General features: G+C 43.7%; 1 protein-coding gene across 2 annotated transcripts; it reads right to left on the bottom strand.

Annotated features, from left to right (window-relative positions):
* Positions 1-29,298: 29,298 nt before the first annotated feature.
* On the bottom strand, positions 29,299-113,727 carry trim33 (tripartite motif containing 33). 2 transcript variants are annotated; one of them, XM_033042327.1, is made up of 20 exons: positions 112,997-113,727; positions 99,453-99,571; positions 90,127-90,274; positions 88,891-89,023; positions 82,656-82,772; positions 79,223-79,337; positions 78,989-79,135; positions 74,553-74,670; positions 73,863-74,116; positions 73,096-73,275; positions 69,490-69,690; positions 67,300-67,444; positions 55,754-55,823; positions 55,001-55,169; positions 51,623-51,975; positions 49,516-49,639; positions 46,927-47,001; positions 39,037-39,189; positions 35,018-35,092; positions 29,299-33,273 (listed from the first exon to the last, which is right to left on the bottom strand). In XM_033042327.1, exons 1-20 carry the CDS (start codon positions 113,655-113,657, stop codon positions 33,061-33,063), a joined length of 3,570 nt encoding a protein of 1,189 aa, XP_032898218.1. In that variant the 5' UTR covers positions 113,658-113,727; the 3' UTR covers positions 29,299-33,060. The 2 variants fall into 2 exon arrangements, with proteins under 2 accessions (XP_032898218.1, XP_032898219.1); XM_033042328.1 differs by lacking the exon at positions 35,018-35,092 and having other exon boundaries at positions 112,997-113,726.
* Positions 113,728-144,179: the final 30,452 nt, after the last annotated feature.

The raw sequence follows: 144,179 nt of genomic DNA, 5'->3' as shown, positions 1-144,179 counted from the left end.
CGACTGTTCTTCCTGAGGACATTAAAAAAGACTGGTCTGTCCCAACAGCTGCTGACAACCTTCTACCGCTGCACCACAGAGAGCATATTAACGTATGGCATCTCTGTGTGGTATCTCAGCTGCACGGAGGCGGAGAGGAGAGCTCTTCAGCGCGTCGTCCACAGAGCGCAGAGGATTATTGGGACACAGCTACCAGCCTTGGAGGGCAACTACCACACACGGTGCCTCAGGAAGGCCGTCAGCATCCATAAAGGCTCCTCACACCCTTGTAACGGACTGTTCGAACTACTTCCCTCCGGCAGACGTTACAAGGCCTTCTACGCCCGTACCTCCAGACTCAGAGACAGCTTTATTCCCAGAGCTATAGCGGCTCTGAACCGGCCCTGCTGAGTGCCCCCACCCCCCCTGGACTGTCTCCCTCAGATGGTCACGACACACAGCTTATTTATTTATTTTACTTTTCTTTTTCATCGGTTGGAGCTGCATACTAAATCTCGTTGCACTGACGTGCAATGACAATAAAAGATATTATTATTATTATTATTATTATTATTATTATTATTATTATTATTATTATTATTATTATTATTATTATTATTATTATTATTATTATCATTATTATTATTATCATGAGGACCAAAGTTGTGCCAATGAAAGTCAAATCAGCCATTATGCGACTGAGAAACAAGAATAAAACTTTTAGAGACATCAACCAAATTTTAGGCTTACCAAAATCAACTGTTTGGAACATCATTAAGAAGAAAGAGAGTACTGGTGAGCTTACTAATCGCAAAGGGAATGGCAGGCCAAGGAAGACCTCCACAGCTGATGACAGAATAATTCTCTATATAATAAAGAAAAATCCCCAAACACATGTCCGACAGATCAGAAACACTCTTCAGACGTCAGGTGTGGATTTGTCAATGACCACTGTCCGCAAAAGACTTCATGAACAGAAATACAGGGGCTATACTACAAGATGCAAACCACTGGTTAGACACAAAAATAAGATGGCCAGGTTACAGTTTGTCAAGAAGTACTTAAAAGAGCAAACCACAGTTCTGGAAAAAGGTCTTGTGGACAGATTAGACGAAGATGAACATATCAGAGTGATGGCAAGATCAAAGTATGGAGGAGAGAAGGAATTGCCAAAGAGCCAAAGCATACCACCTTTTCTGTGAAACACGGTGATGGGGGTGTTATGGCCTGGGCATGTATGGCTGAAGAGAAAAGTGAAGGGGACTAGCCCCCAAAACAAGCATAAGATAAAGATGGCTGCAATACAGGCCTGGCAGAGCATCACCAGAGAAGACACCCAGCAACTGGTGATGTCCTTGAATCGCAGACTTCAAGCAGTCATTTGCTCCTGGGCATTCAAGTTGCCGAACCAGGCCACCCGTTGTGCTGGGTCCAGGAACGATCTTCGGAAATATGCACACCCAGGAATTTGAAGTCTTTGACCCTCTCCACCATCTTCCCATTGATGTGAACATGATTGTGGGTCCTCATCCTTCCCCTATCAAAGTCCACAATCATTTCCTTGATCTCACTGATGTTGCGAGCCAGGTTGTTGTGCTGGCACCATTTGGTCAGTCGGTCGATCTCACTTCTATACTCTGACTCATCCCCGTCTCTGATTTGTCCACCAACAGTGATGTCGTCGGCGAACTTGATGATGGAGTTTGCACTATGTCCGGCTACGCAGTCATGGGTATAGAGTGAGTACAGCAGGGGGCTGAGCACGTAGCCTTGAGGTGCTCCCATACTGATTGTTATCGAGGATGATATATTTCCACCAATTCAAACAGACTGTGATCTGTGGATGAGGAAGCCGAGGATCCAATTGCAGAGGGATGCGCAGAGACCCAGTTCTGTGAGCTTGGTAACCAGCTTTTCTTTTTCTTTTTTTTTTTTTTTTTTTTTTTTTTAAATCAAAAATATTTATTCAAATATTAAAATAGTATTGACAATACAATAAAACAAAACACCACCATAATACAAGACGAGCTAAACAATTATATTGCAATCCTTGTCAAGGATACATTCAACCCCCCTCGGTGCCCAGCGGTCCCGGAACTCCCTCAGGGTGCCCGTAGACAGGGCGTATTCCCTTTCTAATCCCACCCGGGCACGGACGTACCCCCGGAATAGGGGCAGGCAGCTTGGAAGGGATGATGGTATTAAACGCTGAGCTGTAGTCTATAAACAACAAACTGACGTAAGTGTTTTTATTGTCCAAGTGGTACATTGCGGCGTGGAGAGCCAGTGAGATTGCATCCTTCGTTGACCTGTTGTGGCGGTAAGCTAACTGTAGTTGGTTGAGGTTCATGTCGAGGTAGGTGTTGATGTGCACCATAATCAACTCTCAAAGCATTTCATCACCACAGACGCTAGTGCCACTGGTTGATAGTCATTGAGGTACGTCATCTTACTCTTCTTGGGCACCGGTATAATTGATGCCCTCTTAAAGCAGGTGGGAACCTCAGACCTCAGAAGCGAGAGGTTGAAAATGTCCGCAAAAACGCCCGCCAGTTGGTCCACACAGGTCTTGAGAACTCGACTGGGTGTATCATCAGGTCCAGGCGCTTTCCGAGGGTTCACCCCGCTGAAGGATCTTCTGACGCCGGCCTCCGTGACTGTGACTGTGATACCATCAGGGCGAATGGGGGCTCGGGAACGCACATCAGTGTTCTCCCTTTTGAACCGTGCATAGAACGCATTGAGCTCGTCAGGGAGTGATGCTTCACTGTCTTTTTAGCTGTCTCCTGATTTTGCCTTGTAGGAGGTAATGGCATTCAAGCCCCGCCACAGCTGCCGAACATCCGTCTCATCCTCCAGCTCAGAGCAGATCCCTTTTGGCCTTTTTGATGGCCTTACCAAGGTCGTATCTGGACTTCTTATAGACCTCTTCATCTAGGCCACGATGCAACCAGTCAGAATGCTCTCTACTGTGCACCTGGTCTTCAGAAGAATGCGGATCTCATAATCCATCCAAGGCTTCTGGTTCAGAAGGTTTTTGTTGGGATACAGACCTCCACACGTTTCCTAATGAAGTCTGTAACTACTGCGCAGTATTTATTCAGGTCCGTTGCTGAGTCCTTGAACTTTGCCCAGTCTACAGACTCCAAGCAGTCCTGTAGTTGTTCTTCTGCCTCCTCCCCCGACCAGCTTTGTACAATGATGAAAGAAACAGGCTGTATCAAGGTGGGAACGGAAGCAGTCCTCACCTCTGGGGGTGCTTTCTTCAGTTGCTGCCTGTATGCAGGAAGAAGCAGCACCGCTGAATGGGTCGGATTTTCCGACGCGAGGGCGAGGGATAGAGCGATAGGCGTCTTTGATGGTCGTGTTGAGAGTTGGTCGATGTTTGAGAGCTCCTGCTCTCCGCACCTGGAACACCTGGCGGTGAAGTGCCGCGCCTTCTACCAATCGAGGGAATTCACCTCCATCATCCTGACCGCGGTCTACATCCCACCCCAGGCACTGGAGGAGCTGCACGCCGTGGTCAACAAGCACCAGACAACTTACCCCGAGGCCTTTACCACCGTAGCCGGGAACTTCAACAAAGACAACGTGAAGAAATCGCTCCCTAAGTTCCACCAACTTGTCTCCTGCAGCACCAGAAGTTCAAACACCCTTGACCATTGCTTTTGTTCTCACCTCGTTACAGCTAACAATGGCCTGTTTCCTTCATCATTGTTACTTATTTGCATATCGTTCATTCATTTGTTCTAAATCTCTCTACATCATCATCTACATCTCTCGTTTCCCTTTCCCGTGACTTTCAGTCTGAAGAAGGGCCTCGACCAGAAACATCACCCATTCGAGGTGGGAGATTGCAACCTTCACGTGGTCCACCCTGTTTCGAATAATGCAATCAACTCGACGTGCTGCCTGGCCTGCTGAGTTACTCCAGCTTTTTGTGTCTATCTTCGGTTATTTAGTTTGTTCTCCCAGGTTATAACTAAGTGTTATTTTCTCTAAATAGTAGCACTAAGATACAGGCAGAAGGCAAAACTGTAAATTGCCAAATATTTGTTCCATTTCATTTGATGTAGGCATCCTTTAAACAGCTGTAGAATTGCATGTGGAATTATTACTTATCTTGCTGATAGTAGAATCTTTTTTTTTTGAGATTCTACTGACATCCAGTGGCGTTATTGAGGATGGCAGCTCACTGAATTTATAAAAATAGGTTTTGCAGGTTTGACACCGATCCTGTCCACATACACTCTATCCAGGCCTTTCACTATTCTGTACGTTTCAATGAAGTGCCCCTTCATCCTTCTAAACTACGAGTACGAGCCCAGTGCCATCAAATGCTCAGCATAGGTTAACCCAATCATTCCTGGGATCATTCTCCTGAACCTCCTCTGGACCCTCTTCAATGCCAGCACATCCTTCCTCAGATATCGGGCCCAAAACTGCTCACAATACTCCAACTGCAATCTGACCAGCACCTTATAAAGCCTCAGCATTGCATCGCTGTTTTTTACATTCTAATCCTCTCAAAATTGCATTTGCCTTCCTTGCTACCAATTTGACTTGCAAATTGACTTTTTGGGAATCCTGCATCGTCCCTTTCCACCTCCGATTCCTGAATTCTCTCCCCATTTAGAAAATAGTCTACATCTTTATTCCTACTACCAAAACGCATGACTACACACATTGTTACGCTGTATTCCATCCGCCACTTCTTTGCCCATTCTTCCAACCTATCCAAGTCCTTCTGCAGTCCCTGCTTTCCTGAATTAATATTCATACCTCCGGGTAAAGGGCCTGTCCCACTTACGCGACCTTGGCTCGCAAATTACGCGACCTCGTGGTCGCTTGAGGGCAACGTATGGCCGCGCGGGGTCGGTCCCACTTAGAAGCGCGGAGGTGTGCGGGGCTGGTCCTGACATCGCGCGGGTCTCCGAAATTCTTGTAGTGGCCGAAATCTTTGCGCGCCAATGGCCTGTCGGCATGCAGGCGCATTGTGGTCGTACGCAGCGTCTTGACGGCGTACGCAGCATCTTGACGGTGTACGCCTAGCACGTTGCGTTGCGCGATGACGTCATGGCCCGGCGTGGCGTTGCGTGATGACGTCACCGCCCGACACCGTGCGACGCCCAAATTCAGTCGGCCCGCCTCCTGCCCAGCTGATTGGTAAGCATGATGCAAATGACGTCACGCGCGAACTTCGCGTGAACTCCGCTTCCGTTTGGTTGCGCCAAATGCACGCAATCGCATGCAAGTGAGACAGGCCCTTAAGACTTCTCTAACTTCAAGTAACTCTTGCTTTCCCTCTCTCTCTATCCCTCCCTATCCTAATTCTCCAACTAGTTTCACTGTCCTGATCAATTTTACTGATTGTATGCATCGTTGTCACCTTCCCCTCAGCAAACAATGATATTTTCTACATTTTCCTTGATTTTCGTCCCTTCAATCTCACACATTCCTTCTCTCCAGAGATGCTGCCTATCCCGCTGAGTTACTCCAACATTTTGTGTCTATCTCCAGGCTCTTCCACGTGAAACAACCTTAAGGGCCTGTCCCACTATACGAGTTTACCCAAGAGCTCTCATGAGTTTAAAAAAAAATCAAACTCGTGGTAAGTACGTAGAATGTACGTAGCGGGTACGTCGGAGCTCGGGACGTCTCTTAGCTGCTCGTAATGCTAAAGGCAGGTACTCGGGAAACGCAGTGAGCTCGTAAAGTTTTTTCAACAGTGCGGAGAGTGTCCACGAGAGTCACCGAGTACCTACGAATGGCTATTACCGTAAATCTCCGCGTTCGAATCAGGGGAAACTCGGGAGAACTCGTGAATTACCTCGTACAGTAGGACAGGGGCTTCAGTACATTAGCGGTTTCCAACCAGGTCGCAATTATACGCACTTGTATTGCGTGCATCCCCCATCTCCCCCCATCTCAAAACAAGCAAACTGCAGTGACCATCGCACAGACAAACAACAAGATGCCAAAGACCAGCAGGTGACCACCTGTTTCTTTGACTTTGGTTGGAAGGAAAGGAAAAAAAACAGCTTGCTTTCATAAATCCCACTGCGCATTACAACCAGCGAAGTATAACTTTAGTCACATGGCAGGCAGTTTAGCAAAGTCCTTCCATCAGCAGATCATCTGCGATGTTAGCAAGAAACTGCTGATTAGGCAGCATATGTGTAGAGAGAAACATATTTAACATTGCAGGTTGATAATCTTTGACCACAGCACAAGAATATTGGGGCAGGAGTAGGCCACTCGGCCCCTCAAGTCTGCCCCACCATTCAATATCATAGCATAGTAATTGCATCCTCAACTCTGCCTTTTCCTAACCTGACACCATTCAGATAATAATCTGCCTAATGTTACTTTTAATTCCTTCATCTAAATCATTAATGTATATTGTAAATAGCTGCGGTCCCAGCACCGAGCCTTGCGGCACCCCACTAGTCACTGCCTGCCATTCTGAAAGGGACCAGTTAATCCCATCTCTTTGTTTCCTGTCTGCCAACCAATTTTCTATCCATGTCAGCACTCAACCCCTAATACCATGTGCTCTAATTGTTCCCACTAATCTCCTATGTGGGAGCTTATCAAATGCTTTCTGAAAGTCCAGGTACACTACATCCATTGGCTCTCCCTTGTCCATTTTCCTAGTTACATCCGCAAAAAATTCCAGAAGATTAGTCAAGCATGATTTCCCTTTTGTAAATCCATGCCGACTCAGACCGATCCTGTTGCTGCTATCCAAATGCTCCACTATAGCATCTTTAATAATCAACTCTAGCATCTTCCCCACCACCGATGTCAGGCTAACTGGTCTATAATTCCCTGTTTTCTCGCTCCCTCCTTTCTTAAAAAGTGGGATAATATTAACTACCCTCCAATCCAGAATCCAGAATTTATAGAACATTGGAAAATGATCACCAACGTGTCCACAATTTCTAGAGCCACCTCCTTGAGTACCCTGGGATGCAGACCATCAGGCCCTGGGGATTTATCAGCCTTCAGTCCCATCAGTCTACCCCACACCATTTCCTGCCTAATGTGAATTTCTTTCAGTTCCTCCGTCACCCTAGGTCCCCTGGCCACTAGTACATCTGGGAGATTGTTTGTGTCTTCTTTAATGAAGACGGATCCAAAGTACCTGTTCAATCCGTCTGCCATTTCCTTGTTCCCCATAATAAATTCACCTGTTTCTGTCTTCAAGGAACCCACATTTGTCTTAACTATTTTTTTCCTCGTCACATACCTAAAAAAGCTTTTACTATCCTCCTTTATATTCTTGGCTAGCTTACCTTCGTACTTTATTTTTTCTCCCCGTGTTGCCTTTTGAGTTACCTTCTGTTGATCTTTAAAAGTTTCCCAATCCTCTGGCTTCCTGCTCATCTTTGCTATGTTATATATCTTCTCTTTTATTTTTATACTGTCCGTGACTTCCCTTGATAACCACGGTTGCCTCTTACTCCCCTTAAGGGCCTGTCCCATTTGGGCGTCATTTGCGCGTCATTTACGCGACATCATTTACACGCCACGATGCATGACGCGAGCGGTGTAATGCGCACGTGATGTGCGCATGGCGTGCATTATGCGCGCATGGCACGTGGTGAGGCGTGGTGGCGATTGCAGTGACGCGCAGTCGCGCAAAGGCGCCCCAGGATTTTGAGGTTCACAAAATCTTTGCGGGCCACCTGCGTGACGCGCAAATGATTCCCAAGTGGGACAGGCCCTTCAGAATCTTTCTTTCTCTTTGGAATGAAATGATCCTGCATCTTCTGGATTATTCCCAGAAATACCTGTCATTGCTGTTCTACCGTCATCCCTGCTAGGGTCCCTTTCCAATCAACTTTGGCCAGCTCCTCCTTCATGCCTCCATAGTCTCCTTTGTTCAGCTGTAATACTGACACTTCCGATTTTATCATCTCCCTCTCAAATTGCAGATTAAAATTTATCATTTTAGCCGAGGGGGAAAAACGAGGATTTGGAGAACCACCTCTTCCATTATTCCTTGTGCTTCAAACGCAGGATGGCCTTTCAAAACAAAAATACAATACCATTCCACTTCTATTGTCAAATTCAAAGCACGGAAATAGGCTCTTCAGCCCAGCTCACCTATCCCAACCAACATGTTAATCTAAGCTAGTCACATTTGACCCATGACCCTCTAAACCTAAGCTATCCATGTACGTACCCAAATGTCTTGGAAATGGTGTTAATGTACCAACCTCAATCACTTTCTCCAGCAGTTTGTTCTGTATTGTAACCACACTCTGTGTGAAAGAATTACCCCTCAAGCTCCCAAGGAATCTTTTCCCTTTCAACATAAGAGAATGCCATCTCATTCATGATTTGCCCAACCCTTGGTAAAAGGCTCTGTACATAAACATTCTCTATCTCTCGTGATTTTATACCCCTTGTTCTTCTGTGTGCCAAGGAATAAAGTCCCAGCCTCCCCAACCTCTCCCTTATGTCAGGCCCTCGAGTCCTGTAACATCCTCATTAATCTCTTTTGCACTCTATCCAGGCCCTTGTATAGGAAGGAATTGCAGATGCTGGTTTAAACTGAAGATAGACACAAAAAGCTGGAGTAACTCAGCGGGTCAGACAGCATATCCGCAGAAAAGGAATAGGTGACGCTTCGGGTCGAGACCCTTCAGACTTCTGAGGAAGGATCTCGACCCAAAGCTTCCCCTATTTCTTTTCTCCAGAGATGCTGTCAGACCCACCGAGTTATGCCAGTTTTTTTGTGTCATACAAGCAGCTTCCCTGCAGGGGGCGAGGTTTGGTTTCGGCACATGTTTGAACGTAGACTGTTCCATGAGATCTTCCCAGATACCCCCATTTGTCTTAGTGTTGCTTTACTGTTGACACGCATATTGAGATAGTGAAACATTGTTTTGTGTACAACATCCCTCCCCCAGCTCTTCAGTATGTATACAACAGTACTTTGAAGATAGACACAAATTGCTGGAGTAACTCAGCGGGACAGGCGGCATCTCTGTAGAGAAGGAATGGGTGACATTTCGAGTTGGAAGAAGGGTCTCGACCCAAAACGTCACCCATTCCTTCTATCCAGAGATGCTTCCTGTACCGCTGAGTTACTCCAGCAGTTTGTGTCTATCTTTGATTTATACCAGCATTTACAGTTCATCCTTTCACGTACAACAGTACTTTATTTGTCACTGTCCCAGCGAACCGTGGCCAGAAGACCGAGGGCCCGTGTGGAAGGTCCAGCTAACCTGCCGGAGGACCCACCCGGTAGGCCCAGCTCACCCACCGCAGATAGAGGAGCCACCAGAAAGGCCAGGCTCACCTGCACTGAACTGTGTACTAAAATTAATTTCACTGCACCTCTATGCATGACAAATACAGATCCATACATGTACCGAGGTACAGTGAAATACATTTTTGTGTACAGTTCAGTACAGGTATCATTATACACAAGCACTTAGATGCATCTTAGATAAGCATCGCAGATACAGTACATGTGTATCGCAGTAGTGTACTGAGACAATATACAGAGTCGCCAGATACATTTGGCACCAATTTTAAGATACTTCACCCCACATGACCTGGATATGCAGAAGTAAACAACTAAATGCTCTTCCAAAAACCAAATGACAACACTCAAAGATCGAGGGAAAAGCACCTTTTTGTTGGAGAATAAGGTGCCTGTGCTGAATGTGATGATGATGCATGAAAGTACCCAATTAACCCAGGAAGGAAATCTGCAAATAACTCCTGCAAACATTTCATTGATATTCGTCTCATTTCTTTCAGTACACATGCTTGCTACAGCTGTTTTTATTTTATGATTGGATTGACAGACAATGTTAACAGCCCTGTGCATGCATGACATTTGGAGTGTTGTGTTCAGTTCTGGGCACCATGACATGGCGGTGGGGGGGGGGGGGGGGGGGGGGGGGGGGGGGGGGGGGGGGGGGACACACACACAGTGGCGCAGCGGTAGTGTTGCTGCCTTACACTGCAGGAGACCCAAGTTCGATCTTGACTACAGGTCCAGTTTCTACACTTTGTACGTTCTCCCTGTGAACGCGTGGGTTTCCTTCGGGTGCTCCGGTTTCCTCCCAGTTTCCAAAGACATGCAGGTTTGTAGGTAAATTAACTTTGGTAAAGTTAGAATTTTTCCAAGTGTAGGAAGGAACAGCAGGTGCTGGTTTAAATCGAAGATAGACACAAAAAGTTGGAGAAACTCAGCGGGTCTGACAGCAACTCTGGAGGGAAAGGAATGGGTGACATTTCGGGACGAGACCCTTCTTCAGACATTATACATCTATATCGGACTAGGGCTAGTGTATGGGGTGATCGCTGGTCAATGCGGACTCAGTGGGCAGAAGGGCCTGTTACCGAGATGTATCGCTAAGGTCTATAGACACACATTTTTGTAGCATTCTATATATCTATAAACAGGCAAATAATAATGGAAAGATTAAGGATCTTAGGGAGTGAGGACTTAAACCAATCTTTAGAGATGATGTGCCTGGAAAACTAATGGGGCAAAATGATTCCTTTAAGTCCCTAAATCACAGGGATTCTGGTCATCATCCAACAAAAAATCCCTGGATATTCCCTGGTGCAGGGAAGATTTATGAGGATGTTCCCAGGACTCGAAGGCTTGAGCAATAGGAAGAGGTTGAGCAGGCTAGGTTTGAGGTTGAGCAGGCTAGGATTCTATTCCTTGGAGCGCAGGAGAATGAGGGGCGATCTTCTAGAGGTGTACAAAATAATGAGATGAACAGATCGCACAAGTACTCGTGCCCAGAGTAGAAACATAGAAACATAGAAAATAGGTGCAGGAGGAGGCCATTCGGCCCTTCAAGCCAGCACTGCCATTCATTGTGATCATGGCTGATCGTCCCCTATCAATAACCCGTGCCTGCCTTCTCCCCATATCCCTTGACTCCACCAGCCCCTAGAGCTCTATCTAACTCTCTCTTAAATCCATCCAGTGATTTGGCCTCCACTGCCGTCTGTGGCAGGGAATTCCATAAATTCACAACTCTCTGGGTGAAAAAGTTTTTTCTCACCTCAGTCTTAAATGACCTCCCCTTTATTCTAAGAATGAGTAGGAGAATCGAGAACCAGACATAGGTTTGAAGTGAGGGGGAGAAAGATTTAATAAGAAGCTGAGGGGCAACTTTTTTTTACACAAAGGGTGGTGGGCGTTTGGAACGAGCTGCCAGAGGAGGTAGTTGAAGCAGGTACTATCACAACGTTTAAGAAACATTTAGACAGGTACATGGATGGGATAGGTTTAGAGGCAGATGGGCCAAACACCAGCAGATGGGACCAATGTAGATGGGACATGCTGGTCGGGGTGGGCAAGTTGGGCCGAGGGGCCTGTTTTCATGCAGTATGACTCTATGACTGACATTTCGGGTTTGGACCCTTTTTCTGGACTGCCCAGTTGAGTTCCTGCATCTGCACACGTGTTTCCATCCTTCCATCCAACTCGTCCATGCCAACCAACATGGCCCATCTAAGCTTAACCCATTTACCTACATTTGCCCCATATCCCCCTAAACCTTCCCTTTCTTTGTATCTATCCAAATGTCCATTATAGATTTTTTGAAAATGTGACCAAAAGGGTTGATGAGGGCAGAGCTGTAGATGTTGTAATGTGGACTTCAGCAAAGTATTAGACAGGGTTCTACATGGTAGGCTGCTCTGGAAGGTTAGATTGCACGCGATCCAAGGAGAGATAGCTGAATTGGATAGAAAATTGGCTCCATGGAAGGAAGCAGAGGGTGACGGTGGAAGGTTGCTTCTCAGACTGGAGGCCTGTGACTAGTGGTGTGCCTCAGGGTTCGGTGCTGGGCCCATTACTGTTTGTCATCTATAACAATGATTTGGATGAGAACATACATGACAAATTAGCAAGTTTGTAAATGATTCAAAAGTGGGCGGAATTGCAGATAGTGAAGATGGTTGGCAAAAGCTGCAGCAAGATCTTGATCGGTTGGGCAGGTGGGCAGAGGAATGGCTGATGGAATTTAATACAGAGAAATGTGAGGTGTTGCATTTTGGAAAATCTAACATGGGCAGGACATACACAGTAGGGCTCTGTGGAGTGTTGCAGAGCAGAGGGATCTAGGAATACTGGTACATAGTGTAGAAGTCCCAAAAGCTGTTGGAAGTGGTATATTGTGTCACATATTTAAAATCAATCCAGTGATCTTTTCTATCAAATAAAACATTTTACTTCTCAAAACAGTTTCTTGTTTAAATATATTTTATTCATAAAACTAGTAATATAGGTGACTCCTTCATCACAGTAGAGTTGTAGGAAGTGTGGAATTCATTAACGCATTAAACCAAGAAGTTGCTAGCCAGTATCAGTTGATTAACATACTGATTGTCCTTACCCTTGCATGCTAAACAAGAAGTCGCCAGCCAGTATCTGTTCATTAGCACTCAATTCTGGAGTAACTCAGCGGGCCAGGCAGCATCTCTGGAGATAAGGAACGGGTGACGTTTCGGGTCGAGAGACCCTTCTTCAGACTGAAGAAGACACTATAGAAAGAAGACCCTTCTTCAGTCTTTGACAAAAATGCTGGAGAAGGAAATAGGCGACGTTTCGGGTCGAGTCTGAAGGGTCTCGACCCGAAACATTGCCTATTTTCTTCACTCCAAAGATGCTGCCTCACCCGCTGAGTTTTTCCAGCATTTTTGTCATGCCTTCGGTGTTCCAGCATCTGCAGTTCCTTCTTAAACACTTCTTCAGTCTTTCATCAGGTTAAACCAGCATCTGCAGTTCCCTCCTACACACTCTGTTCAATAACATTTTGATCTAATCACCCCTTGCATGCAGACCTAGTGGCTATCACCTTTGAGCTGATCAGCCTTCGTGCATCCTGAGCCATATCCTTTGTGTGAACCATACAGAACTATTGACGATCACCATCAAGCTAATCAACGCTTGTGAATCATAAATGATCCTCTTTGTTTATTACGTGCAAACTAATGATTATCACCATTGCACTAATCAACCTTTGTACATCAGATTGAGTCTCCTTTGTGTATAAATATCTTGTTGTGCCATCAAACTTCAGAGATGTGATCACAGACTTTGAGTCACGTCTCCTCTTGCGCAAGAAAATAACGTAATACTGATGGTTAATGATTCAAGTCCTTGAGTCTTATTACGGGTCGCGACTTCGACACTACTTCCTTGAAGGTGGCATCACAGGTAGATCGGGTGGTCAAAAGGCTCTTGGCACATTGGCTTTCATCAGTCAGAGTCTTGAGTATAGAAGTTGGGAGGTCATGTTACAGTTATATAAGATGTTCGCGAGGCCGCATTTGGAGTGTTGTGTTCAGTTCTGGGCACCATGTTATAGGAAAGAAGTTGTCAAGTTGGAAAGGGTAGAGAGAAGATTTACGAGGATGTTGCCAGGACTCGAGGGTCTGAGCTATAGGGAGAGGTTGATACAAATACATCGATTGATGCTCCTGAACACATCATCAGCGATGTAACCTGGGGTCATTGGGTGTTTCGGGTCTTTCAACATTAGACACCGTCACCCAGGCGACCCAGCCGTGGTTGATCAGACCACGACTTGTGTTCAGGTGGCATTCGCTCCTCCCCATGGACCTCCTCTCCTGATCCAGAGCCATCTCGAGTCCTTCTCCGCTGCCTCTGTGGTGTTCTTGATGGCCCTTCTCCTTGCCACTCCGTTGATGCCCAGTGCACTCAAGGCTTTGTAGAGCGATTGCCCTGCAAAACCTCTGCAGCTAACCTCGATGGGCATGAGAGGAATAGATTGGGTAGATGCACAGTCTTTTGCTCAATGAAGGGGGATCAAGCACCAGAGGACATAGGTTCAAGGTGAAGGGGAAAAGATTTAATAGGAATCTGAGGCGTAACCGTTTCACACAAATGTTGGTGGATGTATGGGATGAGCTGCCGAAGGAGGTAGTTGAGGCTGGGACTATTGCAATGTTTAAGAAACAATTAGACAGGTACATGGATAGGACAGGTTTGGAGGGATATAGGCCAAACGCAAGCAGGTGGGACTAGTGTAGATGGGACATATTGGTCAGCATGGGCAAGTTGGAGAGAAGGGCCTGTTTCCATGTTTAATTAAATGTTATTATAGTACCTGCCTCAACCACTACTTCCTCTGACAGCTCGGTCCATATACCCACCATCCTCTGTGAAAAAGTTGTCCCTCAAGTTCCTATTAAATCTTTCCTCCTCCCACCTTAAACCTATGTCCTTTAGTTCTTGATCTCCTACCCTGAAGGGGATATGAAACTGTACACCACCACCCCCCCCCCTCTCAAACTCTCCTAAACTCGCCAATTAGGCCGTCCAAGTGGGCCAGCCCCTTAACAAGAATACCACTGATTATGCGTGTATCATCATTGTGACAGACATTTGGATCTGCTGTTAACGAGTTTATACTTGTGGATAATCATCATTCTGTTTGAGACCTAATTAAGACTTTCTGGAATAAAATACTTTGTCGCATTGTTAATATATTGTTTACAGTCATAACCTTATGCGGATTGCGCAAGAATATGGCCACAGAACTATCACCCATTTCACACTTTAGTGCTGATTGAGTAAAGATCATCAGAGAGGATAAGGAAGCCATCAAGCAATGGCTCAGGAAAAGCCGTCCTTGTGGGACAATGTTTGGAATTGGGATTTGAATGTACAAATCTATCCCTGGATCCAAACTATCTCTCATTTTATCATTGTTGTACAGCTGATTGTTTAGTTAACTATTATTATTTTAGTGTGTGTTCTGCGACGACAGATAAAGTGTTGGCGTTAGGGGGACGAATGTTTAGAAGGTCAAGTAAGGGCACTGTTAGGGATCTGATCTTTAGGCCAAGAGCCTAGAGGGGGGACTGTTGTAGGGTAACCAATAGTGAGGGCTAATAATTAGTGAAGTCTGTGGAATTCTCTGTCAGAGGGCGGTGGAGGCGGGTTCTCTGGATGCTTTCAAGAGAGAGCTAGATAGGGCTCTTAAAAATAGCAGAGTCAGGGGAGAAGGCAGGAACGGGGTACTGATTGGGGATGATCAGCCATGATCACATTGAATGGCAGTGCTGGCTCGAAGGGCCGAATGGCCAACACCAGCACCTATTGTCTATTGAATAGGGATGTGGATTGTGCTAATGTGATGGCAGGAAACTGCAGACCAATCTAACAGGAATGTCATTGATTATGAGTGCACCCATCATTGAAACAAACATTTGGATCTACTGTTAATGAATTTAGACCTGTGGATAATCATCTGTGACCTAATTATGTCTTTCTGAGTTCCTTTCTGTAATTAAGCCTTTGTTGAATTGTTAATCAAGTCATTGCAAAATCTCGTTACTGTTAATCCAGTTTCTGAGTAACTTCGTCATCTGAGAATATAAAAATGTACCAAAGTTACACTCGAATTTGGAGGCCTTGCACCCTGCTTGAAGTGGTATGACACTACACTCGAATTTGGTGGCCTTGCACCCTGCTTGAAGTGGCATTTCAAGGAATAGGCGCGAGTCAACTGCCAGCCCACCAGCCTTGAGTGAGTGAGCTACCAGTGGGAGGAAACCAGAGCACTTGAAGGAAAATCGAAGTCGCAGGGAGAACATGCAAACTCCACACAGACAGCACAGGAGGTCAGGATTGAACCCAAGTCACAAGCTGTGAGGAAGCAGCTCTACTAGCTGTGCCACTGTTCTATCAATTCCTATACAAGTTGTTGTGTTGAAAGCCATCAGGGTTCATGTATTTAGTCCATATTGTCAGTGGGTATTGACTGATTTTCAATTTTATTCTGGAGCCATTCGTACGTCAACTTGTCTACTCTCCCAAAGTGGGAATGGGGGGGGGGGGGGGGGGGGGGAGAGGGAGCGGGGAAGAAACTGGATTAAAAAGAAACAAGTCTGTGATCAGGAGTTAGGGGCAGGGTTGGGCAACCAAGCAGAACGGCCGTGACACAGGATCTTAACCCAAAACGTCGACTATCCCTTTGCCTCCATATATGCGGCTTGACCTGCTGAATTCCTCCAACAGCTTATTTTTTTTACTCCAGGCTCCAGCATCTGTAGTCTCTTTGTCTCCACAAAGTAGTTCTTTGTGGTGCAGAATAGAATATGAGAAGAGATGTGGAATAGAATGAGGGTGATAGCAGCAAATAAATAAAGGATTCTTTCATTCACTCCCCTCTCCTCAAGGGAAACTCTTGATTCTTTCAATTATCATTTCATTTCTGCTTTTCCTTTTCCAAAAAAAGTGCTTTTGAAAATATTTGAAGGTGATGAAATATATAGAGAAGTATTGATCCATTTCACTCAAAAGAATGAAGTTTTCTACCAGTGTGAACAAAATAAAGAGGCACTGTTTACAGAACACAGAACCTTGGTTGTACCATATCACAGCTGCAAAGGCACTAATATTTGGAGGGAAAACAACACTGAATACCAAATATACCTGACTGGTTTAAGTAACCCCCAACCCTATGACAACATTGCCATCTGTGTTCTCTTAGATTCAAACTAGCGGCACCATTTTACTGCTCTACCGAAGATAGACACAAAAAGCTGGAGTAATTCAGCGGGTCAAACAGCATCTCTGGAGAAAAGGAATACGTGATGTTTTGGGTCGAGACCCTTCTTCAGACCGAGAGTCAGGGGAAAGGGAAACGAGAGATATAGACGGTGATGTGCAGACTTTTCTCCAGAGACGCTGCCTGTCCCGCTGAGTTACTCCAGCATTTTGTGTCTATCTTCGGTTTAAACCAGCACCTGCAGTTCCTTCCTCCACACCTGCAGTTCCTTCCTCCACATCCTACTGCTCTACCATCTGTATTAACTTGCTTCTTGCCACTCCACCACCATGACAATGTTTCTTTGTCAAAGCATTGCAAATTCCTGATGGAAAAGAAAAGCATTCAAGAACCTAGTTAGCATTTTACAGTATGTAGAAAGATTAAAAGCTCAAATAAGACTAAAACCACAACATCACAGTGCTGAACCATTGGAATCACTGTAGTTGCTGGTTTTGAGGATTGTAGATGGTATGGGTTTGCACTTCACTCCCAACATGACACACTGGTCAATTTGAGGAGTACCTTCAGCAACAGACTGGTTGCAACAAGATACAGTACAGAATGCCACAGGAGATCCTTTTTCCCCTGTGGCTATCAAACTGTACAACTCCTTCCCCTTCTGTCGTGGGGTAGACAGACTCCCCTTCCCGTCTCCCCTCCCCAATCTTTCACATCCTAAATCTTTTCCACTCGTCACTTTAATGTCATGTTTCATGCATCTTGTGCTTTATGATTGTTGGCTGATCAATTTCCCTCCTGGGATAAATAACGTTCTATCGTATCATTTCGTAATATGCAAAAGTCTATTACCTAATATGCCAAATGTTCCCAAATCAATAGTTCAAAACAGGACAGCTCTCATAACTTCAGGAATCAATCACCACTGTATAAAAAAAGTTTGGATGAAACTCCATCTGCCATTTCTGTGGTTCATCTACATCCTGCTGTATACTTTGGCAGCCTTCCTCTCTGTCCACAACTCCAGGAATCTCAGTGTCGTCTGCAAACAATAACCAACCTTTCTACATTTACACCAGTCATCCGTATACATCACAAAAGCAAAGATCCCAGCACAGATCCCTGCAGAACCCCATTTGTCAAAGACCTCCAGCCAGAACTATGCCCTTCCACCATATACAAAATCATGAGAGGAATAGATCAGGTAGATGCACAGTCTTTTACCCAGGGTAGGGGAAACGAGGACCAGAGGACATAGGTTCAAGGTGAAGGGGAAAAGATTTAATAGCAATCCGAGGGGAAACTTTTTTTTTTTTTTTTTTTTTTACAGAGTGGGTGTATGGAACAAGCTGCCAGAGGAAGTAGTCGAGGCTGGGACTATCTCATCATTTAAGAAACAGTTGGACAGGTACATGGATAGGACAGGTTTGGAGGGTTATGGACCAAGCGCTGGCAAGTGGGACTAGTGTAGCTGGGACATTGTTGGCCGGTGTGGGCAAGTTGGGCCAATGTATCACTCCATGACTCTATACGTCTGTCTCCGTGCTTCGGTTTCCTCCCACACTCCAAAGACGTACAGGTTTGTAGGTTAATTGGCTTTGGTAAAACATAAAATAATCCCTTGTGTGTAGGATAGTGTTAGTGTACGGGGTGATCGATGGTCGGCGCAGACGCAGTGAGTCGAAGGGCATGTTTTCGCGTTGTATCTGAAAGATCTAAATCAGTTCTGAATTCATATACCCTGAATCCCATGCATTTTAATCTTTTGAATCAGCCTGCCATGGGGGTTTATCAAATGCCTCACTAAAATCCATCTTTTGATATAAGCCTTGGTTAAGTTGTAGTTAAGATGTTTACTTTGGAGTGGCGTTTCCCACGCTATTAATATTTTCACCTTCAGCCATCATTTAAAATCTCTCAAATGGAGAGGGAAGCTTGTTATATTTCTTATCCAAGATAAATAACCATTAGATACCTGAACCGGGTCTTCTCTGGGTAGAATGTAGTTACTGATGGATAGACACAAGGAAAATGGCGAGTAGTGTCAGAGTGCATTTCCATTCTAGTAAAACAGGATGAACAAATATCAGATCTAATGCGGCATTTTGGAAGTGCAAAGCATTTAATGTATAACCACCCACACCACTCCAGGCATATTAGTGACCAGGCCTGGAATGCACAAGTGCCTTCAAACAAGCTCTTGGGGAATGTTTTAAATGAGTGAGTGTTGGGTAATATATCAATGTGTATGAGGTCCACTCCCCACTCTGTGCCAAATTGATTTACAGCAGAGGCACATATATTTGCAAGCAAATAATCCCCACACAAATGCTGCTGGCAATTGTTAGCGAGCTGTTGTGAAGGGTCAGGAAAATAAAACACTGCACATACCGACGCTATCAAAACATTTGCACATATACACTGCTTAATATTGAGATTTTAGAGGAAAATATCACTCGAGAAATTCTAGCATATAACAATTTTTATGATCTATATATATATATATATATATATATATGTGTATTTGAGAGTATGTGCATATAGGCACACACTGGACTTTTTTTTCTCTCGTTAATATATTGTTTACAGTGTGCTATGTTTAATATTCTGTTGTGCTGCTGCAAGTAAGATTGTCATTGTTCTGTCTGGGACATATGACAATACTCTTGACTCTTGCTTTGAAGTCCTGTGCATATCCACATTAAGGCACCATAGCATCCAATGACATGCAGCACTTTTGCTATAAATCCCTTATGGGCCTGTCCCACTTAGCTGACTTTTTAGGCGAGTGCAGGAAACTCTGCGCTTGCCACATGGTCGCTGGTGATTCTTCATGGTCGCGAGGAGTTCCCGCATTGTATTGTATTGTATTGTATTGTATTCAAATTTATTGTCATTGTCTCAATTAGAGACAACAAAATGAATTTTCCTTACAGGCAGTATCATAAAAATAAATAAATAATAAATAATAAAACATATTAAAAATAAAATTGAATTAAAAAAATTTCTGGGAAGCATTCTGGGAACTAGTATGATCACCCTCAGTATGATCGCCGCAAATTTTTCAACATGTTGAAAAATTTTCTGCAACCAAATATTGGTCGCCATGGAGAAAACTGATAATCCTGTAGTCGTAGGTGCAGTTGTAGTGGGGTCGCCATGTAGTTATACGTAGTCGGGGTAGTTTTAGTTAATCGCCTTTGCAGACAGGTCATTTTCATTGGCTCATTGAGGGGAAAAAACATAAGCAGGAGTTTTCAGAACCAAGGATAACCGACCAGTGATGCTAAATGTCCGCCGAGCTTCACAGCCGAGTATCTCTGGCTTATTAAAAAGTTGTGTGGCTTCTTAAATGTTGTCTTCACTCCTTCTCCCACCCTCTCCCCTATTTTAAAGGACTTACCGTACACTGTGCTAGCCGTCTTAACCACAGCACCAACCTTCCTGTTCATCGCGGTGTGTGTCTGTATCACCTTGGCTTTGTACCGTGTGAATTTCAGACAGCGCTCCCCACTTGCCCTGGCCCCCGCCTTTGCCGTGTGTGTGTGTGTGTGCGCATGTGTGTGTGTGCGTGTGTGTGTGTGTGTGTGTGTGTGTGTCCCACTTTGACAGTCGCCGTTCCAGTTCCCGGTTTTTAAGGCGACTGCCAGCAACTTGACAGTCGCCGACAGTCCGCTGAAAAATCGCCTAAGCGGGACAGGCCCATTAGACTTCCACTACATCTGTACGGTCACTCACTTGGTAAAATCTAGTTTTCATTATGTCTGGGGGCGTGCTTTTGGGCAATAGGTTGAGATAGCCTATCTGGTGCACATTATAGAATTTGAAGCATGGATCTCCTTGGAACAACTCACCTTGAGGATTAAGTTGGCCTCGCTCCCACAGGACCACTGCAATTGATCCTCAACTCCAGCGACTGAAGTTCTGTCTCACCCAAAGAAAAAGGGTCAAGAATCTCAGTCTCAGGACAACACAGCTGCAGTCCCTCAAAGTTCAGCAGCAGTTCCAGGCATCTTCAGCAGCATCATCAATAACTTTGTCCATCGTTGGGTCAGAAATTGATACATTTGTTGTAACTGCACAATGTTCATCTACAGTCATCGGCAATAACAGTCATAACACCCTCCCCTATGGTTAGTTTACAGTAAACCCTCGTTATAACGGAACATTGCTGAGGGAATGTCCCCCACCTCTCAAAACATGAGGGGGACGTGTACCTCCCAGGATTTCCGCCCATGATTCCATTCACATTTTATATTTGTATCTAGGTTTCTGGCATTCCATGGTGCTGTAGAGATACGGGTGAGGTGTCATTAGCGGGCCAGGGGTGTATTGTCATTTCACTTTCATGTGACCTGTTGGATAATCCAGAAAAGGTCTGGAAAAAAGGGTGCCGAATAATCGGTATTCAACCTATATAATGGATATAATGGATTTTGTTTAAATCCATGATTTGATATTTCATCTTCTAAAACTTGAGTATGAATAAATATGTTGCACTCAAGTCAAATATCTGTCAAATTGATGCTAGTTATTCATCATAATTCATGCGTTAGTCTGGCAAAAACCCAATGCATAATAATGGATCATACCCATACATTTGCACCAACCTAGAGAGAAAGGAAAATAGGTTAAACCCTCCGGCAGCACACAAAATAATCACATTATCCAAAAAATAGGCAAAAGTAGGTTAAAAAAAAAAAAAAGCAGGATCACTAAGGTAAAAATCTTTGTATTACTCCCAGTGTCACATGAAGGTGAGGGTAGGATAAATGATAGCAAAGTGGAGGAGTTGGAGCAGGGGACAGCGATTCAGATTTTGGCACATTGTGATCTCTTCTGGAGCAGAGGTGACCTGTACAAAACTGACATGTTGCACCTGAACTAGAGGGGGAACAGTATCCGTTCAGGGAAGTTCACTGGTTTAAACCAAATATACTAGTATCTTTGGTTTAAACCCTGCAGAGTAGTACTAGAGGGACCAGGGTCCCTCATCGGCAAATGGAAGGACTGATGGGAAGCTAGATGCAAGCCTGATATGAAGGACAAGCAAGAAGTTAAGGAATATGGTGAAGCTGATGGGCTTGTGTGTTTACTTTAACACAAGGATAAAGTAGATGAACTTAGTTCCAAGCACTGATCCAGGCTCCATGTTGTGGCCATTAAGGAGACTTGGTTGAGAGGGGCAGGACTGGCTGCTCAACGTTCCAGAGTTGTGATGTTTCACACGTGATAGAGAGGGAGGTAAATTAGATGGAGTAGTTGCTTAACCACAAAAGCAATTGGACCGGATCAGATACAGAATCAAGCCCTCAAGATCGCAGCCGAAGAACTGGCTCCAGTTTTGCAGTTCATTTTCCAACAATCGCTTGACTCAGGTGATGTTCCGCTGGATTGGAGGAAGGCTAACATCACTCCTCTCTTTAAGAAGGGATTAACCAACATCCCAGCAAATTATCATCCTGTTTCATTAATAAGTACTTGCTGCAAATTGCTGGAGCATTTAATTGATAGTAATCTGATGCGACACGTGAGCAAACATAACATTCTTGCTGACAACCAACATGCATTTAGGAGGCATAGGTCATGCGAGTCTCAGCTTATCCTGACGACAAATGACCTGGCCAAGCACCTTGATAGTAACGTCATCACGGATTTAGTTGTGCTGGACTTTTCTAAAGCATTTGATGTCATCCCACACCAGAGACTGCTTCGGAAGCTTGACTTCTATGGTATTCGTTCCAACACGAAACGATGGATTTCCAGTTTCTTGACAAAACGTCTTCAGCGTGTGTGTGTGAACGGAAAGAGCTCCAATTGGCATCCAGTGTTGAGTGGTACACCTCAGGGCACAGTACTTGGCCCACACCTATTTTTGCTTTACATAAATGACATCCATGAAAAAGTCGCAAGTACGACCAGACTTTTCACTGATGATTGCTTGCTGTACCGTCCAATTAAGTCAGCTGATGATGAAGATGCTCTCCAAAAGGATCTCGATACTATGGTTGAGTGGTCACAACAATGGGGCATGCAGTTCAACCCTTCCAAATGTGAAACTATGCGTGTCACCAGAAAGAGGAATCCAGGCGAAACATCTTACAATATATTTGGGGCCACCCTTGAAGAATCCAAACAAACCAAGTATCTTGGCATCAAATTGCAGAATGATCTGCGTTGGAATGGCAATGACCGTTTGACCTGTTTTTACAAAATGTTAAATGGTCAGCTCGACATAGATTACAAGACCTATACCAAACCCAAACCAATTAGGAGCAGACGAGGGCATTCGATCCAATTTGTGATCCCAGCTACAAAGACAGATGTGTACAGCAATTCGTTCTTCCCCCACACAATTAAAGCATGGAATAATCTCCACCCAACTATAGTTATCCAACCAGATGCAACTAAATTTAAAGTAGCTCTTTCTTCCCAATAACCCTTTCTGGCTTAAGCCCTCCCTTCACCACCTCCAGTGTAAATTCCATTTGGAATATTTTGGAGGACCAAGAAACCAAGAACCAAGAACTAATCAAGGAGAATATCATGGTGGCACTGAGAGAAGACATACTAGAACGTTCACTGGGCAATTTATGTAGAGCACAAACAAGAAAGTTGCAATCACTCTAATGGGATAATATAGACATCCTAATAGACAGTGGGAGGTCAAGGAACAGATACACAGACAAAAAGATTACAGAAAGGTGTAACAACAGTACGGTTGTCATTTTGGGTGACTTTAACTTCCCCAATAATGACTGGAACTTACTTAATGCAAAAGCCTTAGATAGGGCAGAGGGTTTCCTGATACAATACATGGATAGTCCCTCAACAAGAGACCATTCTGGACCTTGAAACAAGGAACAAGCCTGCTCAGGTGACATGCTTCAGAAGAAGAATTTGGAACAGAGGCAATAACTCCCTAAGTTTTAAGATATTTATGAATAAGGACGTCTAAATCTTTGGGGAAGGCAGATCATAGCATTATTAAGCAGGAACTAGGGAGACTATTTTGGAAGTAGTTATTACTGGGCAAATCCACATATCTGCGATCTGGGAATCATTTAAAGGCCAATGAGGAGGAGGAGGAGGTGGTATCGGAACAGGAGGAGGAGGAGGAGGAGGAGGAGGTGGTATCGGAGGAGGAGGAGGAGGAGGAGGAGGAGGAGGAGGAGGAGGAGGAGGAGGAGGAGGAGGTGGTATAGGAGGAGGAGGAGGAGGAGGAGGTGGTATAGGAGGAGGAGGAGGAGGAGGTGCTATAGGAGGAGGAGGAGGAGGTGGAGGAGGAGGAGGAGGAGGAGGAGGAGGAGGAGGAGGAGGAGGAGGAGGAGGAGGAGGAGGAGGAGGAGGAGGTGGAGGTGGAGGTGGTATCGGAACCCAAAGCGAATGTAAATTTGGTCAGAGAAAAAGGAAGCTTTTTAAAGGCTTGGAAAGAAAATCAGACAGTGCCTTAGAAGAATATAAAGGAAGCAGGAAAGAACTCAAACAAGGGTCGCTCCGGTTGCGGAGGTCTGTGGTGTTTTTTGGCCGTTTTCGGCCGTTGAACGATCGTCACCCTGCGGCCTATACTGCTAGCTTCTAGCTGCTAGACGCCAGAACCGCTAGAATCCCTGCATGCTGCCCGGAGAGGACGCTGGCGTTGACTGTTCGCCGCTTCTCCACCCGCTGTCCCCCCCCACCCCCGTCTGTTACCTGTTTCCTACCTGCCTGTCTGTTCCGTGCCTGTACCTGTGCCTGTGCACCATCGACGCTGGACACCTCCCTGCACCAGTGAGGGAGCTGGATCCTCTCTGCACCCGCACCGCTGGCCAACCTCTCTACACCTGCACTGCTGGACAACCTCGCTGCACCTGCACTGCTGGATACTCTCTGCACCCTCATCACTGGACTACCTCTACACCTGCTCTGCTGGACAACCTATCTGCTCCCTCAATGCTGGACACCTCGCTGCATCTGCACTGCTGGTCAACCTCTCTGCTCCCTCACCGCTGGATACTCTCTCCACCTGCACCTGCACCGCTGGACACCTCTCTGCACCTTCACCATCATGCTCAATTACTCAACTCTGCAGATGACTGGTTTCTTCAACAACCACATCCCATCCTGCATCCAAGTCATTAAACAGCTTAGACTTCTACGTCGACCCCGTTTCATCCACAGAGGCTCTCGGCACAGGCTTGTTTACTTCAACCACGGACATTCCATTCCATCCGTCTGCTCACTACCACGCTCTGCCCCCCCCTCACCCGCGTACCCCCCATCCCAGCTGACCGCACGCACTGTCAACCGGGACAACCTCAGATCTCTCCAGCCTGCCCCCATCCCTCCACCCTCTCATAATGCCAACTTTGCCCTCCTCAACACCAGGTCGCTCAACAACAAAGCCCTTGCCCTCCATGAACTAATCCTTGTCAACACTCTGGACTTCCTTCTGCTCACTGAGACCTGGCAACAACCCAATGTCTTCTTCTCCCTCAATCAAGCATCCCCACCTGGATTTAATTACATGTCCAAGCCCCGCCCCTCCCGCCATGGAGGTGGCCTCGCTGTTATTTACAACCAGAACTTTCGGATCACTGAACTCATCCTCCCCCCAGTAGCATCATTTGAATTCCTCGCCTTCAAAGCCCTTTCCTCCATGACAGTCATCCTCATTTACCGGCCACCTAAACCAAACCCCTCCTTCCTATCTGACTTCACTGAACTCCTCACACTTGCCTCATCCCTCTCCCCACGTCTGCTGCTACTTGGTGACTTAAATATTCACATGGACTCCCCCACCTGCAAGCTAGCATCTGAATTCGCCTTTTTACTTGACAACTTCTCTCACTCAGCACGTCACCTTTCCCACCCATGATAAAGGTCACATCCTTGACCTGGTCTGCTCCACAAATCAACCGGTACTCGACCACCATCCTTGCTTCTTCCCCCTCTCTGATCATAAGCTTATACGGTTCACCATCCCTTCTCCGACACCTCGCCCCCGCTTCCTCCGAGAAATCACCTTCCGTAATCTAAAATCCATTGATCCCCACCATCTCTCTGACCTGCTCTCCACCACTCTCCCCCTGGACTCAACCCACATCTCACCTGATGATCTCACAAACCATCTCAACTCCACCTTGTCTACCTCCCTTAACACTATGGCCCCCCTCAAAACAAGAACCGTAACTTTCAACACATCTTCACCCTGGTACACACCTGCGCTTCGTAAACTGAAACAGACTGGTCGCCGACTTGAACGACTCACAACGAAATCATCTCTCACAGTCCACCTTGAAGCTTACAAACTCCACCTCACTGATTACAAAGATGCCCTCATTGCTGCAAAATCTGCCTACCTCTCCTCCATATTCACCGATCCCTGCCTAAACCACAGAACCCTCTTCTCCACAGTGGGCAACCTCCTCAAGCCTCGAGCCAACACTCTCCCTACCTCTACTCCGGTTCTCTGCAACTCATTCCTCCACTTTTTCGCTGATAAAATCAGCACCATCTATCAATCTTTATCCCCTGTACCCGACTCCCCAGCATCTACTCCAACACCTACCAAGGCCCCTCCTTTCAACATCTCCACTGACCTCCTTACCCCTCCTCCACACTGCTTCCTCTCCCAGTTTGACCTGGTCGCCCCTATTGAAATCTCCAAACCCATCAGCTCTTCCAAACCCACTACCTGCTCCCTCGACCCTCTCCCCACTCCCCTGCTGAAGTCCTGCCTCCCCGTTCTCTGCCCCTACCTCACTTATCTCTTCAACTCCTCATTGTCCCAAGGAATTGTCCCCTCCGCTTTCAAAACTGCTGCTGTTACACCAATCTTAAAGAAACCTGGTCTTGATCCCTCCTCTCTCATTAACTACCGCCCAATCTCAAACCTCCCCTTTCTTTCAAAAACCCTGGAGCGTATCGTTGCGTCGCAACTTCATTCCCACCTCCTTGTGTATAACCTACTTGAACCCCTCCAATCTGGCTTTCGCCCCCTCCATAGCACAGAAACTGCTCTCCTCAAAGTCCTCAACGACCTCCTCACCTCTGCTGACACTGGTTCCCTCAACATCCTCATCCTCCTCGACCTGAGCGCAGCCTTCGATACAGTGAACCATAACATCCTGCTCACCAGACTCAAAGACCTCGGCATTGAAGGCTCTGCACTCAGCTGGCTCCATTCCTACCTTTCCAACAGATCCCACTTCATCTCTCTCCACAACCACACCTCTGCTACAGCCACAGTCACTTAAGGCATTCCCCAAGGCTCCGTACTCGGCCCCCTCCTCTTCATCATCTACATCCTCCCCCTTGGTCAGATACTCCGCCACTTCAACCTGGGCTTCCACTGTTACGCTGATGACACCCAGATCTACCTCGGCACCAAATCCCCCCACAACCCCCCCCCCCCTCTCCTATATCAACTCCTGTTTGTCAGCTATAAAAACCTGGATGCAACATAATTTCCTCAAACTCAACAGCGATAAGACAGAATTCCTCCTCATAGGCTCCAAAGCCACTCAGCAAAATCAATAACCCCACTCTCACCATCGACGGCACCACTGTCTCCCCAGGTCCGCAACCTTGGCGTGATCTTTGATTCCACCCTCTCCCTTGAGCCTCACATCCGCCATGTCATTAAAACCTCCTTCTTTCATCTCCGCAACATCGCCAAACTCAGACCCTCTCACACCTCCCGCTGCTGAAAGACTCATCCATGCCTTCATCTCCGCCCGACTGGACTATTGCAACTCACTTCTCCTTGGCATCAGCTCCAACATCAACCGACTCCAACTGGTCCAGAACGCAGCCGCCCGACTCATCACCCACACCAAATCCTGGCATCACATCACTCCAGTCCTCAAACAATTTCACTGGCTTCCCATCTCCCACCAGATCAACTACAAAATCCTGATCCTCGCCTACAAAGCCCTCCACCATCTGGCCCCCCCCCCCCCCATATCTCACTGACCTCCTCTCCCCCTACCAACCCTCACGGTCCCTCAGATCCACATCAGCCGGTCTCCTCTCCATCCACAAGTCCAACCTCCGCAGTTTTGGGGACAGAGCCTTCTCCAGGGCAGCTCCCAGGCTCTGGAACTCCCTCCCCCAACTGATCCGCAATTCCGTGTCCCTCACCATCTTCCAGTCCCGCCTCAAGACCCATCTCTTCACCTCTGCCTATCCTTAGCCCCACGTCCCCCTCCCTTTTCATCTGTGCATTAATTGCCTCATATTGTGTTTTGTATTGAATTCTGTCTTTACTTTGTGTACTAGTCATGTCTACTATTTATTTCATTCCCCTTACATGTTTTTCCTCTACCTGCTAAATTTTTGTAAGGTGTCCTTGAGACTCTTGAAAGGCGCCCATAAATAAAATTTATTATTATTATTATTATTAATATGCAAGGGTAGTTTAAGATAAAGGGAGGTGCCAGCAACGGCTGCCTCGACAAATCCCCAAATCACATGCAAGGAATGGACGAATATGTGCAGGCAGATTGGTTTAACTTGGCATCATACTGGGTGCGGAAGTTGAGGGCCGAAGGGCTTGTTACCATACTGTACTGTTGTGTTGTGAACTGGGCTGGATGCAACATCTACAACCCTTTCATTTGCACCTCTTCCAACCTCATCTACTGTATCTGTTGTTCAAGATGTGGACTCTTATACATCGGCGAGACCAAACGTGGACTGGGTGATCGTTTCGCTGAACACCTTCGCTCAGTCCGCCTGGACCTACCTGATCTCCCAGTTGCTATACACTTTAATTCCCCTTCCATTTCCCACTGACATTTCTGTCCTAAGCCTCCTCCATTGTCAGAGTGAGGTTAAATGCAAATTGGAGGAACATCTCTTTTGCTTGGGTAGCTTGCAACCCAGTGGTACAAATATTGATTTCTCGAACTTCAAGTAACCCCTGCATTCCTTCTCTCATCATCATATTCCCCTCCCCTCCCTCCCTCCCCCCCCCCCCCCCCCCCCCAGTAACACCAGATTGTTCTCACCTAGCTACACCTAACAATGACTTGTTTCCAGTATCATTGTTACTTTTCTGCATTTATTTCATTCATTTTTCCTCTCCATCATCATTTATCTCTCTTTTCCCTTTCCCGTGACTTTCATTCTGAAGAAGGGTCTCAATGCAAAACGTCACCCATTTGTACTCTCCAGAGAGGCTGCCTGTCCTGCTGAGTTACTCCAGCATTAATGTTTATCTTCTGGATGCAACATAAACATGTTCAAATTTGGCACATTGGTCAATGTTAGATTGTATATCTAATTGTAATGTCGTTTTTTTTTTTTTAACTGAGTGGCTTGCCAGTTAGTTCAGAGGCAGTAAGAGCCAATCGCTTGACAAGGAGTCTGGTGTCACCAACATATCTGATTAGACACCAGGCCATCTCCCCAAAGATCTGTAACACAAAAATTGTACAATCTAGTTTTTTTATGATCAATTTCAGACTTTAAAATTTAGTCGGCTAAATTTAGATTACACAGCCTGCAGTCTGGGATTCAAAATTCTTAATGCATCTAGTTAGCCAGGGCAGTATTTAAATGCCGATACAAATTCTAGTCTGTATTCAAACTTAATTTCCTCCATTGCTGAAAAGCCCCGACGCATTCCAACATTGTAAAACCGATTCATATTATTTTTCCTCAGCAGAAATTAATTATTTGTGATTCAACCTCAAGTTCAAATTTATTGTCACATGTGCTTGCATTGACTTGGCTGAAATCTTTCTGCTGCCTTGAACGAAAATATATTTTTTATTAATTGAATAACCAGAATGTTCATTTATTTCAACAAAATTGACACCTTGATTTTTATTTGAGAATCATCTGCACTGTGGTAGCATTGAAGGCCACGTCTGCGTTTAAGCACAAGAAAAATCACTCCTCACTACATGGCCCTTGCAAACTGTACAATTTAATAGAAATGACCAAGGAGAATATTTCCAATTAAAGCTTTTCTTCTGTTCTAATGCAACAAATGTTATCATCTACAACACACATTCCATATTATTTTAAACAGATAATATTTACAAACTGTTAACAGGCTTTTAAATAACTCATTTTGACAAAAATACTGTAAACTTTAAGCTACAAAACTAGCAAAAAAAACCACAGCGGGTGCAACAGTCATAAATGGCAATCATAAAAAAAGACAAAGTTAAATCGTTTAAAATTCATCCATAGGACGATCGACGAGTATGATCAGTAGCTAATGAGGCTGTATATTTTCATGGCACACACAAACAGCTTGTGAAGATAAAGTAACATTTGTCATTTGTTCAGTTTTAGTCTCAAATAGCAATAACTTCAATGTCATTCTACTATTTTTGATTTCAGTCCAACACTTGAGCTAATGCACAAATTATCACAATGTAGTAAGATATATATATAGAAACAAAGTGCAACTTATAAATATGCTATTATTGCAACTTCACAATTCACTGTACACTGCTTCAGTAGATTGCAGGCTCTCTTTTAAATATAACATTGTATATTTCAATGGTCCATTCCCCCTTTGCAATATCTAATAGCAGCATCAATGTTTACTGGTGTTTTAACAGAATTGCAGTACACATTAGATGCATGTCACATGGCATCAACTGTTTAGAAGTAATGTCAATGTTCTCTTACAATTCAATTATCAAATGAAAACATGGTCTACTGAAGTACATAAAAGGTGTAAGTTATGAAATCAAAAGATCCCAATTAAACATTTTATTCTGCTCGTTGGAGCTTAACAATTGATTAGGGATTGCATTGTTTATGGGTACAAACATTAATTACCTACCTCCCAATGATGGAAAGCCTATTACAGATTTGATATTCACCAGCTAATATGACATTTAGTAGTCAGATGCAGGTGTTCAAAATAGTACTAGAGCACAAAAGAAAAATTGCACAAAAGCTACATGTAAACTAAGATTTATGAACAAATATTCTGCATCCTGAAATTGGGGGAAAAAAACAGTAGCATCCAGCAGCATGCTACAGATTAACATTGACTGTAAAATATATGCAGCACATCAATTATAGAAAAGCAACTCAGCAGGTATATTGATTTTCAAAACCTGAAAAAGAAATCAACTTTCCCACTTACTGGTTGACCAGTTTTTTGAGTGGAGACAGAAAACCAGTTACATAGCAGTTGTCAGGGAAATACAATAAAAGCAAATAGCCATATCCTGGCTCCTTTCATAAAAGCCTCTTCAAATAAGAGCCTTCTTGCCTTGGAATTCTAACATTCAAATGGGAAATGGGGTGGAAGATTGCAACCTTCACGTGGTCCGCCCTGTTTCAACGAATGCAATCAACCTGACCTGCACAATCAAATAGAACAAGTTGTCCTACAACTTTAGGCTGTGCACGCCATATGCAAGAAGAAATGGGAAATATTTTATTTAACATGTTGATACCATTATTTCTCCAGAAGTTCATAGATCAAAGCACACTTATTAATGTTTAATTTGTGGTGCAAAACATGTTGTGGGTGCCATGAGCCTATATTTACCTTTTTCAGGTTCAGATTTTACATATTTATACCGTAATCACTACAAAAAATTCAATTGACCGATACGCTTCAGATGCCTTGGTATTACTGCCTATTCCGTACACAAACCATACACTTCTCACACGACAATACATAATGGTTGACAGAAAAATCTTAGATAGCATTAAATTGTTCAAATGATTTCAGCATTGTTTGTATATTTTAAATAAATTATTAGCACTGAATAATTTTATATTAATCCAGTTAAGATTTCAATTTAATAAAATTAAAGATCAATACAAACTCCAAATGTAATTGTTCCATCTACTTCAAAATTATATGTGTATTACTACTGAGAGCAGGGTAATCACTTGCAGTTCCATTCCTGACTACACACTTTAATTTTTGGCTCGTAGCAATATTATTCCAAAGTCAAGTTGAGTAGAACATCTGTAGATCACAGTTCCCATCAATAACTTGACCACTGTAAATACAATCTGAATGTCCAGTTGATCGAAATGTTGTGAATTTGGAATGAAGTGTAAACTGATATTCTGTTGTCATTCAAGAATAAACTTGGAATCTTTGTCCAGCAAACTCCAGGAGGAAATCCACGATGGCTTTCTTGTTGTTCACATGATTTCTTGTCATATTCTGATATTGAACATACCCAAAAATAGGCACCGAATGTAAAATTTGGAGATGTCATATTGTGCTAGATGCACCATGGTCCTCAATTTCCAATACCAGCCACCCTAATTACAGACATCAATAGTTAACATCAAGTTACAGGAATTATGGAAATTTTTGCTTTGCTGAATTAAGTAAGCTCACTGAGCCTGGGGTTGTGACTCGTCAATCTCAGTTTGGACAATCCCAAACAGCACGGAAAATATCAGCAGCTCTTGCCAAATTTACGGGGGAATTCCAAAGGATAGAAAATATGATTCTTACATTAAATGACTAGTCACTTCTACTTAATGTTTAGTGTACTAGAGGCAAGATCCTGTTGTTTAATAATCAAGCACATGAACTGCTCAATTATGTTTAAAATTAATAATTTTGCAAGCTACTCTTTTAAAAGGGTACTCGTGATTCTGTTCTAAATTTACGCGGTATTCACTTATGCATCCAATGAAGGATCAAGAGGGCACAGAATGAGATCAATATGCCACAAAACTGCCTTGAATTCTTCGATAATTTTGAAAATATGGAAGCTCATGAGATAATAAAAAACTACTGGAATATCAACTAAATGGTGTAGAATAAAAGTGATAAGTTAGACTGCTGAAGCATATTTGGGCCATATCATAACTCATAATTTTGTTGGCCCTGTATGTCCATGGATCCTTACTAACTGCGAAGTACAAAACAAAAATATGCACACATAAAATACATTTACAATTGTTAGGAAAAATAAATTTAAAAATCTTGTATTTTTAAGATGTGTTACATATGTTACTGTGGTCCTTAAAACAGTTTTCAGTGTAGTTAACGGCAGTTCTTACAGTGCACATGTACACCTCATTGAAACACTGACATTCAATGGACAGCGTAAGATTTTGAATCTATTCAGAAGACTCAATCATTGAAACAAGATAACAAAATAAGAACAGCCACCTGAAAGACAAGATCAAATATATTTATCCAAAGTGATAATTGAGCTGGTTTTATTTTACACAAATTAAACTTTTCGTTCTAAATATGCAAATTAAAGGTGTGTAGAGTTAATAAATATTCTGTTGTGCATGCCAATAAAATACAAGCCTTCTACACATTTACCACAAAGAATCATATAATTACATCAGTAAAGGCAAGGATTTTTTATTTAAAAAAAGCAACAGTCTGGAAAGAGTCCTCGTATTCAGGAAATGAACAAATGCAACAAAGTCTTATTTATCTGTACAAAATCATTTTAAAACTAATAAATACTGTTTGGTGGGTATCAGCTTTTACAACCAACCAGCAGATCGCCACAGGTATGTTGCTCACTTCCAGTGAGCTAAGGGCAAAAAAAGGTCTAACAAGTTCATCTTCATCTTCCTCTCAAGGTGAAGAAAATTATTTAATGTGCACTGGTCTGTCATCTGATTTTAGACGCTTTCGCCTAGGTTGAACAAAGTCATCATCTGAATCCTCGCTTATATGAGTTTCTTCATGATCAGAATCTGATTCCATTAGAGGTGTAAAGGTTCTGCCTGAATAAACCTCTTGTAGTTTTGCTTCAAAATAGCTTTCTAGAGCCTTTCCAGCTTGGGCCACTTCTGAATCTGCCTAAAAAGTGAACACATACAAAATAGTTAATCTTACTACTAGCACAACAGCTACACCATCATAAGGAAGTAAGTATTTCTTTATTAAAAGTCCATGCGTATTACTAGATGGGTTGTTATGACAAGTTAATTCCCAATATGTTTTAAGAGTATTGCCTTTAGTTGGGAGAAGAATGAATTAGACCTCTGGAGTCTAAATAGGTGAGAAATTTAGTTTATGCTTGGCAGTTAAATGGTAACTACTGGAAATATCCCTTGTCTGGGCTTCAACGGGGATACGATCATCGACAAAGGTTAATGTTTTTAAATTCACCTACTAAAACTCAATGCCCACAATTAAAAATGTCCACTTTGTTGAGGGAATGGGAAGCCATTAGCCCTCATTGCATTTCCAGATAAGGAGAACTATTGAAAACTTTCTGGAATAAATTCTCTGAAGTTTATAATATGCATACATAATCTACCCTAAACTTTAAGTAACTCCGAAAATGAATTTGGCATATATGAAATCCTCAAAATAAAGCACACTCAGATATAAACTCACTTTTGAATAGTGTGTATCTAGAGACAATAGCCATACTATTTTAAGTAATATGTATGGATTTTAGAAATAGCTCACAATTAAGATAAGGACGAGAATAAAGAGAATTAATCTCTTTTCAATAATTGAAAAAAATACTATCATATATTATGAATTAATGTGGCAAATCCACTTCATCATTCTGCCATGAAACGGTAACATTGATCACATACTAAGTGTTTTGATAGATATCCTTTTGCACATTAGGCAAACATTTTACGTGCAACTACTGCGTATTTCACATTAAGACCATACAACAAACCTGAAAGGCAACTTACATTTAACCCACACCTCAAATAAAAACAATAAATTGCACTTAAATAGTCTTTCATTACCTCACAACATGTCTGTGCATCTCATCTGACTACGTTTAACATGACAGGATTGTTGGCAAATGCAGTCAATAAATATACACAAGGTCCTACAACCAATGTTGTGAAGCTACTTGAGGGATATATCCAGGAATCTATGAACTTCCTTTTGATATTTCTAAAACACAGAGCGTTAATTTTCTGCTGAATGTCAAAAGGGTTTATAAGGAGACATTAAAAGCTAGAAAGGGGTAGTCTCCAAGTTGTTTACAACTCTATTTGCATTAAAAACCTCCATGGGGGGAAAAAAGAGATATGGTAAGATAATTGATTAGTCCAATTGCATTATTTTGTAACAAAGTAATTGAATGACAGTTTCTGGTAAAATGAATGTTCCCCTTTGAGGCTACCCACCAAAAAGCAATTCTAGATCATGCAAAGAATTCCATGTCAACAGCAAAGCTCCCTTTACTCCACTAAGCATAAGACTAAATAAGCCCCATCTGCAGCACCATTACATCCCATTTCTCACCAGCCATTCCACTAACAAAGCCAACCAATGACAAACTAAAGTCCATATGCATAAGATGCAGAGAGTAGGACACAGACCTTGGCTCATTAGTCTTATCCTGCTCCCTGAATTGAAACCAAAGTGAAAATCCACTATGATTTTGATCTGATTCAAGTGCAGTGGCTAATGCAAAAAGATTTTCTGTTGCGCCTTGGTGATGTCCTACATCTTTATTTCTCATCCACCATGTGTCATATTTGAATTTATATAAACAACAAAATTCAACTGATTACAGACTGCAGAGAAAATAACAGGTCTGTCAAAAGCAGGGGTTATGTTTTACCTTGGTTCTCATTTCCCTTTCTTTGGTCCCCATGAAGGCTTGAGGACCATTTTGAACCCCAGGTAATAGGGTAACCTTTATGAGACAATAAAATTCATAACATAAATTTGTTTTATGTTGCACGGAAATAGATAAACATCAAAAAGTTTCCTTAATATCTGTATAGTTTACCCTGTTAAGTGCATATCTATTTGCACAGCAGACCTAAGGACCAATCTGTTACGAATGTAAAATAATGTAGTAGTTTAATATAATTGGTCAACAACTGGATGTAAATGTCATGCTCACTTTCTAAGCACTTACCCTATCTTCATATGTAAACATATGCAATCTAGTTAAAATATGTGAACACGTTCTGCAACACAAGATCATGCTCAAAGTGTAAAATCAAAATAAGAGCATACATTGCTAGAAAGACGCTATGTTTGTGTAAACCTTGTTCTTTTATTTGTTATGAATCTTGCAAGAAATGGAAGATTTTGTATTCATCATGGAATAACAATGTTAAATAAAATCAAAAGAAGGGCCTCGACCCGAAACTTCACCCATTTCTTCTCTCCAGAGATGCTGCCTGGCCCGCTGCGTTAATCCAGCATTTTGTGTCTACCTTAAATAAAATCATGGCAGTTTCCCACCAGTTAAACATATTGAAATCTGCAATGCAGAAATCCAGCTCTTGGTTAGTGTTCAGTGAGCTGGGTTTTGTCAAAGGAACCATCTTTCCCTCAGTAATTTCCTTTATTTCTAAACATCCAGTACCACTACAATCCAAATTGGGCGTTATGGAGGAGCACAACGAGCCTATTGCAATCTACACTATGGCAATTTGTCATGGTGCAAATACCGTGCGGAATACTACACTAGCTACTACTACTACTGAACCGAGGGGAGAAAACTGAAGATAACGCGGAGAATACTGGTTGGAGCTCTGATAATGTTTGTCAGGCTGAAGGATGGAAATGCTGGACAAGGAAAAAAGATTTTCCACTAAATTTAATCTGGAATAATGTTGTGTCCACACTCTACAGAAAGCTATTTTGTGCATCACATATGGAACTACACCAAACAAATGAAAAAGACTACAGGAACCAAAGATGAAGAAACATACCCAAAAGGACTCTATATCTCCAAAATGTATCCACTTACTATATAATTAATCAACTTGCCTGTCAATTTTACAAATCGCCAATCTTGCTCAGATAGAACCAAATCAGTACAAAACATTAGAGAGTACATGTGCATGTGGATGTAACAGTGGCATGAACAAACAACTGGCTGTTTTGGAGTAAAATAAAAATGGGATAAACGATTGGCAAGATGTAACGAGTAAGGTTACTCTTGTCACAATTTCACAGCATTTTACGCTTTAATGTAAATAATTGATAAAACGGTGTCAAAGATTTGGCTAATAGTTTGCTGATAACAGAAAGATATGTAAAAAATGAATTAAAGAGTCTAGAAAGGGATAAAGAGAGATTAGGGAATGGTGAATACATAGTGAATAGAGTATAATGCAGGAAAGTGTGATATTGCAGGAAAAGTACATCTAATGATCAATTGCAGAACTCGGAGACAGAAGGATCATGGTGATTTGCAAAACAATACTATTGCATGTACCAGAACCAACCAGTAAAGCTAACAATGTTATCCTTGAATGTTATGGAAATTTTGCAAAGTTCAGTTTTACATTGCCAGCAACATTTTAAAAAAAAATTACATTAAGATCGCTGTATATGCACAAACAAGGAGACCTTTTGAGCTATGATTTGTCAAAATAGTCACACTGTAGCTTTACATGAACTTGTACCCAAGCCAAACAAAATTTGCCAAGGGGTCTATCAAATCAAATTTAATCAAGACAACTTAGACCAGGGGTCGGCAACCTTGTTCTGCATAGGGGCCAGGACGCATGTCTGTGAGCGGATGGCGGACCACATCTATCACGTGTACACATGGATCCCGCCCCTTCGAGGACGCCACTCATACTCACTCGTCCCCGGCTTATTAACAACCCCAATCCCGACCAAAGATCATAGAGTGGATATTTGATCCCGACAGTGAAGCCTACACACAGGTGCGTGACTGTGCTGGCGGCTTTGCGCAGGATGCGTTACAGCCAGAGCTCGGCGGCTCCACCATCGCGGCCGCCAGCGCAGGCGTCCTTGCTTCACCGCGCCTGGGCTCCACGGGAAGAAAACAAAAACGGCTGCTGGGCCTGATGATTTTGGGTTATGTGCCGCATTCAGCCCGGGGGCCGTAGGTTGCTGACCCCTGACTTAGACCATAGAAGAACATGTCTGCTGCGACCACTAGCGGCCCATCAGACCTGATGAAGTCAGTTTTATAATATTGTTTCATTTGAACAAACAACCAGTAGTATATAAATATATATATTTGGCTAAAACAGATCTAATCACTTTAAAGAACTCTTGATGCTACAATGTCACATTTAAAATTTCATTATACATTTATTTTGGATTTGTTTTTGCCAAATTGAAAGCTTGGTAACTGCTATGTCTTATTTTAGCCAAAGACTGTGCTTGCAAAAAAGTTATTACTCCCAAGTCAGCTGACAAATGCAAAAGATCAAGCAAATACCATAATCATACAAGGATAATAAAACACAAGATTTGTTCATTTTTTTATATCAGGCTACAAATTTAATCTTTTGAAGTTGAAAGTCATTACATGTAAAACATACGTGGTCACTCATCCCAATAATCCTAAATCAGCCAAACTCCACAAGTCTCCTCCTATATCATCCTGCACCCTTTAATCCCTTTTAACTTCAATGATTCTCCAGCTTTACCCATATAAAGGTGCTATTAGCCACACTCAAATAACAGGTAGAGATAGGCGTATGCCTTGGTAAGTTTTATTAACCAAAGAATCTAATTATTCTGTTTACAACTTCAATGAATGATCAATGTATAATGTAGAATTGTGCAGTACTGCTTGTCGCATCCTCTTAACTCAGTTGCGATTGTTGTAAATTGTTCCAATTCTTCAGTACTTTATCCTTTTTGTATGGAGACCCAAGAATATTAATTGTAGTCTAATCACAGTACCTTTGCAGTCTGTTATTGTACCTAGTGTTTACCCCCACCATTAAATACCAATGTACTTTGGCTGCCAACACATCATTTCCACCTCTCCAAAGGAGAAAGTCAACAGATATGGATCACTACCATCTGCTAGGATTCTGTCAAGTCATACATCATATTTGACTTTGAAATATTCTTACTTTGTTTCTCAGCCTAAATCTTGTAACTCTGTACCTATAAGCATCATGGAAATGTGTTCACCTGATAAGCTGCAAAGATTCACGGAACCAACTCAAACTCCTCCAAGGGAAATTAGGGATGAACAACATTAACCTCACCAGCAATATCCATATCATGCAAAATCATCAATAAACATTTCACATTACAGCTAGCCTCCAAAATGCACAACTCACATTTAGTTGGATAAATTTGGCAAGTTTGCAAATTACTTTATTATACTTCGGTTCAGATCACTCCAAATTAGTTTTAACGTGCACATTTTGATATTTTATCTCAAAATCTAGATTCTACATCTGAGGGGTTTACAGCATTGCTTTTTGTGATCTATCACTTCCTACCTTCTGCTATAATCACTGCTAGCCCCTAATATCTGCTTTCCAATTTGTAGCCTGTTGCTATCAATTTTATTTTCCTGAATCCACATTTTGAATGTAGTCAAAATTGAAATTACTGATGAATAACTAGTATTATTAGTGAACTTTTATACTTGTGTGGCATTATCCTCGTGTGCCAGTTTCTTTTTCCAAAGTCTTCAATAATGCTGGTCATGAATCAAATTGTACGATATATATTTTTGGTTTCCAACTGAAATTCGTTTTATGCAGTTTGAGTCCAAGCGTGATTATAGTGTGTTGAAAATCAACTAATAATGAGTGAAAAAGCTTACCAGCATTATGACACGAGAACTTGGAAATGTTGGTGTATTTGAAACGTGCATATTCATGTTATACTTACTTCATTGAACGTTTCACAGTTTTTGAAAATGAGCCTGACATCAGCCACAAAGCTCTTTGGCATTTGGTAATGCTGAGAATGTTTTTTCTGCAATTTCATTTTCACTCTGGATAAATCCATTGGATTCTTAATAATTCTGTAATAATCAGGAACCTAGAGAGACAAAAAAAAGGTTGATTCCCCTTCAGTGCAAATTTTGGTTACAATCGTGTCCAAATAAAATTAGACACCGATGGTGAAGTAAGAATGAAATGAAGTGGTTCAATGTTCGGCTCACTCAAATGCTTTTTATTTCCATTTAAAAAAAAAGTTCTAGTATTGTATGTCAAATTTCAAAGAAAAAGTCAATTTCTGAAGATGTGTGTCGCCTATCCTCACTGATTGTGGTCTTGAGAGAAAGTCAAAGATCCAGTGGTAGAGGGGAGTGAGCTGACTCCGAAGTCCAGAAGTTTGAAGATGTTTGGATGGGATTATGGTATTGAAGGCAATGCTATAGTGAATAAATGAGAGGCTGATGTGGGTCTCCTTGTTATCTAGGTGTTCCAGAGATGAGTGTAGAGCCAGGGAGATGGCATCTGCTGTGGACCTGTTGTGACTATAGGCAAACTGGAGGTCAGAGTTAGTGTGTGCCATCATCAGTCTCTCAAAGTACTTCATGACAGTGAATGTCAGAGTCATTGGACAGAATGTGAATAGAGTTGTGAATTTATGGAATTCCCTGCCACAGATGGCAGTGGCGGCCAAATTACTGGATGGATTTAAGAGTTAGTTAGAGATCTAGGGGCTAGTGGAGTCAAGGGATATGGGGAGAAGGCAGGCACGGGTTATTGATACGGGACGATCAGCCATGATCACAATGAATTGCGGTGCTGGCTCGAAGGGCCGAATGGCCTCCTCCTGCACCTATTTTCTATGTTTCTAGAAGTCATTAAGTCCTTACTTGACCCACTCCAATCTCATCCCCTTCCAAATATGCAGCCCTCCGCTCATTCAAGAGTCAAGAGTGTTTTATTGTCATCCCAGATAGGACAATTAAATTCTTACTTGCTGCAGCTCAACAGAATATGTAAACATTGTACATAGTACATAACGGGTGAGGAAAAAAAAAAAGAACAAAGTTCAGTGTGTATATATACACACACACACACACACACACATACTCGATAAATAAACAAATATAGAGCAGTAATAACAATAGTCTGTTTTAGTTCAGAGCTTAATTGTTGTCGTGTTTAATAGCCTGATGGCTGTGGGGAAGTAGCTGTTCCTGAACCTGGACATTACAGTTTTCAGGCTCCTGTACCTTCTTCCGGATGGCAATAGTGAAATGAGTATGTGGCCAGGATGGTGTTGGTCTTTGATGATGTTGGCTGCCTTTGAGGCAGCAACTTCAATAGATCCCTTCGATGGTGGGGAGGTCAGACCCAGTGATGGACTGGGCAGTGGTCACAACGTTTTGCAGTCTTTTCCGCTCCTGGACGTTCAAGTTGCCGAACCAGGCCACGATGCAGCCAGTCAGTATGCTCTCTACTGTGCACCTGTAGAAGTTCAAGAGAATCCTCGTTGACATACCGAATCTCCGTAATCTTCTCAGGAAGTAGAGGCATTGATGTGCCTTATTTATGATTATATCAGTGTGCTGGATCCAGGAAAGATCTTTGGAAATGTGCACGCCCGGGAATTTGAAGTTTTTGACCCTCTCCACCATCGCTATAAATGGGATTGTGGGTCCTCATCCTTCCTCTTCCAAAGTCCACAATGAGCTCCTTGGTTATATTGATGTTGAGAGCCAGGTTGTTGTGCAGGCACTATTTGGTCGATCTCACTCATGTACTGTGACTCATCACCATCTGTAATTCGTCCACCAACAGTGGTGTCGTCGGCGAACTTAATGATGTCCGGCTACACATTGCAATATTGTCATCAAACTCACTGACAAGGGAGGTGCTTTAGTGGACTATCAGACTGACCTTTACCGTAATGAGACTAGGCGTTAGCTCTCCGACGCCACTTCATACTTGCCCCTTGACCATTACCCCATTGATGAACAAGAGATCATTGTCTCCCAACCCTCACCAATCTTATTGTCTCTGCTAATCTCCTCTAGTCTCCAACCTTATAGCGCCCACCAGCACATTGCCCATTTATCTCTCCTTCCCAAAATCCACTAGGGTTGCCCTGGAAAACCCACTGTTCCTGCCTGTTCCCCTCCGTCCAGTTCCATCCAACCTTCATCCGATACACTTCAATAACTTCCACTTCCTAGGCCTCTTGTTTCTTCCTTGAACAGGAACACATTCAGTTCCCCTCAACTCACTCTCCTCTGCCATAACAACTTCTTTGACTCCTCTCACTTCCTTCAAGTCAAGATGTAGCCATGGGCATGCCCATGGGCCCCAGCTATGTCTGTTTTTTTGTTGGTTACTTATCCCGTACTCTCAATTCCTTCGACTGTCGCATTTGCTCCCAAGAGTTCCTCCAGCCTTTTGTGTTTTGCAGGTTCCACTTGCCCACGATAAACCTGGTTGAACATTTTTTAAAGTTGTGACCACTGTAATGATTAATAGCACCAGAGAAAGACACAATAAATGCTTGGTTAGGGCTAGAATTGCAACTAGCTATTGCAAGAGTCTGATCAGCTGAAGAAAACGACCCTTCATCCTGAAAATGTCAGATAGGAGGTTGACAAAATATTGAAAATGCATGCATCATAAGTGGTAATAAAGAGAAGGGATGCTGACCCCTCATCAGCATACATCATGTTAGTGTATAAATAACAGAAGTTTCAGGACAATCTGAAGGAATAAATGCCACAACACTACAATTCAATTGCTCCAGTTATAATTAAACAGGAATGAATGGACTTTAGATAAGAGTTGCTCCGAGTTGACAATCGAAGATGCGTAGTCAATAAAAAGGAGGAAAAACACGTCATAATCAAAGAATGCAATTTGTACAATGGGTTGAAGTAGTGTCCACTGGGAAAGATAATTAATTGTACAAGAGATGGGCATGATTTGGAAGTAACATCATATCCAGGGACTCAAGGACAAGGACGTTGAATACGATGAGATCGTTTGCAAAGATAGATGTTTGAGAAGATATGATGATGATGCATTAAGATGATACCCGAATGATTTGAGCCAGTATTGGACACATGGAAGGTGGGATAAAGGAATGTGGTGAATACTGTAAGCTGCCACAAGCTCAGAGGAAGGAAAGACAGGAAATAAATTGGATAACATAGAAACATAGAAATTAGGTGCAGGAGTAGGCCATTCGGCCCTTCGAGCCTGCACCGCCATTCAATATGATCATGGCTGATCATCCAACTCAGTATCCCGTACCTGCCTTCTCTCCATACCCTCTGATCCCCTTAGCCACAAGGGCCACATCTAACTCCCTCTTAAATATAGCCAATTAACTGGCCTCGACTACCCTCTGTGGCAGGGAGTTCCAGAGATTCACCACTCTCTGTGTGAAAAAAGTTCTTCTCATCTCGGTTTTAAAGGATTTCCCCCTTATCCTTAAGCTGTGACCGCTTGTCCTGGACTTACCCAACATCGGGAGCAATCTTCCTGCATCTAGCCTGTCCAACCCCTTAAGAATTTTGTAAGTTTCTATAAGATCCCCTCTCAATCTCCTAAATTCTAGAGAGTATAAACCAAGTCTATCCAGTCTTTCTTCATAAGACAGTCCTGACATCCCAGGAATCAGTCTGGTGAACCTTCTCTGCACTCCCTCTATGGCAATAATGTCCTTCCTCAGATTTGGAGACCAAAACTGTACGCAATACTCCAGGTGTGGTCTCACCAAGACCCTGTACAACTGCAGTAGAACCTCCCTGCTCCTATACTCAAATCCTTTTGCTATGAAAGCTAACATACCATTCGCTTTCTTCACTGCCTGCTGCACCTGCATGCCCACTTTCAATGGCTGGTGTACCTGTTCTTGTGCTATCTTTTTTTATATTTTATGAAGGAGTATAAACAGGAATGGGGAGCAAACAATAACACGGTTGAACAGTAGTAGGCTACTCAGCCTCTCAAGTCAACTTCACCATTTAATCGAATCATAGCTAATAAGTGAAATTTCAACTCCACACATCCATCTCCCTATACAACTCTCACTCACTTTCTGTTCAAGAATCCAAGTACCGCTAACTTCAAAATATTCTTAAAGACTACAAGGTTTACGTCAGTGAGTAGTCATCATCTCATCCCAATGCCTTTGCTCGAAAATACAAGTTGTTGGGTAAATTGATATAACTGGCAATGCAGCCCATTAAATCTTCCCTTGTAGACTCAAATGATAAATGGCAACTCAGGGGAATGAAGTGAAATACGCCAGCACTTACAAAGTAAATAATAATAATAATAATAATAATGGATGGGATTTATATAGCGCCTTTCTAATACTCAAGGCGCTTTACATCGCATTATTCATTCACTCCTCAGTCACACTCGGTGGTGGTAAGCTACTTCTGTAGCCACAGCTGCCCTGGGGCAGACTGACGGAAGCGTGGCTGCCATTCTGCGCCTACGGCCCCTCCGACCACCACCAATCACTCACACATTCACACACAGGCAAAGGTGGGTGAAGTGTCTTGCCCAAGGACACAACGACAGTATGCACTCCAAGCGGGATTCGAACCGGCCACCTTCCGGTCGCCAGCCGAACACTTAGACCATTGCGCCATCTGCCGTCCAATGCTGCAAGCTACTGTCCACGGAAGGAAGAGATTGTCATGATTGAATGAGTAATGAAGTAAACCTAATTTTTGTTAAGTATTGAATAATTTATCATGTACACCATCTCCCTTTAGAGAAATTTTAGTACCAGATGCAGTACCAAAATGAGCAAGTACACATCTCAGGATCTACACATGGAGGATAAATATATACAGACACTCCCCAAACTATAAGGGGAACAACATTTTGTTTCCCTGCAGTCATACATATAATTTAAAAAATGACAAAAACACACAACCAACACAAATTTAACATCCACCACAGTGAGTTCACCAAACACCTCCTCACTGTGGTGGAAGGCAAAATCTTAAAGTCTGTCTCTTCCCTCTTTGTTCTCCCTCTGCGCCGAGGCGACGGTTCAAACTCGCTGCCTCCGCCACAGCTCCGATGCCGAGTCGGGTCTCCGCTGCCGCTACCTCCGCCACAGCTTCGGGGCCGAGTCGGGTCTCCGCTACCGCTGCTGCCGCTGCTGCAGCCGCCACAGCTCCAGGGCCGAGTCGGGTCTCCGCTGCCGCTGCCTCCGCCACAGCTTCGGGGCCGAGTCAGGTCTCCGCCGCCTCCGCCACAGCTTCGGGGCCGAGTCGGGTCTCCGCTACCGCTGCTGCTGCCGCTGCCGCCGCCACAGCTCCAGGGCCGAGTCGGGTCTCCGCTGCTGCTCCCGCCGCCACAGCTCCAGGACCGAGTCGGGTCTCCGCTGCCGCTGCCACAGCTCCAGGGCCGAGTCGGGTCTCCGCTGCTGCTGCCGCCGCTACAGCTTCGGGGCCGAGTCGGGTCTCCACTGCCGCTGCTGCTGCCGCCGCCGCCACAGCTTCGGGGCCGAGTCGGGTCTCCGCTGCCGCTGCTGCTGCCGCCGCCGCCGCCGCCACAGCTTCGGTGCCGAGTCGGGTCTCCGCCGCTGCTACAGCTCCGATGCCGCCAGCTCCGCCATTAGGCCTCGGCACAGACGGAGACGGGGAATACGACCGAAGAAAAAGTCGCATCCCCCGAAGGAAGAGACCAAAGCATGTTTCTCCCACCCCACCCACATACATACACAACTTAATAAAACAAAATTAACTAAAACATGACAAGGAACAAAACGAAAGAAAAAAAACAGACGGACTGCAGGTGGGCCGCAGCTGTTAAGCCAGCGCCGCCATCTTGAAATTCCAACGTGGGCGGCGCTGACCGTCATCGTGGAGTCCTGGGGCGCCTTGCAGAGGATCTCCAGCATCAATCTCCACCCGGCGCGGCCTGCGGACTTTGGAAGCCGCCGACTCCAGTAGGAGGGGGCCGACTCTGGTGTCCACGCCGCTGAGGACGTCCCGCAGCCCCGACGTCGGACTTACAACACTCCGGCGAGCGGTCCTGGACATCGGGCCTCCCGTAGCGGCAACTGCGGAGGGCACGGGGAGGCCCTGACCACGGGGAACAATGGAGGAAGAGACTGACTTTGGTGCCTTCCCACACAGTGGGAAACTTTGATTCTGCTGTGTGGGGATGTTTTATGTCAAACCCTACAGTGTGTTGCGTCCCTTTTTTTTTATTGTATGGCTGTATGGGAATTTCATTTCACTGTGCCATCTGGCACATGTGATGAATAAATCTATCTTGTATCTTGTATCTTATGCAAGTCAGATTTTTACGCGTCAGAATCACCTTAAAACTAGGTAGAAACAAAGAACGGTAGATGCTTGTCAATATACAAACAGCACAAAGTGCTGGAGTAACTCAGCCGGTTAGGCAACATTTTTCGACAACATGGGTAGGCGATGTTTCAGGACGAGACCCATCTTCAGACTGATTTGATCCAAAAATGTCACCTACCCACATTCTCCGGAGATGCTACCCGAGTTACTCCAGCACTGTGTGGGGTTTCACCTTAAAACCAGGTGCCAATGCTGCCGGTCTGCACCAGCAAGCCCTTCCCCACCAGCTGCCAAACCGTTGCAGCTCACGTTGAGGCCCCTGGCCAACAGCGCTTTCTTCAGCTCACTGCCACTGACAGGACGCACTTGGTCACCATGAGACTCCCTCCCCTCTCACCAGCTGCCGTTTCTTCCTGTCGGCCACCACTTTGTCCACTCCAACGCTGCCTCCTCTTCCTGTGATTCCCCTGCAGTCACCGACATCTTCCGAAGATGTCGACGACTCCGGGGAAGGAGGAGGCAGCGGCAGAGGGGAGGGCAGCAGAGTGGACAAAGCGACAGGAGGGCAAGACAGTGGAGGAAGAGCGGCGGAGTGAACAAAAGACAGCAACAGGAAGCAGTGGCAACTGGTGTGAGGTGAGTGTGCCCCATGGTGACCGAACATGTCCTATCAGTGGTGGCGTCCTGAAGAAAGTACTTTCAGTCAAAGGTTACAAAGTGAACCGCATGAATAGCCTCGTCAATCAGCCGGTGCGCAGTTGGTGTACAATCGCTCGCCTTCCTGATGTCGCACCGCCAGTGGCTGAAACTGGAAGAACATCGAGCCCGGGCAATTCTTTTATATCTATGAAGTCACCATTCTCCTGTTGCTAAATTTATGTTCCTTACTTTTGTTAAGCCCTTGGATCACAGTAAAAGTAACTCGCCCCACCTCTCCAAACCCGCTGGATCCTGACCAATGGCTGCAAACCCGGGCTTGGGTGAACTTGTCCGATTCTCCATCCTTCAAAGTAGAGTTGCCAAGGAAAATGTTTCAGGAAGAATCAGTGGTTTCTGGCCACATTGCTCTGAAATGATTCTATAAATGTGGATGTAATAGCAAGAAATGGGACCACCTATTGTGAATTGTTTAGACAAGTTGCCTATTAAACAAGTTTGGGAGTGCCTGTAAATAGGTGTCAGAAATTGAGCATTCTATTTTGTGCTAGCTACTGAGGGCAATGCAGAAGCACCTCATTATTACATTGGTGCACACTTTTATTATGGAGTAAAATGTAACATTTACTCTCAATAAATGTTGTAGATTCTCAACTTAAAAAGTCATCAACCCAAAATGATGAAAATGTTGAAAACTCGCATGGTGCCTAAACTGTTGAATTATTTCTAGAATGTTATTTTAAATATAGTTATTCTAGCTGCTTTGTCTGGAACGCAGATCTGGCACAAAGAATATGGAAAATAACAATAAGCACTTCAGAAATTGAATACAACTCTACGGCAGTGATACTTACAGAGTTAGGAACGGGTTCTTGGAATGCAATGCTCATTTCGTGACAATACAGATATAATAAGAGACGTTCTGACTTCTAAAATATGGGAAAAATAAGAGAAAAAGGTTTTTTAAAAAGTGAATTAAAATCTGAGTTCTATATTAGACTGCACATCACGCAATTGAAGTAATATGGAACTCTGTTTGTAATTGAATTGAATAAATCTGACCATTTCAATTCTAACATATGAAAATTAAAAACAGAATTCTAAGATGTCGGACTCCTTGAGCATTATCTACCATTCAGGGAGTTCACAGGTGATAAGACAGTTACAGCATGGAAACACATCCTTCGTCCACAGAATGTGCAGATTGTCAATTACATATTTACACAAATGCTACAGTAATCACATTCTCTACATATTCTATGGACTCCCCCAGATTCTTCTACTCACTTGCACACTAAGCATATTTTACAGTGGCCAAATAACAATCTTTAGTATGTGGGAGATAACTGAAGAGGGAGGGAAAACCCATGCTCCCACAGGAAGAAAATGCAAACTCCACGCAGACAGCACTGGGTCGGGATTGAATCCTTTTATCTCAATTTAATTTTCTGCCTTTTTTCTCAATATCCAATGAGTGTTCGAAAATTCCCATTTAAGAGGCTGAAGTAATACGAGACAGAGTTCTGTGTGGGAATAAAATTTCCGAATCCATCCAATTTAACTATAGTTATCTGCCGACTTTGCAAGGACTGAAAAAAGATAATATTCATTATAATTAGATCTATCTTCTATACTATTACTATTACTAAAACTCTCATCTTGACCACTGCGTTGTAATTAAATTTGCGCAGAAACATTACCGTATATCACTAGGATTTTTTTTCGCCACCATACTCACCGTTCTCCTCGGCTCCAAGCCACCAAGTTTTGTTCCGATCGGTGAAATATTAGAAAAGTTATGAAGGTTTATAAAATCTTGAAATCAGCAGATTGGTCTTCTCGCCTGTCAGTCACCATGAAGGTAACGCCCCGTCCGGGGGATGGGTGGCGAGGAGAATAAAGCCCTGGAGGCCTGGAAGCCGCGAGTGAGAGTTGAGTCCAGAACTGTGAGTCCACAAGCCATGAGTGAGAGTGAACTGTTGAGCCCACCAGCCGTGAGTGAACTGTGAGTCTACAAGCCGTGAGCGACTGAACTGTGAGTCTACAAGTCGTGCTGAGTAAACTGAGTCTACAAGCCGTGGCTGAGTCTGGAAGTCGCGGTCAGGCCAGAGGTCAGTTCAGAGGTCGGACCCGAGTCGAGAAGTCAGACCCGAGTCCAGAAGTCGGACCTGGCTTCAAGGCCACGCTCAGTCCAGAAGTCGGGCGTGAGTATAGTCAAGAGTTTTACTGCCATATGTCCCAGATATGTGTGTGATGGAGGGGGTGTGTGAGATGGAGGGTGTGTGTGAGAGAAATGGAGTGTGTGTGTGTGTGTGTGTGTGTGTGAGAGAGAAATGGAGTGTGTGTGTGTGTGTGAGAGAGAAATGGAGTGTGTGTGAGAGAAATGGAGTGTGTGTGTGTGTGTGAGAGAAATGGAGAGTGTGTGTGTGTGTGTGTGCGCGCGCGTGTGTGAGATGAGTCCGCCAGCCGCAAGTGAGTGAACCGAGTCCGCCAGCCGCGAGTGAGTTGACGGTGAGTCCGCCAGTCGTGAGTGAGTGAACTGCGAGTCTGCCAGCCTGAGTGACTGAACTGTGTCCACCAGCCGTGAGTGACTGAAATGAGTCCACCAGCCGTGAGTGACTGAAATGAGTCCATCAGCCACGAGTGGCTGAAATGAGTCCACCAGCCACGAGTGGCTGAAATGAGTCCACCAGCCACGAGTGGCTAAAATGAGTCCACCAGCCACGAGTGACTGAAATGAGTCCACCAGCCACGAGTGACTGAAATGAGTCCACCTGCCACGAGTGACTGAACTGTGTGTCCACCAGCCGTGAGTGACTGAACTGCGAGTCCACCAGCTGTGAGTGGCCGAACTGTGAGTCCACCAGCCGTGAGTTGCCGAACTGTGAGTCCAAGAATCCATTCGGCCCACAAGGTCCATACTAGCCCTCTAGAAACCAGTCCCTTCAGACCACAACACCCATACTAGCCCTCTAGAAAGCCCCCCCCCCCACACACTGGCCACCAATATTGGAATTGGTGGAGAGGTGGAACATTGAGTTGGGGAACCAGCCCTCCCGCGTGAAAATGGGACCCAACGGGTCCCACTTAGTCTAGTAAAGTATAAACTAGAGTGTAAGTGCTAATTCCTGGGTATTCCCCAATTAACCCAGACTCTCACAGCACTAATTTTAACATTATACATTGTGTTCTCTTCCCCATTAGCTAAATCGTATCCATCCTGCTACTTTATCAAGGTGATATTCACTTCTATATCCTTCACATGTATCAGGTTCCTTGGTAAAAAAAAAAAGAACAACTTGACAAATATGGTAAATCCACACCATTATTTACTGCCCATTCAACACCATTATGCTGCAATAAATATGGGGTACAAAAGGGGAGGAGGGAAGAGGTAGGGAAAGAGACAGAAAGACAGATAGAGACAAATTAATGTAACTCACCCTCTGGTCAACTGGGGCCAAGCTGGGGCCAGTTTTCCCTTTCTTTATGTGATGCAAATTATCACAATCATACTCTACTTCTGGCTTGGACAGGTCACGACAAAACGTGCAGATCCACTCCCCACTTAATTCCGAAAAGAAAAGAAAGTCCAGGGTTAAAATTTTATTTTGTCATTAATTTATAAGTGTGTGTATCAGTAGTACCAGCAGACATCACAAACTTACTAAACAGCCTGACCAGTTAATGGGATCAAAAATTAGGAGTCCTTGATAAATAATTTAATTGTGCCAAGTAGTTGTGCCACCCCAGCTTTGCACAAAAACAAATTTGGCAGTTTTTAAAAAGGCCAGAAACATAGCATATGCACAGCATCCTTGCACCCACAGAGAAGTTAAACAGCGTACCGTATGGAAAATAAACCCACAACGCATGCATTAATCTGGAGTTAGTTTATCAACTAGTTCAATACATGACTAAAATATGAATAGAAATTGAGAACCTGTTTAAATACAGGCTTAACCATTTTTTTAACCACGTTTTTAGAGAATGACAAGTGCACATTTTCCCATGTTAAGATAAATTAGATTGGTAAATTGAAGGCAACAATTGCCTTCAGCAATGGATACAATGCTAACCATTTATGAAGGCTGATAAGATTCTATTATTAGTTGACCATGCTTGTATCAGAGAAAGAAAGTGAGATGCATGTTAATTGAGGAAGTCTCGGCTTTGCAATCAGGATGCTCCCTTTTTGTGTTTATAGTTACCATCTGACAGATTGTTAACATCTAGTTTCATTCCTAATGGGAAAGGGAAATTGTATGGAATAAAACTAGATATACATATTCACCAAGCAACTGAATGTTATGATGCAGGTCAATGATGCAACCTACAATCATTCAGTTGTGTGGATCAAATACCAGTATTTGGCAGGTTTGCAGCTAGCTTCCAACAGACCCCAAATTCCTTAATGCATCTTGTACATAATACTCGGGAAAGTTCATAATGCAGTAATATAAATTATACAAATTATATTTGAATTTTGAGCAAACCCAAAAGTTCACAAAGAAGCAGTGGAGGAGAGACAATAGCAACAAAGGAACCAATCACCTTATGATAACCTATTGTTTACTGTCATATGGATAATTTGTTTCTTAGGTTCTGGAGCTTCTAGTAACAAGGTCCACCTTATTCGGGTACCGAATGGATCCAGACTAGGAGCAGTACCGTTGAAGGTTGCTCTCCAGCTTGGCCATCATGATCAAATATCAAATCACTCTCACGCGGGGGTCAAGGAAAGAGCGTTCACGTCGCGGCCGTTTCCACCAATCTTTCCACCAGTGCGCACAAGAAGCCCAAGACACCATTGTATGCAGATGCCGAGAAGTATGTTCAGCTCTGGCTGAACAATTTCTAATCTTGTGATGTGGACTTGATAAGAAGACTGTCATGAGAATCATCACTGGTAGAGAATTATCACTGGAATGCTTTTTATCAAGGTTTGAGACTGGCTGCCTGTGCTCACAAATATAGACCCAGTGCACCTGCATATTTCTAGAAATCGCAACTATAAAACAAACTCTTACTAATCTCTCAGACTAACTGCTTGCAATATGCTTTGCAAAACTGATGATTCTATACCAGACTCCTTATAGAGTATGAAATTGTACAACCTGAAGGATCAATTTTTCCTTGCAAGCTGTGGACAGTCATTAAACTACGCCAAAAAAGTTAGATGCCAGACACAAAATGCTGGAGTAACTCAGCGGGACAGGCAGCATCTCTAGAGAGTAAGAATGGGTGACGTTTTGGGTCGAAATCCTTCTTCAGACTTCTTGTGTCGACCTTTGATTTAAACCAGCATCTGCAGTTCTTTCTTACACTAGTTATTGATGGCAATCTATTGCGACTTTTAGTACACATGGATGATTAAAGCAATTCCATCAGCAGAGCTACTCTGCAAATGCTTCAATAAGCTTAACAGCAAGTTGCAGATAGTCCAAAAAAAAAACTCATGCTGTTTTACCAGGAAGCACACTTCTGGACATTTGAAAAACCTTGATGTATTGCGATAACCACAGAAAGAAATGTAATGATGAGACTCACCTGGGGAAATTGAGAAGGGTAGGTACATGACAAGCCAGATGGAAGACCTTTGGGCACTTATCACAACACAACAGATCTCCTCCATTCTGACACACTGCACACCAATCTTCATTCGGGTCATCATCCTTATTGTTGTTGTTATCACCTCCAACACGTGGTGAACGATGTGTAAAGTTGCGGATTGGAGATTTTCCATTAAAGGTAATACCCAATTGCCTGCAGCTTCCAGTCCTGTCGGAGCCTTCAATCTTAACATGATTTTCTATGTTTCGAAGCCCTTCAATATCAGTCTCGCTCTCAGAATGCAAGTTGTTGGAAAGAGGTGGCGTCAAGCTGCTTTCTGGACTGCTCATCTAAATTTGAAGGAAGTTTGCAAGTGAATTATTTTCTCATCAAATGTTTCAAACTAATTTTATGTCTATATTAATTTTGTGCCCCATTGCTGCACTGAGGTTTCTAAAGCCCATACTCCATTCCCTGTCCAAATATGTCACAAGTGAACCTGTTTTCACTTGCCATTCCCATGTCTGTCCTGAGAAATAGTAATACTGCCCCAGATGAACACTGCTTCCGATTCCCATTTTTCTTGCAGAGAAGCGTTTAGTCTCTCTTTTCCACTGCACACCAAAAATTGTACAAGGGGAACATTTACAGCAAATACTTAGTTATTTGGACCCGCGCAGTTCAAAAATAAAGCCTCTTCAATTTGTTGCTGGACTATTTTTCAACAAAATCTAATCAAGGCGGCTTGTGACGAAAGGAACAGCAATATTAATGCAGTGTACATTTGCTCATTCATAAATGCAGTGTAAGAGAGAACAGTAAATTGGAATAGTATCTCAGAATATATCTCTGATGCCTGCAAAGATTCCCGTCAGTCTTCAGATAGAGCCAAAAGTAGAATTTCCACCAATAATCTCGGCAGTAGGTTTTGGATCCCATAATTTAGTTCTTTGCCCTGAATAACAATCATTTATATTCGTGTCCAGCAGGATTTTGCACCACAGGCAGTCCCTCAGGATTGATGATGACTTGCTTCCATTCCTATTTTGTGAGTTCTGAAATGGCTAACGAGATCAATGCAAGAACCACAGAATCTTCCATAGATGGGGTAGAGAGCTGGCAGACCAAGTGAGCACGTGGTTAGTTTGTGCAGTGCTGTCTTCCTTTTGTCATTCATTGGAGGCTTCTGTGCACACTCAACCATATCCTCTTTCTGCTGTCATGTCCCAGAGGTTCCCAAACAGAGTAGGGTTGACGCAGGTTTTCAAGGAAGCAATGAGAACATGCATGAATACGTGTCTCTGTCCACCTGGTTATCTTCTGACACACTGGGCTGGGAGTGTGGTGTTGGGAACATGAATAATAGGATTAGAGCTCCAGATGTTAACCTGGGAAAAGACACTGCATTTTGATTTCTTTTCTTCCCAATAATTTTGAAGTATTTGGCAGAAAGTATTTTCCAAAGCCTTAAGTCAGAGATAAAATTATACAGCATGGCAATAGGTCCCTTGGTCAAACCTAACCATTCCAACCAAGCTGGCCCATTTGCCTGCATTTTTGCCCACATCCCTCTAAATCCTTCCTCCACATATCTGTCTTGAGATGCCTGTTGTGGTGGTCCAGGTATCAGAAGCACAGGGAAGGGCAGGAATCACTGCTACCTGGCAAATATCGCAGGCCTTGACCTTCTAATACCTTTTCCTCAATTAACCGACGGTTATGCTGGTGCATTGAAAGTGTTGGCAAATTTTATCATGATGTGCTGTTGCCAAGAGATGCCTCGCAAGAAACGGAAAGTCATCCTCTTCTTCCATAATCTTGAATCATTATCATTTGAAGGAAATGTGGTGCACAGGTGGGTACAGATCTTGGTCTTGATGTGAACTGCAATGCCCAACATCTTATATACTTCAAAAAACAAGTCAATAACATCTTGGAGCTCGGCCGAGAAGTGAGTATCAGCACACGTTCCCTCTGCCTTCTGCAAATCGATGACTGAGGCTTGGGTGACTACTTCTGGAATAGTTGCCACAGGTTGATCAGTTTCTCATTAATTCTGTAGATTCGTGCCACTTCCCCAAGGAGGTTTGCTGGAGGAGGGGTGCAACTTGGTCATACAATTGGGAAGTCAAGTAAGAGTAGGACATATACAATAAATGATAATGCCCCCGGGAACGTCGATGAACAGAGACCTCGGTGTACCAGTCCATGATTTCCTAAAAGAGGCAATACAAGTTGATAGTATAGTATATCTTTATTGTCATTTTCCTGAGTACTCACATACCCAGAGGAAACAAAAAAACTTTGCTCAACCAGTGTCCATTCAGTGTGCAGTAAAAAATAAATAGAAATAAAGATACATATATCATGAACAAATTAAACACTCTACTCTCTACTAAACATCAACAGGCGTTCCGAGCGGCACGACAGTGGCTCTGCTGCAGTGTGTCCAGGTTGGTGGTTGGTGCGCGATACTTCGGCAGGGGGCAAAGGATGGTGGCCTTCGTAGGTTGGGGGATTATGTTGCAATCCTATAAAACTCTGGAGACACATGGATCTGCAGATACTGGTTTACACACCAAGAAAATGCTGAAGAAGGGTTCTGACAGAACGTTAGGCTGAACTTAGGAGTATCGTGTACAGTATTGGTCGCCACACTATAGGAAGGATACAATTGCACTCGCGAAAGGAGATTCACCACAATATTGTCTGAATTGAAGAACTTCAGTCACAGATAAATTGAATGGGCAGGGCTTGTGTTTCCTGGAGGAAAGAAGGTCGAGGCGTGATCTGATAGAAGTCTAAGATTATAAAAGGCATAGCTTAGGTAAACAGTATGGATATCCAAAACACGAGGGCATTGGTTTAAGGTGAGAGGTAGGAATTTTTAGGGGATCTGAGGGATAAGGTTTTTTTTTAAATACCGAATGTTTGTTTTCTGAAATCCACTGCTCAAATTGGTAATTAATCAGATACAATTACAATAAGAGACTTTCAGACAATTAAAAACTACCATGACAATCTTCTGTATTTTTCCTGAAGTTTTGTCACACACTACTGCAATGAAATAAGTACCACCAGCTATCTGAAAATATTTTTTAAAATTGGCACTCAGGAAAGTCAACAGCAAACAGGAACAGTTTCGTAAAATAACTTTGCTGTGTAATTATATTAGATAAGTTTGTAATACATCAATAGGCTTTCTGCAAATTAATGGTTAATCAATATAATTTACATTTTAATGCAACACATTAATATTAACAAAACATGCGCTCACAAAATGACTCTGCCGCCTTAACCTAAATTGTCAAGCATATTCTTGTCACTATAAAAAGATGCGTGATCTTGATTTTAACACAAGTATTTGAGGTTTACCATGCAAGCACTTCGCCGGCCATCTTCCAAATGCTCATGCTTTACAGAAGCTCTGGAAAAACTACACACATCATCCTCTGTGCCTGGTTCTTGTTTCACTTTGACGTAGTCTGTCCGGAAAACAGAGATTCCCTTCTCTGTTAAGTGAGCTCTACCAGAAGAGCTGCAGCTGCAACAAAGCACGAGTAATTAGAAATTAATATTAACCATGTTACAGTAATATAACTATGGCATTACACATTTAAAAATAAAGTACGTTGGGTGATATTACACCTTCAATTGTGCTCTTCTTTGCAGAAAGACCTAAACCAGAACATCAATTTGCTCTTTTTATAAACAACTTAAACAAGTCAAATTTCAAAGTCTGCTTCTGGCATACCCTGTAAACAAGGCAGAGGGAAATAAATTTGTCACGATAATTAACTATGGCACAACGAAAGATGCAGGAAGAATCGCTAAAGTTTATAGTTTGATTAAATTGACGTCAAACTCCACCTGCACAATCCATAACAAATCCTGGTATCTGAGTTTTTCTCTGCCTGGATATGATCCAAAATTAAAATAGGCAGTATTATCCTGTTTCAAGTGACTCCTTCTCATGACATGGGGAACATTTCCAACATTAACTCAGTTTCTCAGGAAATGCACTTGTTGTAAAGGCTATTTTCAAGAGGCTTTGCAACAAGATTGAAAAAGCGAAGGTAATTTCAGCCTAAAGAAGCACTGACATGTTGAAACCTTCAAACAACTTACCTGCCTCTGCTACCAGTACTGGAGGTACTCGACGGTCTCACTGGAGTATGGGAGCTATGGTATGCTGCAACTGAAAAAAATTGAACATTGTTTCAAATATTAACAGAAGCCATGAATTAGCTGCAAGCATAACCAATGGAGAATCAGAAAGTCATGCGCTTCACAGAAAACGGACGGCTTTCAGATTGTGTTGCCATTTTGATTCTGATATGAATGGCAAAGCTGCACTGAAAGATGTCCTTATGGCTGTGGTATGGTATATCAATGTAAGCCAAGTATAAGAGTCAATGCTGCCCAATTCTTTCCACCTTAGCTTTGGCATTGTGCCAAGATAAGTATCATTAAAGGTTAACTCATCAGTGTCATCAATTGGTAATTCTCAAATAATGTCCTTAATTTGTCATTAAACATTTATATTTCAGTATAACTCAACATTTAATTTAATAACAGTTTTAGTTCATTTCACTCTCCAAATTAGATTTTGCCCCAAAGAACAAGCCATAATAGGTTTTGAGATTCAAATTATGCAGCACATATCCTATGCTTTTAGCTTTACCTTCTGAGAAACAAGATTAAAACAAGATTGTTCCAATAATATATTTTGAATAAAGTTGAAAAATAACACCATCATGCCACCTAGGGTAATAAGAAATCTAGTCGTAGATGTAGTGGTGTTGGTAAGTTTGCAATTGACACAAAATTTGGGAGACAGTGAGGAAGGCTGTCATAGGCTAAAGTAGGATAAAGATCACCTATAGGTCTGGTTGGAGAAATGGCAAATGAAGTTTAATCCGAACAAGTTCGGGGTTTTAAACTTTGGGAGGTTGAATGCAAGGAGAAAGTACACGTGGCAAGACCCTTAATAGCATCGATGTACAGAGGGATCTTGAGGCCCAAGTCCAAAACTCCCCGAATGCAGCAACACAAGTAGATGGAGTAGTAAAGAGAGCATGTGGTATGCTTGCCTTCATTGGTTGGGATTTGAGTATAGGAGTCAGGCACTGCCATGCAGCTTGATAGGACTTGTTAGGCTGCATTTGGAGTATTGTGTTCAGTTCTGGTCATCTCAATGCATGCAGTACGTGGAGGCTTTGGAAAAGGTGTTGATTACCAGAGGATGTAAGAGATTTACAATTTAAGTGATTTACCAGAATGCTGACTGGATTAGAGGGTATGAGGAACAAGGAGAGTTTAGATGACCTTGGATTATTTTCCCTGGAACGTCAGTTTAGTTTAGAGATACAGCGTGGAATCAGGCCCTTCGGTCTACCGATTCCGCACCGACCCCTGAACATTAACACTATTGTGCACACTAGGGACAATTTACAATTATACCAAGCCAATTAACCTACAAACCTGTACATCTTTGGAGGAGATAGAATTTGAGTCTTTGGAGTCAGATAGAAGAATATAACATTTCAAGAGGCATTGATGGACAATCCAAACTTGACATCATGTCAGCAGAAACATTGTAGCCGGCAGGGCCTATTCCTGTGCTGTTTGATGTTAAACTACAAAAGGGATTATGAAAAGAATAAGTCAGCAGCTTTCAATTTATGTGGCTTCCTTTCTTGTTGCCATAGCCGTTTGTGGCATAATATACTTATTTTTTGGTGGCCAAAAAATTAAAGCCAGCAAAGGTAACGCATTTCAATAAGCATTTTTATTTTACCAAGGAGGTGGTACAGGTCCATATTAGGAATTCAAAAAACTAAACAACATTGTGTACTGAAATACAATGTGAATTCCTTCCACTCAGAAGAGCAGGCTTATTCGATTCTGAATTTGTAAATTGGAAACAAAGAAACATAAAAAATAGGTGCAGGAGTAGGCCATTCGGCCCTACGACCACACACTGCCATTCAATATGATCATCGCTGATCATCCAAAATCAGTACCACGTTCCTGCTTTCTCCCAATATCCCTTGATTCTGTTAGCCCTAAGACCTATATATAACTCACTCTTGAAAACATCCAGTCAATTGGCCTCCATTGCCTTCTGTGGCAGAGAGCTCCACAGATTCACAACTCTGGGTGAAAAAGTTTTTCCTGTCTCAGTCCTCAATGGCCTACTCTTTATTCTTAAACTGTGACCCCTGGTTCTGGACTCCCCCAACATCGGGAACATGTTTCCTGCACCTAGCCTGTCCAATCCCTTAAAAATGTTATACGATTCTATAAGATCCCCTCTCATGCTTCTAAATTCCCGTGAATACAGTGCCCTCCATAATGTTTGGGACAAATACCCATGATTTATTTATTTGCCACTGTACTCCACAATTTGAGATTTGTAACAGAAAAAAATCACATGCGGTTAAAATGCACATTGTCAGATTATATGAAAGGCAATTTTTATATATTTTGGTTTCACCATGTAGAAAATACAGCTGTGTTTAAACTGTCCAAGATCTAGAGCATACCATCTCATCTGTGAAACATGGTGGTGGGGGTGCTATGGCCTGGGCATGTATGCAGGGCTCGAAATTAACGGTTGCCCGGGTGCCAATGACCACTCAAAGTGCCGCCGGGCAACCTAAACGGCGAGTCATTTTGCCCGGCTTGGCAACTTGGTTTATACCGAAGATAGACACAAAAAACTAGAGTAACTCCGCGGGTCCGGCAGCATCTCTGGAGAAAAGGAACGTGACGTTTTGTGTCGGCGACGGTTGTGGGAAAGATGCTAAGTGTGGCGTGACGGAGGGTCGGAGCGAATGTCGGGCCCCGCACAGCAGCAGCAGCGGCGACGGATCCATCACCTACTACCGCGCCCCGCCCGGCCTGTAGCAGCAGCTGCTGCCACTCCGCCAACAGCGCTTTCAAAACTGACCCTTGGAGGAGGGAGGTGTCGATCAGAGGTGGAAGTATGGTAGGAGTGGGGAGGGGGGGGAATGATTGGAGGGAGACGTGCCAAAACACTCTCGGCAGACCTGCACCGCAGCCAGGACCGATCCTGGTCTCTGGCGCTGCAATCGCTGCCGAACCGCCACTGGACCATCCCCGTCCCCGCCCGAGAGCCCCTCCACCTTTCGGGGGTGGCCAGAGGCGTCGGGAGTCAGACGGGCGCGGTGCCCCCAGGCCCACAGCCAGTGCAAAACCCAGCTCACTCTGCCTGTCCCGCCAGGTTAACCAACAGCCATGTCTGGATTGAGACAGGGCTGTAGGCGAGACAGGCAGTTCAGATGCATTTAGCGCTGGATTGAGCTGAAATGACCGTTCACAGAAGCCTCCGAAGCCTCGCGTGTGTGTGAGTGTGCGCATGCGCGCGCGGCCGCCAAGATATTGTGTCTGCGGTCCCCTCTATATTTTGGTTGCGATTTCTGTGCCTGACAGGTGTTGTCCGAGGAGCGCTGGCCTTCCTTCCCACCTCCTCTGCCCCTTCCTCTCTCTCTCCCTCTCATACGCCCCCCTCCACTCCCCTTATCCTGAGACCCCTCCTCTTCACCCCGCACTGATCCCCCTTCCTGTCTCTATTCAGTCCTCACTGACATCCCCTGTGCTCCCCACTCCCCCCCCCCTCCCCCAATCTATTCATCCTGCACTGATCTCCCTATCCACCTCGCATTGATTCTCCTGCCACTCCCCATCAATCCTACACTGGTCCCCCAATTCATTCTGTACTGTCACCCCTTCATCCTGCACTGCTCCTCCCATCCATGCTGCACAGATCCCCCCCCATTCAACCCCACTGACAACCCCGCTCTCCCCTCATAATTTTACCTACTCCAACCAACACTCACTAATTCCCCTGCCTCAATCCATCCAATCCACACCGATTGCCTTCTCAAGCCCCCCCCCCCCCCCCCCCCCCCCAACCATCTATCCATCCTGCACTGATTCACACACACCACCCCCCAACCCTATTGTGCTGGAAATGTCTTCAGAGCTAACATTGACTATGTTTCATAACGGAATGCAATCAAATATGTTTTAATTCCCAATGTTATTATTTGTTATGGATTAATTAAATTTTGAACACATGAAACATTAAAACCGCAGTGTTCGATTGTCACTGACACGTTATTGCAGAATTAATTTTAATGGCAAATCAATTATGTTAATATGGAGTATCAGTACTGTAGTTATTTAATGAGCAACATTCACAACTATACGTTGGATTTATCCAGGTTTTACTTCTACAGTCAGTCATATACATCACAAATCTGGTCAGGAGATATTTCAGTTGAAATTTTAACGTTAATTCTTAAGTGGGAATGATGGAAAAAGCGTTTATCAACAATGTTTTTTTAAATGGTGCTTACAAACTGGGTATCTTCATTGCCACATACATCTAATCTGAATGTCTGATAATGTGGCGTCTTGACACCTTTAAATATATTACCAAACGTTTACTGCATTTATGTCCTTTGGCCATCTCTTGTTAGTTAATGTAATGTTTAACCTGTCGGGTATAGTCAGTTTTGTCAGCTATTATCATAAAATGCCTTTAGAAAATTCCTTGCAACCTGTATATTTTGTTGTGGATAAATTATGTGGGAAGCGAGAGTGTTTCTGTACCAATAGCAAAAACGACCCATGCTATGGCCATGTCATGATAATTTTCGGTCCTTCACAGAAAACATGCTTGCATCAATCTGTATTGTACATGGTTAAGCATATATGTTATCAAGGTCCAGGATTTATTGACACAGGTTGATCATAGGCTGAATAATCCAACCACATTTTTGTTTGGAAGTGGAAAGAAATAATAAAAATTGCATTAATTGCAATGTGTAAAAAGAGTTGAGATACCGTATTATAATTTTGCTGCATGTCATTGTGGTATATATCATGTCTTGATTGGTGAATATGTTAGTTTGTGACTTTATTTGAAGCAGAAGTAATATGTGAATGCTTCATTGAGCATAATTCCGACTGCAAGCCATCTTAAATGACCACCTAAAATGTCATTTGGCAACCTAAAAAGCTGCCAAGGTTGCCCGGCTGGCAACAGGGAAAAAAAGTTAAGCGAGAGCCCTGGTATGGCTGCTGAAGGTACTGGCTCACTTATCTTCATTGATGATACAACTTCTGAAGGTATTCATAATGAATTCTGAAGTGTATAGACATATCCTATCTGCTCAAGTTCAAACAAATGCCTCAAAACTCATTGGCTGGCGGTTCATTTTACAGCAAGATAATGATCCCAAACATACTGCTAAAGCAACAAAGGAGTTTTTAAAGCTAAAACATTGTTAATTCTTGAGTGGCCAAGTCAATCACCTAATCTGAACCCAATTGAGCATGCCTTTTATATGCTGAAGAGAAAACTGAAGGGGATTAGCCCCCAAAACAAGCATAAGCTAAAGATGGCTAAAGAGCATCTGCTTGAAGATACTATAGAGCATCACCAGAGAAGACACCCAGCAACTGATGATGTCCATGAATTGCAGTATTCAAGCAGTCATTGCATGCAAAGGATATGCAACAAAATACTAAACATGACATTTAATTTTTTCCATTGCTGTGTCCCAAACATTATGGTGGCTTGAAATGGGGAGGACTACGTATAAACACTGCTCTCATTTCTACATGGTGAAGCCAAAATGTATAAAAATGGCTTTAATAAAATCTCACAATGTGCACTTTAACCACGTGATTTTTTCTATTACAAATCTCAAATTGTGGAGTAGAGGCAAGTAAGTAAACAATGGGTCTTTGTCCCAAACACAATGGAGGGCACTGTATATGCCCAGTCGATCCATTCTTTCATCATATGTCAGTCCCGCCATCCCTGGAATTAACCTGGTTAACCTACGCTGCACTCCCTCAATAGCAGGAATGTTCCTCCTCAAATTAGGAGACCAAAACTGCACACAATACTCTAGGTGTGGTCTCACCGGGGCCCTGCACAACTGCAGTAGGACCTACTTGCTCCTATACTCAAATCCTCTCACTATGAAGGCCATCATGCCATTTGCTTTCTTCACTGCCTGCTGTACCTGCAGTGACTGATTTACAAGGACACCCAGGTCGCGTTGGACCTCCCCTTTTCCTAATCTGATACCATTCAGATAATAATCTGTCTTCTTGTTCTTGCCACCAAAGTGGATAACCTCACATCTCCATGCATCTGCCCACTCACCCAACCTATCCAAGTCACCCTGCAGCCTCATATCATCCTCTTCGCAGCTCACACTACCACCCAGCTTAGTGTCATCTGCAAACTTGGAGATGTTACATTTAATTCCTTCGGCTAAATCGTTTATATTGTAAATAACTGGGATCCCAGCACTGATCCTTGCGGCACACTACTAGTCACTGCCTGCCATTCTGAAAAAGACCCGCTAATTCTTACTCTTTGTTTCCTGTCTGCCAACCAGTTCTCTTTCCATGCCAATGAACTACCACCCCCCCCCCCCCAATACCACATGCTCTAATTTTGTACAATAATCTCTTGTGTGGGACTTTGTCAAATGCTTTTTGAAAGTCCAGATACACCACATGCACTGGTTCTCCCTTATCCATTCTACTTGTTACATCCTCAAAAAATTCCAGAAGATTAGTCAAGCATGATTTCCTTCATAAATAAATGCTGAATTTGACCTATCCTTTTTATTGCTTTCCAAATGCATTGCTATGACATCTTTAGCAATCGACTCAAGCATCTTCCCCACTACCGATATAAGGGTAACTGGCCTATAATTCCCCATTTTCTCTCTCTCTCTCTATCCTTTCTTAAAAAGTGGGGTTACATTGGCTACCCTCCAGTCCACAGGAACTGATCCAGTGTCAAGAGAACATTGGAAAATGATCACCAATGCATTCACAATTTTAAGGGCAACCTCCTAGAGTACTCTGGGATGCAGACCACCAGGCCCTGGGGATTTATCTGCCTTCAGTCCCAACAGTTACCTAACACTATTTCCTGACTAATGTGGATTCCCTTCAGTTCCTCCCTCACACTAGATCCTTGGTCCCCTAGTAATTCTGGGAGATTGGTTCTGTCTTCACTAAGGAAGACACAAACAAAGTACTTGTTTAACTGTTCTACATTTCTTTGTTTCACTATTTGTACATATCTAAAGAAACTTTTAGTCAGTTTTCTCAGTCTGAAGAAGGGTCTCGACCCGAAATGTCGCCTACTCACTCCATAGATGCTGCTTCACCAGCTGAGTTTCTTCAGCATTTTTGTCTACCTAAGCTTTCTTTCATGCTCTTTTTTCCCCTTCTTAATTAACCCCTTCGGCCTCTGTTGAATTCTAAATTTCTCCCAGTCCTCTGGTTTGCTGCTTCCTCTGGCCAATTTATATGCCTTTAACACTATCCTTAATTTTCCTCGTTAGCCATGGTTGAGCCACCTTCCCCGTTTTATTTTTATGCCAGACAGGGATGAACAATTGTTATAATTCATCCATGCGATCTTAAAATCTTTGCCATTACATATCCGCCGTCAACCCTTTAAGTATCACTAGACCAAGGGGGACCCGTTGGGTCCCGTTCCCTCAACACGTGGTTGCAGGGGGAGGGGGCAGCCTACGGCGTCACACACACCAACCAACCCTCCCCCCACACACACACACACCAACCACTCCCATTGATATTATATTAATATTATTCAATCACTACTTTTACCCCATCCCCCACCCTATCCACTCACGCATAGCCCCCAACTCGCAGGTACGGCTAGAGAGGGACACGGAGGCACAGAGAGGGAGACACGGAGGCACAGAGAGGGAGACACGGAGGCACAGAGCGGGAGACACGGAGGCACAGAGCGGGAGACACGGAGGCACAGAGAGGGAGACACGGAGGCACAGAGAGGGAGACACGGAGGCACAGAGAGGGAGACACGGAGGCACAGAGAGGGAGACACGGAGGCACAGAGAGGGAGACACGGAGGCACAGAGAGGGAGACACGGAGGCACAGAGAGGGAGACACGGAGGCACAGAGAGGGGGACACGGAGGCACAGAGAGGGGGACACGGAGGCAGAGCGGGAGACACGGAGGCACAGAGCGGGAGACACGGAGGCACAGAGCGGGAGACACGGAGGCACAGAGAGGGAGACACGGAGGCACAGAGCGGGAGACACGGAGGCACAGAGCGGGAGACACGGAGGCACAGAGCGGGAGACACGGAGGCACAGAGAGGGAGACACGGAGGCACAGAGAGGGAGACACGGAGGCACAGAGAGGGAGACACGGAGGCACAGAGAGGGAGACACGGAGGCACAGAGAGGGAGACACGGAGGCACAGAGAGGGAGACACGGAGGCACAGAGAGGGAGACACGGAGGCACAGAGAGGGAGACACGGAGGCACAGAGAGGGACACGGAGGCACAGAGAGGGACACGGAGAGAGGAGGAGGGTAGTGGGGAGCGGGGCGGGTGTCAACCAAATGACTGCGTGTTCAGCGGCTTCAATCCAGAGCCGGGGGGAGGGGTCGTCACAGGGGAGGGTTGGTTTGCTCGAGGGCAGAGACAGAGAGGGCTGCGGGCGGACGTGGAATCGAAGGAGGCCGCGGCCGGGCGGTCATGGACTCAAGGACCCTGAGTGCGGGGCGGACGGCCGGCCAAGCGGGGCCAACTGCGAGCGTGAGGGGCGACAAGAGGACTGCAGGTCGAGGGGGGGGGGGGGTAGGTTGACGTCACTCGCAGCGCGTGGAAATCAGTGCGGAGCAGGCTGCGTGTGGAAAACAGTGCGCCTAGGCCGCGAGAGCAGACCCATTGTGACGTCATCAGCTCGTTTATTTTTTAAGTTAAGTAAATCTCAACCGGAATATGTAAAAATGTTCCCGTTAGCGCATCGTTTCTTCGAGTAGATGAGATCACACACAAACAAATAAATACACACACACACACACACCCACATCCAAGATCAGAGTTTTATAGTAATAAGGATTTGCCCTTCTATCCTAGCCAATTCCCGTCTCATACCATCAAAGTTACCTTTCTTCAAGTTCCGGACCCATGTCTCTGAATTAACTGTGTCACGCTCCATCTTATAAATAAATACTTATAAATCAAGCAGTCCTCAAGTATAACATATGCAAGCAGTTCGACTAAAAATAATTGCTATGGGAGGATCTGAATGGAATGTCTGGGATTCATTATAACCTCTTGCGTGGCTATCTTTTATCAGCTCCTGTAACAAGATGCCATTGAGTGGACTAATTACAGTGAAACTAACTGCTGTAACATGAGAAAAGCAAATAAATGATAAACAGGATCTTTGTGGAAGTGCTCATGAAGAAGGCTTCTGAAATTTTAAGTAATGCAAAAATACATCACTATAATATGGCAGATGATATATTCTATGAAGATTTTATTGCACTGAGCAATGTTTTCCCTAAAAAGGTACTTAACAAGCTGAAGAAATTATTATCACATTATCTATTGGTCCACTTCCTAGAATCAAGTCAATTACAGGCAAATAAAGTGTGATTCTGATTCTAATAACCCCTTGTCTGGCTATTTTTTTTATCAGCTACTTAACAGGATGCCACATGGTGGACTAATTACCGTGAAACTAATTGTAGGAAGGAAACACAACTTGTGGACCAACTCTTCCATTTGCCTACCAAGATGCCTACCCAAAATAGTAACATTTGTCTATATTTGACCAATATCACTTTAATCCTTTCCATGTATCTGACCAAAAGGCTTTTAAATGCTGTAATTGCACCCACCCCCAATAGTTCCTATGGCAACTCTTTCCACATATCCACAAGCCTACAATTTAAGGTTTATACTAATGCTCCCTCCCCTTCTATTATCCCATGTCCCTGAAAATGTCCATCTTTCATATAATTAGTGGCTTGCAAAAGTTTTCATACCCCTTGAACTTTTCCACATTTTGTCACGTTACAACCACAAAAGTAAATGTATTTTATTGGGATTTTATGTGATAGACCAACACAAAGTGGTGCATAATTGTGAAGTGGAAGGAAAATGATACATGGTTTTCAAATTCTTTTACAAATAAAAAATTGAAAAGTGTGGCGTGCAAAAGTATTCAGCCCCCCCGAGTCAATACTTTGTAGAATCACCTTTCGCTGCAATTACAGCTGCAAGTCTTTTGGGGGTATGTCTCTACCAGCTTTGCACATCTAGAGACTGAAATTTTTGCCCATTCTTCTTTGCAAAATAGCTCAAGCTCAGTCAGATTGGATGGAGAGCATCTGTGAACAGCAATTTTCAAGTCTTGCCAGAGATTCTCAATTGGATTTAGGTCTGGACTTTGACTGGGCCATTCTAACACATGAATATGCTTTGATCTAAACCATTCCATTGTAGCTCTGGCTGTATGTTTAGGGTCGTTGTCCTGCTGGAAGGTGAACCTCCGCCCCAGTCTCAAGTCTTTTGCAGACTATAACAGGTTTTCTTCCAAGATTGCCCTGTATTTGGTTCCATCCATCTTCCCATCAACTCTGACCAGCTTCCCTGTCCCTGCTGAAGAAAAGCATCCCCACAGCATGATGCTGCCACCACCATGTTTCACAGTGGGGATGGTGTGTTCAGGGTGATGTGCAGTGTTAGTTTTCCGCCACACATAGCGTTTTGCATTTAGGCTAAAAACTTCAATTTTGGTCTCATCTGACCAGAGCACCTTCCTCCACATGTTTGCTGTGTCCCCCACATGGCTTGTGGCAAACTGCAAACGGGACTTCTTATGGCTTTTTTTCCCAACAATGGCTTTCTTCTTGCCACTCTTCCATAAAGGCCCGATTTGTGCAGTGCATGACTAATAGTTGTCCTGTGGACAGATTCTCCCACCTGAGCTGTGGATCTCTGTAGCTCCTCCAGAGTTACCATGGGCCTCTTAGCTGCTTCTCTGATCAATGCTCTCCTTGCCCGGCCTGTCAGTTTAGGTGGACGGCCATGTCTTGGTAGGTTTGCAGTTGTGCCATACTCTTTCCATTTTCAGATGATGGATTGAACAGTGCTCCGTGAGATGTTCAAAGCTTGGGATATTTTTTTATAACCTAACCCTGCTTTAAACTTCTCCACAACTTTATCCCTGACCTGTCTGGTGTGTTCCTTGGGCTTCGTGATGCTGTTTGTTCACTAATGTTCTCTAACAAACCTCTGAGGCCTTCACAGAACAGACGTATTTATACTGAGATTAGATTACACACAAGTGGACTCTATTTACTAATTAGGTGACTTCTGAAGGCAATTGGTTGCACTGGATTTTATTTAGGGGTATCAGAGTAAAGGGGGCTGAATACTTTTGCACGCCACACCTTTCAGTTTTTTATTTGTAAAAAAATTTGAAAACCATGTATCATTTTCCTTCCACTTCACAATTATGCACCACTTTGTGTTGGTCTATCACATAAAATCCCAATAAAATACATTTACGTTTGTGGTTGTAACGTGACAAAAGCCACTGTACCTAATCCTCTTTTGAAACTACTAAGTCTCTTCCACCACCTTGTTTTCTAGGCAGAGTATTCCAATATGCATGTAATAATTAACAAATTAGATATTACATTCCTATTATTATTTCCAAAATACTAAGTTCCATTTAATTTGAAAAAAATGTAAATATCGTTTTTTCCAGTTCCAGGTTCAGTTTGTCCATTTCAAGCATTCTATTTCCTTACTTGCTGGTCCAGGGGATGGTGCTGAGGGTCCAGGTGATGGATTTGAACTGCAGGAAGATGGAGGTAGTGGTGGGGGGTGGTGGTGACTCTCCAAGATAAATCTACTCAAAAGATTATCCAAGGTACTCGATCCAGCATCATCCAGCTGTGTACAGAATATTGAACAAATAAGCAAATGAGTAATTATTTTTCAATTGTGTACTACATAGGTAGTACACAATTCAAGCTGCTATTGTGAACAGTGGGCAAAGATCAGTCAGTATTCACTGATTGATTAAGCCTTTACCTTTAATTAATATTAGGATTTCCATTGACAGCAGTGGTTGGTTAAATTCTAAAAAATACTTGTGCATTCAGTGAACAGACACGGATGTGACCATTATTGGGTCATGAACTGAAGAGGAAACAAAATGCTCGCTAAATCATAAACATTTACAGGGTGAAAATTCAAGGAGACTTGGGGGTCTACATAGAGAGATCAATTTAAAGAAAATCACAAATAAGTGAAGAAAATAATAAAAGTTAATAGAATGGCCTTTGTAGTAAACTAGAAGGGAGGAATTCTGTTGCTGCTATTCAAAACCATGGCAGACCACACACAGAGTACTGAGCGCAGTTCTAGGAACCACTTTTCTTATCTTATTATCACAAAATAGATTACCCCACTCCGATCACAACCGTGTCTGATCACCTGATTAACAGGCATGCAAAATTAATATAGGAATAATTAAGTTTAATATGGAGATGTATCCTATCACAACCAGACAGTCCTGAGCCACTATCCATCTCATTGGTGACCCCCAGACCATCTTTGATTGGTCTTTACCTTGTACTAAACGTTATTCCAATACCATGTATCTGTACACTGTAAATGGCTCGATTGTAATCATATAATGTCTTTCCGCTGACTGGTTAGCAAGAAACAAGTTTTTCACTGTACCTCGGTACACGTGACAATAAACTAAACTGACTGGAAAACATTAATTTCCTGGGTGACATATTGAAAGACTATAAACCCTCAAACCTGACAACAACTGCACCCAATTGGACATACTGGCCCTTTAAGAGTTCAGAGTAGACTCAGAAAGATACCTGGAGACCAATTGTAATAAAAAAAGAACTGCAGATTCTGGTTTATACCAAAGAGGCAAACAATGGAGTCATTCAATGGTTAGGCAGCATTTCTGGAGAAAATGGATAGGTGACGTTTCAGGCCGGGACCCTTCTTCAGAAGCAGGGACATTTTGTTATCTGAAGAAGGGTCCCAACCTGAAACGTCATCTACCCATTCCTCCAGAAATGCCCCCCCCCCCCCCAACCAGACAATAGAAAATTATTGATTTCCATTAAGATCTTGTAAAGGTTGTATCTATTCTCCACTTATGCAATACAGTAAACTCCCTCTAACCCCCCCCCCCCCATTTATCTACAAATGTAGAAGGTTGCAGCTCTTTTCCTGAGAAAGGATGTACTAATTGACATATTTCATAAAATGAATGCGATCCATAAAATACTATTGTGACGATAGCCCTAAATCACAACCCATCACAGATAAATCCAATAGGAGGAACTGTTCTACCCAATGAATAACAAGAATATGGTACATGCTACAGCAAGGAAGATTTGAGAGAAATACTAGACATTATAGCTAGATGAACTCACAGGGGAGAGGAATAAAATGATGATGATACCAGATGACATGAAGATTGCTGCAGTTGTGGACCTTGGCAAGACCATTAATAACATTAATAATCATAGTCATAGAGTCTGGAAACAGGCCCTTCAGCCCAACTTGCCCACACCGGCCAACATGTCCCAGCTACACTAACCCCACCTGACTGTGTTTGCTCCATTTCCCTCCAAACCTGTCCTATCTATGTACCTGTCTAACAGTTTCTTAAATTTTGGGATAGTCCCTCCATATAAACCATGAAGTTCTTCCTCTTCCACAAAACAAATGAAACAGCAAGCAAATTGCTAACTTGATCTTAATAATAAATTGAGCATAATTGTAGCTTTCCTAATATTTCAGCTTGATAGGTTAGTCATAATTAAGGTTCTATAAAGGAAGAGGAAAAAGGAAGCAAAAGGTAATTTCCTGCATTTGTTGTTGACTACACATTTATTATCTGATATTGTTACAAATCAAAATAGCAGAAAAGGCTATTAATTCAAAACAATGGTACTGACCTGAATGGGCGGGATATCTGGAAGTGGAGGAAGATTTTCCGGGTTTGTGACTGAAGGAATCAGCTCTATTGTAGCAACTGTGGGACTGGTGGGCCCGCGGTTTGCACCCGCCAAAGTAGCTGTTGTAGGACTGGTCGGATTTGGGATGCTGTTATGGACAGATGCTGCCGAAAATGGCCCAGACTGGCCAGGATTTGCATGCTGTCACAAAAACAAATTAGGTTAAATTAAAATCTCTCATCGTTATCTTTATTTGCTATAATTCTACCATTTACAGAAGATAGAAAGTACTGGTAATAAACACGCAGAATTTACATTCAAAAATTATATGAATATTTGCATAATATGATCAGATGAGGTTTACCTCATGAATGCCATCAATTAGGCTTTTGAATACTATTCACAGCACACATTATTCTGACAATGCAGAACATTACAAACTGCTGCTTTTGCTTTAGTTACTTGGGCATCTTTAGATTTTTAAAGATGTTTAAAGTTATTAAAAAATGTGTCTGCTTTGCTCATGAGGCCAATATTATTATTAACAATATTGTATGACTTTGGTGAGGTCACATTTACAATTTTGGTCACCCTGTTATAGGAAAGATGTTAGCTGGAAAAGGTGCAGAGAAGATTTACGAGGACATTGCCAGGATTCGAGGGCTTGAGCTCTTGGGAGAGGTTATACTTTATTTCTTGCACGGGAGGATGAGGGATGGGTGATTTTATAGAGGTGTATAAGACCATGAGAGGAATAGATAGTGTAAATGCACATATTTTACCCAGGTTCGGGAATCACGAATAAGAGCATAAGTTTACGGCGGGGGGGGGGGGGTTTGGAGAGAGATCTAATAGAAACCTGAGGGGCTCCTTTTTAAAAAAAAAAGTGGTGGTGTCAGAACGAGATTCTGGAGATGGTAGTTGAGGCACGTACTATCAGTGTTTAAAAATCATTTAGAGGGGTACATGGATTGGATAAGTTTAGAAGGATATGGGCCAAATGCAGTTTGGTGGGACCAGTGTAGATGGAGTAGGTTGGTCAGCATGAGCAAGATCCCAATTGAAATTGGCGCTGAGGCATTGCTTTGACTTTTGGCAAAGTTGTCAGATTGAAATATAAATAAACACAAAATAATAAACAGCACAAAACCTCAAATTAATATCAAGCTAATAAACACAAATTCAGATAGCAGGACATTTCATCATTCAATGTAACCATGGTTGATTTGCTCACATGCCAGTTACCTAGCACTCAACCATATGATTTTAAAAAATGGAACTACATCCTCTATTTATCTCCAGAAATCTAACATCTGCAACCCTCTAGAATAGAGAATTCTGGAAATGATTCACCAACACCTACAATAAGAAATTCCAACTGTTTGCTACCTTGCCCCCTTGTTCAAGACTCCCCCTCTTGTTGAAACATTTCAAGTTCAATGCTGTGTACCCCATGGGATTTTGTTTCAAAAGTATGTCAAAAATATTGCAATGCCTCTTGTACCCTAATTTGCAAGTCAGGTTGGATGCAGAGCAATTCTGGAAATGATTCACCAACTTGATCAAAATGATCCATACCCCCTGGCCCTTGTGGCTAAAGGGATCAGGGGGTATGGAGAGAAGGCAGGTACAGGATACTGAGTTGGATGATCAGCCATGATCATATTGAATGGCGGTGCTGGCTCAAAGGGCCGAACGGCCTACTCTTGCGCCTATTTTTCTATATTATTAGAATAGAATAGAATGCATTTATTGTCATTCAAACCTAGGTTTGAACAAAATATAATTTCTACAGTTTTTTACATTACAAAACAATCCAAGACCCACACTTAACACAGTTTACATAAACATCCATCACAGTGAGTCTCCAACATCTCCTCACTGTGATGGAAGGCAAAGTCTTTATCTCTACCCTTTGTTCCTTCTCCCGTGGTCCAGCAGTCCAACTGCAGTGTCGAGGCGAACTGGGGCTCCGATGTTAGCCCCCAGCGGGCGATGGTAAGTCCAGAGGCCGTTTAAGCCACGCCGGGCGATGTTAGGCCCCGGCTCCATGTCCTTTAAACCCGCGATTCCAGCAGGAGAAGTCGCCGTTGCGGAGCTCGGAAAAGCGGTCTCCCACCAGGTACTTGGAGCTCCCGATGTTCCTGTTCACCGGGTCTGCGGCCGGTGCCTCCGAACTCCAAAGTCGGATCGCAGCCGCACTCCACCACAGCTCTTCCCGCTCCAAAGTTGGCCAGCTCCGCGATCTCAGTTCCGCAGGCTCTGCAACTGGAGCCCTCAGGTTAGTCCCGGCCGGAGGTCGCCGCCGGCTCCACGATGTTAGGCCCAACGACATCCGGGACCCGACAGGGAATAGTCGGGTCCCCGCACAGGGAAGAGATTTTAAATGGTTTCCCCCACAGCCCCCCCAACATATACACAACTATAAAAAAATAATAAAAACTAACTCAAGACATACATTTAACAAGACAAAAATAAAAAAAGACAGACGACTGTAGTCGAGCCGCTGCCGTTAGGCGCCGCCACTCCCACTCATTTTTGGAAAGCAATTGACGTCTATTTAAAGGTTTATGTCCACCTTATTGTTAAATTTTCTTTCTTTTTTTAAAGTAATAATAAAACTTAAAAAAAAAAAATTCTCACTTGAATATAAAGTGTTATATTTATTCAAATAATTGACTGTTGTTAAGACTGCAATCAATGGGCGTAAGGGCAGAAGGGGCATATCCAACTATACTTCCTTGGCACTGCACAGAAATGACAGTTCTAATTACGTATTTAATTAGGAATGCGGCTTGAACCCATAAACATTTAGTACAGGATCAAAAGGCAAGACTAATACTTAAAGACTTAGGAATTGCTAGCCTTTTAAGATGGTTGTTCTCACAATGATCCAAGAGTTTGACAAAATGTCAATTTTCATTTAGCAGTGGATTTTAAATGTGAAGCTTTCACAACAGTGATAATGTGCCAAAAATAAAATTGTAATACTAAAATCACAATGAATTTGATTTCATTGTCAAGGGCTTGATGACATTAAGGAATATTTAAATTTGTTAAAACAAACTACAACATAGAAGGCATCCTATCAGGAGGCATCATAGCTTGTTTTGGCAACTGCACTGCCAATGCAGCAATAATTGCAGCGTTATGGTCGCAGCTCAGAAAATCACACAAACTGGCCTCCCTCCATTTACTATTTACACCAGCAGCCAACATAATCAAGGGTCATTCACATCCCAGTCTTTCGCACCTCAGGCAGTTGATAGAAAAGGTTGAAACCATGTACCACAAGATTGAAGTCTAGCTTCTTCCCTGCTGTTAAGATTCTTGAATAGACCTTTCACAAGCCAAGTATGCATCTCCATTCCCAACCCATCTTGTTGTAGCCCTTGCACGTTTTTAAATCTACATTGTCTCTGCATATTCTGCAACCTGTTCCCTTTCTTTTTACACTAACCATTGTTCTTTTATATGGTTTAGATTGTAATCATGAATTTACGTTTACCTGGATAGCACATAAAACAAGGTATTTCCTCTGTATCTCAGTACACATGACAATAATAAAATAATGCCAAATTGTGAGTTTATAGATGATTGTTTTACCTGCCGTGATATCTGAGACATCATTGGGTACTGATGGCCATTGTGTCGAGACATCCCAGCCATGCGAGCAGCATTCTGTGCCATTCTCATCTGATGGGCTTGATGAGCCTGATGGGCTTGAAGCGCAGCACCATTCAAACTCCCTCTCTGCATGGCTTGCATGCTAATCAAACGTGGAGGCTAAAAGGATAAATTGAATCAATCTACTCTTGGATTTAAACTGCATAATAAAATAATTGCCATAAATGTTGATGTTGTACACTCATTCACGTCAAAGGAGTTAAAGCAGGCTTTGATGTAGATTAAATTGGGAACTAATAAAAAATATAATACACCTTCAAGTGCCTTAAATACAATTACCTCTTACTTTACTGGACTTGCATTGTTTATATTTTGCTACTGTATACTTAAAATAGTTACACTGGAATCCTTCAACAAGAATTGATCTGATAGTAAAAACCCTAGGGTGCAATATGTCTAAATAGTGGTCTTTTATTTGCTATTTTCGATTCATCTGGGCAATATCCAACAAATCTTCATTCCTCCCCCCCCCCCCCCCCCCCCCATAGCAAAATGTTATTTAAAATACTGGTCAATTAGATTTCTAATGTATGATTATTTATGGACATATTAACAATGAATATCTCATATTGCATTAGTGTAGTATAATATTCATATTTGTTATACACTTCAATTGTTCGTAAAGTTTACAAATCTCTTTTCATGATAAATTGGCTACATTTCAATAATATTACCTGTTGAGGTACCTGCTGTTGCACCATCTGCGGTACTGTAGTCCTGGGATGTTGTCCTACTGGGTGGCTCATTCTCATCTGTTGCATCTGCTGCTGCTTCTGTGCAAATTGCTGCTGCATATGTTGTAGGCGTAGCTGTGCAAGGTTAATCTGACCCTGAGGTTTCCCCCCAGCTTGTCCTTGGGTTTGGGTTTGTGAACTGTGCCCAATAACTACATTGGGAGCATAACCCGGAGGGTTCGGCTTGTTTTCAATCACAAGATTACCTAGTTTTTAGAAAATAAAAATCAATCTTTCATATTAATTTTTTATTTGTTCTTGATCATGGTGCATCAATAAAATGATCAATCTCTTGGGTTAGTCCTTGATTCCAAAAGTCTATGGACACATTTCAGGTTTCAGTAAGTTAGCAAAGTAAAAGAAAAAATCTAAAATTCTGTTTAATAGGAACAAACCAGGAAACCAAAGTAATGTCTGGTTGTCTTATTTAAAACAACAATCACAAATATTTCAGTAATTAAGCTTTTAGACTCAGTTTAAACAGTGTACATTTTGATCTTTGGTGATAGGGGGATTACATGGTGTACTTGCTGTATGTGGGAGAAAACAGGGAAAAGTTTGAAGATGGAGAGGACAGAAGTGATTAACAATCTAAAGGCCAGAAGTACATTTCTTAACTGGTTAATTTTAGTAATGCCTTACCTAGATTCACCACATTTTTTGCCCAGAAGGTAGGGTCACAATGAAAGCGCATTCCACCATTAGCAGCTGGAACAGGGTCACAACGTGCTCGAAGAATATGGCGCAACTGAAAGGTAATCTGAAAAACAAACATTTGCAACCATTTTATAATTTGGTATTACTACCGGCCCACCACTGCTTTTCCGGCAACTGGTCATCCAGCACCTCCTTTAACCGGGAAACATTATGAATGCACACATAAATAACAGAGTACTGACAGTAATCTGTACATCATACTTTAATGCCTACAGTCTGACTATTCAATTACTTCATGCAAAGCAAAGCAGTCTACAGATTTACACTGAGTTTCAACACTAGTCTGCCTTTCAGCTGCCCTTCCATAAATAGTGCAAAAACAAACAATAGTACACGAGATTACAGGACCCAGTAGTACGAAAAATCTTTTGTCAGGGGTTCCTAATCTGTGTATATTTAAAAACATTTAGAGAATCTAAAGGTAGTTAATATTGCAAATTAAAAGACAAATTAGAACATTTACAATGGAGTAATGGACACAATCTGGTGCTTAAAAGCATGGCTGTTCAATAATAGATAAAACAGAACCGTACATCAGAGGAATGGGCTTTTCAGCCCGCAAAACCTTCCGAGTGTTTCCCAATCAGAGCCTTGGATGAACTTTGAGATCCGCACTCTGCTGAAGACCAGACCCCGGGCATTCATGTCTGATGATACAGTGGTCTACAGGAAGTCCAGATACGACCTTGGTAAGGCCATCAAAAAGGCCAAAAGGGACTTCTGCTCCAAGCTGGAGGATGAGACAGATGTTCGGCAGCTGTGGCGGGGCCTGAATGCAATCACCTCCTACAAGGCAAAACCAGGAGGCAGCCCGAATGTCGGCGAAACATCACTCCCTGACGAGCTCAATGCGTTTTACGCACGCTTTGATAGGGTGAACACTGATGTGCCTTCTCGAGCCCCCATTCGCTGTGATGGTATTTCAGTCTCAGTCACAGAGGCCGACGTCAGAAAATCCTTCAGAGGGGTGAACCCTCGAAAAGCGCCTGGACCTGATGGTATACCTGGTCGTGTTCTAAAAACCTGTGCGGACCAACTGGCTGGAGTTTTTATGGACATTTTCAACCTCTCACTTCTGAGGTCTGAGGTTCCCACCTGCTTTAAAAGGGAATCAATTATACCGGCTAACGACTATCGACCAGTGGCACTAACGTCGGTGGTGATGAAGTGCTTTGAGAGGTTGATCATGGCGCAAATCAACTCCTACCTCGACAAAAACCTGGACTCACTGCAGTTTGCCTACCGCCACAACAGATCAACGGTGGATGCGATCTCGCTGGCTCCCCACTCCGCTCTGGACCACTTGGACAACAAAAACTCATATGTCAGGCTGTTATTCATTGATTACAGCTCGGGCATTTAATACAATCATCCCCTCCAAGCTGGTTACCAAGCTCTCAGATCTGGGTCTCTGCACATCCCTCTGCAATTGGATCCTCGACTTCCTCATCCACAGACCACAGACTGTTCGTATTGGTGGAAATGTGTCAGCCTCGATAACGATCAGCACGGGAGCACCTCAAGGCTGCGTGCTCAGCCCCCTGCTGTACTCACTCTATACTCATGACTGCGTAGCCAGTCATAGTATGAACTCCATCATCAAGTTCGCTGACGACACCACTGTTGTGGGACGTATCACTGATGGGGACGAGTCAGAGTATAGAAGATCGACTTACTGACCAAATGGTGCCAGCACAATAACCTAGCCCTCAACACCAACAAAACCAAGGAACTGATTGTGAACTTTGGAAGGGGTAGGATGGGGACCCACAGTCCCGTTTATATCAACGGGTCGGTGGTGGAAAGGGTCAAGAGCTTCAAATTCCGGGGCGTGCATATTTCTGAAGATCTCTCCTGGTCCGTGAACACTGATGCAATTATAAAGAAAGCGCATCAGCGCCTCTACTTCCTGAGATTACGGAGAGTCGGTATATCAAGGAGGACTCTCTCTAACTTCTACAGGTGCACAGTAGAGAGCATGCTGACTGTTTGCATCATGGCTTGGTTCGGCAACTTGAGCGCCCAGGAGCGGAAAATACTACAAAAAGTAGTAAACACTGCCCAGTCCATCATTAGCTCTGACCATTAACTCTGAACAACTCTGAACATTAATAGTCCATTATCTGTCTATTTGCACTTTATCTGCTTATTTATTCATGTGTGTATATATCTGGCGGCGGCGCGACTCTGTGTTGCAGCCTGTCTGTCTGTCTTTTTTTTTTTTTTTTGTCTAGTTAAATGTAGTTGTTTGTGTTTTTTAATCGTGTTTTTAACTGTGTATATGTGGGGGGCGGGAAGGGGGGGAAACTTTTTTAAAATCTCTTCCCTGTACGGGAGACCCGACCTTTTCCCTGTCGGGTCTCCGTTGTCGTTGGGGCCTAGCACTGGAGCGGCCTCCAGCCTGAACGACCTGGGGGCTCCAGTCACGGAGCCTGCGGAGCTGCGGACTTACCATCGTGGGGCTGGCCGGCATCGGAGCGTGGGGAGCGGTGGTGGCTCGCTGCTACGGCCCGACTCCGGAGCTCGGAGGCTCCAGCAACGCAGCTTCTGTGGACCGTCGGGACATCGGGAGCTCGCGGGTTCGGGTGGAGAGACCGCTTTCCGGAGCTCCCGCAACGCAACTTCTCCAGCCCGTGTCACGGGGTTGGAACGACCCAGAGTGGGGCCGTACATCGCCCAGCGCGGCTTAATGGCCGTGGGACATTCCAGCGCCCGCCTGGGGCTTCGACATCGGGAGAGAAATGGAGAGCACGGGAGAGAAAAGACTTTGCCTTCCATCACAGTGGGTTCACTGTGATGGATGTGTCTGTAAATTGAATTGTGTGTATGTCTGTAGGAAATTGTCTTTGTTTGTATGGCTGTGGAAACAGAGTTTCGTTTGAGCCTCACTGAGGTTCAAATGACATGTAATAAATATTGTATTGTATTGTGTTGTATTGTATTTAATGGTATATTGACACACTGATCTGTTCTGTATTCATGCCTACTATATTCTGTTGTGCTGAAGCAAAGTAAGAATTTCATTGTCCTATCTGGGACAAACTCTCTTGAATCTTGAATGTCTGCCAACCATGGTGCCAAATTAAACTAATCAAATCTGCCTGCACATGATCCTTACCGATTAATTATCTACATGTTCATGTGCATGTCTAAATATTTCAACAGTAATTTTCGTATCTCCTTCCACCATCCCCATTTGCAGCACGTTCCAAGCATCCACTGTGAAGAAAACCTGCCTTGCACATCTTCTTTAAACTTTCCCCCTCACTTAAACCTATGCCCTGAGATTTGACCTGGTAAAGAACAGTCTACTGTATCGATACTTTTTATAAACTTTATCAGATTTCTTCTTCTGCCTCCATCGCTCCACAGAAAACAATCCAAGTTGCAGTTGAGTTTGAGTTGAGTTTATTGTCAAGTGGCATAGTGAAGAGCTTTTGTTGCAGGCTAACCAGTCAGCAGAAAGGCAATACACAATTACAATCGAGCAGCGTACAGAGACATGTTAAAGGGAATAAGGTTTAGTGCAAGATAAAGGCCAGTCTAAGGGTCTGCAATGAGGTAGTAGTAGCTCAGGACTGCTCTCCAGTTGTTGGTAGGATGATCCGGTTGTTTGGGGATTTAGGCGGGATGGGATGATTGAACAAGGAGTCACGGAGGGAGCAATCTCTGCAGAAGGCGGAGAGGGGTGGGAAGATGTCACTGGTGTTGGGATCACATTGGAGGTGCCAGAAATGTAGGAAAATTGTGTTGGATGTGGATGCTGGTGGGGTGAAAGGCGAGGATCAGGGGATCTCCATCCTTGTTCGTCTGGGGGAAGGGGAAGGGGAAGCGACAGCGACAGTAGAACTACAGGGGAGATGTGGGTAAGGGTGAGACCAAATGAATTAATGTGGCTGGTAGAATCCGATTATGCTTTATGCCTGTAGTGTGCTGCTAATAGCAGAATTGAGAGACATGCGCAGCAGACCAGACTAAATTGTAGAGAAAAAAAAAAGCCAAAACTACAGATGGATGATTGGCAGAAGTGGCTAGTTCTGAGAGACAGAAAGAACAACTCTCTTCAATCATATTCCTTCCATTATTCATAATTCTATGACATTTCTAAACAATTTATTTTAAATGATTTACATAATTTACTCACTAGTAGCATTAATTTTCATTCTCCATTCCCAGAATTACACAGAATGTTACAGCACAAAAGCATACAATTCCTGCTAATTGGTACAAGCATCTTCAATAATGCTTCAGATTTTCAGATCAACTGGTCATAATACAGAGATTTTAGTTTTTCACAGAACATTATCTTTTCAACCCAGATGCAATGTGGATGCAATGTAACACAATTTCAACTGCCTTACCAGGCGCTTGCTGTACAGTAGTGCTGTACTGCTTCCACTGGAAATGGCCCACTTTGCAAAATTCATTACGTGCTCCACCTGCCTGGCAAGACTGGTAACATCCTGTTGCTGCTGCAGTAATTTTATCTGCCTTTCCTTTGTTACATTCTGCAGAAAAATAAGTAGTGAATTCTAGTCAAAGTGAGCAAGAAGATAATCACAATATAAAGATTTACTTAAATATTTTCATCATACCTCTAATTGCTGCAACAGATTCTTGCCCTTCTTGTTTATCTCATTAATGAGAGTGAAGATTGCAACTTTAATGTCGTGCTCAACTTTCTTGTTCGTATCATTGACTTCATTTAACCTAAGAATATGGGAAAAAAGTTATTTTACAAAGACATGACAAATCTTCAATGTTTTTTTCTTAAAATAGCACAAGAGTTTATAATTGAGGTTGGACAGAACTATTTTAAAGTGTGTTTTAACAATTCTTCAGATTTAAAAAAAAGCAAATGATTTGAAGTTAAAATAATTACCTAATTCTAAGACTTAACTAACTAGTTAAATGACTACCCATCATTTGAGTATTTTAGGAGCTACCCATTTACCTTAAATATAATCATCACACCCAATTTGATATAGACCGTTGTCTGGAGGCAATCAAATGAACATTACATGTAAAATCATAAATCTTTGGTACATTTTCTTAGCATGCTTTACTAACTTCAGTCAGTCTGAAGGATTCCGTGCATTGTGCAGGTGCAAGTCAAGTCAAGTCAAATAATTTGCAACATTTTACAAGTATTTTTCTCCATCGTATTTTAATTTATTCCAACCTCCTGTAAAATCCCTTTCATTATTCTATTCCTTCAAATATGCCATTCAAAAGACATTACTGCAGCAGCGCCTTGCAACTGACTTTCCACATTCAAACATCACGCTGCAAATCATTTTTGCCTCACCTAAAATTTTGAAGAAAATTGTACTATGTACAAAATGAACTGATTACATTTAGTTACATTTTCTTACACAATCACTATATACCTTGATCCTTTAAACCTGGAGTTCTACTAATCTTAGCCTTGAGCATAATCAATTATGAGCATCCATCATTACCCGAGGAAAAATTCTAAAGATATGACACTTAAAAAATCTTTTCACTTCAGTTCTAAATAAATCTTGAACTAGTACAGGTGCACAACCTTTTATCCGGAGTTCCGGAAACCGAAAAACTCCGAAAACCGGCCATTTTTCCCAGGATGTCGTCTGCACACCAAAGCTCGCGTTTGGCGCCAAACTTGACCCGAAACGACCCACGGTCAACCCAGGTCTGTACTACTGTAGCGGCTGCCTCCTCCCCAGAGACCGGGGAGACACTTAAACATCTGTAAATCATAGAAACATAGAAATTAGGTGCAGGAGTAGGCCATTCGGCCCTTCGAGCCTGCACCGCCATTCAATATGATCATGGTCTTATTGTTGATCATTGCTTAAATGTTAGTCAGTTAGTTTGGAGGGCTTTTATGTGAAGGGGGTGGGGGGGGGGTGAAGGGGGAAACTTTAATTCTTAGTCCCCTACCTGGTCGGAGAGGCGGGGAGCGGTCAATGTCTTACCGGGTCGCCGTGCAGTAAGCGCCGGAGCGCTGTGGCCGCCAACTCCCAGCTGGGGCTGCGGGCGTCCGGCCGCGGGCGGCGCCGGTTGTAGCTCCGACCCCGGCAACTCTACCCCTGGCTGCGCGGCGCTCCAAATCCAGCGCCGCCCGCGGCCGGACGCCCGCAGCCCCAGCTCCGCGATGTTGTGTGTCGGCGGCCACAGCGCTCCGGAGCTTACCGCACGGCGACCCGGTACGGCATTGCCCGCTCCCCGCTGGTATCCCAGCGCTGCGACGCCGCAGACTCCCAACATCGCGGAGCTGGGGCTGCGGGCGTCCGGCCGCGGGCGGCGCTGGATTTGGAACGCCGCGCAGCCAGGGGTAGAGTTGCCTGGGTCGGAGCTCCAACCGGCGCCGCCCGCGGCCGGACACCCGCAGACCCAGCTCCGCGATGTTGGGAGTCGGCGGCCATAGCGCTCCGGAGCTTACTGCACGGCGATCCGGTAAGGCATTGCCCGCTCCCCGCCTCTCCGACCAGGTAGGGGACTAAGAATTAAAGTTTCCCCCCACATAAAATCCCTCCAAACTAACTGACTAACATTTATGCAGTGATTTACAATGATTCCCCGGTCTCCGGGGAGAGGCAGCCGCTCCAGACTTTTCAAGCCGCCCGCGCTACCTACCTAATCTACGCTAAAAAATCTTCCATTCGGAAATCCGAAAAATTCCGAAATCCGACAAGTGTCTGGTCCCAAGGCTTTCGGATAAAAGGTTGTGCACCTGTATAGACCCCATCCAAGAAAACGCTTTGCAACATTTACTCAATTCCCTTCAGGTCTCTCAGTGAAATCACACTTCATTCCTATAAACTCCAGGAAGCACAGGTCAATCTTACTCGGTGTCCACAATAAATCATGCCCTCTCCATAGAATAAATTTAAAGAAACAATGCTAAAACCAACTCTCAGCAGAACCTCACTTAAAATTTAAAGCCATGTAAACAAAGTACTCCAAACAAGATCCCACAAAAGTTCTATAAAGTTTCACTGCTTTTTCATCCAACTCATCAATTGCGAATTGCCCCAGAATTGCCCAATTCCTAAGGTATCCTACCAAAAACATTGTCTATGTGCATATTATCTATTTATTGCTCTCCATTTTGTCCTCTAATCAATCTTTTCTCCATGGTAACCCGATCCTTCAAGTGCTTATAAAATATTTCCCAATTATCAATTGGCAGAGGACAGGTTGTAAGGCAAGGCTAGGAACACAACTAAGCATATGTGTATCAGCTCCACTGGCAGGAGACACAAGTGTTGATTGTAACCATAGGTAAAGATTCACCAAATGTAATATACCATTTCAGAGCTGAATAGTTATACATTAGTTGCCAAGTTGTTCACAGCATTGACAAAAGTAATTAGGGCCTAAAGCCCTGATTTACAGAGTGGAGTGGATGCATCTCCAAATGGGCTAAATTCAGGGTGCCTACAGTGATAAACTGTAAACAAAGTAATCTGGTCAATAAGAGTGAGAACATAGACAAGAGAACCTAGATGAAAGAATAGTTGGAGTTGTGAAATGTAAAGCAGGCGGGTCTGCTCAGCAGTTCAGGATGGGCATGTACCCCTCTCCAAGAGAAAACAAAAAATAACTGAGTTAAGATTACGGATGGACGACTGACACAGACAGAGAAAACAACATACTAAACTCAATATAGAGTTCAGGAATGAGAGGTGGTGGCAGAGTGACAAAGGGTACATTAAAAATCAAGTATTTCAGATGATATTGCCAAAGCAAACACAAACATTGATACAAAAAATAAAGAGCTGGGGAAGAAATGGCAGAACACGACAGTGTCAGAGAACATAAATCAGTCCTGTATGCCACTGGCAGATTTGACACGAGATCCTTAATTTAGAAAAAAAGTAACCTTGCATTTGACTATAGAAATATGCAGCCAATCGGATGGAACAGAATGGTTCATCCTGAACTGCTGAAAGATATTCTAAGTATCAAGATCAAGATGACCTGCTTAAAATAAAAATGACAATATTTCAATAGGGTATAATCATGACCACAGTCCTCTACCTGTTTTGTACTTGACTAGCTGCATACTGTACATAATTCTTCTTTTCTTGAAGCTTGGCCATTAAAGTTTCAATAATAATTTTTTGGTTTTGAAATGCTTCTTCTAAAAATTGGTATCTGTGAAGGAAAAAGGGTAACATTTATTACTAAGATCATTCATGAGGGAGGGTGGAAAATAAACTCTTAAATTTGCTTAAAGGAGAGATATGCAGATCAGTTAAAAAAAAAAAAATTCTAATGTTTAGATTTCTAATAATCTCATATTGAAAGCCATTATTTGAAAGGTACAATGTTGTAAACGTTCCTCTAACTGCAAGGAAAATAATGTTAACATTAAATAATGTACTCTTGTCTATGTAGAGAATATTTGCATTTCGGGACATTTTGCCCAAAATATCACACCCAATAAAGTAATTTTGTCATGCAGTTAGAATGCACAAACTAGATAAATTATTAATTCATCAATTTCCGTGGAGATGGACGCAAAATGCTGCCGTTACTCAGCGGGACAGGCAGCATCTCTGGAGAGAAGGCACAAAATGCTGGAGTAACAGCAGGAGAGGCAGCATTCTCTGGAGAGAAGGACACAAAATGCTGGAGTAACTCAACAGGACAGGCAGCATCTCTGGAGATAAGTCTGAAAGGTCCCAATCCAAAACGTCACCCATTCCAAGATTGCGGCGCTGCCTTAGCAGCTGTGGCTCGCCTGCAGTCCGTCTGTTTTTTTCTTTTTTTGTTGTTCTTTTGTCCTGTTTTAGTTAATTTTATTTTTATTAGGTTGTGTATGTGTGTGGGTGGGGGGAAGAAACATGTTTTGGTCTCTTCCTTCGGGGGATGCGACTTCTCTTGTCGTATCCCCCGTCTCCGTCTCCGCCTGCGCCGAGGCCTAATAGCGGAGCTGGCGGCCTCGGAGCTGGGGCAGCGGCAGCGACCACCCGGTAACGGAGCTGGGGCAGCGGCGACCCGGCCACGGAGCTGGGGCAGAGGCAGCGGCGACCCGGCCTCGGAGCTGGGGCAGCGGCCACCCGGCCTCGGAGCTGGGGCAGCAGCCACCCGGCCTCGGAGCTGGGGCAGCCGCAGCGGCCACCCAACCCGACCGCGGGCCCAGTGGACGACATAGTTGGGAGCTCGCAGGTCACAGGTTGGTGACCTGTTCTCCGGAGCTCCCGCAACAACCGCTGGACTGGAGGGCGGCAGCTTCAGCAGCTTCGACCACCCCGGGCCGCGGAGTTGAACCGGCCCGTTCGCGGAGCTCGGATTCAGCCGCGGGACTGACATTACTTACCATCGCCCCGCGGGGTCACAACATCTGAAGCCTGGATCGCCTCGGCGCAGAGGGAGAATAAGAAGGGAAGAGACAAAGACTTAAGACTTTTGCCTTCCATCACAGTGAGGAGGTGCCTGGTGAACTCACTGTGGTGGATGTTAATTTGTGTTTATTGTGTGTTTTTGTCATTTTTACTATATGTAGGACTGCAAGGCAACAAAATTTCGTTCAGACCGCAAGGTCTGAATGACAATAAAGGCTACTTTGACTTTGACTTTCCTTCTCTCCAGAGATGCTGCCAGACTCGCTGAGCTACTCCAGCATTGTGTCTAATCAATTTCAGTGGCGTTGGTAATGTAGTATGTGTTGGCCAGTACACCAACTCAAAGTTCCACAATCATTAAATTTCACAAAACAACATTTAACATTCATCTAAGAGTGTACATAGGTTTCCATGTCCCAGCACCAGGAAATAAACAAGTACATAACTGCTGCAAAAGCTGCGATCGGAAAAAAGGTCAAAAATCTGAAAATTCCAGAAAATTATGGCAGATCGAGCCTCATTGTACTACTCCCACTCCACTGTCTCTGGCCTCTGGCACAGCTAAAGCCAAATGCAAGCCTGAGGAACAAACCTCATTTTCTGTCTGGGCACATGACAACCCTCAGGATTCTACATCAAAAATCTCCAATTCTACCTGTATCGGAATGACCAGTGCTGCCTGGCCTGCTAGGTATACTGCATTGCCTTGCTATTTGCAACACCACACAGAGGGCAAAAATCTGACATTAAATGCTGTTTGGTCACTTTATTTTACCCCAGATTTATTTCCATTGTTCTACCCAATCTTCTCCCACTATTGAAAAACAAAGGTTTTCTCTTTCCCGGGTAAACAAGCATTACAGCACAGGAACAGGCCTTTCTGACCATGTCATCTGTGCCATACATGATGTGATGTTAAACTATTTTGTTCTGCCACATGTTTCATACCCCCTTCATTCTCTGCATATTCATATGCTAACCTAAAAGTCTCAAAAAATACCGCGATTGCATCTGCTTCCTTCCTCTGGCAAGGCATTCCAGGTACTTACCACTCTGTGAAAAGAAAATGTTAAAACTTGCCCATTCTTTAAACTAACATCCTCCACCTCCCCTCCACCCACAAAATGAAATTGATAGAAGCCATTCTGGCAAATATTCAGGGTGAGCAATTGCACACATAGCATCATCTTCAAAAACTCTGTTTCTTTCTTTGTTTTCAAAGGGCTTTCCGCAATTCATAATCCAACATTTGCACACTTCTTTGCTTGGCGACTAGATTTGAGGAAAATAGCACTTAAAATGCAAAGAAAGGGACATATCTTTGTTTAAAAATATTTTCCTAACTGACATTTGGTGGACTAAACAAAAGGAAAGTATGAATGTAAAAAATACAATTATACATTGAAACAAACTCACGTAGTTTGTTATATTACACCAATAGAAAAATATCATAAACTAACAATGTAATAATCAATAAATCAATTTATTCATGGACTGGATTATTGATTTTTTTTAGGTTTTACGTTTAATATAGTTTATTTTGGTGGGACGCATCTTTGATTATATTGGCTGCTTTTCCAGGGCCGCATGAAGTCAATGGTGGGCTACATCCCACAACTCTGCAATTTCTTGCAGTGTTGAGCAGAGCTGTGATCAATCCAATCTGTGATTAATTCACTAGCTTGTTCAAATGTTTGATTCCGAACAAAGTAACTGATCAAAAGTTGTCCGAATTCTCATTCAAAAAAAGTCTAATACAACTGGTGAAAAGATTAAAGGCAGGTTTAATGAATAAATGAGCAATTTCATAAATACCAACCAGAAAAATCAAGATTCAGAGCAGCAACTACTGAAATGGATAAATTTCAGCAGCTGTCAATTAGCGATAAATAGTGCAGGATGTGCCCTTATCAGTCAATTAAAAGCATACCAACAAGTTAATAAACTAATAGACTGGGGCTGTTTAGTAATTCCGTCCCACTTGGGCGACCTCCACCGTGACCTCTGGCGAGTTTGCCCGCGACCCATAGTCACGGCAAGGTCGCCACGAGGTCGTAGGAGGTCTTCGTCACTCTCCTTCATGGTCGAGTGGTCTCCGCGTAGTCCAGGCTTCAGCTAGGTTGCGGCGCATTTTTCAAGATGTTAAAAATTGACCTCGACTAAAAGCAGGTCGCCGTGGGAAAAATCAATATTTTTTTAGTCATAGGTCTAGACGAAGCCGGTCGTGATACTAGTCGTAGGTAGTCGAAGGTAATAGTTCCGGGGTGAAAAAAAGGTCAGTAGGAAAAAAAGGTCATTTAAACAGCAGAACGTCACCTTTCACTCCAAGGCATGTTCATTCATAGTTGGTGAGTTTTTTTGGAGAGGAGACTTGTGTTTTAGAGATGGCACCAAAAAGGCAGCAGCGCAGGGGAGGGCACAACCCTCAAAAACACCTGCCATGCCACCCAGGAGGAGGAGTGGCAGGAGGTGATGCCACAGGAGGTGATAGTGCAGGAGGAGGTAGCCGTGCATGAGAGACCCCTGGAGGAGACCAGGGTGGTAGTATATGTCCCCACCACCACCACCCCATCCTTCACTGCCTCATTTGAAGGCAGCAAAGCAGCCCTTTCTCCTGTGTCTGACACAGCATCAGAGGCAGATGCCCCATTGGTGGTGAGGGAGGGCTGGAGGAAGGTTATGCCCTACACCTTCACCAGTCAGCAGGAGGGATACCTTGAGGAATGGTTCCAGCAGAATGCCATCCTGTACGAAAAGGAAAATGAGGGGTACAGGGACAGGGACAAGAATGGCATGATTGCCATCCACTGCCCCACATGTGTGCTTCAAGTTCCATCTTTTGTCAAAGCCCAGCGCCACTCTCTTCCAGTCATCTGGTGTACTGGGACAGTACATCACATCTCCATTCACCCATTGAGACCTCTTCTTGTGCTTCTTCTTCACCCTTGCTCTTCCCCTTCTGCCTTTCTTAAAAGGCTGCTGAAGCAAACAGCAGTAGTTGTATTTTTACTAACATCCTCCAAACTAGTTCCTTCCTCGCTTGCATGGTTCAGAATGATTTTTAAAAAACCTGGGAGGCATTTTTTAGTGAAAAAAATGCAGACATGACATCATTTTATCAGGTAATCATTTGAGCTGTAGACACTTGTCACTGGTCGTTGTTGGTTTTCCATGTGGTCTTCTGAGGTGGAAGGGGTTCGAGCTCATTCACGGACCAATATGCCAGAGACCATCCTCGAGTAAAACGTACATGGTCGAAGCATAGTTGAAGGAGGTCTTCTTCATAGTCGAGGGAGGTCATCAACATAGTCGTAGGAGGTCGTACACATAGTTTAGGAAAGTTGTAGGTCATAGGTCACCGCAACCTTGTGTTTTTTTTTTAGTCGCTTAAATTCACCAGAGGTCACGGTGGAGGTCTCCCAAGTGGGATAGGCCCTTAAGGATGTCAAAGGTTCCAGGGAGAAGTCAGGAGAGCGGGGTTGAGAGGGAAAGATAGATTAGCCATGATTGAAAGTTGGAGTGTACTCCACTTCTGTCTCCGACGCTTATAGCCTCTGCGCCTTTTTCTATGGGAGAGTCCTCACCACCCAGTGATGATCCCCATTTCCTATCTCCACTGGTTCCCCTCCTCTTGGGACTCCCGCAGACAGCCTTCTACCCTCTATAGACCTTTTATTTTCTAACTGCCGGCGTGATATCAACCATCTTAAAACTTTGATTCCCATTACCTACGATCTCACCGCCTCTGAGCGTACAGCCCTCTACTCACTCTGCAGCAACTGCGACAATATCATCAAACCAGCCGACAAGGGACGTGCCATGATAGTCTGGCGAGCTGACCTCTACCAGGCTGAAGCCAGGTGCCAACTCTTAGACAGCTCTTCCCACTTACCATGACCCCACAGATGAGCACCAGGACATCTTCGCACAGACCATCTCAGATTTTATCACTTCCACAGACACAGACAGATTTTATCACTTCCCTGTCTGCCACAGGGACAGCAACTCAAATGTTGAAATTTGGAAACTTTCCTAATTCTAATTTGTTTAATTCAACAGTATGTATCTCTTTCCTTAGAGGAACTAATGGAGGAAACTAATGCCATAATTTGCTTTTTACAAATATCCATATACATGAGTTCTCCTACAACGTGTTTTTCCATAACACAAATTGGATATCACATGATAAATTGGTGAACAATATTTGCATTGCGCGGACCAAACTGGTTATAATGTGATTTTGATCAAGAAATAGAGAACCACTTAAAAGTTACTTTGGAAATTGACAAAAACACTGTCCTGGATATAAACGTTCCCATATAACCTCCCCCACAGTAATTGGGACACCATTGCCTCTCAAGAACATAGCTGCTATGTTACAGGCGGCCATTAAAACTGAAAATCAAGAGTTTCAGCTAGCACTTGTGCATCGGGATTCTATCAAACAATGTAACAGCATTTGGTATTTTTTGCATGCAGTAACAAAACTAAACATATTACTGACAATACTTTTTTTTTTTTTTTTTTTTAATTTGAAACTTTCTAGCCCCTAACCCCATCTTCCCCTATGGACACAATTGTCAATACGAGTTTCTATAGCACAAGGTTTCTTCAGAACACAACTATCGCTTTATAGCAAAAATACCCATACGCTGTCTACATATACATTGGCGTTCCCTAATTTTTAATGAAGTCATTAGTAATATAATTGTGGATTTAGGAAAGCAATTACTTACAACACCAATTCAATCCACATTAAAAATGCTCATTACTAATCATGCCTCTAACCACCAAGAAGAAAGGCTACTTTTGGCAGATTTGCTCATTACACGCACATCCAAATAAGATCTGAAAGTTATTATACAGTATATTAAGCTATTTTTCACAAGATCCACCTTTTGTAAACTATGCAAATCTGCACCTACCTGTGTTCCTTGTGTTCTAATAATTGGCAGTCCCGGCAGGTTAGTTTATCGCACGTTTCACAGAAAAGTTTCAACTGTTCTTGCTTGTGGACGGGACAAAACACAGGTCGCTGGCTAGGTGCTCCTACTGCCTCTATAATTCAAAGGAAATACTTAATAATGAATACAATTTAAACTATGAATGTATACCTTCGCATCATATTTGTAAGCGAATAACAAGTTTCTGCAAATACAATGTTTGTGTCGGTGCAAGTGTTGTTGGGAATATTTATTTCCACTCACTACCTGATAGAAAAACCTCAAAGCATGGTCGTCACAGATCTCCATCACAAAATCAATAACTGATAAAACCATAGACTTTTCTTTCAAGAGCCATGCACCAGTTACACATGTTGTGGCTACAGGGCACGTTATAAAAAGTCAGGCATTCAATATATCATTTCCAGTAAACATTATTTTTTCTTCCTAACCATTACAATTATCATTGTTTGCATGAACAATGAAACAGTGAAGAGATGGGTTAAGTAATGTGCTCAGCAATATTCAATCCATTTTAACATTTTACTTTAATTGTTATACAATTGTACTTTGAAGTCCAGCACTTGATTCAAACTTTAGAAAGATGTGACATTTTTTTTAAATGAATAACCAAGCTATTAATGGGAATTCTACATTCCATAAAATATAAAGTTGTATTTAGGCCAATGCGCTTGTGATTTACGATCAGGCTGCAATTCTCTTTTAGGCCAAATTGTTTAAAAAAAGACTAAAAAGTCCTAGGAGTGGTTTGGACTGCAACGTATCAAATAGCATGTATCAAAAAGCTCACCCCAATTTTCTAAATCCTTATTAGTCTGGAGCAAGGATCACAACTTTAACACCTGGAAGCATATCAATTGCGGTTAGAATAACATACCTTGTTTTATGACTATTACCAATGTCCTCTTAATCTTTATTCCCTTCTATAAATACAATGGTTACATTCAGATATCGACAACTTCCAGATCCAAGTATATGCTGGACACTCCTTATTCGTCTTTTAGAGGTACGATTATAATCCATAGACTTTGAAGCACAATCTAAGACAACCTGATAACACCCAAATCTGAAATAGTTTTGAGTTTCTTCATGTTCATCAGATTTTTACCCCAATTCTTTTGTACTACTACATTTAATCGTTTACATGGCTTCGGCAAAGAAATTTAGATTTTCAAAGTTCAGAGCAAGTTTCCCAACCTGGTGAAACATCTTCCTTTCTTCTTATTGTGTGATCCTTTGTGAATTTCACTCTCTGGTGGGCTTCTACGCATGTTTTACAGAGCCATTCAAGGCATTCCATACAAAATCCACTAGCTTCTGCATTATCTTCACAGCTTGTGCATACCTGTGGATCAAAAAAAGAAATCTGTAGGTACACCAAAAATCAAGGACAATTTAAAAAGCGTCTTGTCAATTTAGAATCACTCCATAAGGTATTGTTGGTTATCATTAGGAAATCTGTGCAACTTTGATTTAAACTTTCTTTGAACCCATTCCAGAATTTAGAACTTGCACTTAAGATAATTAAATGTATACACACTTATCACAGGTATGTAATCACTTTTTTATGCAAGGATTTAAGTACAAATCACCTTGAAAACCATAACTGTGTTCTGGATGTAGAAGGCACTTATCCTGCAAATTAGTTTCCCTCAAATTTTGACAACTTCCCAAATATTTTTTGAATGAAGGAATAAGAAATTAAATGCCAACACCAGAGAAGTGAAACACAGCAAGAAATGTTGGAAAACACAAGTAGACATTTGATACCTTCAGCCAATAAAAAAAATGTCTGATACCATAAGCTTGCACATGGAACATAAATGAGAAATGCAAATTATCTTCAACACATTAAACTCTAGTTTCAAGTAATATCCACTCTATTTCTTCAGCCCCAGAACCCACCCAGCGTGCAATAATTTATCTGACCATCTCACATCAACTTAGCTACCCTACACTATTCCACTCTTAGCTTCTCCCCCAACCCAGTCCCCTATTTCCCATCCACCCATGCTTCTCTTTGGCTCTACATTTCATTCCTCTCCTTTCCTCATCTGACACCTTTTTCCCCCTATTCACCTCTCGCTTTTGTCACCTCCTCCATCCATCTGCCAATCCCCTTCTCCTCCCCGTATCCACCTGCTACTTAAGTCTACTCTGCCATTCAATCAAAGCCAAACTATTTTTCCCTCATTCTCATGTTTCTCACCAGGCTTTTCCCCAACCTCACCCTGCTTTTCCCCTCTACTCCATTAGCCTGAAGGCACCCAATCCAAAAGAGTCATCTGCCTATTCCCTCCACAGATGCTGCCCAACCCACTGAGTTCCTCCTGCACTTGAACTTTCAAATACACGATTGAATATCAATTTATTAACCAATCTAGTCCAAGTGATTTGATTTAATTATCAACCCTATGCTAAATCTCCACATCATTAAACATTGCTATTGCTGATGTGCTACAATGCCGAGAACTACATTCTGCACTCTCTATCTTCCCCTTTGATCTATCAATTGTATTTCAATTTGAAATTGGCGTCGTTGGGAAAAGGGGAAGTACAACTGGATCTGGGGGTCATTGTACATCAGTCTATGAAAGTAAGCATGCAGGTACAGCAGGCAGTGAAGAAAATGAATGGCATGTCGGCCTTTATAACAAGAGGAATCGAATATAGGAGCAAAGAGGTCCTTCTGCAGTTATACAGAGCCCTAGTGAGACCACACCTGGAGTATTGTGTGCAGTTTTGGTCCCCTAATTTGAGGAAGGACATTCTTGCTATTGAGGGAATGCAGCGTAGGTTTACAAGGTTAATTCCCGGGATGGTGGGACTGTCAAATGCTGAGAGAATGGAGCAGCTGGGCTTGTGCACTCTGGAGTTTAGAAGGATGAGAAGGGATCTCATTGGACATATAGGATTGTTAAGTGTTTGGACACGCTAGAGGCAGGAAACATGTTCCCGATGTTGGGGGAATCCAGAACCATGGGGCCACAGTTTAAGAATAAGGAGTAAGCCATTTAGAACGGAGACGAGGAAACACTTTTTCTCACAGAGAGTAGTGAGTCTGTGGAATTCTCTGGATGCTTTCAAGAGAGAGCTAGATAGGGCTCTTAAAAATAGCGGAGTCAGGGGATATGGGGAGAAGGCAGGAACGGGGTACTGATTGGGGATGATCAGCCATGATCACATTGAATGCCAGTGCTGGCTCGAAGTGCCAAATGGCCTACTCCTGCATCTATTGTCTATTGAATCTTTTATCTACCTATGGTATATCTGATCTGTTTCAATACCATGCAAAACAAAGCTTTTCCCTGTACGTCAGTACATAAAATAATAAACCTAAACCTATTTTAAGATGTTGATGGAAAATATTGAAAATGCAGTTCATAAAAGATTATTCTACATAATTTTATATATCAAAATGACTATGATATTCAAAAATCAAACTCTCACTTCCCATATCCCAGTCTTAAATATGAAAAAGTGACACGGTATGAGACACAGTGGAGGCTAATCAACACCTGCTCACCTGTATCCACCTATCGCTTGCTAACTCTTGCCCCATCCTTCTCCCCCATGTTTTTATATTGGCTACTATCCCTCTTTCATTTCAGTCACAATCCAAAAAGCTGTCCGTCCAAATCTCTTAACAGTTGTTGACTGACCCACTGAGTTCTTCTAGAAGTTCTTCCAGAAGCTTCTTTTTTTGCTAAAATGCTAAAAAAAAATTGCTATACAAATGACAGACATGATAATGAGTGGCTAAATAACAATGGTTATTGTGTAAATGCAAATATTTCAACTTTAGGCAAAGGAAGACATGGAATTAAACATTAAACCACAGTCTGATGCCAAAGAACAACAGTACCATTAAGTTTGCAAATAACACCCTACTGTCTGGTTAATAATTTCTCGGCAAAGTTGAACTTAAAATGAAAAATACGATTTATTCACAGTATTTACAATTATATACAGTATATTCAAGTCACCATTCATAGTAATTTGTCAATGCCTGGAAAATGAAAATGTCCATGCCCACCATAGCGGTCTCGAGAACAGTTATGTTGCCTCTGAGACTTCAGTTCTACATGAAAGGTCTGATAGAGCCGTTTTCAACATTACCAACTGATATCTTGCATGCCAGTGAGGAATTCTGCCACGTGGCTCTGGTAGTCTATTCAGGGAGGAAACCAATAAGATCCACCATTTCTCTTTCAAGCCGGAACTCAAGGCAGTAGCTTGATTGAAACATGGTGAAAAAAGGTGTTCAACAGTGCAAACTTTACCACAAGGGAACAGTCAGTTAGGCACACATTAGGGTAGCCACTGGGATGATGACCCACTTAGGTATATTTTTTTCACTTCTGCAGCCAATTTGCGAATTGAAAATATACATACACTGAAACACAATCACTGAATACAATGAAAGACAGCTCAGGTAAATTGCTCAGCCCAGGAAAAGGTTACATATGCACAACATACAACACCTAGAATGCACTGCAGCTGATGACCAATTTTTTCTTGACATCAAGAATACAATTTAATTTCCTGTTTCATCATGGGTATATACTCTATCCAGTTTTGCTGCATTGCCCCAACCATTTTTTCCAGTACTTTCAAATAAACAGATTTGATCATTAATGGACAAAAACATCAGCTGGAGAAACATGAATCTGCAGATGTTAAAATCATAAACAAAAAGCAAGGTGCTGGATAAACTCAGCAGGACAAGCAGCATCTTTGTTGTGGAATGGACAAAACATTTTGGGTTGGGATCCGTCTTCAGACTGATTGGAGAATGTTGGAAATGAAGTGTCATAGAATCAGAGTAAGGAAACAGGCCCTTCAGCCCAACTTGCCCATGCCGACCAAGATGCCCCATCCTGCCTGTGTTTAGCCCATACCCTTCTAAATCTTTCCGATCCATGTACCTGTCCAAATGTTTTTTAAATGTTGTTAATAGTACCTGCCTCAACTACATCATCTGGCAGCTCGTTCCACCATATATACGACACCCTTTGTGTGAAAAAGGTGTCCATTAGGTTCATATTAAATACTACAGTGGGATAAGCAATATTCCACCTCTCCACCAATTCCAATATTGGTAGCCAGTGGGGGGGGGGGGGGGGGGGGGGCTTTCTGGAGCGCTAGTATGGGTGTTGTGGGCGGGACTGGTTTCCAGAGGGCTAGTATGGACATTGTGGGCCGAATGGATTCTTGGGCTGGCGGCTCAGTCACTCAAGCTTGAGGTGTTGGCAGCTCACTCACGGCTGGTGGGCTGGCAGTTGATTCACTATTCCTTGAAATTCCATTCCAAGCAGGGTGCAAGGCCATCAAATTCAAGTGCAGTTTCTTACCACTTCAAGCAGGGTAAGGCCACTAAAGACAGCGAGTCATGACCCCTCCCTCCTCCATCTTGCAGAGACTGAGCCACACCCACACTTCTGGGTTTTATAGTCCCTCCCCATCCCACCAGAAGGGGCGTGGCCTTCATGGCGTGATTGACAAGAGAGAGAATCTCAACATTTTTTAAAAACACTAATAACTTATTTTTCATCTACAGGAAAAATCCTCGGCACCTGATGAGCGGAGGGGGACTGAGTAAGATGGCCAAAAATCACAGCCATACGTGGTAGTGTTTTTTTTCTAAAATCAACATAAAGCGCAAACAGGAAGTGGTCAAGATTAGACTTTTAATTATATAGATGGTAAGGCAACTTTAATTAGGCAAGGCGACTTTAAGTACGCAAGGCGACTTTAGCATTTCCAAACCAATGACAACACAGCTTTAGCATTTCCAAACTAAAGGCAACACAGCTTCAGCATTTCCAAACTATATTTTCAAACCACATTAAAGGCACTGACAGGTCAGTAAAGCCACCCACAGTTTAGTAGACATGTGTTCAGTGCTATTCACAGCTCAGACTGAGAGACGTGACCCTCTCGCTCCCCCATCTTGCAGAGACTGACTGAGGCACTCAACACTTCCGGGTTTTATAGACCCTCCAGAAGGGGTGTGGCCTTCAGGAGAGAGAATCTCAACATTTTTAAAACACTAATAACTCTTATTTTTAATTGATAGGAAAATCCTCTTGTTCTGCGCAGCAGAGAGGGACTCTGAGTAAGATGGCCAAAAATCACAGCCGTAAGTGGCAGCGTTTTTTCTAAAATCAATATACAGAACAGGAAGTGGTCAAGATCAGACTTTAAGTAATTAAGATTTCCCCCTTCATTTTAAACATATGTCCTCTGGTTCTTGGTATAGAAGTGTGAATAAGCACACCTCCAGATTCAGGGACAGTTTCTTCCCAGTTGTTATCAGGCAACTGAACTATTCCACCGCAACTATTCCACGGAGCAGTCCTGAACTACTATCTACTTTATTGGAGACTCTCGGACTATCTTTGATCGGACTTTACTGGCTTTACTTTGCACTAAACGTTATTCCCTTATCATGTATCTGCACACTGTGAGTGGCTCGATTGTAATCATGTATTGTCTTACCGCTGAATGGTTCACATGCAACAAAAGCTTTTCACTGTATCTTGGTACATGTGTCAATAAACTAAAACATCATCCTCTGACATTTCCACCACTTCCAACGTGATCCTGCCACTGGTCGCATCTTCCCATCTACACCCCTTTCCGCCTTCCGCAGAGATGTCTACTCTCTGCAACTCCTTGGTTCACTCATCCCTTCCCACCCAACCACCCCTCCCGGGTACTTTCCCCTGCAGCCGCAGGAGATGCAACACCTGTCTTTACGCCTCCTCCCTCACCACTGTCCAAGGATCTTAGTAGTCCTTCCAGGTGAGACAGAGGTTCATACACCTCCTCCAACCTCAACAACTGCATCCATTGTTCCCACAGTGACCTCTTGTACATCAGCGAGACCAAGAGCAGACCCGGCAACCACTTCGCTGTACGCTTGCATTCATGATAAATGCAAGAAAGCTTAGTTGACTGTAAAGAAAGTGCTCGATGATCAATTGAAACAAAAATAGAAGTTAAAAAAAAAGGTCAATCCCATACCTTCCCACCGTCTGGGAGACGATACCCAGATTGGGGTTTGATCGCTCCAACATTTCAGACTTAAGAACGGCTTCTTCCCCACTGAAATCACCATCTCCCCACTCCTGAACAAATTAGCTCCTTCAAACAATATTCCTGGAGGGACAGCCATGTGCTCTCATTTCTACCACATTTGATTTTATTATTGCATTTTAATATTTTTCTGCACTATCTTCTGATTCCACTACAACATTGGGCCATTCTGCCGTTTTCCAACATCATAGTATTTATTACAGTATTTATCATTACTGTATGCACTTTGTTTACATTATAAGCTTATGTAGAAACAAGGAACTGCAGATGCTGGTTTACACCAAAGGTAGACACAAGGTGTTGGAGTAACTCAACGCGTCAGGCAGCATCTCTGGGAAAAAGGACGGGTGATGTTTCAGGTTGATCTGAAGAAAGGTCCAGACCCAAAATGTCACCCATTCTTTTTCTCCACAGATGCTGCCTAACCCGCTGAGTGACTACAGCGCCTTGTGTCTATATTTATTTTATGAGCTTCATGTGAATACGGAATTTCATTTAGACTAGCACATGACAATACACTAATCTGAATATAAAGAATGATAGAAATAAGAAACAATAAAGTGCTGGAGGAACTCAGCAAGTCAGCCAACATCTGTGGAGGGAATGGACAGATGACATTTTGGCAGGAGCTTTCTTCAGACCGATTCGAGAAGGGGAGATAAGTTGGCAAAGAGCTGGGGGTGGTAAGAAGCCTGGCAAGAGATAGATGGATACAGTTGAAGGGAGTGAATTCACGCACAGGCACGAGACAGGGGAAAAAAAAATGAAAAAAAGGAAGAGATAGGGGGGTCCAAGGGGCAACTCCCCTGGCAGGGATAAAAGGGGGAAGCGCCCCCTTTCTGCAGATTTATTTTTAATAATTGTAACTTGAAATGACTGTTTTCTTGCCTGTTTACCCTTAATTTCGCGCAGGGTCTCCCCCACTCACACGGAACCCCTCACTGCTCACAATCCCAGGGAACCCCTCACTGCTCACACTCCCAGGGAACCCCTCACTGCTCACTCACAGGGACGATAAGGTGGAGTGCGCAAGTGTTCAGCAAAAAGATTGCCTCGTCTATGCTTGATCTTGCCAATGCAAGGGAGGTCATATTGAGTACACCAAATGCAGTACCCCACTCCTCCACACCAACTCCTTCCCCTGCACCCCCTCCCCCCACCATAGTCTGCACAGTTCTCCCACATACCACCACCCCAATCATCCCGCTTCTTTACCCTCCTTCGTACACGCCTTACATTCAGTATTCTTAGTTCCCTTTTATTCCCTCATTTTCCCCTTCCAAGATATCCTTCCTTCCAGCTACACATTTCACTACACTTCTTTCCTTATCTGACAATCTTTTGTTGCTTTTTCATCTCCTGCCTTTGTCACTTACTTCACCCCAAAATTATCCCCTTGCCTGTATCCACACATCACATACCGGCTTCGACTGACCTGCACCTGGCTATTTTGCTCAAGATCCCAGCATCTGCAGTTTCCCATCTCCATGGCAGAAATAAGAGTTGCCCATTCAGCCTCTCATACTTGCTGTCATTCAAAAAAATCATGGTTGACATTTTCATTGTCAACACCCTTTCCCACGCAATTACCTTAATGTCCAAAAAATCTATTCATCTGGTGCTCTAATATACCCTACAACTGAGCTTCCACGTCACCTCCAGATGCAGAATTGCAAAAGATTCACTATCGCAGAGTGAGGACATTTATTTATAATGTGTCCTGATGGCCAATGGCTTATTTTAACATGGACCAGTTTTAGACTCCCCAGCCTATCTAGACATCATCCTTGCATCTACCCTTAAAAGACTTGCAAGAATCTTATACAATTCATTACAACCATCTTTTATTCTTTTTAAACTCCATCTGCCTAATCTTTCTTCATAGGACAAATACCCCTCAACCCAATTGGCCTCTGTTGCACTCCCTCTTATCACATGCATGTAATTTCTCAGTTAGCAAGGACAGACACGTATGCAACATTCTACATGCATCGTCATCCGGCTCCTCTATCTCAGCTTCCTCTTCAGTACTTAGATGTAACAGTTAACTACAGGCATACAAATTGCCTATTAATAGCCAACCCTCAATGAGCAGATGAGAAAAGAACAATTTCAAAACCCACTTTACAGCAGCGGAAATGCAAAACTGACATACGATTATATGCTCTGAACAGAAAGAAATCTGGGCCATGAGAGACCATACGACTGTTCCAACACATGCAAGATCTCATCATTTACACATAACCTGGAAATAAAGTGCATATTGTTGCAATTCTGAAGCTGGGTGATCCAAAGTGCTTCAGCAATTTCAGTGCTTTGAGTAAAAAATTCCAAATTGGCCCTTGTTCAATTTTGAAAAGCAACTTGCAGAACGGTGGCACATTGATAGTTTCTGCCTTACAGCGCCAGCTAATTGGGTTTAATCCTGATGATGGGTGCTATCTGTATGGAGTTTCCATGTTCTCACTGTAACCACATGGGTTTTCTCTGGTTCCCTGCCACATTACAAAGACACGCAGGTTGGTAGGTTATTTGGCTTCTGAAAATAATCCCCATGATATAGGATAACGAAGAGGTAAATTTTATTGAACACCTGTCTAAAGAGGTTTCTTGAAAAGCCTAAATTTCCTCCGGGTGCTCCAGTTTCTTCCCACATCTCAAAGACGCATGGATTTGTAGGTTAATTGGCTTATATATATTGCCCCTAGTGTGTAGGAGGGCAGTGTACAGGTGATCAATGGTCAACGTGGACTTGGTGGGCCGTAGGGCCTGTTTCCATGTTGTATTTATTTCTGTATCTTAAAATCGTTGTAGCTTTTATTGGCCCCTCAACCCCATTTCATTGTCTACCACCACAGCTTGCTTTGACACAATGACAAATCATCAGTCATTCCCATGATCCAGATATTTGCGTAAAACTCAGCCTACTGGAGGAACTCAGCTGGTCAGGCAGCATCTGGGGAGGGACTGATCAGGTTGAAGGTCCCAACCCGCAACTTCACCTGACCATCCAATCCACAGATGTTGCCTGATCCGATGAGTTTCTCCAGCACTGTTTTGCTCAAGATTCCAGCAATCTGTAATTCCTAACATCTCAGTTGCAGGGGAATACTGCTTTTATATACTGGGAGCAAAACAGAGTCACTTCCCCTTGCAACAGCCTTCAACAAAGTGCATTGGCAGCCTTGCTTTAACATTTACTTACCCGGCACGTTAATATTTTTGTGAATGACCAGCGATACAAACAAGGCTTTATCTACGCTAATGACCAGCAATGGCAAGGCGGCAGAATGCTGTCGCTTTAAATACACTTGAACAGTTGCATTAACCAGGACGACTAATAAAATGCAATCAAATAATTTAAACCACAAGATATGTTACGTTGTGCCAATTTTAAAACCTCAGAAGTAAATCATTCTCACCTGGCATGAATTTTCATCAGAATTATTTGACCCGTCTGTGGAATCCTTCACAAAGTAGTTATCGACTAAGTCTATCTGTCTACATTCTTGTCGGCACACCGGGCACCGGATGACACCCACTGAAAAAGATTTTAAAAATAATTTCAACCTTGAATATATTTTTTTAGTCTCTAAAATTGAAAACATTTAATAATTTCTAGTTTAAAAAAAAGTTAATTTTCTGCACAGAATTTCCCTCAAATGTGAGACATTCACCAAAAGCATAGCGTTTGCAAGGTAGAAAGAAAACCTACAAGATTAAAATTGAACCTGCAGGGGAAAAGTTGAAATTATTCTAACATTCAAGCATTTATTTTCTTTCTCCAGGAGATTGCAATATTTAGATAAACTTGCACAGCTGACATAAAAAAAACTGGAGATAGACACAATGTGCTGGAGTAACTCAGCGGGTCAGGCAGCATGTTGGGAGAAAAAGGATGGGGGATGTTTTGGGTTACCTTCTTCCCCGACCCCAAAATGTCGCCCATCCTTTCTCTCCAGATGCTGCCTGATTCGCTGAGTTACTCAGCACTGTGTGTCTATCTTGGTACATACCAGCATCTGCAGTTCCTTTTTACACCATATAAACTGGAATACTTTGCAGGTTCACAATGTTCTAGTTAATCTTCTAAAAAAAGTGATCAAGAGTGTTTGTCATATGCATCAGACAGGAACCAGAACAATGAAATCCTTTTTTTGCTGCACTTTTTCAGGCACATTGGATACAATAACAACAATAATATACCATTATCAGTTGTTCTATACAAATTAGGACCAGGATGGGCCATGGGGGGGGGGGGGGGGGAATGGTGTTGATAATTGCCCATGGTCTGCTATAACTGAATACAGTACTACCATTGTATGTAGTTGAAATAAAAAATGGTAGATGATGGTTAATACACAAAAGGACACAAAGTGCTGGAGTAACTCAGCGGGTTAGGCAGCATCTCTGGAAAACATCGATTCTGTCGGCCAAGTTACTCCAGCACTTTGTGTCATTTCACCTTAAAACTAGGCGCCAATGCTGCTGATTTGCAAGCCATTCTTCACTGGTCGTCACGGCTCATGAAGCCGCTGATTGGACACACTTTCTTCAGGCCATTGTTTTCTACAGGACGCGCTCGGTCACCATTCGATCGTGTATTTTGCAACATGCTGAATCTCCTCAAACATTGAGGTAATGGAGATATTAGTGAGTTTTCTTTTGTGATTGCCTCAATCTAGAGAGATCACGAGAGATGAAAGGTCCCCTAGCTTTCCCTTCCTGAAGTCAGCAATCAGCTCCTTGGTCATGCAAGGATTATTGTTCTGGCACAATATCCAGATTATCAATCTCCCTTCTGTACTCAGATTTGTTTTCAGTTATTCACCCAACAACAGCAATATTATTGATAGATTTTAAAATGGTGTTGGAGGAGTATCTGGATACAGTCATTGGTATAGAGCAGGGGATTAAGCACACAGCCCAGAGGTGTCAATGTATCAACAGGTGGTGGTGGTTCAAAATTCTAGGAGTATAATTACGCCATTCGGCCCATCAAGTCTACTCCGCCATTCAATCATGGCTGATCTCTGCCTCCTAATCCCATTTTCTTGCTTTTCTCGCCATAACCCTTGATACCCATTCGAATCAAGAATTTATCTATCTTTGCTGTAAAAATATCCATTGACGGCCTCCACAGCCCTCCGTGGCAATAAATTCCACAGATAACTACCCTCTGACTAAAGAAGTTCCTCCTCACCTCCTTTCTAAAAGAGCGCCCTTTAATTGCGAGGCTATGACCTCTGGTCCTAGACTCTCCCACCAGTGGAAACATCCTTTCCACATTCACTCTATCTATGTCTTTCATTATTCTGTAAGTTTCAACCTTCAACCTTCTAAACTCCAACGAGTAAAGGCCCAGTGCTGTCACACGCTCATCATATGTTAACCCATTCATTCCTGGAATCATTCTTGTAAACCTCCTCTGGACCCTCTCCAGAGCCAGCACATCCAAAGACAGAGTGGACAGCTATCTGCAGAGCCAAAAGAGATGGGGGGAGGGGAAGATATTGAACAATTTCTTTTCTTCGGTATTCACCAAGGAGAAGGATATTGAATTATGTGAGGTAAGGGAAACTAGTAGAGTAGCTATGGATACTTTGAGTTTCAAAGTAAAAGAAGTACTGACACTTTTGAAAAATATAAAAGTGGATAAGTCTCCGGGTCCTGACAGGATATTCCCTAGGACATTGAGGGAAGTTAATGTAGAAATAGCCGGGGCTATGACAGAAATATTTCAAATGTCATTAAGAAATGGGAATAGCCCCCGAGGATTGGCGTACTGCGCATGTTTTCCATTGTTTAAAGAGGGTTCTAAGAGTAAACCTAGCAATTATAGACCTGTTAGTTTGACTTCAGTGGTGGGCAAATTAATGGAAAAGATACTTAGAGATAATATATATAAGCATCTGGATAAACAGGGTCTGATTAGGAACAGTCAACATGGATTTGTGCCTGGAAGGTCATGTTTGACTAATCTTCTTGAATGTTTTGAAGAGGTTACTAGGGAAATTGACGAGGGTAAAGCAGTGGATGTTGTCTATATGGACTTTAGTAAGGCCTTTGACAAGGTTCCTCATGGAAGGTTGGTTAAGAAGGTTCAACTGTTGGGTATAAATGCAGGAGTAGCAAGATGGATTCAACAGTGGCTGAATGGGAGACGCCAGAGGGTAATGGTGGATGGCTGTTTGTCGGGTTGGAGGCAGGTGACTAGTGGGGTGCCTCAGGAATCTGTGTTGGGTCCTTTGTTGTTTGTCATGTACATCAATGATCTGGATGGTGTGGTAAATTGGATTAGTAAGTATGCAGATGATACCAAGATAGGGGGTGTTGTGGATAATGAAGAGGATTTCCAAAGTCTACAGAGTGATTTAGGCCATTTGGAAGAATGGGCTGAAAGATGGCAGATGGAGTTTAATGCTGATAAATGTGAGGTGCTACACCTTGGCAGGACAAATCAAAATAGGGCGTACATGGTAAATGGTAGGGAATTGAAGAATGCAGTTGAACAGAGGGATCTGGGAATAACCGTGCATAGTTCCTTGAAGGTGGAATCTCATATAGACAGGGTGGTAAAGAAAGCTTTTGGTATGCTAGCCTTTATAAATCAGAGCATTGAGTATAGAAGCTGGGATGTAATGTTAAAATTGTACAAGGCATTGGTGAGACCAAATCTGGAGTATGGTGTACAATTTTGGTCGCCCAATTATAGGAAGGATGTCAACAAAATAGAGAGAGTACAGAGGAGATTTACTAGAATGTTGCCTGGGTTTCAACAACTAAGTTACAGAGAAAGGTTGAATAAGTTAGGTCTTTATTCTCTGGAGCGCAGAAGGTTAAGGGGGGACTTGATAGAGGTCTTTAAAATGATGAGAGGGATAGACAGAGTTGATGTGGACAAGCTTTTCCCTTTGAGAATAGGGAAGATTCAAACAAGAGGACATGACTTCAGAATTAAGGGACAGAAGTTTAGGGGTAACATGAGGGGGAACTTCTTTACTCAGAGAGTGGTAGCGGTGTGGAATGAGCTTCCAGTGGAAGTGGTGGAGGCAGGTTCATTGGTATCATTTAAAAATAAATTGGATAGGCATATGGATGAGAAGGGAATGGAGGGTTATGGTATGAGTGCAGGCAGGTGGGACTAAGGGAAAATAATTGTTCGGCACGGACTTGTAGGACCGAGATGGCCTGTTTCCGTGCTGTAATTGTTATATGGTTATCCTTCCTCAGATATGGGGCCCAAATTTTCTCACAGTACTCCAAATGATCAGCGCCTTATAGAGCCTCGGCATTACATCTCTGTTTTTGTATTCCTGTCTTCTTGATATAAATGCTAGTATTGAATTTGTCTTCCTTACTACCGACTCGACTTGCAAATTAACTTGTTGGGAGTCCCGTACCAGCACTCCCAAGTCTCTTTATACCTTGGATTTCTGGATTCTCTCTCCATTCAGGAGATGGTTTAAATATCAAGCAGAAAAGTTACACAAGTACTCACAAATATAACGTTTCTGTTCATTTAAAGTTGATATCCCCCTTCCCCCCCACCTCCGAACCCCCCAAAACAACACTTCAGCCATTTTTATCTCACTTGCCAAGTTCCATGATTGATTCAATATAGTCACCTACTTCCATGACTCATCTTCTTAGTGGGCAGAGTAAAAGAGGAACTATGTACATTCAAAAGTATGGTATAGGTCTGGTCAGGTAATAAGTCAGGTAATAATAATACTGCAGCAAGTATGTTACAAGAAAAAGAAAATCAAAGTACACTTCCATTCTCTCTTTTTTTTTTTTAAATTACAAATTCCTAGAGCAGAAGGGATATATTATGTCTTTTTTTCCCCTCTTGATGTTGTTACTTCATTGAGCATAATTCAGACTGGCAACTACGCACTTCGTCCAAGCACATTATCGCACGCATCATGCAAGCCGTCTTAAATGACCACCAAAACTGTCACTTGGCAATCTAAAAAGCTGCCTAGGTTGCCCAGCTGGCAACAGAGGAAAAAAAAGGTAAGTGAGAGCCCTGTCAAGGGCAGTTTAATTTAGAGATGCAGATGCAGGCCCGAGTCCACACTGACCATCCCATTCAGACGCGGGGATAGGAATGGAAAGATAGGATGGATGAATGAGTGGCTGAAGAGTTGGGGCAGGGATTCAGATTTCTGGACTATTGAGATCTGTCCTGGGGCAGAGATAACCTCTATAGAAGCAACGAGGTGGACCCGAACTGGATCAATATCAGTGCAGGTTTGCTCATGAGGAGTTAAACTAGAATGACATGGTGGGAACCAAGGCAGAAGGTCAGCAAATTAAAGGTCTGATGGATTGGTAAAATTATGACCAGTAAGTCTCAAATGAAGGGCCAATGAGAGGGATGTTTATTTCAGCGCAAGGAGTATTCTGGGTAAAGTAGATGAATTTAAAGCCTGACTCAGTGCTTCAAACTATGATGTAGGAAGGAACTGCAGATGCTGGTTTACACCAAGGATCGACAAAATGCTGGAGTAACTCAGCGGGTCAGGCAGCATCTCTGGAGAGAAGGAATGGTTTGCAAGAGTGACAGGACTGGCCGCTCAACCTTCCAGGGTTTATATATTTCAGACATGACAGAGGGAAGTAAAAAAGGTGGAGGAGTTGACTCACTAACCAGGGAGAATGTCACGACAGCACTCAGAGGACATACAGAAGGCTTTGTCCACTGAGGCATTAGGTGCAGAGCTGAAACATAAGAAAATGACAATCACTTTAATGGGAATATATTATAGGCCAAAGGAAAGATGCAAAACCAGCAAGGTCATGGACTTCAATTTCTCCAATATAGTTTACCTGTGGTAAACCAAAGTATCAAAGGTATTTTATTGGTCACATTCACATACACCGAGGTGTAATGAAGTGAAATGCTTTTTGCCATTTTGCAGCACACAAAGAAAGAATACAGACATAACACCAATGAGAGTCACAAACACAAAGAAGACATAACACCAATGAGAGTCACAAACACAAAGAACATCCCCCCACAATGGCTCTCACCATGAGGGAAGGCACAAAGTCCAGTCCACCCATAGTCGGGCCTATTGAGGCCTCCACAGTCGCCTCTACGGAGGCCCGATGTTCTTGGCCGTTCTCGCCGGGTGGTGGTGCTCCGGCGTCGGGAGAGTCCTAACAGCGGCATGGGAACCCTGGAACGGCCGCCTCCGTACTGTAGGCCGCGGCTTCCGAAGCCAACATGGCCGCGCCGGTTGGAGCTCCACAACTGGCGATCTCGTAGTGAGATCCCAGGCTCCTGGAGTAAAGTTCGGCGCCGCCGCCCGCAGCTGGCCGCTCCTCAGACCCGCAGCTCCGCGATGTTGTTCCCGGCGGTCTCAGCTCACCGGAGCTCCAGCGCGGTGACCCAGGCAAGGCATCGCCCACTCCACGATAGCGCTCCAGCGCTGTGCCGCCTCCGAAGCCGAGGTTCTGGGCGGTCCGCGACAGGAAACGCCGCTCCAGGCCCGCTGGTAGGCCGCGAGGACGGGTCGAAGCTGCAGCCCGGAGAAAATCTGCCTCTCCGACCAGGTAGGGACCCTGAAAGGCAGTTTCCCCCTCCCCCCCCCACACAAAAAAGTCTAGACCTCCAAACAAAACACTTTAACTAACTAAAAATAAAAATAAAATGGTGAAAAGACAGACAACTGCTGGCAGGGCAGCCGTGCACAGGACAGCGCCCCCTGTGACATTTTGAGTCGAGAGCCTTCATCAGACTGGTTAGGGATAAGGGAAATGAGATATAGATGGTGGTGAGAGAGATAAAGAACAATGAATGAAAGATATGCAAAATAGTAATGATGATAAAGGAAACAGGCCATTGTAAGCTGTTTGTAGGATGAAAATGAGAAGGTAGTGCGACTTGGGTGGGGGAGGGATAGAGAGGGAATGCTGGGGCTACCTGGTGGAAGAAATCAATATTCATACCACTGGGATGTAAGCTGCCCAAGCGAAATATGAGATGCTGTTTCTCCAATTTGCGTATATCCTCACAGACAATGGAGGAGACCGAGGGCAAAAAGGTCCATGTAGGAATGGAAAGGAGAATTAAAGTGCCCAGCAACCGTGAGATCAGGTTGGTTCACACGGGATGAGCGAAGGTGTTTCGCAAAGCGATCGCTCAGTCTACGTTTTGTCTCGCCAATGTATAACAACGATCTTGAACAACGGATACAGTAGATGCGGTTGGAGGAGGCGGGGGGGGGGGGTCTTTGTGTCTGTGTCTGTGTGTGTCAATTTGCCTTTGCAACGCATCTCTTCGAAAACCAGACGCAAAAACGCGCAAAAATCCCCAGCTGCAGGATGCTCCCCTCCCCCACTGGCCCCCATCTGAAGCCATCACGTCCCCAGCTGTAGGACAGTCCCACACCACCCACCGCCTGAAGCAGTCGCCGTCTCCAGCTGCAGAATACTACCCACCAGTCCACACCTGAAGCCGGTGGGGAGCAGCAGCGGCCGGCCATGACAGCAGAGACCACGGCCGCAGCAGGCCACAACGGCGAGACAACACGACAGCGATAGGCCAAGGCAGCAGCAGACCACAGCAGGGGCAGGCAAAGGCAGCGGTAGGCCATGGCTGCACCCTCCCCCCCCGGCCCCGCCTGAGGTTGTCCCCCTCCCCTAGCTGCAGGACACCCCAGGGCTCTCACTTAACTTTTTTTTCCTCTGTTGTCAGCCGGGCAACCTAGGTAGCTTTTTCGGTTGCCAAATGACAGCTTAGGTGGTCATTTAAGATGGCTTGCATGACGTGTGCGATAATGTGCTCGGCCGAAGTGCGTAGTTACCAGTCGGAATTATGCTCAAGGAAGCATTCACATATTATTTCCGCTTCAAAAAAAGTCATAAACTAAACATATTCACCAATCAAGACATGACATATACCACAATGACATGTAGCAACATTATAATACAGTATCTCAACTCTTTTTACACGTTGCAATGAATACAATTTCTATTATTTCTTTCCACTTCCAAACAAAAATGTGGTTGGATTATTCAGCCTATGATCAACCTGTGTCAATAAATCCTGGACCATGGTAACATATATGCTTAACCATGCACACTACAGATTGATGCAAGCATGTTTTCTGTGAAGGACCGAAAATTATCATAACATGGCCATAGCATGGGTCGTTATTGCTACTGATACATAAACACTCTCGCTTCCCACATAATTTATCCACAACAAAATATACAGGTTGCAAGGAAATTTCTAAAGGCATTTTATGATAATAGCTGTTAAAACCGACTCTACCCATCTGACAGGTTAAACATTACACTAACTGACAAGAGATGGCCAAAGGGCATAATCCATCTTTATAGATTAAAACAAATAATAACATTGGGAATTAAAACACATTTGACTGCATTCCGTTACCATACATAGTCAATGTTCGCTCTGAAGACATTAGGGAGTTGAGAAGGCAATCGGTGCGAGATTGATTGATTTTGGCAGGGGAATTAGTGCTTGTTGGTTGGAGTAGGTAAAATTGCAAGGGGAGAGCACGGGGGATGTCAGTGGAGATTGAATGGGGGGGGGCAGTAGAGGATGGATGGGGGGGGGGATCAGTGCTGGATGAATGGGGGGGGGGGAGATCAGTGCAGGATGAACGGGGGGGGGGATCAGTGCAGGATGAATGGGGGAGGGGTCAGTACAGGATGAATGGGGGGGGTCAGTAAAGGATGAATGGGGGGATCAGTACAGGACGAATGGGGGAGATCAGTACAGGACGAATGGGGGGGGATCAGTACAGGATGAATGGGGGGGATCAGTACAGGATGAATGGGGGGGGGGATCAGTACAGGATGAATGGGGGGGGGATCAGTACAGGATGAATGGGGGGGGGGGGTCAGTACAGGATGAATGAGGGGGGGTCAGTACAGGATGAATGGGGGGGGGATCAGTACAGGATGAATGGGGGGGGGGGTCAGTACAGGATGAATGGGGGGGATCAGTACAGGACGAATGGGGGGGCGGATCAGTACAGGACAAATGGGGGGGGATCAGTACAGGACGAATGGGGGGGATCAGTACAGGACGAATGGGGGGGGATCAGTACAGGACGAATGGGGGGGGGATCAGTACAGGACGAATGGGGGGGATCAGTACAGGACGAATGGGGGGGGATCAGTACAGGATGAATGGGGGGGGGATCAGTACAGGACGAATGGGGGAGGTCAGTACAGGATGAATGGGGGAGGTCAGTACAGGATGAATGGGGGAGGTCTGTACAGGATGAATGGGGGAGGTCTGTACAGGATGAATGGGGGAGGTCAGTACAGGATGAATGGGGGGGGGGGGATCGGTGCAGAATGAATGGGGGGGATCGGTGCAGGATAATGGAGGGGGGGATCAGTACAGGATGAATGGGGGGGGGAAATCAGTACAGATGAATGGGGAGAACACTACAGGATGGATGGGGGGGAATCAGTGCAGGATAAATGGAGGGGGGGTCAGTGCAGGATGAATGGGGGATCAATACAGGATGAATGGGAAGGGGGGGGTCAATACAGGATGAATTGGGGGACCAGTGTAGGATGGATGGGAAGTGGCAGGAGAATCAACGCGAGGTGGATAAGGTGATCAGTGGAGGATGAATAGAGGCGGGAATGGGGATCAGTGCCGGATCGAGAGGAGTGGTCCTAGGATAAAGGGAATGGAGGAGGGTGTAAAAGAGAGAGAGAGAGAGAGAGAGAGAGAGAGGGGAAGGAGCAGAGGAGGTGGGGAGGAAGGAAGGTCAGCACTCCTCGGACCACACCAGCATCATCAGCCTTGGCCGTCCCTGTCCACCGCCAAAGGGGGAGGCAGCTGGGATCTCCTCGCCACCACCTCCCCTCCTCCGCCAGCCAACAGGAAGGTGCGGGGCAGAGCGGTGCAGATGCTTCAGACGGCGGCCTCTCCCTTCCTCCTTCAGCATGCGGGAGGGTTTGTTTTGAAAGCGGCTATCGCCGGTGGCGGAGTGGCACGCAGCTGCCGCTATGAGGGCAGGCGGGGTGAAGGAGGAGGTGGATCCGCCGTCACCGGCGCTGTGCGGGCCCGTCATTCGTTCTGACCCTCCGTGACCCTCCGAGCCATCGCCGTCGCTGACCCCAAACATCACTTATTCCTTTTCTCCAGAGATGCTGCCTGACCCGCTGAGTTACACCAGTTTAGTGTCTACCTTCGGTATAAACCAGTATCTGCAGTGTCAAGCCGGGCAAAATGCTGGGCTTTTAGGTTGCCCGGAGGGACTTTAGGTGGCCATTGGCACCCGGGCAACCGTTAATTTCGAGCCCTGCGCCCCACCCCCCCCCCGCCCCGCCAGAAGCGTCCCCCGCTGCAATCCATTCGACCCACAACACCCATACTCGCCAATAAAGTCTATTCGGCCCACAATTTCCTACTAGCCCTTTGGAAACAATTCCCTCCAGCCCGGAAAGTCAGTACTAGCCCAAGAAAAGTTCATTTGGCCCATAATACGCATACTAGCCCTGGAAACCAGTCCCTTCGGACCACAAAACCCATACTTGCCCTCCAGAAAGCCCCCCCCCCCCCAACCTCAAGCCGCCCCGTCCCCAGCTGCAGGATGCTCCCCCATGGGTCCCCGCCTGAAGCCGGTGGGGAGCTCCAGCGGTAGGCCACGCCAGCGGCAGGCAGTGGTAGGCCACAACAGCGATATGCCGGGGTAGGCCACATCCTGCAGCTGGGGACGGGAACAGTTAGAGGGGCAGTTAGGGGCTATGGGTGAGTGGTGGAATATTGCATTGGGGGAACAGGTTGCGTTGGGGGAATGGGTGAGTGGTGGAGTGGGTTGCGTTGGAGGACCAGGCCTCCCATGTGAGTCTACATCTTACATAAAATTTACCTGAAAAGGTAATTCTCTTTTCCAAAAGCATACCAGGATTTAAAAAGGGTTTGTGATTATCAATTTCATAGCTACAATCCTATGAAATATTATACCAAATTAATCGTTCATAGTATTGCAGAGTATACTTCGTGCCCATGAAAGCATTCAGCACCACCTCCACAAACTGCAGTTTAACTACCTAATAATGAATTATTTACATTTCTGTGTGAGTGGTTTGCAGCAATAATCATTGTACACATCACTATTAAGGGTAAACTGTATTGTTATAGTCGACCAAAATACAGTTTTACACGATCAGTCTTTATGTGCATTGTTAAAAATGATGGTTCAGCAAATTAAAATGCATTATCTTACAAGTTTCTCAGTACATTTACTTCAAATTGAAACTAATATCAAACAACGCCAAAGCTGACAATACAAATGTCAATAATCTTTGGACAAATCCTATCATTGCTTACTCTATTCTTATAACCTTCTAAATAAGATGTCTGCTGCAAACATTGCAGAAATATTTGCACTTCAAAAATAAACTTGTCCGTTTTCTCCAGTTACTGATGAATGCTCCCACTTTTAAGTCTGATTTCACACAATCTTTAAAAAAAAGATAATCAGTTTACAAACTACTCACTGAATATTTTTGAAAGACATGGTTTTGTTTCACTAAAAGTATTCTTACCAAATTTGTAATTGTTCTAAACGCAATAAAAAACGCCCAACATTTAAACACCAATATAAAAATCTGCTGAGATTGCCATGAATAAACGCAATTTAGTCAAAAGGGTTACATTAGCCTTATCTGCATTCTTTTCTGCAATGTCAAAGGGTACACACCAATATTAAACAAATCTTCTGTACTAATTTCCAATAATTCTGTGCATATTTGAGAACATCTGCACTAAACCTTTCAGAGAGCAAGGAGATCTAAATGCACATCAGGATGTATTTGTATATTGATTTCCTACACCAGGGTACAGAGTAAATAAAACTAACAATTTCAAAGTTAGATATACATGGAGATACATTGCACATAAATACCCCATTTTCATCTCAATAATAATTTGCATCTCAATGTAAATATTCAGAAAATACTACAACAATAGGCTACTTTGACTCATTTTCACTGGTTTCATCGGTAACAGATGTGATATTTAGCCTAAGATCGAAAAGAACTGAAAATACCATATGCAAATTACAACATATGCTAAGAATAATTTCAATAACAACTTTCCATAACAAAACCCAAATGCACTTTATGTTTAAGAAGGAACTGCAGATGCTGGAAAATCGAAGGTAGACAAAAATGCTGGAGAAACTCAGCGGGTGAGACAGCTTCTATGGTGTGAAGGAAATCGTCAACGCTTCGGCCCGAAACGTTGCCTATTTCCTTCGCTCCATAGATGCTACCTCACCCGCTGAGTTTCTCCAGCATTTTTGCCTACCAAATGCACTTTAGTAGTTTGAATGTAGTTGACCACTGCATACTTGGATTTCCTTCCCATTTTGTATGAAAAATGAAGTATTAAATTATAAAAATATGCAGAAACAGGTTAAGATTTGCAAAGTAAACAACCATTTGAACAACCCCTCACAAAGTGACTATTTATGGCATTCATCAGTTTGAAACCAACTACAAATAACCATTTTTCCTCCACAGCATTCTCAATTCTGAAATTCCCAACCATCACCAATTACTAGAAATGTTGTACTTAGCCAAGTAATTAATGCGTCACATTTACAATCTCAAATCATAAAAAGATCAATTTACAGCTATTATGCTTGGGTATTATGAGCATTGCAATCCTGCAAAATATTGCAAACCCAACTCGCTTTAATTATAATTTTCACTATATTCACATTGCCATACTTGGTGCAGATCTGTTGTCAAGAAAATGTTAGTTAAGGTGAATTTATTCTCATGATTCATTTTGGGGGAAATGCAATGAAACATCCAATATAATAAAACCCCAGTTAATAAAACACATTTACTCAATTTAAAGGTTATAAATCGCCTGTTAATGTGTTTTCTTTCCAATCACCAAGCAATCCGCATATTATCATGGTTGTTTCCAGCTGTTGTCCAGCAAAGACCACACAAATGTCCAAAAGCATGTTTTTCGTGATAATGCAATTAATTACGTATCACCTAATATAATTAATTTCTGGAATTTTTTTACAAACTATTGTTTTTGGGAAGGTTGTAAATATTGTTTTCCCTCGTCAGTGCCATTTCTCAATGAATGAAAGGAAGTTAGGTCTTGATTTCAATCTCAATGGAAAAATACCACTGGGAGGAGTCAAATAGCATCAGATTTGCACAGGTACACTATAAAATGGTGATTTTAATGGTCTTATTTCCTAAACAATATTCTCAGTACTTCCAAACATTTGTAAACGATGACTAAATAGTTCATTTAAAAGGCTTGACACCACTATGTTTATGGGGTTGTCTACATCTGCTTCAGTTTTGTCATAATTGTTCTGATGGCATCAGTTCAGAATATAGCAATATGGTATGAATTTAAATATGAAATGCAACGCCTGAACAATAATTAACCAAGATGTTATTGCAAGCATCTTTTCGTCAGTATAAAGGACAGGCTATGCTTTGAAGAACATGTTTGAAACCAAAACAGCCCCAACTTTTTTTTTTAAGCTGGCAAACTTGAATAGAGTATCAAATATGCAATGTAAGTTTTTTTTAAATTCATTAACATTTTGCTTAAAAATACTTTAAGGGTAATTCCCGATAATATGGTGATTATGAAAATTTACTCAATCAATTAAATATCACAAAAAAGCAAAAGGCATTAGAATATATTAGGATCCAAAAGTCATTCAATTTAATGCAACTTAGGGACAAATAACACAAGGAGAGCACCATCTCCCAATTGTTTTTCCATTCACCGCTTCCAACTTTTGTTATCCTACTCCACGTGAATTCGTTTGGCATAACATCTAGTATATCTTACCAGTAGAGTTCATGACGATGGTATGGTTATGTCAACAAGGGCAGACGCTACTGTAAAAGTTATAACTAAAGTCCGCAGTGTACGGGTGGATCCCCCAAGTTAGTCTGTGGTACTTACCCTGTTGAATAGCGGGCAATTCCCCGTTATTTCCTGCAGTATTATTGCCCCCGATGGGAACGGGGATACTCAGCTGCCGCTCGGGTTCCGGCAAGCACCGTTTACAAAAGGAGTGAAGGCATGGGAGTAGCTTGGGCTCCCTCCCCTGTAGAGAATCTCGGCATACGGCGCACTCGTCCAAAAGGTTCAGGTTCACCTCCGTAGACGCGGTCGCCGCCACCGGCGTCGCTTTTTCTGGGCCCACTCCAGGATTCGGTCCCACCACCGGATTCGGTCCCGAACCCGGACTCGGTCCAGGGCTTGGACCTGGAGCAGGAACGGATGCGGAGATGGGTGTGTGTACCGGCCCCGAGCTGGGGCACGCCCCCGGACTGAGGACCGGACTGGGTGCCGGGCCGGGGCCGGGGCTGGGCCCTGGCATTTCGAAGACAGCGACCGCCGCGGCCGTTGGTGATGGTGCCGTCGTTGTCGTTGTCGTTGTCGCCGTCGCCGTCACGGCGGCTGTCGGCGTCGATGTGGTGACTGTCAACGCGGCGCCCAGCATCGCCACCACCTCCGGATCCTGCTTCTCCCGACTCTCCCCGTCCTTGTCAGATGGGCCGCTCTTCTCCTCGCCAACGCCGTTCGCCTCGATATTAGTTCCACCTTTGTTTTCCGCCATCTTTTCTTTTCTTTTCTCCTCCTCTCTCCCTCGGTCGGCGCACGCTCACATTCAAACTCCTCTCGGGCTCGCCGACGGCCGCGTGAGACGGCGGCGCCTATTGGCTGGGCTCGATGCCTCGTCTAAGACGGCTGCTGATTGGCTGCCTGGGCACCATGCTCAAGGGGGGTGGACCAAAGCAAAGATCGTCAACGTCACGTGGGGGGGGGGGGAGGGTTTGTCACGCCGAGAGGGGGAGGAATCGGCAACATCACGTGGGGGAGGGGGAGCTGCGGTCGGTCAGGTGACCTAACGCCACCGGGGGGAGTGGGAGGGTCGTCAACGGCACGTGGGGGAAATATTACGTCACGGAGAGGAGGTGTGGTTTGGGGGGGGGAGGGAGAGAGAGCCGCGGTCGGTCAGGTGACTCAACGGCTCGGCGCTCCACCGGGCTTCAAATGCCGGGCGCGCGCAGGATTTAAACCACGCGGTCGCCTCGTGGGCTCTGCCGCCCGCCTTTCATTGAACGACGTGGAGGAAGGAACTGCAGATGTTGATTTACGCCGAACACGGACACAAAATGCTGGAGTAACTCCGCGGGACACGCAGCATCTCTGGAGAGAAGATATCGGGAAGAGACCCTTTTTAAGACTGAGAGTCAGGGGCGAGGGAGACAGAGAGGTATTGAAGGGTAAGGTGTGAAAATGACAGATCAAAGCAGACGATGCTCAAGGAAATGCAGAATGGTTCATTGAGTAGAGTTCAAGAGGAAGGAACTGCAGATGCTGCTTTACACCAAAGATATTCACAAAATGCTGGAATAACTCAGCGGGTCAGACAGTATCTGGAGAAAAGGAGGGAGACGTTTCGGGTTGAAACCCTTCTTCAGACCGTGTCGGGGAAAGGGAAACTAAATATAGACGGTGATATGGAGAGATATAGAACAAATGAATGAAAGATATGCAAAAAAAGTAATGATGATAAAGGATACAGGCCACTGTTAGCTGTGGATAGACTTGGTTTATACTCTAGAATTTAGGAGATTGAGAGGGGATCTTATAGAAACTTATAAAATTCTTAAGGGGTTGGACAGGCTAGATGCAGGAAGATTGCTCCCGATGTTGGGGAAGTCCAGGACAAGGGGTCACAGCTTAAGGATAAGGGGGAAATCCTTTAAAACCGAGATGAGAATAACTTTTTTCACACAGAGAGTGGTGAATCTCTGGAACTCCCTGCCACAGAGGGTAGTCGAGGCCAGTTCATTGGCTATATTTAAGAGGGAGTTAGATGTGGCCCTTGTGGCTAAGGGGATCAGAGGGTATGGAGAGAAGGCAGGTACGGGATACTGAGTTGGATGATCAGCCATGATCATATTGAATGGCGGTGCAGGCTCGAAGGGCCGAATGGCCTACTCCTGCACCTAATTTCTATGTGCTAGGTGAAAATGAGTTACAGACAATGAGACTCAACAGGGGTTAGGTTAGGTAAGGGGGAGGCACAGCGAGACCTGGGTGTCCTTGTACACCAGTCACTGAAAGTTGGCGTGCAGATACAGCAGGCAGTGAAGAAAGCTAATGGAATGTTGGCCTTCATAACAAGAGGATTTCAGTATAGGAGTAGAGAGGCTCTTCTGCAGTTGTATAGGGCTCTGGTAAGACCATATCTGGAGTATTGTGTACAGATTTGGTCTCCTAATTTGAGGAAGGACATCCTTGTGATTGAGGCAGTGCAGCGTAGGTTCACGAGATTGATCCCTGGGATGGCGGGACAGTCATATGAGGAAAGATTGAAAAGACTAGGCTTGTATTCAATGGAGTTTAGAATGATGAGGGGAGATTTTATAGAAACATAAAAGGGCTGGACAAGCTAGATGCAGGAAAAATGTTCCCAATGTTGGGTGAGTCCAGAACCAGGGGCCACAGTCTTAGAATAAAGGAGGTCATTTAAGACTGAGGTGAGAAAAAACATTTTCACCCAGAGAGTTGTGAATTTATGGAATTCCCTGCCACAGAGGGCAGTGGAGGCCAAGTCACTGGATGGATTTAAGAGAGAGTTAGATAGAGCTCAAGGGGCTAGTGGAGTCGAGGGATATGGGGTGAAGGCAGGCACGGGTTATTGATAGGGGATGATCACAATGAATGGCGGTGCTGGCTTGAAGGGCCGAATGGCCTCCTCCTGCACCTGTTTTCTATGTTTCTAAGAAGACTGAAGCTATTACAATGACTTGGGTGGGTGAGCGACGGAGAAAGAGGGGATGCAAGGGTTACTTGAAGTTAGAGAAACCAACACTCATACCACTGGGTTGTAAGCCCTCAGTCTGAAGAAGGGTCATGACCTGAAATTACACCTATTCCTTTCTCCAGAGATGCCGTCTGACTTGCTCAGTTACTCCTGCCTATTGTGTCTACAATGGTTCATTGTTGGCCATGCGGAAGGAGGCAACGAGGCATACAATACAGTAAAATTAATCAGGAGTGAGTGAAACTAGTCGGAGAACCAGGGTGAGGGACGGACGGAGAGAAGGAAAGCAAGGATTACTTGAAGTTAGAGGAAAAACAGTATTCATATCTGAACGTACAGCCCTCGGCTCACTCTGCAGCAATTCCAACATTTTAATCAAACCCACCGACAAGGGATGTGACGTGGTAGTCGGGCACGCTGACTTCTACCGCTGAGGACGGGTGACAACTCTCTGACACCTCCTCCTACTTATCCTTGGACCATGATCCCTCAGACGAGCACCAGGGCTTAATCTCACGCACCATTTCAGATGTCATTACTTCAGGCTGTCTGCCCTCCAAAGCCTCCAACCACATACAGAACTGCCCTTGACAGTTTTTTTCTTGTTCATATTCCACTGAATTAATTTCCACATACCTGGATTCCATCCTATTTCCCTCCGCTCCCCCACGCTCTAATCGCTCCCTACCTATCTCCAATACACCTCACACCCCCTTTGTCTCTGTTCAATGACTTCTGTTTTCCAGGCCCTCATTATCTCATCTTTACTATGGATGTTCAGTCGCTCTACACCAGGGGTCGGCAACCTACGGCCCACAGGCCGGTTTTGGCCCGTAACCCAAAATCATCTGGCCCGCAGGCGTATTTTTTTTCAATTAGTTTTCGTGAACTGGCAACACACAGGCAACCTGGGCGCTGCAGCCAGACCTGGGGCAAGCGAGCTGAAATGGGAACTGCAGCCATTCCTGGGGCACGCAGGTGACCTGGGCACTACAGCCAGTCCCGAGGGCAAGCAGGCGAACCTGGGTGGCTACAGCCAGACCTGGGAACTGCAGCTAGTCCCGAGGCACAAAGGCAACCAGGGTGCTATAGCCACTCCCTGGGCAGTTGAGGCACCTGGGAACTGCAGAAAACTAATTGAAAAACACGTGAACACTAATGCGAAAAACAACACCAAGTGTCGCACTATGGCGATAGATGTGGCCAGCCATCCAATTACAGACATGGGTCCTGGCCCCTATGCAGAACAAGGTTGCTGGCTCCTGCTCTAAACCTCCACTCCCTTTGTCCTGTTTTCACACTTCCTTATCTATACACTTCCTTATCTATGCACTGCACACTCCCCTGACATGAGTCTGAAGAAGGGTCTCAACCCGAAACTTTGATTTAAACCAGCATCTGCAGTTCCTTCCGACACAATATTCATACTGCTGGGTTGTAAGTTGCCCAAGCAAAATATGAGGTGCTGTTCCTCCAATTTGTATTGGACCTCACTCCGACTGGAACAAGCCCAGGACAAGATGGGGATCAGGTACCTGTTTCACTGCATATAATACAATGCATGTACAATATATCCTGAAGTTTGTATGCCCACTGAAGGTATTCAACAGCTCCATCAGGCAAGCATTGCATTGCTGTTTTTTTCCAAATCTAATCATTGCATGGTGCGTTACAAGTCAAGAGTGTTTAATTGTCATTATGTATCGACAACTGAACAATAATATTCTTATTTGCAGCAACATAATAGGCCTGTAAATACAATACACATAGATAATATATAACAAACAAAAAAATAAATTAATTAATCAACCCAATGCTAGTGCAAAAACTATCTCGATAGGTGATGATATCCAAGTTACTTTTCCTTATTATTTTCTTCATGAAATAAATATTGGGCAGAATGGGACACATGGGATACTTGATTTTCAAAATGGCATCCAATGTGAGAGAATGCACATGGAATTCATTTAATCATATACCAAATAAAACTGTTCTGCAATTCAAAACTTTTTATGTTGCAAGGTGGAGTACAAGCCTTTTTGTGCTGCACTAACTTTTTTTCCTACGTACACTGCCCGTTTCCTTCATGTACTGCCCGTTTTTATTTTTAACCTCAGATATCCATTGAATTGAATACATTTTATTAGCCAAGTATGTATACATACAAGGATGCTTTGCTCGCAAGTAATAACACAATATACAGTAAATAATTAAGAATAAAACATTATAATTTAAACATGGGAAGAATGAAATAAAATACGAGAGCAAAAGAAGGCTACAGACTTTTGGTTGTTGAGCACAGGGGCGGAAAACCCGGGGGGACCAGAGGGGGCACGTCCCTCCCATGTTTTGAGAGGTGGGCGACATCCCTGCCAGGTTAACCTGCCTGGGCTTGCGGAAAATATGGCTAGCGCGGAGCGGCAGCGCTGGTATCCCGTCAGTCCAGACAGGGCTGTTAGTTAACCCGGTGAGACAGGCAGTTGAGCTGCATTTAGCGCTGGATTGAGCCTCCGAAGCCTCGCGCGCGTGTGTGAGTGTGCGCATGCGCGCGTGGCCGCCAAAAAATTGTGTCCCCCATCCCCTCCATGTTTTGATAGTGAGTTCCGTTCTTGGTTGAGCAGAACTACTGCTCGTGGAAAAAGCTGGCTATGGCGGATGTGACAGTCTGGAGTTGCCTTCCACAGGGAAGTGCTTCAAAGAGATTGTGGCCAGGGTGAGAGGGGTCAGAGATGATCTCACCCGCTTGCTTCCTGGCCCTTGCAGTGTACAGTTCATCGATGGGGGGAAGGTTGCAGCCAACAACCTTCTCAGCTGATCGAAAGATGTGCTGCAGACTCTGGATGTCATGCTTGGTGGCTGAGCCAAACCAGACCATGATGGAGAGGTGAGGACAGACTATGATGGCAGTATAAAACTGGGCCATCATTGCCACTGGTAGATTGTGTTTTCTCAGCTGCCGCAGGAAGTACATCCTCTGTTGGGCCTCTTTGACACTGGAGTCGATGGTATCCCATTTACGGCCCCTGGAGATGATGGTTCCAAGGAACTTAAATGACTCCACAGATGTGACTGTGGTGTTGTTGATGGTGAATGGGGGGAGCTCTCTCCCCCTAAAGTCTACAATCAATTCCAGTGTCTTAAGAACATTGAGCTCCAGGTTGTTGCAATGGCACCAGGATGCCAGCTGTGTCACTTCCTGTCTGTAGGCAGATTCCTCCCCATCCTGGATCAGCCCAAACAGGGTTGTGTCATCCCCATACTTGAGAAGCTTGACAGGACTCTGTGGAGGTGCAGTCGTTGGTGTAGTGAGAGTAAAGGAGAGAGGAGTACACAGCCTTGCGATGCTCCTATGCTGAGGGCCAGCGGGTCCAATATGTGCTTTCCTAGCCTCACATGCTGCTTCCTGTCTGTCAGGAAGTTGGTGATCCACTAACAGAGGGGTTCAGGCACAGTCAACTGGGAGAGTTTGGAGTGTAGTAGCTCTGGCACAATGGTACAATGCAAGGTCTTATATAGACTACACTTCTCTAAAATAAAACAAAATAGAATCTTCCCACAAATCTCTCCTATTTGTGATAAATGTCTACATTTAGAGGCTAATTTAACACATACGTTTGCAAACTGTATAAAACTTAAACATTTCTGGACAGATATTTTTGAAATAACTTCAGAAGTTATTAATACAAAACTGGACCCAGACACAAAATTAATAATACTTGGAATATCAGAACAAAGCTTAACACTCACAACAAACCAAAGAAACTTCCTCAATTACAGTATAATAACCGGAAAAAAATTAATATTAAAATTTTGGAAAGGCCCTACAACCCCCACAATCAAAATGTGGATTACGGAAATGTCGGAGACCCTATACTTAGAAAGAATTAGACTTGTCTTAATGGACAAACAAGATCTTTTCCATAAAATTTGGGCTCCATTCATTAATTATCTGAAGGGATAGATTGGCACAGCACGAGGACCCAGCTGAAACTTGAACTCAGGAACAGATGAAAAACTATACTCTATACTTTATAACCTACGAACCTATCTCCATTGATGTATTACAGGTAACCCATTCCACCTCCCTTGTTTTTCTGTTGTGTTTTTTGCTTTCTTTTTTATTTGTAACTTTCTACCCTCTCTTTTTCTCGCTTTCTATAAAAAATAAAAATACTAGAAGCAGAAGTAATTGATAATGGAAAATTTTAATAATGTATGACTGATGTATATGAAAAGTTTTTTTTTTACTATAATATGTAACTACATTGTATAATATGTCTACTTCTAATAAATAAATTAAAAAAAAAAAATAAAGGAAGTTGGTGATCCACTAACAGAGGGGTTCAGGCACAGTCAACTGGGAGAGTTTGGAGTGTAGTAGCTCTGGCACAATGGTGTTGAATGCAGAGCTAAAATCTATAAACAAAATCCCTGCATAGTTTGCAGGTCTAGGTTGACTGCGTCATCCACTGATCTATTGCCCATTTATGCAAACTACAGGGGGTTTGTGATATTTTTCAGCTGGGCCAGCACAAGTCTTTCAAGGGTCTTCATGATTACAGAGGTCAGTGCGACAGGCCTGTTGTCATTAAGACCAGTAATCCTTAGCTTTTTGGGTACAGGAGCAATAGTGGAGACTTTGGAACAGGCAGGGACAGTGCAGGTTTGCAGGGACTGGTTAAAAATGTCTGTGTAGACTGGTGTCAGTTGTTCAGCACAGAGCTTGAGGGTAGAGGGGGAAATATTGTCCGATCCTGGAGAATTACGGCTTTTCTGTCTGCTGAATAGCTTCTCCACCTCCTCAATTTCTACTGTTAGTGATGGAGAAGTGGCCAGACTGATGTTGGGCAGCAAGGAGAGGATGGGAAAAGTTGGTGTGAAGTGATTGTGGAGGGGTGGATGGGGAAGGGTCCAGTCTTTGCAGACTGGAGTCAGGCTGAGAGTAGTTGTGAAGTGGTGATTGGGGAGGAGTGGGGGTACCGGGGTTATGTTTCTGTCTATCGAACCTGCAGTAGAACTCATTCAATGTATGCAATTATTACATAAAATCATTAAACTACTGATTTATGTGGACCAAGCTATCGTTGTTTTGATCAGTTTGTGGTGATGATGCTGAACTTCATTACATTTGGATTACCACAATTTCCAAGCCAAGTTTAGGGGCACAGAGAAAATAGTTCATGTACTTTATTGAAGTACATGAAGTACATAGGCGGCGCGGCTCTCGCCAGCAGCGGCCTCTGCAGTCCGTCTGCGTTTTTATTATTTTATGTCTATGTTTTTATGTAGTTTTTGTTATTTTTGTTGGGGTATGTGTGTGGGGGTGGTGTGGGGGGGTTGGGGGTAACTTTTAAATCTCTCCCTGCACGGGAGACCCGACCTTTTCTTTGTCGGGTCTCCGTTGTCGTTGGGGCTGCAACGAGGAGCGGCCTCCAACAGGAAGACCGGGGGCTCCAGTGCCGACTACACACCTCACCGTCGCGGTGCTGGCCGAGTCCAGAGCGGGTGGAGCTGTGGTGGACGCTGCTGCGACCCGACCCCCGGAGATTCGGTGGCTGCAACTGCGGGTTTGGCGGACGGTAACACCGGGAGCCCGCGGGTCCCTGGCGGGAGACCGCTTTTCGGGGCTTCCGCAGCGGCGACTTCTCCCGCCCGAGTTGCGGGGTTGAAGAGCTCCTGGAGCGGGGCCTACATCACCGCCCCGCGCGGCTTGGAATGGCGGCGGGTCTCTGCGAGCGCACGCCGGGGGCTCTAACACCAAGACCCGGTGTGCGACCTTGCATCACCCGGCGTGGCTTAATGGCCACGGGACAATCGCCATCACCCGCCGGGGGCTTTGACTTTGACTGACATCGGGGGGGAGAGTGCAGTGGAGAGAGAAGTTTTTTTGGCCTTCCATCACAGCAATGTGATGGATGTTTATGTAAATTATGTTGTGTCTTGGGTCTATTTGTTTGTAATGTGTGGCTGCAGAAACGGCATTTCGTTTGGACCTCAAGGGGTCCAAATGACAATAAATTGAATTGTAGACAAGGAAACAAATCATTAAGCTTGCTGCAGTTCATGAACGATGTAGACAGTAGGTTAAGGCACACATCCTATTGCCAGATAAATCAAGAATTGGAGAATGTTTTGAAATGGAGGTGATTGGCAAAAGAACCAAATGTGACATAGGACAATAATCAATAAATAAATCTTTTACATGTGAGTGTCAAGTCCAAACTTCACTGATGTGGGTAATAAAGCTCACTCAGCTCGGCCTTCCACATCTGAAGAGTATTTCTGGACGGATGTGTGGGACAAACAGTAGACCAAATATCTCAAATCCAGCCCATATACCCCAAATGCAAAACGTGTTTTATATATTAGCATCGACATAACATCAAATTATTAATGTACAATATTTGTAAAATGCACAGTATGGCTGCTTGAACGGCTGCCACATTGATGCATGGTAATAATAATAATAATAATAATAAATTTTATTTATGGGCGCCTTTCAAGAGTCTCAAGGACACCTTACAAAAATTTAGCAGGTAGAGGAAAAACATGTAAGGGGAATGAAATAAATAGTAGAGACATGACTAGTACACAAAGTAAAGACAGAATACAATTCAAAACACAATATGAGGCAATTAATGCACAGATGAAAAGGGAGGGGGACGTGAGGCTAAGGATAGGCAGAGGTGAAGAGATGGGTCTTGAGGCGGGACTGGAAGATGGTGAGAGACACGGAATTGCGGATCAGTTGGGGGAGGGAGTTCCAGAGCCTGGGAGCTGCCCTGGAGAAGGCTCTGTCCCCAAAACTGCGGAGGTTGGACTTGTGGATGGAGAGGAGACCGGCAATGTGGATCTGAGGGACCGTGAGGGTTGGTAGGGGAGAGGAGGTCAGTGAGATATGGGGGGGCCAGATGGTGGAGGGCTTTGTAGGTGAGGATCAGGATTTTGTAGGTGATCCGGTGGGAGATGGGAAGCCAGTGAAGTTGTTTGAGGACTGGAGTGATGTGATGCCAGGATTTGGTGTGGGTGATGAGTCGGGCGGCTGCGTTCTGGACCAGTTGGAGTCGGTTGATGTAGGTGGAGCTGATGCCAAGGAGAAGTGAGTTGCAATAGTCCAGTCGGGAGGAGATGAAGGCATGGATGAGTCTTTCAGCAGCGGGAGGTGTGAGAGAGGGTCTGAGTTTGGCGATGTTGCGGAGATGAAAGAAGGAGGTTTTAATGACATGGCGGATGTGAGGCTCAAGGGAGAGGGTGGAATCAAAGATCACGCCAAGGTTGCGGGCCTTGGGAGATGGGGAGACAGTGGTGCCGTCGATGGTGAGAGTGGGGTTATTGATTTTGCTGAGTGTGGCTTTGGAGCCTATGAGGAGGAATTCTGTCTTATCGCTGTTGAGTTTGAGGAAGTTATGTTGCATCCAGGTTTTTATAGCTGACAAACAGGAGTTGATATGGGAGAGGGGGGGGGGGGTTGTGGGGGGATTTGGTGCCGAGGTAGATCTGGGTGTCATCGGCGTAACAGTGGAAGTCCAGGTTGAAGTGGCGGAGTATCTGACCAAGGGGGAGGATGTAGATGATGAAGATGAGGGGGCCGAGTACGGAGCCTTGGGGAACGCCTTGAGTGACTGGCTGTAGCAGAGGTGTGGTTGTGGGGAGAGATGAAGTGGGATCTGTTGGAAAGGTAGGAACGGAGCCAGCTGAGTGCAGAGCCTTCAATGCCGAGGTCTTTGAGTCTGGTGAGCAGGATGTTGTGGTTCACTGTATCGAAGGCTGCGCTCAGGTCGAGGAGGATGAGGATGTTGAGGGAACCAGTGTCAGCAGAGGTGAGGAGGTCGTTGAGGACTTTGAGGAGAGCAGTTTCTGTGCTATGGAGGGGGCGAAAGCCAGATTGGAGGGGTTCAAGTAGGTTATACGCAAGGAGGTGGGAATGAAGTTGCGACGCAACGATACGCTCCAGGGTTTTTGAAAGAAAGGGGAGGTTTGAGATTGGGCGATAGTTAATAAGAGAGGAGGGATCAAGACCAGGTTTCTTTAAGATTGGTGTGACAGCAGCAGTTTTGAAAGCGGAGGGGACAATTCCTTGGGACAATGAGGAGTTGAAGAGATTAGTGAGGTAGGGGCAGAGAACGGGGAGGCAGGACTTCAGCAGGGGAGTGGGGAGAGGGTCGAGGGAGCAGGTAGTGGGTTTGGAAGAGCTGATGAGTTTGGAGATTTCAATAGGGGTGACCAGGTCAAACTGGGAGAGGAAGCAGTGTGGAGGAGGGGTAAGGATGAAAAAGCTACTTTCTTAACTACTAAACCAGGTTCGCTTCTTAATAAACAGACACCACACAAACTGTTTGGTAGACCAGTTCAAAACTTTACTTAACATCGGCCGATGGAAGGGAGCGAGAATTCCAATCAAGTGACCAATACAGACACTTGACCGTCTTCCGTCCCCTTCTTTGAACAACAGAATTACATTGCCTTAAATAGGGTTTTTTTGGCCCCTTAGCACATTTCACAGACATTAGTCATGGTCAGAGTTACAGGAAAAGGTTTCCACAGAATGCATCACATCAAAGACCTTTTGTTTACATAGTACAAGATAACATTGGCCATTTGGTTTACGACATTATCTTACTACTTCCCTGGTTCCTCTCTCGTCCTTCATAAACATTGGCCATTTGGATAATGCCATTTTATCTTCACAGAGATCTTACCTAGCTCTTTCGCTGCTTCCTCGCTGTCATTTGGTCCCTCATAAACATTGGCCATTTGGTTTATGGCATCTTACTTCAAAGATGTGACTAGCTGTTTCTTTCTCTGTCACTTCCTCACTTGGGAGACAATGTTATAGGATTTATTATCTCACACACCGCAACCTGAGGCAAGCCTAATTTGAGACTAAATATAAGCTGTAAGCTAGCCCAGAAGCCAATTTAATATCTTCTTATATTTTAAATAAAATTTGGCTTCATCAAGGAGGTCAGTGGAGATGTTGAAAGGAGGGGCCTTGGTAGGTGTTGGAGTAGATGCTGGGGAGTCGGGTACAGGGGATAAAGATTGATAGATGGTGCTGATTTTATCAGCGAAAAAGTGGAGGAATGAGTTGCAGAGATCCGGAGTAGAGGTAGGGAGACTGTTTGCTCGAGGCTTGAGGAGGTTGCCCACTGTGGAGAAGAGGGTTCTGTGGTTTAGGCAGGGATCAGTGAATATGGAGGAGAGGTAGGCAGATTTTGCAGCAATAAGGGCATCTTTGTAATCAGTGAGGTGGAGTTTGTAAGCTTCAAGGTGGACTGTGAGAGATGATTTCTTTGTATGATGGTACTGTTTGCAGAGCTTTTACATTGTTCTCTATTTCCCATACTCACCCTTTACAGATCTTGTTTTTTTTCTCTTCAGTCACCTGAACTAAAGCCTGCACTTCATACGAAACTTAAAATAACATCTCTGGTCCTCTCTCTTTTATCATCTCTGGGGCATATTGACTAAAAGGTACAAAATGTATTTTGCGTTGCCAACATTGAATCTGCTTGCTTGGCTGCAGGAATGGTGGGAGAGACAACAGCTCATCTCTCCAGAGAATGCACATGGATAACAAATATATTTGTTAGTCACAAATCACTTTCAACATCAACAATTCACCAACAGACAGTGGCATAATGTTGTAGCCAGTAAAGCCTTTGCCTCGCAGATTCAGTAATCCCTATCTATGTGGAACCTGCAGGTTCTCCCTGTTTGTGGAATTCCTCTGAGCATTCCATTTCCTCCCGTGTTGCAAAACTTTTCAGGTTGGTAGGTTAATTGGTCATTGTTCCTAGTGTGTAGGTGAGTGATAAAATCTCAGATGATCAAATGGGAATGTGGGGAGGATAAAGGGATGAGTGTGGGATTAGCATAAGGAGCAGGTTTGGTGGAAGGCCAGGACTCCCTGCATTATGATTCCTTGATGAATAGATCTCCCCAGCTGATTATGATATGTTTTATGATTCATGGATAGCAATGGAATCATGTATGAGAACATAGTACCACCTCTCGGGAAAATAAGTGGTGACTCCACCATCTGGAGAACTACATTAGAAATGTGGTGGATAGTTTTTTCTTTAAATATCTTACAAATATTCTTTTTAAACTGAAAAAACAAAATTTTATGGAAGAAGCCTCATGCAAATGTTACTATTATTTTGCTTTATAGAGGCATTATTTATACATTCCTTGATGTCTTTAACACATTACAGATGTTGATTAAAAGGAATTAGAAATGTTCTGCCTTTTCCACGCTTCTCCCAAAATGTTATGAACTCTAAGCTATGTCAAACATATAACTCGTAAAGCTCTCAGGAATGTAAAACAAAATTGTTGCATTATTCTACATCCTGTATTAGAACCAACCTGATATTTTTGCAAAGGTGAAGAAAGTTGCCCAGAATAATGTCAAATTGCACCTTTAACATTATGAGTGTCCAGGATACTCATAATGTTCAAACTGCCCATTAAGCAAAAGTACAGATGAGGTTGTGGAGCTGGATGGTCAGAAACAGGACTGACCTTAGGAGGTGCGGGGCCCAATTGGGAAAAATTTTCATATAAATATAAATAAATAATTATAAATGAGTCACGTGTCGTGAGTTATATGACAATTCGGGGGAGAATTCCTTTCACAGCGTGTGGGGAGTCTAGCCAGGGGTAAAGTTGCGGGGAGGGCAGGAGCGTTGAGAAGGAGAGGGTCGGGTTCATGCCAGTAACACTCACTCACCGCTGCCGCCGCGCTCCGGGCACGGAGCTACCGCATTGTGGCCGGGGAGGGAAGCAGCTCGCCTACGAGCAGCCTCCATCGCCGGACAGCAGAACCGACTGCCATCTCAGCACCTTCTGCCGGCCCGCTCACCTCTGGCTGTGCTCTCCGTCTGAACAGTGAGGGGACCAGCTCAAGAGCAAAGATCATAGAGCGGAGCGGGTCAGCGGGTGATGGATAACATCACAGCGGTAGGTGGAGCTTACTCCTGTGTCAGCGCGAACAAGGGATCAATTGAGGTTACTCACACTGACATATGGAGTAAGCTCCACTGCCCGCTGTCCTGTTATCCATCGCCCACTGACCCGCTCTAGAGCTGGATGATCCCCGGCCGACCCCCTCCTTCTCAACGCTCCTGCCCTCCCCGCAACCTTACCCATGGACAGACTACCCACACGCTCTGAAAGGAACTCACCCCCCCCCCAGCAGCGCTGTCCTTTTACAGCCACTTCCCATCAGCTGCTAGCAATGAGGGATAGACTTGGCTATCCCTTAGTATAGCAACATCATTCTTGATGTTGCTGTACTGAGGGATAACGAAGTCTATCATTCTTGGCTAACAACCTAACCTGCCTCCAAGATGCAGATACATTTAGCAATGTTACAAAATTTTTAGATTTTAAAAATCAAGTCTGCGATTTATCTCACCAGATAAAGCATAAAAAGTTTAATTTGACATCTAATTCACTTTCATATCACATTCATTCAATGTGATCATGGCTGATCATCCACAATCAGTACCCCTTCCTGCCATCCCCCCCCATATCCCCTGACTCCGCTATTTTTAAGAGCCCTATCTAGCTCTCTCTTGAAAGCATCCAGAGAACCTGCCTCCACCGCCCTCTGAGGCAGAGAATTCCACACTCACCACTCTCTGTGAGAAAGTGTTTCCTCGTCTCTGTTCTAAATGGCTTACTCCTTATTCTTAAACTGTGGCCCCTGGTTCTGGACTCCCCCAACATCGGGAACATGTTTCCTGCCTCTAGCGTGTCCAAGCCCTTAACAATCTTATATGTTTCAATGAGATCCCCTCTTATCCTTCTAAACTCCAGAGTGTACAAGCCCAGCTGCTCCATTCTCTCAGCATATGACAGTCCCGCCATCCCGGGAATTAACCTATGTTGCACTCCCTCAATAGCAAGATGTCCTTCCTCAAATTTGCTCCTATATTCGATTCCTCTTGTTATAAAGGCCAACATGCCATTTCTGAGCGCTAACAGCAGGTACTCGGGAAACGTGGTAACTTGTGATTTTTCAACGTTGAAAAATGTCCACGAGTAAAATATACTCAGGATGTAAAAATTTGATACTTTTTAACACGTAGTCATACTGTAGTAGCTCGTGAGTTTACTGTAGTAGGACCCGGTGTCCTGTATCACTATTGTATGTTCATGATGGGAATAAGAATACTCTGTATATTCATTACCTTTGAATTGTAGTTTTATGTAATCCTCCCATAATTTCTGAGTTCCATGTCACAATATCTATCAGACATACAGAATGTTGCAAGTTAATATCTTGCCCAAACTCAGTTGTATCTTTCTAGCTCAATAAATATCACAAAATATGCCATTGTTTCAGCCACATTATGACAAAATATAGAATGTAAATTATTTGTTATTAGTCATCCCATCCCAGAAACAACAATACTTAAAGAAGAACATTTGTTTTACTAATTTACGAGCATGTGCCATACAGAGTCCGTTGATCCATATCCAACAAACTATTGTGATAATTGCATAAAAGGTATTATTGTCGAAGAAATTTGGTGTGGAATGATAATCCATCTCAATACTCATTTAGGCAAGTCCCAAGCTATAGATACTTTCCCACCACCCCCAATCCCCTTCGCCGGATCTTCATTGAACCTACCATTTGACTGATCTTTTACTCAGCTGCTGTAACGTTTTCTTCCTATCAAAATCTCTGTGTAGCATCTCTGTCCCTATCTTCAAATTCCCACTTTGAAATAAAATACATCTTTCGACTTTAAAATTTTGCAGCAGGATCGCTATATAAATGCAAATATATGGTATTTTATCCTAGCATCCCCCCCCCCCCCTTACCACCACACAAGAAGCGTAACTTGAAGCGTTTGCATTTGGAGAAGTTCGATACGGACCAGGAATGAAAATTAATAGCTGTGAATCGATTAACAGCGTGCTACGAGGTGAGATTGAAACACCTGTCAGAAGGCTAAGAAACAATCCTGAGTTGACGGCATATTGTTTTAAGTGAGCATTTTGCAGCGACCTGACCATATTCTGGCTAAATATTCTTTCCACGGAAATCTCCTATTTCACTTTGAAATTATATTCATTTATAACCGTTTGTAACATCAGTAACCACCTTAATGTTCGTGCGTTTAGTACCGGATATGCTTGAAACTATTTATTGTAATGTACTGTATCTTTTTTAAAAAACTATATCAACCAGGTGTGAAAATTACACTGAATCGAACGATGATTGAAAATGCGTGGGAATCGACTAATCGCGATCCTGCTGCGAACTTTTTAAGTCGAAAGTTGTATTTTATTTTACCCCCTTATTTTCCTTACATAACTAAAACTCTGATCTTGTGCTCATCATGTCCCTATCGCACTGCCAGCTCCAGCCCCTCCCCTCTGGTCCCCCTCGCTGGCTCCTGCTCCCCTCCCCCGTGATACCCCTGTCCCCCCATGGCTCTTCTCCGTCTTCTCTTCGAGCTCTCTACCCCCATCCCCCCGCCCACACACCAACCTCCCCCCACAAAACACCCCACCCCCCACCACACCCCCCCTTTTCCCCACAACCCCCTGTCCCCACCCCCCCTACACACCCCTCCCCCCACCCACCACCACACCCCTCCCCCTGCCCCTACAGTAGTTCTCGCCGGGTGATGTTGCTCCGGCGTCGGGAGAATCCTCGCAGCGGCCTGGGAACCCTGGAACGGCCGCTTCCGTACTGGAGGCCGCGGCTTCCGAAGCCAACAAGGCCGTGCCGGTTGGAGCTCCACAACTGGCGATCTCATCTAGAGATCCCAGGCTCCCGGTGTACAGTTCGGCGCCACCGCCCGCAGCTGGCCGCTCCTCAAACCCGCAGCTCCGCGATGTTTTACTCGGCGGTCTTCAGCTCACCGGAGCTCCAGCGCGGCGACCCAGGCAAGGCATCGCCCGCTCCACAATAGCGCTCCAGCGCTGTGCCGCTGCCGAAGCCGTGGTTCTGGGCAGTGCCCGACAGGAAACGCCGCTCCAGGCCCGCTGGTAGGCCGCGAGGATGGGTCGAAGCTGCAGCCCGGAGAAAAGCTGCCTCTCCGACCAGGTAGGGACCCTGAAAGGTAGTTTCCCCCTTTCCCCCCCCCCACCCCCCACATAAAAAAGTCTAGAACTCCAGAAACAAAAACACTTTAACTAACTAAAAATAAAAAAAAAGATGAAAAGACAGACAGCTGCAGGCTGGGCAGCCGCGCACAGGTGAGCAAACAAGTTCAGAAAGAATATTAGACAATACAACTATCTCTTTCAACGGACGTCATTCCGTGCCAAGCAAGTGGTGCCATCCGGGTGGAATCCTTCAGTGATCATTCAAGGCCAGGTTCATCATTACCTTGGTTCGTTGATGCCTGACCTACACCAGCAAAATCAATTCTTGCAGATCTATTTTATGGATCCCCAAGACAGCATTGAATTGTGAATGGGTATACTGTGAAATGCTGGTATTCAAATGGAAATTGTTGCAATGCTTGAAAACGATAAGACAAATCAAGCCTTACATTGAAACACTTAAAATCGTAAAGGAAAGAATTCAAGGTTTACCACAGGCATCAATTGTCAATCATCCAGACTGTCTGCCGGCTTTGGAACATGAAGGCGGTTTAACACGCAAATTGCCAATGAAGTTGCCGTCATAATACCAAATGATTATGACCCTCGGGCAACATCACGGCAAATTATCTTGAAAGAAAGAGGATGAGGCCTGAAAATCATTTCAGAGTCTCATGGGTCGTATAATAGTTTTCAACACGTCCTTTTCTTTCCACATGGAGATGATGGATGGCATCAAATGAGTAACTGCAAGAAATTGACAGCAATGCGATATTATGCCTATAGGATTATGAATCATGATAATGAATTAAACTACCTTTTGAGAGGAGGACGACTTTCAACAATATGTGGTTAATATGGCAGCTGATAGGCTCAATTATATTTGCATGAATCAAGCATTGTTGAGATCAACAACTTACAGAGGACTCACGGATGCATTAAACGATAATGATGATTTGGAAAACATCGGAAAGCGCATCATCCTCTCCTCGACATTTGTCGGTGGACCGAGATACATGATGGGACGATGCCAGGACGTTCAGAAGGATGGCAATGCTTCATTCTTCATTACAATGACTTGCAATCCGAAGTGGAGTGAGATGCGACAGTGCCTCTTTCACAATCAGCAGTTGTGTGATAGACCAGACTTGATTGCAAGAATATTCGGTCTGAACAGAAAGTTATTCATCAAGTGCCTCACTGGACCATGGTGTGGATTGATTCATTATCCTCTGTAGATGAGAAGATATCCAGACATGGGAGGATTTCAAGGACATCAAGAGGGACGCCGGCATCGGCCTATTACTTCTGATTGGGTGGTGCCCTATAATGCTCAACTGTTGAAGTTGTTGAAATGTCACATCAACGTTGAGATATGCTCCTCTGTAAAGTCGGTCAAATACGTGATCAAGTACACCTTGAAGGGAAGTGATCAAGCAGTTTTTGGAGTTAACAGGCATGATGAAATTACACAGTACTTGACTGGCAGATACATTGGTCCATCAGAACCAGTGGCATCAATCCTTAGATTTCCGACTCATGAGAGATATCCCTCTGCCTTTCGACTCCAGGTACATCTACCACAAGAACAACGAGTCGTCATCAGAGTCGATGCTGCTCAGCGAGTGAGGAATGATGATATGGCGAGAACGACATTAACTGAATTCATGGAATTGTGTTCTCAAGAGCCATTTGCAAGAACACTCTACTATGCTGATGTTCCCCGATTTTACACATGGAACAATAGGAGATGGCAAAGAAGGAAGGCTGGCAAGAGAGTGGAAGATCTTGCAGGTATTTTTGAAGCCAACATTCTGGGTCGAGTATATACCTTGTCTCCAAGATTGGGTGCCCTCTACTACTTGAGACTGCTTCTCCATCACGTAAAAGGGCCAGTATCATTTGATTCATTGAAGACACATGATGGAGAAATTTATCCTTTCTTCAAAGACGTCTGCAGAGAAAGAGGTTCGTTGCAGACTGACGACCATTGGCAACAAACAATGGAAGATGCTGAGGACAAGACTCCCCAGTGCAATGAGAGATTTGTTGGTTTTGCTGACAAATACTGAGGTCAACAATCCTCAACAATTATGGGATCACTTCAAGAATTCAATGTCTGAAGATTACCTTGAAAGAGAACGGTGAACAATTAATGATCCTAATATCATGATTGATGAGAACCATCATGATCAGGCTCTGTTGTATATTCAAGAGAAGCTTGTGAATTACAAAAAGACAATGGAATGCTTTCATAGATAGATAGATAGATAGATAGATAGATAGATAGATAGATAGATAGATAGATAGATAGATAGATAGATAGATAGATAGATAGATAGATAGATAGATAGATAGATAGATAGATAGATAGATAGATAGATAGATAGATAGATAGATAGATAGATAGATAGATAGATAGATAGATAGATAGATAGATAGATAGATAGATAGATAGATAGATAGATAGATAGATAGATAGATAGATAGATAGATAGATAGATAGATAGATAGATAGATAGATAGATAGATAGATAGATAGATAGATAGATAGATAGATAGATAGATAGATAGATAGATAGATAAACTTTAATTGTCATTCAGATATACACATAGACACAGTGCACATTGAACGAAATGTTGTTGCATTGACTCTTCAAAGTAGCAGCAGAATATAACATTTATATCAGGCGATCAGCAAAAGTGCTTAGTGTGTCCATAAAAAGTGCTTCATGTGCATAGTTCTGTAAAATAGATATGTAGGAAAGAAAATTAAAAGTGGCAATGTATAAGAAAGTTATGGCATCGGTTTGATTGTGAGTTCAATAGTCTTATGGCCTGGGGGATGAAGCTGTTGCAGAACCTGGTTGTCCCGCTCTTCATGCTGCGGTACCTCCTCCCAGAGTTCAGCAGTGTAAACAGTCCATATTGTGGGTGTGTGGGGGCTCTGGTAATGCCCTTAGCTCTTGTCAGACAGCGTTTGTAACCAATGTCCATGATGGAAGGAAGAGAAGTCCCAATGATTTTTTCCGCTGTCCTCACCACTCTCTGAAGGCACTTCCAGTCCGCAGCTGTACAGCCGCCGCACCACATAGAGATGCAGCTGGTCATGACTGATTCAATGGTGCTTCTGTAGAATGTGGTGAGGATGGGAGGGTGGAGGTGTGATCTTCTCATCCTGCGGAGGAAGTACAAACGCTGCTGTGCCCGTTTTACCAGAGATGTGATGTTTGTGGTCCAAGTTAAGGTATCCGTTATATGCACTCCCAGGAACTTGATGTTTTTCACCTGCTCCACTGCTAAGTTGTTGATGCACAGCGGAGTGTGACTGGGCTGATTTTTCTTTCTGAAGTCGACGACAATCTCCTTGGTTTTGTCCACATTTAGGAGAAGGTTGTTCCTGCTGCACCAGCTCACCAGCTGCTCCACCTCCTCTCTGTATGCCTGGTCGTCGTTGTTGCGGATGAGGCCCACTACTGTTGTGTCATCCGCGTATTTGATGATATGGTTAGTAGTGGACCTGGCGACACAATCATGTGTCATCAATGTGAAGAGCAGCGGACTCAGGACACAGCCCTGAGGGGAGCCGGTGCTCAGTGTGATGACCGAGGAGGTGTTCTTCCCCAGCCGCACAGACTGGGGTCTTTCAGAAAGGAAATCCAGGATCCAGTTGCATAGTGTGGTATTGAATCCTAGGGGTGCCAGTTTGCTCACCAGATGCTGGGGGATTATCGTAAAATGCTGAGCTGAAGTCAACAAACAGCATCCGCACGTGGGTGTTCTCCTCCAGGTGTTGTAGGCTCAGGTGGACTGCAGAGGAGATAGCATCCTCTGTGGAGCGGTTCGGGCGATAAGCAAACTGGAACGGGTCAAAACTGGAGGGGAGTTTAGAGACCATGTGCTGCTTAATAAGCCTCTCAAAGCACTTCATTATTATTGGTGTGAGTGCTACGGTGCGGTAATCATTCAGGCAGGTTATTGTGGACTTTTTGGGGACTGGTATGATGGTGGCTGTCTTGAAACATGATGGAACAATGGCCTGGTTCAGGGAGGTGTTAAAAATGTCTGTCAGAACCAGGGCCAGCTGGTCGGCACATCCCCTAAGCAGACGCCCCGGTATATTATCCGGTCCGACTGCCTTTCGCTTGTCAATGCCCTCCAGGATTCTGCGGACTTCAGCAGTTTCAAAAGACAGTGTCTGTTCTCCTGGTTGAGGCTCTAATTTCCTCACTGTAGTGGTGTTCAGTGCCTCAAACCTGCCGAAATAATTATTGAGTTCATTGAGAAAGTCTGTGTCATCCTTACAAGACATCTGAGGGGCCTTGTGTTCAAAAGGGAACTGCAGATGCTGGAATATCGAAGGTACACAAAATTGCTGGGGAAACTCAGCGGGTGCAGCAGCATCTATGGAGCGAAGGAAATAGGCGACGTTTCGGGCCGAAACCCTTCTTCAGACAGAGGGGCCTTGTAGTTTGTTATGGCCCGGATGCCTTCCCACATGTTCCTGGTGTTGGTATCATCCTGGATGAAACCCTGGATTTTCTGTCCGTGGGCGCGCTTTGCCACAACCAAGAAATGGAAGGATGCACCTTGATGCTGACAATCCAGAATTACTGTAGGAATTGCAATACAATAGAACTGAACAACAGCAATTTGTTGAGTAGAATGAGCCTCTCCTGAATGCTGAGCAGAGAGCAGTGTATGACCAGGTGTGCAACTGCTTGAAAAGGAATCTTCCTTCAATGTTTTTCATTGATTCACCAGGAGGAACGGAAAATATATTTATAACTAACGAGACTAAGTGGGACCCGTTGGGTCCCAACATCACACGGGAGGTCTGGTCCCCTAATGCAATATTCCACCTCTCCACCAATTCCAATATTGGTGGCCAGTGGGGTGGGGGGGGGGGATTTCTGGAGCGTTAGTATTGGTATAGTGGGCTGAAGGGACTGGTTTCCAGAGGGCTAGTATGGACATTGTGGGCCGAATGGATTCTTGGGCTGGCGGCTCAGTCACTTAAGCCTGTTGTGCTGGCAGCTCACTCACTCACGGCTGTCAGTTGACACGGCTATTCCTTGAAATTCCATTTCAAGCAGGTTGCAAGACCACCAAATTCAAGTGCAGTTTCATGCCATTTCAAGCAGGGTGCAAGGCCACTAAAGACAGCGAGTCATGACCTCTCCCTCCTTCATCTTGCAGAGACTGAGCCACGCCCACACTTCTGGGTTTTATAGTCCCTCCCACCAGAAGGGGCGCGGTCTTCGTGACGTGATTGACAGGAGAGAGAATCTCAACATTTTTTAAACATTAATAACTCTTATTTCTAATCAATGGGAAAAATCCTTGGCACCTGATGAGCGGAGGGGGACTCTGAGTAAGATGGCCAAAATTCACAGCCATAAGTACTCACAGTACGTGATAGCGTTTTTTCTAAAATCAATATAAAGCGCAAACAGGAAGTGGTCAAGATTAGACTTTTAATTATATAGAAGGCAAGGCAACTGTAATTAGGCAAGGCAACTTTTAGTAATATAGATTAGATCCTCTCCAAAATTAGACGGTGATGTTGCTATTGCTGTAGCATCCTCAGGGATAGCAGCTACATTAATGCCTGGTGGAAGAACTGCACATTGTCGATTCAAGATACCCATCCAAGTGACCCAGGATACATTCTGCAACATTGAGAAGAACTCGAACACAGCACGTTTGAAGAGGCAAGTGAAACTCATTGTTTGGGATGAGTGCCCGATGGATGATTAGCAGGGAAAGGTTTGAAGCAGTGGACAGAACTCTTCGAGATGTATGCATCGGCACTAAGCCTTTTGGTGGGATTCCTACCATTTGTTGTGGCGATTTTTGACAACTCCTTCCTGTAGTGAAATGGGGAAATGATGCAGATATTGAAATTTCCTGTATCAAGAAATCCTACTTGTGGACACTTTTCACTAAGTTTCAATTGCAGACGAATATGCGTTTGAGAGATGGAGGAAGGCGACTATTCTCAATTTTTGTTGAAAGTTGGAGAAGACGGCATTTTAAAGAATGAAGATGATGAAATTGAAATGACACAAGAGAACACTGGAGGATTGTATTGATTTCATCTATCCCACATTTGACAATCCTGTAGAATTATTTACCGACAATTGTATGTTGGTTCCACACAACTATTCCATGAGAAGCATCAATTCTACGTATCAGATGCTTTCCTGGAATACTTTTCTTTCAATGCTGTCTGAGGGAACTAATGCTACTCACTTTCCAACAGAATTCCTTGATTCACTCGAGATCTCTGGTTTACCATCACATAAATTGGAGTTGAAAAATTGATCTCCAATCATGTTAATGAGAAACTTGGAACCCCCAAAGCTATGCAATGGAACGAGGATGATCGCGGAGAGCTACACAATAATCTGATCATTGCAAGAATCAACATGGGAGCCTTCAAAGATGGCATTGTTCTCATTTCTAGGATAACGCTCAATTTGACAGAAGGCGAAGACATTCCCCTTCAGTGGAGCCAATTCCCAATTCAGTCAAGTTTTGCTATGATGATCCATAAAGCACAAGGACAAACCATGGATAAATTGTTAATATACCTTGAGAAACCGGTATTTCAGCATGGACAACTATATGTGGCTCTTAGCCGAGGAAAATGTCAAAGTTTTCCTGAATGATGGTACATTGACCAAGAATGTTGTCATTAAACGCGTGCTTGGTTGAACGATGACTTCTGAGGTAAATTCTCTGAATTTCTTCAAGTTAAAGTTTGACTACTCAATAATGTCTCCAGATTAAAATTGTGCATCTTTTTTTCCATCAACAGCAAAGAGACATCGAGCCACAGTGAGCAGCAGAACACAACAAGAGATGCAACAAGAAAGAACTTAACTGAATAAATCTCATCTTTAACAATTAAATTGTTGTTATATTTTATGAGTTATTCAAATTTTAAGCTTTAATAAATACCTTTTCCACTGGCCGTGCCCGAATGGGCGGGAATGGCTGTGTCACCGGACAGCCACTAAGAGTGGATGGGGGAGTTGAGTGGGAATGGAGTGAGTGTGTGGGGAGGGGAGAGCATGTGGTGGAGTTGAGGGGAGGAGGGGGGACCAGGTGCGTAACAATGGGAACCCATCAGCCACGCCAGCGCAGTTGGGGGCTATGGCTCAGTGGTGGAATATTGCATTGGGGACCAGGCCTCCTGTGTGACTGGGACCCAATGGGTCCCACTTAATCTAGTTTTCAGACAAAGTCCAATCAAACATAAATTAGCTGGGATAACATTTAATAAAGGTATTCACCAGTCACACCATAGTTGTCAGAATAGGTGAATCTCATAGATCATGAATGAAACTTACTCTTTGGGTCTGCAACCTGGAGTTTTACATTGGATTTTGATCCAGTTCCTACTGAGTATTTGTTGTGTCTTGCAGGACTGACTGTTGAAAGCGTAAAGAAAGGATGTGAACACTGAAAGAAAAGTTGATATATAAATCAACGTAGACTAGTTGATAACAATTCATGTAACCATCTTCTCCCCAACAATGACCAATTCCCTACCACACCCTCCACCACTGCCAACTGATATTCATCTTCATTCTTTAGAATAGTGGTGATGTTCTGCAAAGTTAAGGACCAGGTCTCACTCTAAAGGAGTAAAGGAGGTGGTGACAAAAATTGCTAATATTTTCATATTTATTTTTCTGCTTATGGCATCCATTGGCATCTTGATAACCCGAACGTTAGTTGTGCTGAGAAACATTTCCTGTTACTCACCACCAGGAGATGCCATTGCTTCACAGGATCATAAATAAGAAACTAGGCTAAGACGAGGTAGCCCATTCGGCCCTAATCATTAATAACAAAAGTAAAACCGCCCATGCCACCCAGGTCCAGCACCCAACTGTATCTATCAAACAGCCGCAGCATTTCTGCCTCTGCTACTCAACCATCACTAGAAAACATTCCATGTCTCAATTTGAATTTTCTCCAATAGTTAAACAAGAAGCGGGATTCCAGATTTAATTTATTTACAATATTATGCACAGATCTTTTGCCAAGTCCGCTCCGTGACACAAAAGTTAGCGCTGCTGCCTCACAGCTTCAGATCCATCAGAGAGTAGATAATGAGATAACCATCTATAAACTACTGGATTGTCCTTAAAATAACTAGTTTTTTCTTTAATGTCTTTCAGAGAATGAAATCTGCAGTTCTTATCTGTTTCCACCTAACATACAATTCCATATTCACTAGCAATAGGTCTCATAAGCAGACAAATTTCTTACATATTATAGCATGAGAGGAAGCCATTCAATGCACTGGGATGATGCCAGCTCCCAGCAGAGCAATACTATCAGTCCCAGCCCATTTCTACTTATTCTGTCCAGGGCCAGAATTAGATTAAGGGAGGCCCTAGGCTATTCCACTTGTGAGGCCCCTCCCAATCCCCCACCCCCACGACGAGAGGAAGATGGAAGAGTCCACCAGATTGACACCGATGTGCAGCCGAGCGTGGCCAATGAGATAAGGGCTGGAAAGCTGCGCATTTTTATTTATTGCCAGTGCTAGAGTCGAGATATCGGCTTAAAACACTATTATTCTGAAATGGAGGGCAAGGAAAATTATTGAAGTGTTGTTTAGAGACTACAGTGCTTTGTGACAGCATATGTAAGAAAGGCCTATGACAGTGTCAAAAATATTACACACCAGGCCCGTACGAAGCTTTTCAAAAAGGTGGGGTGGCATGGCAGGATTACAAAAATATTATGTGAAATAAGTGCTTAAGGGCCCTGGAAGCTCTGGGGTTTTAAATTCTCTGGTGCATTCTGAGCATTATTTTGGAGCATTTTTGCACCACATTTATGACCAATATTTCAGAAATAATTTTGGTTGAGTCAAGAGTAATGAGTGGTTGGAATGGGATGATTGGGGTCATTGTTGTATACATTAAAAAAAAGATCAAGAATTGAAGCTGTCCTTATTTTAATAATCAAATTGTACTGTAAAATGTTATGTAAAATGTTATAAAGGAGCATGCAAACACTGCAAATAAAATACTGTCAGTTTTTGCAGTAAATAAAACCTTTTTTTAGAAAATGTTTTGTGTGTTGATTTGATTGCCTGTTACTGTTCGACTGTGTTAGTGTGTGCACATTAAAAATGATGCAAAATGAAAGTTGCAAACTATGGAATACATATTTTTCACCTCTTTCCCCCCTCTGTCTCAACCCCCCCCCCCCCCCCTTTCCCCCTCTCACATCCCCCCCTCTCTCTCCCTCCCACGCAGCGAGGCTCCGACTCCGCGCCGCAGACACCTCTCCCCCCCAGCCCGGAGAAACAGGCACTCCCGCAACGCAATATTCCACTACTTACCTGTAGTAGACACCCAGGATCTTTGGTAGACATGAGGCATCGAGGTGATTGTGTGGAATGCAAATGGAGATCTGAACCCGCCCTGCCCACTGCGCACGCGCGGAGAGACAGCGTCTTTTTGCGTCGCTACTGCGTCACCGGCTTCCCCCAACTGCGCAGGCGCGGATGGTGTCAATCTGGTGGACTCTTCCATCTTCCTCTCGTCGTGGGGGTGGGGGATTGGGAGGGGCCTCACAAGTGGAATAGCCTAGGGCCTCCCTTAATCTAAATCTGGCCCTGGACAGAATAAGTAGAAATGGGCTGGGACTGATAGTATTGCTCTGCTGGGAGCTGGCATCATCCCAGTGCATTGAATGGCTTCCTCTCATGCTATAATATGTAAGAAATGTGTCTGCTTATGAGACCTATTGCTAGTGAATATGGAATTGTATGTTAGGTGGAAACAGATAAGAACTGCAGATTTCATTCTCTGAAAGACATTAAAGAAAAAACTAGTTATTTTAAGGACAATCCAGTAGTTTGTAGATGGTTATCTCATTACTCTCTGATGGATCTAACTTAACCCATCAGAACGTGGTTCATAATGCAGGACGACAGAACTCTCAAACGTTTATTAAGACTGAATAAATACCACAAATAAAATAATACAATAAGATATTATAAACAACTATTGAAAATACTGTGTAATAAAGCAGCCTCTGCAGTTTAACGATTTTACACAGTTTGAACTGTTAACTGTGATTGCAACATCAATTCATGTTGATAGACACAAAATGCTGGAGTAACTCAGCCAGACAGGCAGCATCTCTGGAGAGAAGGAATGGGTGACTTACTGGTCAAGATCTTCAGATCAATTCATGTACTAGTCTCTAACCCTCTGAACAGAACACATGCCAGCAAAGTCTCAAACGGGACAGAAGAACCTGCAGATCATTAAATTTGAGATCTTGAGATTTGAGATCACACTCATCTCACCGCTACCTTCAGGTAGAAGGTACAGGAGCCTGAAGTCTGCAACGACCAGGTTCAGGAATAGCTACTTCCCCACAGCCATCAGGTTATTAAAATCGGCTCGGACAAAATTCTGAACATTAATAGCCCATTATCTGTTTATTTGCACTTTATCAGTTTATTTAATCATGTGTGTATATATTTATATAATGGTATATGTACACACTGATCTGTTTTGTAGTCAATGCCTACTATGTTCTGTTGTGCTGAAGCAAAGCAAGAATTTCATTGTCCTATCAGGGACACATGACAATAAACTCTCTAGAATCTTGAATTTGTAGCAAAGAAAATGATGGAGGAACTCAGCAGGTCAAGCATATCTATGAAGGGAAAGTAAAGGGTTCTGACACAAAGTCCCGACTCAAAACATCACCCATTTGGTATTGTCACGTGTACCGTGCAGTGAAAAGCTTTTGTTTGCGTGTTATTCAACCAAATTCGATAATACTATACATGAATACAATCAAGTCATACACAAGTACAACAAATCAAAGAGAAAAGTAAAAGATAAGAGTACAGAACGTAGTTTTCCAGCATTGTGGCGTTACAATTCCAGAGAAAAAGTCCAGTCTGCAATGAGGTAGGTTGGAAAATCGGTACAGTACTGAACTCTAGCTTACAAAAGGACCGCTTGGAAACTTGATAACGAGGGGAAGAAGCTGTCTGGTGAATTGTGCTTTTAAGCTTTTGCATTTTCTGCCTGACAGAATTGGGAAAAAGAGCATCTCTGGAGAGAAGGAATGGGTGACGTTACGGGTCAAGATCTTTCTTCACTCTCGACCCGAAACAGCACCCGTTCCTTCTCGCCAGAGATGTTGTATAACCAGCATCTGCAGTTCCTTCTTACACATGAGATCAAACATATCTTCGGCTCTTTGCAGGCTGCCAAACTTTGTCCTGAAGTCGCCTTAATGTTATAATGTAAAACACATTCCCTTGAGAATTTGACTGATGTAGCCCATACTTTGATTGTATCTTAAATGTCCAAAAAACAGGCAAGACAAAAGAAATCAGTGAATTTGTTTATTGTCCCTCAATGAAACATGATCCTGTTTGATGTTTTGATTATTGTCACAAACTGTTATTTTATGGAAAGACCTCTGGTTTTAATGGCATCTTGAGAAACTGATGAATGGGTTTTGCCCTACCAATGATTTGGACATTAACATATCCAAAGCCTTTGGGGCAGAATCCAGACTTGTTGGAACCAAAGTTGCTATGTGCTGTGAATTTGAGCCTTTTGGCCACAAATGCAACAAGGATTCAGATAAGAAAGCCGTGAATTCATTTCTCAGCTCACCGAGGTTTATTTACCTTAATGCATTTAAAAATATCCAGCACCTCTTCTATAGTTTAATTTTAATTTAATTTAGTTTAGAGATAGAGTGTAGAAACAGGCCCTTCAGCCCACCAAGTCCACACTGACCACAATCACCCATACATTAGTTCTATCCTACAAACTAGGGACAATATACAGAGGCCAATTATCCTACAAACCTGCATGTCTTTGGAATGTGTTTGGAAGCCGAAGTACCCGGAGAAAACATGCGGTCACAGGGAGAACGTACAAACTCCGTTCGGACAGAACCCATAGTCAGGATCGAACCCAGGTCTCTGGAGTTGTAAGGCAGCAACTCTTCCACTGCTCCAATGTGCCACTCTCCTGCGCCACTGTGCTGCCCTCAATGTGGACTGTAATGTAATTTGGGCTCTATTCAAGACATCATTATTGACTTCCCTAGAGTTCCCTAGCATCAACGTCTTTCTCCACGGTAAATACAAATGAAAAATATTCATTCAACATCTTGCCCATTTCCTATGCCTCCACACATAAATTACCTAATTGATCTTTAAGGGGCCTTATTCTCTCCCTAGTTACTTTTTGATCTTAATATACTTGTAGAATCTCGGTGGATTATCTTATCTGCCAAACTATCTCGTGCTCTTTATTTTATCTCTGTTTTCCTTCTTAAATGTACTTCTGCACCCTTTATACTCCTCAAGGGCTTTACTTGATCCTAGCTACTTACACCAGATATATGCCCACTTGACCATCTCTTGTCATCCAGGTTCCATACTCCTGCCAGCCTTGCCCTTTCTTCTAACAGGAACACGATGGTTCTGAACTTTCGCTGTCTCGTGTTTAAACACCTCACGCTTGCCAGACATCCTTTTACCTACAATCAGCTTCCCCAATCACCTTTTGAATATTCCTATTTAATACCATCAAAATTGACAGTGCTCCAATTTAGGATTTCAACTTCTGTATCTGTCCTATCCTATTCCACAACAATTTAAAAACGAATAGAATTATGGTCACAGATCCCAAAGTTCTCCCTCACTAATACCTGCACTGCCTTATTTCCCAAGATGAGATCAAGTATTGCCTCTTTTCTGGTAGGGCCATCCACATATTGATTCAGAAAATTTTACTGAATGCACTTCATAATTTCTACTTCATGAAAATTCTGTCCTTAGCATAATGGCAGCCCCAGTAGAGGCCTGTAACAAGTAATGTGCCAAAGAGGGATCTTTGTTCTATCCCTTCCAATTCCGATATCTCTTTGGTTACTTTAAATTGCAAAATAAAGTCCAGTACAAAATAATTCCATTATTATTTTCCCAAACTCATGTTCTATTGAACCAATGCTATTTTTTAAATGTCTGTTGAAATGTTTACTGTATATTTTTGCTTTTCTTGCTAGCTTTGTCTTTGACTAGCATTTTTAGTCTATTAATCATTTTTGAATTCTGCTCAGTCATCTGACTAGCTGCCCATTTATTATTTTTTTCTTTAAGTTTGAAGCCATGTTAACCTACACATTTATGCTTGTAGAAAATAAATTGCACTCACAATTGTCTGATGAAACATGTTCAGATTCAAGGGAGGAGAGATTTGATAAATAAAGAAGAAAACTTTGCAAGAACTTTATGAAGGAGTGGTGAAGTGGAGCTATTTGGATTGTTTTACAAAAGAGCAGAGGCAATGCCAAAAGTTGAATGTCCTGCTTTGTGCTGTGTTTTAATTCTATGGTTTTGTGAAGAACAAACGCTGTCATTTAATTTAACATTGTATTAAATCAGAGATTATGTATTTTTGTACACATCTTGGTGGATCATTCTGTTTGTTCATTTACTCCTGATGCAAATTATTCCTTGTTTCTGGAATGTTTTGAATGTTTTGTTCAGAATATTATAATTTTATCTCAACCCATTGAGGGAGCAAGGAAATAATTATGACAGATTACTTAGTATCTAAAAGAAAATACGTTAATTGTTTGTTTATATATTTTCATTAAATTGATTAAATCTTTCCGCTGCAAGAAAAATATTCACCCTTGATTAAATTCTATGTCTAAGTGAACGTCAAAGGTAAAAAAGCTTTAAACCTATTGCAGAATATCCATTAATATTGTGTAGATTTGTATTCGGAAGTGGAAATGCCTAATACTCTCACTGATGCTAAATAAATAATGCACCACAGAGAGAAGTCAGTAAATATATATTAGAGAGTGTGGTGGAATAGACAGTGTGAAGATGAAGAGTTTTTTGGATAAATTAGAAGAAAGTAATAGGTTATTGAGGTGTCTGAAGAAGGAACTCGACCCAAAACGTCACCTATTCCTTTTCTCCAGAGATGCTGTCTGACCCGCTGAGTTACTCTAGCTTCTTGTGTCTATCTTCTGGTATTGCCTAACCTTCTGTGTTGCCTAACCTGGCTATCACAGCAATTGCATTGCAGCCATCTCATTAGAAACCTGCCTAGAGTCCTTTGTCCTTCCAACAACAGAAACTATTATTAGTTGCCCTGAAAATTAAGGGGTGTTGCTTGTGCACTACAT

This window comes from Amblyraja radiata, chromosome 24 (genome assembly GCF_010909765.2).
Source record: "Amblyraja radiata isolate CabotCenter1 chromosome 24, sAmbRad1.1.pri, whole genome shotgun sequence".
Classification (NCBI taxonomy): domain Eukaryota; kingdom Metazoa; phylum Chordata; class Chondrichthyes; order Rajiformes; family Rajidae; genus Amblyraja; species Amblyraja radiata.
This window is presented reverse-complemented; position numbering and strand designations above follow the sequence as displayed.

Excerpts from the sequence above, each read along its gene's own strand:
- trim33 (XM_033042327.1), bottom strand. The coding sequence starts at position 113,657 with ATGGCGGAAAACAAAGGTGGAACTAATATCGAGGCGAACGGCGTTGGC. Across the intron at positions 74,117-74,552 it reads AAAAAATGTGGTGAATCTAG|GTAATCTTGTGATTGAAAAC; the intron begins GTAAGGCATTAC and ends TCTAAAAACTAG. Across the intron at positions 33,274-35,017 it reads AAAGGGAAATGAGAACCAAG|GCAGATTCAGAAGTGGCCCA; the intron begins GTAAAACATAAC and ends TTCACTTTTTAG.